Below are 144179 nucleotides of genomic sequence, written 5' to 3'. Positions count from 1 at the left end.
TTGATATCGCTGGTCTTCCCAGCAGGTTTTGTAAGCACAACAGGCAACAGGTCATAGATGGAGGGTGCGAGCTGCTCCTCTGAGACAACGTCCCAGGGTGGGGGAGGGAAAGGACCTTACCAGCGGAGGTGCTGCAATGTAATGGGATATACATAAGGGCATTATATACATATGAGAGGGGTATATATATGAAGGTATTATTTACATATTAGATATACCCCTCTAATAAGTATATAATACCCTCATATTTACCCCTACTGTACCCATATTTACTGTATCTACATATGGGAGAGGTATATATGATATTATATGCAAGGATTAGGGTTTTATATACACATTAGAGGGGTATAATATACCCTCATATATACCCCTCTCATATGTATATTATACCCTTATATATGCATATAATATCGTCATGTATACTTCTCCCCTATGTATATACATTAATATCCTTATATATCCTAGTATAATATATATGAGGATAATAATGTATATACATAGGGGAAAGGTATTTGTGATGGTATTATATGCATATATGAGGGTACAATATACACATTAGAGATGAAATATATATATATATACCCCTCTCATATGTATATATGTATACCTTTCCCCTATGTATATACATTAATATCCTCATATATATTATACTAGGATATATAAGGATATTAATGTATATACATAGGGGAGAGGTATAAATGACGGTATTATATGCATATATAAGGGTATATTATACCCCTCTAATGTGTATATAATACCCTCATATATGCATAAACCTCTCCCATATGTTTAGCTTTGTAGAGGGCCCCACAGCTATCCTGGGTTACACAACACAGCTAACCACATCAGGCCACATAAAAAGTGTACTGTGTACATGAAAAATTCTGGAACTTGATGGTGTACCTGTGCAGCAGGTCCTTTCTTGATATTGCAATTTGCAGCCAGGTACAAACAGCCGACCACATGCCAGACAGCTTGCTTGAAGATAGGTAATGTCTAAATCCCATACTGTAAAAGGACCTGCTGACATCACAAGGTCACATGACTTCTTCAAGTCAGGTGACTGTACAGCAGAAGATACACTCCTCAGCCTTAACTGCCTGGGAGGAGGAGCCTGTGGAAGCAGCTCTGAACTGGTCCGTAGGGGGACGGGCAGAAGGTGGGCTAGAATGAAGAAGGAAGGAAAGCTGCTGGCTGGGTGAGGTGACACGTGCCGCGCAGGTGGGAAGTGGGCAGCGAAGTCACGCTGCCAGACGGACGTGGTGCGGTCTGATAGCTCACCCACACGAGGGGGGAGGGGGCGGGGTTTGCTGTCACACTCAGTCAGCACCCACTGTGGATGCTGATGCTACATGTTTTAACGAGGAGGCCCGGGCCCCATAGCGACGGCGTACCCTGCCCCCATTGTAGCTACGCCAGTGTGTTAAATCCTGCCTTAAGCCCATTCTGTGGGAGGATATAAGTGATGATAATGTAAAATCTCTTTGGGTAGAAATAAAAGGAGGGACGAAGAATAATAAAATTCTTTTAGGAGTGAGTTATAAACCTCCAAGTATAGTGGAAGAGTCAGAAAATCTTCTTATAAGACAAATAGATGCGGCAGCGAAGCAGGGGGAAGTCCTTATTATGGGGGACTTTAACTACCCAAATATAAACTGGAAAGCAGAAACCTGCAGCTCCAGGAAGGGAAGCGTGTTTTTGGAAATAGTAAAAGATAATTACCTTTCCCAACTAGTACAGGAACCAACAAGAGGGGGAGCCCTTCTGGACCTGATCTTAACCAATAGGCCAGACAGAATATCAAAAATAGAGGTTGGGGGTCACCTAGGTAATAGTGACCATAACATAGTAAGTTTTCAATTATCCTTCAATAAAATAATTAGCAGAGGTGCTACAAAAACATTAAATTTCAGGAAGGCTAATTTCCAAAAACTAAGAGAGGACCTTGGGAACATAGACTGGGACAATGCCTTCAGAAATAAAAGTACACAAGAGAAATGGGACATATTTAAGAGCATCCTGGGTAAATCGTGTGAACGACACATACCATATGGGAATAAAAGTAGTAGAAATAAGAGAAATCCAATGTGGTTAACTTCAGCTGTAAGGGGTGCAATAAATGATAAGAAACAAGCATTCAGACTACTAAAACAAGAAGGTAGTGGGGAAGCATTGAGCAACTATAGAAAGAAGAATAGAATGTGTAAAAAGCAAATAAAAGAAGCAAAAATAGCAACAGAAAGAAGGATAGCCACAGAAAGTAAAATGAATCCCAAAATGTTCTTCACTTATATAAACAACTAAAGACTTAAAATTGAAAATGTTGGTCCCCTCAAAAATAAACTGGGTGTAATGGTGGAGGGGGAAGAGGAAAAGGCCAATCTACTAAATACATTCTTCTCTACTGTATTCACAGAGGAGAATCCCATAACAGACGACATGACTAGGGATAATATAAATCCTCCCATAAATCTCACCTGCCTAACACAACAAGAAGTGGGGAGACGCCTTAAAAACATTAAAATCCATAAGTCACCGGGCCCAGAAGGTATCCATCCTAGAGTTTTGCAAGAATTAAATACTGTGTTAGACAGACCGTTATTCCTAATATTTAAAGATTTAATATTTAAACACTCTATTACGACAGGGATTGTTCCACAGGACTGGCGCATAGCTAATGTGGTACCAATATTCAAGAAGGGGTCAAAGAGCCATCCTGGAAACTACAGGCCCGTAAGTCTAACATCTATAGTAGGTAAAGTATTTGAGGGGTTTGTAAGAGATGCTATACTGGAGTATCTTAATGAAAACAATCTTGTGACGCAGCATCAGCATGGATTTATGAGGGATCGATCCTGTCAGACTAATCTGATCGGCTTCTATGAAGAGGTAAGTTATAGATTGGACCTGGGGGAGGCTGTGGATGTTGTGTATCTGGACTTTTCAAAGGCATTTGATACTGTGCCGTATGAAAGGTTGGTCTACAAAATGAGGATGCTGGGACTCGGGGTAAACGTATGCAAATGGGTAAGTAACTGGTTGTGTGATAGAAAACAGAGGGTGGTCATTGATGGAACATATTCAGATTGGGTTTTAGTTACTAGTGGGGTACCACAGGGGTCAGTGTTGGGTCCACTTCTTTTTAATATTTTTATTAATGATCTTGTTGTGGGGCTACAGAGCAGAATCTCCATTTTTGCAGATGATACTAAACTGGGTAAAGTAATCAGCACAGAGGAGGATAATATCATATTACAGAGGGATTTGGAGAAGCTAGAGGCTTGGGCGGTGAAATGGCAAATGAAGTTTAATGTGGATAAATGTAAGGTTATGCACTTGGGCCATAGAAATAATAAATACAGTTATGTGCTAAATAATAATACACTGGGTAAAACTACTTCCGAAAAGGACCTAGGGGAATTGGTGGACAGTAAACTCAACTTTAGTGATCAGTGCCAGGCAGCAGCTGCCAAGGATAATAAAATAATGGGATGCATCAAAAGAGGTATAGATGCTAAAGATGAGAACATAGTTTTGCCTCTTTATAAATCACTAGTCAGACCACATATGGAATACTGTGTACAGTTTTGGGCACCGGTATATAAGAAGGACACAGCTGAACTAGAGCTGGTGCAGAGGAGGGCAACAAAGGTCATTAAGGGAATGGGTGGGTTACAGTACCAGGACAGGTTATCACGCTTGGGGTTATTTACGCTAGAAAAAAGACGTCTTTGGGGCGATCTGATCACAATGTACAAATATATGAATGGACAGTACAGAGATCTTTGTAGTGGTCTTTTTACTCCTAGGTCTGTAACCATGACAAGGGGGCATCCTCTACGTCTAGAGGAAAGAAGATTTTATCATCAGCATCGACGCGGGTTCTTTACTGTACGAGCGGTAAGACTGTGGAACTCTCTGCCACATGATGTTGTCATGGCCGATTCATTAAATAAGTTCAAGGGAGGCCTGGATGCTTTTCTTGAACAATATAATATTACAAGTTATGGGCATTAGATTTCCGGTGATACGTTGATCCAGGGATTGTTCTGGTTGCCATTGGAGTCAGGGGGGGAGTTTTCTCCCTGTGGTGGGGTGGTTGTGGTCTGCCTCGTGGGGGTTTTTGCCTTCCCTGGATCAACACAGTAGGGTTTCCCTAGGTTGAACCTGATGGACTCTTGTCTTCTTTCAACTTTATTTACTATGTTACTATGTTACCTGCTACCGCTTCTACCTTGGTCACTCTGTCCTCACTGCCATGCTGTGTCAGGCATAATTTTTGGGAAGCTCACTTGCTACCTCATCTACCTTGGTCACTCTGTCCTCACTGCCATGCTGTGTTGGGCATAATTTTTGGGAGGCTCACTTGCTACCTCATCTACATTGGTCAGTCTGTCCTCAATGTTATGCTGCGTCAGACATAATTTTTGGGAGGCTCACTTGCTACCTCATCTACCTTGGTCACGCTGTCCTCACTGCCATGCTGTGTCAGGCATAATTTTTGGAAGGCTTACTTGCTACCTCAGTTTTAATGGTTCCCTGTGTCCTCACTGCCATGCTGTGTTGGGCATAATTTTTGGGAGGCTCACTTGCTACCTCATTTACCTTGGTCACTCTGTCCACACTGCCATGCTGCGTCAGGCATAATTTTTGGGAGGCTCACTTGCTACCTCATCTACCTTGGTCACTCTGTCCTCACTGCCATGCTGTGTCAGGCATAATTTTGGAAGGCTCACTTGCTACTTCAGTTTTAATGGTTCCCTGTGTTCTCACTGCCATGCTGTGTCAGGCTAAATTTTTGAGCACATTGCCTTCAGTCGGTAGCTTTAGGCGCAGCAGCATTGCTGTGGGTAAGCGCCAACAAGCGGTGCTCAAACTGCTGAGCAGCACCTTCTACCTTCCTTGGATGTTATAGCCGTTTTGAAGGCAGGATTGAACAGGCTACCGCACTTCTCTTAGATACTCATTACAGGATTAAAAGTGTATTCGTTCAAATTCGGGGGCCTCTTAAGAAGACTGTATTGTTTTTTCTTCGTCCCTACCTCCAATAATTTAGCTCTCATGCACAACTGCATAAGGGTGTAAGGCTAAACCTGACATGTTATCTATATTCTTTAGATCCGTAACTTTACAATGATACAATTTATATTCATTTTAATTTACAATTTAGGGTCGTCCATTTACACAGAAAGAATATTTGACAGATTATCTGCCAAAGATTTGAAGCCAACACCAGAAACAGACTATACAGAGAACAGGTCATAAAGGAAAACCTGAAATTTCTCTTCTTTTCAAATCCATTCCTGGCTTTGGCTTCAAATCTTTGGCAGATAATCTGTCAGGTAATCTTTCTGTGTAAATGGACCCTTATGGTCCTTTTACACGGGACGATTATCGTTCATTTTTGCACGCTAACGGTCGAATTCGAACGATAATCGTACGTGTAAACGCTGCAAACGATCAAACGACGAGTGAGAAATCGTTCATTTTGATCTTTCAACATGTTCTTAAATCATCGTTGATCGTTCGCAAAAAAATTCGCAGATCGTTCAGTGTAAACATTCTTTCAACGATTTCCCCTATGTGTGAGATAGGCTTAAACGATCGCATAGCGAATTTTCCATACGATGTATCGTTCCGTCTAAATGCTGATCGTTATAAAAAAAACATTGTTCATTCAAAATCTTTAATCGTGCGATCGGGCGAATTATCGCACCGTGTAAAAGTACCATTACACTTCACAAATGTAACAAGTTATGTTTTTGTTTTTTTTTTCAAAACGTGCTTAAGATTGCTCTATTCTGATTCCCATAACTTTTTTAATCTTTCAACCTGTAGGGCTGTGTAAAGGTCTATTTTGTGAGAGATGATCTGCAGCTTTGATTGGTAATATGTTTGCATATACGACTTTGTTTTTTGTTTTGCGCAAACACTGTATACCATGCCATGCGATGATACCAATCCCCCCCCCCTTTTGGTTTTTATTATAGTATTTGGAGTTAGCGGTATGGCTGACATACAGTATAGTATGTTGGGGGTAGTAGTAGTATAACTGACACATAGCACTAGTATAGTATACTGGGAGTAGTAGTAGTGGAGGTGTTGTTCCGCAGCAGAACCTTCACCTCCCGTCTCAGCAGCTTCTGCTTCATGTTGCCCAGTCCCGGTGTCACTCGGCCCCCGCTCACAGGCTGCTGCATCCTCACTATTTGCCTCTTGTTGTCATGGTACAATCTCCAAATCAATCACCTGTGTGTATGGAGCGGTTCGGGAGAGGTTAAATGCATAGATGTATGAAAGGCATCTACACAGTTAAACCGGCTATTTAATTGTGTAGATGCTGCTGTAAAAAATGATAGCAGCATTTAACCTCTCCCGAACCGCTCCACACACACAGGCGATTGATTTGGAGGTTGTACCAGGACAACAAGAGGTAAATAGTGAGGAGGCAGCAGCCTGTGTGCAGACGGGAATGACAGCACAGCACAGTCCAGTATGAATACTGCCCTGGATCCAGCAGTCCTACCTAAGTGCAAATTCATCATTCTACATAGATCTTATATACTTTCAGCTGAGAGTTTTCTACAATTGCATCCAGTCCTGTCCATCCCCTGTGAGCTGCATACACCTTTCTTTGCTGTTTGTTACAATGTATTAGTTTAGCCCCTCAGCAGTGGCGTAGCTACAGTGAAGGCAGGGAAGGCGACTGCTATGGGGCCTCTGCATGAAGGGGGCCCGAGGAAGCCTGCCCTGCCTTCATGGTAGGTACCCCGCTCCCCCAGGGGTCCAGAGAGGAAGAGGGACCCCCACTGCACTGTTCAGCCCCCTCACTGTAGTGCCGGGTGAGCGGGCTGAACAGAGGAGCAGGACCTGCCAGACGGCACAGGAGAGGGATAAAGGACCTTTGGGTCACATGACCCAAAGGTCCTCAATACCTATGTGAAGATCAGCCCAGACTACAGGAGGAGGAGGGGGGAAGCCTGGGAGCTGTAAGTGCTGTGTATTTGTGTCAGTGTGTGTATATATGTATCTGTGGGTATATGTATATGTCAGTGTATGTATATATGTATCGGTGTATATATTTATATGTCAGTATGTGTATGTATCTGTGGCTATATATATGTGTGTGTATGTCAGCAATGTCTGTAGCACTGGTGTATATGTGTGTGTTTGCTCCCAAAGATGTTCTGCAGCAGCTTCTATTAATGCTGGGCTCTAATAAAAGAACCCACCATTAATATCTGCAGCATTTTCTTTTATTTCTGGTTGAGTATTTCTTATTACACTGAGATGATTTCCCTGTGTACAGTCTATTCATGGTGTATACATCAGCACTAGTGTAATCACATTACAGCGTATATATGTGTGTATGTCAGTGGCGTATCTGTATATATGTTAATGGTGGCTCTGTGTGTGTATATGTGTGTCAATGTCTGTGTTTGCCGGCGGGGGGGGGGGGGGGGGGGGGGGATCGGGCGTACAGGATTTATGGGGCCCCATGCAGTTTTTTGCTATGGGGCCCCATGAATCCTACCTACGCCCCTGCCCCTCAGCTGTGTGACCAGGAAGGGAGGAACTTTGTCACAAATGTCAGCTGTGTTCTGCAAGCAGTCCAAGTCAGAAAAGCTTGTGCTGCTGCTTAGTGGAAAGACCAGACTGATACACTGTAACAAGTCCTCAGCTGGACCAGATAAGTCATATCATGTAAGGTAATAAGGTATAACAGAAAGCTGCAGAACCCTGCATGAGCAAGTGCAGTGAATGGATCTCACATGCCTGAAGTTTGCACTGATTTATGGCTTAGGGTGACACAATGTGACGCAGCAGCAGCTGTAACAGTGATGTGCTGGACACGTCCTGCAGCCGAGAGCCACAGGGAAGAGAAGGGAGCCCCATAGTAAACCTTTGCGGTGGTCTTCTCTCCTGGCTCAGCAGCATGCATCCCTACCCCGGGGGACCCCACAGGATGCGGAGGAGTGTAGTTGAGGGGGATCCGTTTTGCTATGTCAGTGGGCAGTGAGGGGTTAACCCCCGGCCGTGCTGAGCTCTGATGTGAGCTCTGTCTGTGTCTGCCAAATAACCTGGTGAACTCTTACCTGGTGTGCCACGGCCCCGCTTCTGCCCAGACAATAAGACACAGATTCACTACACGAAACACCTCCTCAGCACAGCGGGGAGAGGACGACAAAGGGACCGGGCAGCACAGAGCAGGAGCTGGTGACCAGGGAGGTGAAGGTTCTGCGGGGCGGGGGCAGCACTCAGAGAATATCGCCGGCGCTCAGCTAGCCGCCGGCCGTATTCTCTTTATTATACTCTATGTTAAGCTGCGCTATTATGCAGTTTAGCATACAGTATCGATACTAAGAAATCCTGGTACCGAACCGTCTTTTTGCCTGGAATATCGATAGTAGTATTGATATTTCGGTGCATCGTGCATCACTAGTATGCAGTGCTAAACCCAAAGGCGGGGTAACTGTCACCTGGCTAAACCTTGCCTACACCTGGATCTATTCAGGACTATCCAACAAAGGGATAAGTCTTTAGTGGAACAAAGAGTCTAAAACGAAGTACTCCATCAGAACCTTCTCGACCTACTTGAGAAACCTTGCAAGGTTAGCTATACCCAGTTGTTCAACCCTGGGACTCTACTACCAGACCTGACACTCTGTGGGCTCTTGTGGCAAAAGGCGGACTTCTCTCTTCTTAGTCTTAACCGTGAGTACGAGTACTTTTTCTTCCACACAATTTACATTGCAAGTTATCCCAGCAGAGTTTTGCACTTATTAGGCAAGGCCCCAAGACAGCCCCTTTAAGGGGTTATCCAGTGCTACAAAAAAATGGACACTTTTTCCCCTCTCTTGTATCCAGATTGCGTGGGGTTTAAAACTTAGTTTCATTTAAGTAAATGGAGCTTAATTGCAAACCACACCTGAACTGGAATCAAGAGAGTGGAGAAAGTTTCCATGTTTTTGTAGCGCTGGATAACCCCTTAAATCTACTCTACTCAAGCTACACTTCTTTATCTATACTACAAGCACCAAAGGCAATCCTTCTGTATTGTCCATCAGGAGAAAGGACCTAGGTTTTTTTGATTATCTTTTACACACTATCACCTTTTCTAATTCTTAAAACTCCTCCTATATTCTCTTAGAACAGCTAGAAGGACCTTGACTGAGGAGGTGCTGCTCACAAATCCAGTACACCTGCTCACAAATCCAGTGTTGACGTCATTCTTAGCAAGCTGTGGGATAAGTTTGACATACAGTCACCATCTGAGGTGAGAATGTGGTTCCACAACAAACATCAAAAGCCAGGTGAGACTCTCAGAGACCATACACTCACTACACGCTGCTTTCAGGGCTGTACGCCTGCTAGATACATTAACCCCTGCGAATGCTGAGTATATTATCATGGATAGTTTCATTAAAGGTGTAGATTCCTCATTCACCCAGGACAGACTCCGTGATTTAGCTAAACAAAACGCTGCCCTACCATTCACTGACTCCCAATGGGAGTCAAGGTTCCTATTAGCCTGCCTGCATGTAACTGTCAATCTTAATGGTATATCATTAGTGGACACTGGTTCTCAGGTTACCACAATTGACCACCAAGTATTCAAAAGTTATTTTGATAATGCTGAATTGTCTAGTGATTTCAGTGACCATTTGTCTCTAGTGTCTAACAATGGCACAACTTATACTCAAGTGGTTTACTGGGAGCCCACCATACAAGTAGGCAATTGTAAATTTGCTGACAAGGGTGTCATAATTACTGAAATCTGTGGGAGTACTGATTCTGTAGTACTAGGAATGAATGTAATCTGCCATTACCTGAGTTACTTGAGGCTTTGCATGCCTTCCGTTTTTCCCACTTCTAGACGAGCTGTGCAGCAGGCCTCAGTGATGCCTTGGTTGATCTACCTAGGTACCAAGGAGTAGCCTAACTAATCCAGCCAAAGCCCCTGGGCCGCTCCAATTGTTCTGGTGAAAAAGAAGGACAGGACCATTAGTTTCTGTGTTGATTACCGGAAGCTCAATAATGTCACCCACAAGGACGCTTATCCTCTCCCATGGATAGAGGAATCTCTCACAGCATTGGTTTCGGCTTACTACTTCTCTAAACTTAACCTGACCAGTGGATACTGGCAAGTCCCTGTAGCCCCTGAAGACAGCGAGAAAACAGCGTTTACCACCCCAACGGGCCTGTCCGAGTTCACAGGTATGCCCTTTAGGTTATGCAACGCTCCTGCAACATAACAGCGCCTTATGGATAGATGCCAAGGCCATGTCAAGTTCCCGAGCGTTCTCCTGTACCTAGATGATGTCATTGTCTATTCTTGAACCTACCAAGATCACTTGCAACATCTGGCGGAGATCTTCAGGTTCCTGTCAACTACATGAGACACAATGTAAGTGATGTTAGAATCCAGCCCAATCCTGAAACTGCAGTTGTGAACAACTGGGCAGTGCCATAAACTGTCAAAGAGGTAAGAAGCTTCTTAGGATTAGCGGGCTAGTACCACCACTTTATACCACACTTTTCTCAAATTGCCTCACCATTGACTGAACCGTATGGTTGCCCTAAAGAGAGCGCCAACAAAAGACTCCCCATTGACTTGCGAGGAGAACAGGATCCTCTTGAGGACTTGTCCCAAAGGGAGACCCTCCAAGAAGAAAGTCGTGTCCTTGGGGAACTCCAGGACTACCTGCTAACTGGCAAGATTCCTCTCAGGCTACAAAGAGCTTATCACGATATTGAGCTACATCACCTCTGGTCGCAGAGGAAGCACCTATTCCTATAACAAGGCCTGTTACTCAGGAACACCCTGGATCCTGTCTCTGGTGAATGGGTACAAGAGATCCTCATTCCCAGACGAGACGCCAAACTCATTCTTAATGCATACCATGACCAGTCTGCACACTTTAGTGTTCACAAGACCAAAGCTACAGTCCATAGATGGTTTGATTGGATTGGCATGAGGGAAGACATTGAAAACTGGTGCCAGAACCGTCCAGTGTGCCACCTCTCCCAGGTTGGGAAGAAAGATGCCTAAGCACCACTGCATCCCATCTGTACCTCTGAGTCAACTGAAATTGTCACCCTGGACTATGTGAAGCTGGCCCCTACTTGCACTGGCTATACCTACAACCTAACTATGGCGGATAACTACAGCAAATGGACTGTAGTAGTCCCAGTCAAGGACCTCACAGCAAAGACCACTGCTGTGATGTTCTACCACCACTATGTTAAGCACTATGAGTGCCCAGAAGCTGTTCTGTCCAACCAAGGCTCGGCATTTGAGTCCCAGCTATTTCAAGAACTTTTATCTGTTCCATGAATGCAAGAAGCTGAGAACCACAGCGTACCACCCTCAAGGGAATAGCCTGTGCAGAAAAATGAATCAGGTGATCATCAATACACTCAGGACAACATTGTAACATGGTTAATAAGGTTAAACGAAGACAAAAGTCTATCAATTTCAACCTACAAAAACCCTATTGTGTTGATCCAGAGGAAGGCAAAAACCCCTATGATGCAGATGCCAGTTGCCCCATCACAGAGATAAAATTCCTTCCCAACTCCAATGGCAGAATAATCTGTGGATCAACGTATTACCAGAAATCTAGTGCCCATAAATTGATATATTTTTCAAGAAAATTTAAATCAACCCCCTTTTCCCATTTTATAAATTAAAATAAATAATAAACATATTTGCTATCGTTGTGAAGTATTGAATTATTGCATTCCTGATCTTATACGGTAAATGGCATAAGCACAAAAAAGTGCAAAATTGCATCAAATCCAGAAAAATCAGCAACATAGATAACATGTCAGTTTTACCATAAAGCAAATGGCGTAAACACTATGGACAACCTCACCATTGCCTTTTTGCACTTTAAAGAGTTTTCTATGTATTTTTATATCTATCTTGCCTTTGAAAGTTACCCTTGCTGTGCTTAACCTTCTTTCGCTACTATTTTCAGGTGTTACACCATGGTCGGCTTCTTTCAAGTGGGGGAGTATGTAGTGTCCCAGTACAGGTGTGTCACTAAGTCCTTACCTGTAAAAAGGTATCTCTGTCAGGTGTCACACCTGGGGATGATTGGTGTAGTTTTTGATTTGGTGTCTCACTCTCCCCTATCCTTACTGAACAAATGAAGATATGAAGGGTTTACTGTGTATTTTGTACTGAAGTTATGTTGTCCAATCACTGGATTGGGTGTCTCACACTTCTTCACCTATCACAATCTCACACTTTACCCCTTCTAGCACCTTCCCCACCAATGGGAGGTTAGTCCTGGTCACCCCTATTTAGGATACCTGATGGGAGGGGGGTCTTTTCTAGTCTTCTGTTAGTTGGGGTTGGAGAAAAACAGCAGACAGCTTTGTTGGGAGTATTAAGAACAGGTATGCAATGCTAAACCCAAAGGCAGGGCAACTGTCAGCTGGGTAAACCTTGCCTACGCCTGGGATAACCATCTTGGATCTAGTCAGGACTATCTAGAAAGGGGATTAGTCTGCAGTGGAGCAAAGAGCCTAAGCTGAAGTACTCCATTGGAACCTGTTCGGCCTACTCGGGATATCTTGAGGGGTTAGCTATACCCAGTCGTTCAACCCTGGGACTCTACTACCAGACCTGACACTCTGTGGGCTCTTGTGGCAAAAGGTGGTCTTCTTTGTCTCTCTTCTTAGTTTTAACCATGAGTATGAGCCTCTTCTACACAAGTCACACTGTAAGTCATCCCGGCAGAGTTCTGCACTTATTATGCAAGGCTCCAAGACAGCCCCTTAACCTATTCTACGTAAGCTACACTTGGTAGAAATATATTTAACTGTGTGCTCTTTTAACATGTATCTTGTAATTACATTGGATATTACTACTTCCAATTAGGAGGGTAGAACTTTCTGTGAGTCTCCCTCTTGTGTTGAAAACATTAAAATAAAGAATAAAAAAAGATATGTAAATGATTACAGGTTGGGTCTGATTAGACACTGGTATTTGCCACAAGAGAGCGTAAAAGTGTTTCTTCCTTTGACCTATAAAATGCTCTCAAAAGTTACTTTAAAGTAGTGTACCTCTTGCTCAGTCTTTCTCTACGCAGACCATTTTAAGGTGCTTAGCTAAAGGAAATTTGGTGATGACATAGTATATGACATATATCATTACATTCACACAAAGTTTTACATGATTCCAACAACTTGATTTTTTTTTTTTTTTTTGTCAATTAATGTGTATAATACAGTATGTTTTTCATCACCATAAGGAATTTACCATGATTTGCTATCTGAACATTCTAATGTGTTATGGATCTAAATCAAATTCATATATATATAAATTAAATCAATATTTGGTGACCATTCTGCTTTCAAAACAGCATCAGGTCTTCTGGGTACACTTTCACAGTGTCAAGGATTTTAAAATATTATAGGCGTATGATTAAAGGTAACCTGTCACCAAAACAATGCTATCTAATCTATCGCCATCATGGTATAGAGCAGGAAATGCTGAGCAGATTGATATATATTTTTGTGGGAAAAGATTCAGTATAACTTGTAACTTGTTGATTGAAATCCCTACTCATTCTGTGTTATGGAGTCCAGTGGGCGGTGTCACTCAATAGACTCATTAGCAGGAACACATCAGAGATTTCAATCAATAAATTACAAGTTATACTGAATCTCTTCCCATAAAAATATATATTAATCTGCTCATCTCCTTCTGCTCTATAACATGATGCTGATAGTTTAGGTAGCATTTTCATGGTGACAGGTTCTCTTTAAGCAATTATAACAAACAAGTGATGATGATGATGATGCTCAAGACCGCTGCACAGGGCTGCTACCCTGCTTGCTGCTGCGATCTGAACTGTAACTATGAGCGCTTATAACGAGTGCTCATAGTTACTTGCAGCAGCAGCACTGACAGGGTGGTCACAAGAGGCTGCTCTCTGTCTCTGGTGCTGGCGTGACATCACTGCAGCGCCGGCGCCAGGACATGGGGAGTGCGGCCTCTTGTGATCTGGAGAGAAGATTCACAGCCGGGGTAAGGCTTCAAGATGGCCCACGCTGGATGGAGTAAAAAAAAAAAAAGTAAAAGAAGCTAATCAGAGAAGACGCCCCCTGTGAGTGACTGGATGTAACTGCTCTCTGTTATAAGGTTTTAGTGATAGTGGTCATGGTGTGGCGGTATTATATAAGGGTATCATTCGTGATAAATTTCTGTTTTGTTCAGAGACGTTTTGAGGCAAAATGTAATCACTGTATGGTGGGAGGAGTGTTATAAGAGAAGTACTGGAGGGGAGAGCGTGTTGAGGGGGGCCCGGACATAACTTAACTTGGGGCCCCAGAAATGCCAAGACTGCCCCTGGGTATACTGCATACAAGGATACAACATCAGGTGTTGCCCTGACAAAGGCTTCAAACAGAATGAAGTGTGTAGATGTGCCACTCAAGCTGTTTTGAAGAAGCACAAAGAAACTGCCAAGGTTGAGAACCGTAGATGCAGTGGTTTTCCAAGGAAACTTAGTTCAGCAGATCAGAACACATCATGCTTACTTCTCACTGAAATCGTAAGATGTCTAGTCGTGATGTCAGCTCAGAACTGGAAGGAACCAGTGGGGCCCAGAAGTGGTCTTCATGACATAATTGGGGCCAAAAAGCCCTACCTTTCATGTGAAAACAAAGCCAAGCAACACAACTACTTTATGCAGGAAAAGATAGAAGCTGGGATACAGGAAAATGGCAACATGTGCTCTGGATTGAAATGCTAAATATTTGGTTATAACAGAAGGAGGTTTATTCACTGAAGGGCTACAGAGTGGTACAACAATGAGGGTCTGCAAGCAGCAGTAAGCATTGGTGGAGGTTCCTTGCAATTTTGGGATACATTTAAGCAAAGAGAGTTGGGGGGGGGGGGGGGGGGGGGGATTTGTTCCGGATTAATGGTGTCTCCAATGTTACGAAATACAGCCATATACTATATATACTATACTACTATCCATCATGCAATACAATCAGGGAGACGTCTGAATGTCTCCACATTTGTTATGAATTGAGCGGCAAGTTGCGCATAAACGCTGTTTCATCCATTCTCTATGGGAGCTGCCAGTGGTAGCCAATAAGTGTGCTATCTTCAGCAGCTCCATAGACAATGATTGAAGTGGCGGCATGAATGCAATACTCCACATTCCATTCATAACGTTATAAAGATTGCGGGCTTAAAAATGTAAGCTGGTTCAGTTTGGAAAGAAGATTAGGAGCCAATCTCATATACAGTGGTGGTACCTTGGTTAAGGAGTAACTTGGATTAAGAGTATTTTACAAGAAGAGCTCACAGTTTTTCAAAATTGTAACTTGGTGTAAGAGCAATGCTTTGGTTTAAGAGCTCCCCGTAGTGGGCGGGAAGGGAAGTGGGGGAGGGGCATGTTCTGCATAGCGGGGTCTACAGACCTGTACTCCGACCCAGGAGGTCTCCCTCACCTTCCAAATCATGGCAGATCCACTTCAGGCTGGGGCCTGCATCAGGGAACAGAACTGTGGAGGTATTCTCTTTATAGCTGTAACCCCTCTCTCCCCGGACAGAGAATGCTGCATTTATGTGCCCACATCTGCACAACTCATTCCTTCATACTCCCTGCAGTCTCTGTCATCCCTTGTGTTTCCCACCTTCTCCATTACTGCTATAATGTGCCTGCACTCACACTCAGCTATATACACTGCTGCTATAATGTGCCTGCACTCACAGTCAGCTATACACTATGCTGCTATAATGTATTTGCACTTACACTTAGAAATTCAAACTGCTGTATATAAAGTTTCTGTCTCTGTCCTCCTGCACTGCTCTGTGATTCTCACTTGCTGGTCCATGCTGAACACCCCCGTCCCCCTTCCCCATTGCTGTCATGTGACCACACAGACCTCTGACAGCAGCCCTGCTTCTCTATTCTAGCCTGACCTACTACACTACTGCATTATGGGGATCTGCAGTTCCATCCTGTATCTACAAACTGCTGCTTTTTTTTTCAGGTTCATGCGCTTACTATACATTATACATGCTGATTGCTATACTGTACAGTAACTTATAATGTTACATATCCAGCTGCTTTTAAATGTTTGTTTCATTTGTTAAAATGAGTGAAAACGTATACATACCTGTCAGCCCACTCCTGGCAGTGTCTGAAGTGACAAGTCGCTCAGCCAATCACTGGGACAGTGCCACGGTCAGTGATTAGCTGAGTAGTCTGTCACTTCAGACAGTGCGGGGAGCGGGTCAAAGCTAGCAGGACACGGAGAGGTATGTAAAGCTTTATTTGATTTTTAACACAGTTGTCAGCCAATGCCCGCCTGGTGGCCGATGATTTTAGGTCAGGACCTAAAGACACAATAAACTGATGATTGTTGTCATCAGCTGATCGGTGTTTTTTTACATGTAGCGATCTGCCAAATTGGCCTGATTTGGCAGATAATTGCGCAGTGTAATAGGGCCCATAGAGTGAGCAAAGTATGAAATGTCCTTCCCTTAGAAGGTAGGAATGGTGGATGCCATGTAAGCAGGGGCGTAACTAGAAATGGCTGGGCCCCATAGCAAACTTTTGATTGGGGCCCCCCTCCTCTGACCGACCACTATGCCATCAACACACTCAGCTCTACACAGGTTCTGTACACCATAAAAATTACAGTACAGTTACATCAGGTGACTTACAGGAGACGTCTTCTCTGATCGGAGTTCTTCCCTTTTCATTTTCTTTTCCATCTGCCCTGGGCCGTTATGAGAACTTCTCCGGGCCACGAATCCACAGAATCTGCCAGACAGACATATTAGGCTCCACACTCACCATCACCATCTCTACCAACTGCACATCTGTATTGGCCCCTTTACACCCACATTTAGTGGGCAGGCTGACTCTATGTGATCCCATTTTAGTATATGGCCCTCCTCTCTGTCGCCCCTCCTTATAGATAGCTTCCTTATGTTGCCCCCCCGCTGTCCCCCTTATAGATGCCCCCCATGTTGTCCCCTTATAGATGGTCCCCTATGTTGCCCCCCCTATAGATGGCCCCCTCTTCCCCTATATTGTCCCCTTATAGATGGCCCCCTTTATTGTCCCCTTATAGATGTTCCCCTCTCCCCCAATGTTGTACGTTTATATCCCCCTCTCCCCCTATGTTGTCCCCCTCTCCCCCTATGTTCTCCCCTTATAGATGGCCTGCTCTCCCCCTATGGTGTCCCCCCCTTATAGATGGCCCTCTCTCCCCCCCCCTTATAGATGTCCCCCTCCCCCCCTTCCTTATAGATGGTCCCTCTTTCCCCCCTCCCTTATAGATGCCCCCCTCTCCCCCCTTCCTTATAGATGTCCCCCTCCCCCCTTCCTTATAGACGCCCCCTTCTCTTCTCCCCCCATTCCTTATAGATGCCCCCTTCTCTTCTCCCCCCCTTCCTTATAGATGCCCCCTTCTCTTCCCCCCCTTCCTTATAGATGCCCCCTTCTCTTGCCCCCCCTTCCTTATAGATGCCCCCTTCTCTCCCCCCGTTTCCTTATAGATGCCCCCTTCTCTTCTCCCCCCCTTCTTTATAGATGCCCCCTTCTCTTCCCCCCCTTCCATATAGATGCCCCCTTCTCCCCCCCCTTCCTTATAGATGCCCCCTCTCTTCCCCCCCCTTCCTTATAGATGCCCCCTTCTCTTCTCTCCCCTTCCTTATAGATGCCCCCTCCTCTTCCCCCCCTTCCTTATAGATGCCCCCTTCTCTTCTCCCCCCCCTTCCTTATAGATGCCCCCTTCTCTCCCCCCCCCCTTCCTTATAGATGCCCCCTTCTCTCCCCCCCCTTCTTTATAGATGCCCCCTCCTCTTCTCCCCCCCTTCCTTATAGATGCCCCCTTCTCTCCCCCCCCTTCCTTATAGATGCCCCCTTCTCTCCCCCCCTTTCCTTATAGATGCCCCCTTCTCTCCCCCCCCTTCCTTATAGATGCCCCCTTCCTTATAGATGCCCCCTCCTCTTCTCCCCCCCCCTTCCTTATAGATGCCCCCTTCCTTATAGATGCCCCCTTCCCTTCTCCCCCCTTCCTTATAGATGCCCCCTTCCCTTCTCCCCCCTTCCTTATAGATGCCCCCTCCTCTTCTCCCCCCCTTCCTTATAGATGCCCCCTTAGTTATAGATGCCCCCTTCTCTCCCCCCCTTCCTTATAGATGCCCCCTTCTCTCCCCCCCTTCCTTATAGATGCCCCCTTCTCTCCTCCCTCCCCTTCCTTATATATGCCCCCTTCTCTCCCCCCCCCTTCCTTATAGATGCCCCCTTCCGAGGAAAGCAAGTTTAAAAAAAAAAGAAAAAAACTCACCTAACAACACGCTCCCCCGTCGAGCCTTTTTCCTGTCACCCCCTGTCTGATGCGTGGCTGTCGTCTGATGCCGCGTCCTAGCCCCGGCAGCACGCGTATCATAGAGTTCTGTGTGGGCCTGTGGCCGCGACTTCCGGCACACGTCTCTGTGCCGGAAGTCGAACCGCAGCACAAGCCCACACAGAACTCTATGATACGCGTGCTGCCGGGGCTAGGACGCGGCATCAGACGACAGCCGCGCATCAGACAGGGGGTGACAGGAGCGCTGTGGACCGGTCCCGTGCTCCTCCTGGCCCAGTGACTCCTTTTCCCTATGGTTGGGGAAAGGAGTCTCCGGGTCGGGAGGAGCACGGGATCGGCCCCCGGCTACAGCACCCGGGAGGCATGCTCAGCCGCCGGGTGCTGCAGGATATGTATGCTCCAGGGGCCCGCGTCACGGGCCCCTGATGCGGCGGGGCCCCGTAGCAGCCGCTACGGCTGCTACGGCGGTAGTTCCGCCAGTGCATGTAAGCACTTAAAAAGGCCTAGATACTTATCTAGTACAAATGGACTAAGAGCAATAAATTTAATAACTATGAGGTATTATTGATGAGAAAGGTTGAACTCAATGGATCTATGTTTCTTCCTGCTATTGGAAGAAAGTCCTAAAGTTTGGATACTATACTCAGTTTGTCTATAAGACAAGGTTCCAGAAAAAATTGAATGTCACTGTCAGAAACCAGGTGTGTCATGTAGACAGAAAACTTACTAGACAAACAATTCTGCAGGCTCTTTGGGTATAAAATGAGTCATCTTGGTAAGATGAACAACTATTACTAAAACAGTGTTTGTGTTCTTAGAAGATAGTAGTTTTGCTAAAAAAATTATAGAAAATAGACCTATGAATGATAAGAAAGAATAGAAAGGAATTAACCTTATCCTATACCTACAGATCCAGTGTAATGGACAAAAAGTGAAATTTCCAGTTGAGCAGCCTTAGCAACATAGATACAACATTCAAAAGCCCAGACTTACCGTAATTTTTTTAAAAGCTCTAAGGATGTCTCTAGGAGGATTAGAAAGGAAAGGATTGCCACGATAACCTTCAGCAATGTGCTGTAGTAATCCACTGGCATTCCTCCCACAAAGTTCTATGCAGGTAGAATGGTATCCTCAGGTGTGTAATCCTGCAGGTCCGCCAAGAACATCCTGGACAGGATCTGAGTTTAAAGGAAATAATAAATATGAATATTACAAATAATAAGGACCATAGTGTTTGGCTGCCAAAAAGTCTTGGAGCTAATCCAATAAACACTCCTTCAAGGAAGTGCCTCCATTCTGTATTGCTAATAATAAGTATTAAAACGATAATAATAACAAAAGGATGACAGGCAAGAAAATACATTGGCCCAAATTTACTAACGTGTCCCCACCAGAATTTTGGATGAAAAAGTGGCGCACAGGACTTTTCTCCACATTTATTATGCATTTTAGACAGTTTCCCACCCCCTTCAGACTCTTTTGTGCCTGATACAAAAAAGGTGCACCAAAAAAAACTAGACAATCTTTAAGTGTGACGGATTTATCAAACAGCCTTATAAATCTGGCACATTTAAAGATTGTCTAGTCTAAGTTGACAGCGCACCGATTGGCTGAGTGGGACATCAGGGAGCTGGGAGACACAGAAGCAGGCCGCAGCGCCAAACCCTTTAAATTTTGAAAGTTATAACGATGGTGACACTTTAAATGAGCATTTTTCCAGTTAAATGCACAGTTGTTTTAAACTCGCTTACGATGTTCATTAAGAGGATATTAATGTCATCCAAATGGGCCATTGTGAATCATTGAAGAAAGTCTCAAGAGACATCATTAATAGAGATGAGCAAGTACTGAAATTCTTGTTACTCGAATTGAGTATATTTTAATGCTCGAGTGCTCTATTCCAATAAGAAACCCCATTTAAGTCAAATGGAGACACAAGCTTTTTTTCAGGGGCCTCCTCAGAGTGGAGGATGTCTGGTCGACCTGAAAACCTCAAAAAGTTATGGAAACACAACAGAAATGAAACTAGCACAGCAGGGGGAGCATGCATGGATGCATTAAAGACTCCCGAATGGTAGGGGGGGGGGAATCCTTCTACACCCCTTAAAAGCTGGCACATCTCTCGCCTTAGTTCTCGTCATCCTAACCATAAATGCCATAGACGAGGGGGAAATTAAACTGCACCTACCGGTAACTGTCATTGCGTGTGTGTGACATGGTAGGAAACATTGTCAAAACATTGATGAAAGTTTAGCTAAGGGGTTGGGTTTTTCCAACCATCTACTTCACTGGCAGGTGCACCTATATTTTTTGTTGTGGACAGAGTTTGTCATGCAAAAATTTTTACTAAATTGGACCTACGAGTTGCCTACAATCTGGTGTGTGTTAAATCGGGTGACAAATGGAAGACCTCATTTAAATCAGGTTATGGACATTTTGAATATTTAACAATGCCTTTTGGACTCTGCAAACTTCTAGAGTAGTTTGTGGTCATCTATCTGGATGACAAATTAATATTTTCTAATTCTAAAGAGGAGCATCAGAGACATGTGAGAGCTGTATTGAAGAATCAAGAACACATCAGCAAGTCAATTCCATCTCGTCCCTGGGTATCTATCTTGATCTATCTGAACTTCATTGTTGACCTTCCAACTTCCACAGGGAAAAATTGGATCTTAGTGGTTGTTGATTGGCTCACAAAATGCTAAAGAGACTGCTGACCTCATAATTCAAAATGTATTTAGTCTTCACAGAGTACCTAATGAAATTGTTTCTGATCATGCAATACATATTACATCAAGATTTTGGAGAATTTTTTGCACAGCACTGGACATTGATGTTAATTTGTAATCTGGATGTCATCCCCAGTCTAATGCAGACTAAGCGTACAAACCATACCTTGGAGGCAATACTACATTTCCCGTTTACAGGATGCCTGGATTGATCTACTACCAATGGCAGAATTATAGACCATTGGTAATAATTCATAGAATGCCTCAACTAAACAAAATTGACCATCATTACTGAGATAAGTGAGGGGGACTCTGGGAGAGGGAAGGGCCTATACTATTGGTGCCTTTTCCCACCATTAGAAATAGTGGCAGCCATCTTAATTTACACAAGGAACGCCATCTTGCAGCATAGTGTAGACTCCATTTCACCACTATTACTGTTGTGCATCCTTATTAACCCCTATTTCTGCTTATTAACCCTGCCCTTTCCTAAAAGACAGTTACATGTGCCATCTAGTTGTCAGTAAGGCTAGTTAAGCCTTAATTGCCTGCAGGGCTAATAGGTTACCTATAATAGGATACCTATCTTCTATTACTGTCCCCCTGATGGAAAACCCAAAAAATAAAAAAATAACATTAAGTAAAGGAAGTGGTAATAGCAGTAGCTGACCCTTTCAAGAGACATAGACCGAGATGCATGGCATTCCGCTGTATGTAAACCTATTCAGAATGACAATAAGAGATTTGCAGCAGATTTCGCTGCAAACTCGCAGCGTGAAATCCGCTGCAGATCCGATATGTGGGAATCTAGCCTTAGGGTACAAACACACACACTGTATACGCAGCAGATACGCAGCAGTTTGAGGCTGTGTTCAGTTATTTAGATCTAATCTGCTGCTTATCTGCTGCATATGCGTTGTGTGTGTTTGTAACCTTAAAAGTATTTTCCGTGAGTAACAATGTATTTTGAGAAGCTCAGTGCAGTTGTACAAAATAAAATGGTACATATAAAGTACCAGCATGTTTTAGACTTGTTACTTGACCAGTTCAGTGATAAATTTAATCAATTTAGAAGCCTAGAACAAACCATGAATAGTTAAGTATCCTGATGTAGTAGTCTACAGTAATTTGGAATTAAATTGTTTCCAATGGATGCAAATTGATGATTTGGAGATATAACTTGCAGAATTTTTAGACAGCATCTGGGCTCAGGTGTTTGTCGACCTGAGGTCAAAGCTTAAGAATCTGGAAAAGTGTTGCTTGGAGAATCAAGAGGAGTGCCACTACAAACAAGAAATTTGGAGTATTTGGAGTGCCTGGAACTGATTACCAGACACTTTAAGCACCCTAAAAATATAGCAATGGCTTTAATCACAATTTTTTCCTCTACGTACTTTTGAGACCCTATTCTCAGCATTAAATAGTATCAAAACCAACAAAAGAAACAGATTGACACATGAAGTTAGTAGCGCTTGCTTGAGCTTAAAAGCAGTTCACAAAAAAATATTATTGCCCCCCCCCCCCCCCTGCTGATATTCACCGTATGTATCCACCTGCTTTGGGTGCCTGCTGGAGGTGTGGGTCGGTGGATGGAAGCATCTTGCATGTTTGGTGGGCTTGCCCTGTCACAAAATCTTTTTGGGATCAGGTGTTTCAATTACATGAAAATTACTCAGGGAAGAGAATAGCTAAGACGCCTCAATGTGCCTTGCTGAGCCTTATTTCTGGGTCTGTCTCCTCAATCAAGAAGGGCATATTGTGACATTTCCTGACAGCAGCCCGCCTGGTCATCCCTAGACATTGGAAGACCCCGGTGTGCCCTTCCATGACTGAATGGCTGACGGAGCTTAATGCGATCAGTAGATACGAGGAGATCATTGCTGAAGACCATGATCGCAATGCTGCCTATTCTAAAGTGTGGAGGGGCTGGATCTTGTTCAAAGATTCGCCTGACTTCCCTCGCTTACTTGGCTGAGCTCCTCTGGCTCAGATGGTCGTAGTAGATTGGACTCGGAGGTGGTCTCCAAGCCCTTGAGTCTTGTGGTCCTTGGTCTCGGACGGAGAGGAGTTCTATGTATTCTATGTGTCTGCTCTTGCTTTCCTTTCTTCTCTTTGTCTGTCTTGCCTATCTTATGGGACGTGTCCTTCAGAACTGTGAGTGGACACTAAATATGATACTTATTGTCTTGTTTCTTTTTGGGGGGTTTCCTTTTTATAATTGCATTGGTATTTGCCTAAACGGTTCGTTATTTACAATTGCCTATTTGCTAAGAATTTTTGCATCTATGATACTGGAATTTATTGACCTTCTTTATATGCTTTTGTTCAACTAAGCCAACCAGTTGTGATTGCTACACATGGCTATTGTTTTGTACCTGTTACTGTACTTTGTTCTAAAAATCCTTAATAAAACTGGATTTCACATAAAAATATTATTGCCCCCCCCCGGTAGGCACTGTAACGTATACTCACCACAGCTGATCAGTGTCCCACGGTGCGGCTTCGTTCCGGTCCCGCGGCGCCGTTCAAATCCAGAGCGCGTTTACATCCGCCTATCCGGTGACTCCTCTTCTCTGTTCTGTGATTATACACCGGATCTTACACGCTTCCATGCATTCTCTATGGAAGTGTGTGACTTCCGGCATTCAATTACAAGGCAGAGAAGGGGAGTCACAGCAGAGGCGGATGTGAGTGTGCGGCGGATTTGAATGGCGCCGCAGGACACCGATTAGCTGCCGTGAGTTTACGTGACAGAGCCTACCGGGGGGCCAATAATATTTTTTGGTTAACTGCTTCTTTAAAGTGTGCAAAATACCAACATGAATTGAAGATTTAGCCAATGAAATTCAGCAAAAAAAAAAAATAAAAGGTTAGTTAAAGAATTCCCAGCACCCCACACAAGTTAAATAATATCAAGACCAACAAAAGAAACAGACTGGCAGTTGAACAAAGAAGTCACTGAGCAGGTAAGTTAAATAATTAGTTTTTGAATTAATAAATACAGTTATATATTACAATTATACATTTTTGTTATTTAAACTATAAATATCACAAAATTATGTTTTTTTCAAAGTGACACACTACCTGAGTTATGCTAGGTTTTTTTGGCAAATTTTGACAAACCAAGCTCAAAAGGTTGCTCATTACTGGAATAATGTCAGGATCCTGATCATTTATTATTTGACCACTAGAGGTTGCCTTTGAAGTTTTAAATAATTGTGCTGTGGTTCCACACCTTCAGGCTGGGTTCACACTATGTATATTTCAGGCAGTATTTGGTCCTCATGTCAGGTCCTCATAGCAACCAAAACCAGGAGTGGATTGAAAACACAGAAAGGATCTGTTCACACAATGTTGAAATTGAGTGGATGGCCGCCATATAACAGTAAATAACTGCCATTATTTCAATACCACAGCCGTTGTTTTAAAATAACAGCAAATATTTGCCATTAAATGACGGCCATCCACTCAATTACAACATTATGTGAACAGAGCCTTTCTGTGTTTTCAATCCACTCCTGGTTTTGGTTGCTATACAGCCTCACAAATACAGCCTCAAATATACATAGTGTGAACCCAGCCTAAGCTGCACACCTTCAGATGTTTTCCTTAGTTCATTTCTGTGTTTGGCTCCATGTGACCATCGTATTCCACCTGTAAGAACCATTATCGTAACACCACCTTATAATTGCTGGTAAGAGCCTGTTGTGACCCTGTTAAAAATTGTGGGAGTGAGCCTTTTGTGACCCACCTTATAATTGTATATAAGAGCCTGTTGTGGCCTTGTTAAAATTGTGTGTGAGAGCCTGTTCTTACCCTGTTAATAAATTGTGGGTGAGAGCCTGTGACCTTCCTTATATCTGTGGGTAAGAGCCTGTTGTGACCATGTTAAAAATTGTGGACAAGAGCCTGTTCTGACCCACCTTATAATTGTGGGTAAAAGCCTGGTGTGACCCTCCTAATAATTGTAGGTAAGAGCTGGTTGGAACTCTGTTAAATATTGTGGGTATTAAGGGGCATACTAAGGGGGTACTAAGGGACATACTACATAAGGGACATACATCATAGGGGCATACTATACCATGTGGGGGCTAAAAAGGAGGGGTTACAGGGTCGGACTGGGCCACCGGGGGGCCGGGGAATCCCCCGGGGGGGCCGGGGAATCCCCCGGTGGGCCCGACCCCCTTTGAAGGCCCCTGTGCTGGAGGTGGGCCTCCTGTTCAGCCTCTCCCTGTGATCAGGAGATCAGGGGGCCCTCAGCTGCCTTCCATGGTGCTCTAGTGATTAAAGAACGCAGCACGGCCCCTTCTTTTACTCCACCACTGTAAAGCCATGGGCCCCCCTCCCCCTGCACTGTAAGTGGTACAGTCCAGTCCTAAACAGCTCCTGATTGGCTCTCTTCCTGCCTGTCACTAGAGGCTCCCTCTGTCCCCTCAGTACACAAACCCTCGTGTGGCAGCAGGAACATGCCACAGCAGCAGCCCCCTCCATCCCCCCTCCCCCTGCAGTCATGTCTCCCCCCTCCTGCTGCTTTGTGCTGTCGGTGCGAGGAGAAGAGGGAGAGGCTACAGGCTGCACAGAAGAAGATGGTTGAGATGGAGACTAATGGAGGCCCTGGAGCTTCCTGCATAAGTGTGTCAGTAAGTGTCTGTAGTGTCAGTAAGTAGGTCAGTGTGTGTGAGTGTCTGTATATTTGTGTATCCTTGTCATCTGTGTGTGTGTGTGTGTTTGCATGTTTGTGTCTGTATAGTGTGGCTATCTGTGTGTGTAGTGGGGCTGTGTGTGTGTGTGTGTGTGTAGTGTGGCTATCTGTGTGTGTGTAGTGTGGCTATCTGTGTGTGTGTAGTGTGGCTATCTGTGTGTGTCTGTGTAGTGTGGCTATCTGTGTGTGTGTAGTGTGGCTATCTGTGTGTGTGTAGTGTGGCTAACTGTGTGTGTGTAGTGTGGCTAACTGTGTGTGTGTAGTGTGGCTAACTGTGTGTGTGTAGTGTGGCTGTCTGTGTGTGTCTGTGTAGTGTGGCTATCTGTGTGTGTGTGTGTATTGTGGCTATCTGTGTGTGTGTGTGTAGTGTAGTGTGGCTATCTGTGTGTGTGTAGTGTGGCTATCTGTGTGTGTGTGTGTGTGTGTGTGTGTGTGTAGTGTGGCTATCTGTGTGTGTGTGTGTGTGTGTAGTGTGGCTATCTGTGTGTGTTGTGTGGCTGTCTGTGTGTGTGTGCACACCTATTATGTATATAGGGGGACCTGGTGTAAAGTGAAACTGGCTCAGTTGCCCCTAGCAACCAATCAGATTCCACCTTTCATTTTCCAAAGAGTCTGTGAGGAATGAAAGGTGGAATCTGATTGGTTGCCGGGGGCAACTGAGCCAGTGTCACTTTACACCTTGTTTGATAAATCTCCCCCATAGGGTATATTATGTAATGTAGTTCTATAGATGTTTATAGAGAGACAGTAATGGCAGGCAGCTCTCTAGACGTTTCCTATAGATGTTATTATAGATATATGCAGTGTACATATATAACCGTAATGGCCGATAATCGTTTCGTGCAATAGGGCCTTAATAGCCGAGTAGTGCCGTTAAAGTATGTGTCTGTGTGTGTGATTAGATGTATGTATGTAAGGTGCGTGTGTATCTGTGTGTATTTCAGTATGTGTACATGTGTACAATTACAGATTATTCCTTAGGGTAGCTTCACACGGGCGGGCTCGCAGCGAGATTCTCGCTGCGAGCCCGGCAGGTCCTGTCAGTTTCCATAAACTACATACTTGCTGCGGACCGCAGCGAGTATGTAATTGTACCGCGCTTAACCCCTTCTACTCCCGCCGGCTCCCCCGCTGTAAGCAGCATACATTACCTGTCCTTGCTGCACGGGTCCGGCGTCCTGCTCTCCCGCCCGGCCAATCAGTGGCTGCGGCTGGGCAACACACTAATTGGCCGGACGGGAGAGCAGGACGCCGGACCCGAGCAGCAAGGACAGGTAATGTATGCTGCTTACAGCGGGGGAGCCGGCGGGAGTAGAAGGGGTTAAGCGCGGTACAATTACATACTCGCTGCGGTCCGCAGCAAGTATGTAGTTTATGGAAACTGACAGGACCTGCCGGGCTCGCAGCGAGAATCTCGCTGCGAGCCCGCCCGTGTGAAGCTACCCTTAATCCAAATGTACTATGAGATTTATGTAAAAAAGAATTAGCACACTGTACTAACATGAAAGGTTTGGCATCGGTTATGTACAGTGTATGTATGTGGAAGCCAAAAAGACAGAAATGGCTGCACATCGCACCCATGGCTGACACGAAAGCTTATTCAGCTACATTTAAAACCAACATCAGAAGTTAGTATATAATTTGGCCAAACCATATTGCCTCATGTACCACGTGCAGGTCTGTTTTTTATTTAGCCTAGGGGCACTATTATCAGCCATAGGTGTGAGGTGCAGCGCTCCTTTTCTTCCCTGAACCGCATTTTGTTTCTCTCTTTTCTCCGTGTTTTGCACTCCTCCTGGTGAAACCCACATGACCGCAATTAGCAGGAGACACCTGAGTGCACATGGTTTTAATCCCTCCTGTCTTTTCCCATTCTGTCTGCAGCAGCTATGGTGAGCGCAATACCTTATCCAGACTTGTGCTGTTTGGGGGCGACCTTCTCCGCCGGCGGTGCTGGCCGGGTTCTGGTGTGGTGTTTTTGGGTCTGGTCCTGTAGCATGGGGGTCACAGGGCCGTCCCATGGCCCCCGTTCCCTGACTGTGCGCGCCTGCAGGGTTGGTGGCCACTGACCGGCACGGTGTGGACTTAGTGTAGGGACCCATGTGTATCAGATACCTGCACGATGGTACATGGGGCAGTATGGCTTGATCAATTCATACACAAAATTCTGATGTGTTTTTTATTTAGCCTAGGGGCACTAGTATCAGCCATAGGTGTGAGGTGCAGCGCTCCTTTTCTTCCCTGAACCGCAGTATATGTATGTAGGGTGGGCCCCTAGAATCAATTTCCCTGGTGGGCCCAGGGATCCCTGTCCGACACTGAGGGGTTATATTATGTGGGGGCTATACTGTGTGTTTTCTGGGGGCTCCTGCACAGGAATGGGGCCTATACTATATAGGGGCTTCTACGGGGGAGGGATATACTATATGGGGACTGCTGCACAGGGGGAGGGGAAAGATGGCAAGAAACACAAAACTGAACAAGAGAAGACGTCCCCAGTGAGTCACCAAATACCTGCAATATAATCACTTATAAGGTCTGCATAGCCTGTTTACAGCCTAATCTACCGCTATATGGTCAATGCTGGGTACTGCTCTTTGTATAGTGGATGCAGGGCCGACTCTGGGGTCTGTGCTGCCTGAGGCAAACCTCAGGCTGCCGCCCCCCTCACTGGCACTCGAACCCCAACCCCCCCCCCCCCCCCCCCGCGCGCGCCCGCGCCCGCGCCCGCGGCAAGCCCGCCAACAACATACACTACCGCCCCCACCTCACTGGAACAGCCAGGGGCCGCGGCCGCCGGACCTCTTCAAGGCGGATCTGCCGCTTTAAAAGTAGGGGGCTCCGCTACCACTAGCTGTTCTATCCAGTCCATTGAGCTTCCGGGACAGGTCACCTGATGCACGCCGGCCCGTAAGCTCACAGCTCCAGCCCCGCGCGCCGCACCTCTCTAGTCTCCTGCTCAGTGGCATACATGCAACAGCTGACCGCACAGGACCGCGGAAGAGGTGCGGCGCACGGGGCTGGAGCTGTGAGCTTACGGGGCCGGCGTGCATCAGGTGACCTGTCCCGGAAGCTCAATGGACTGGATAGAACAGCTAGCGGTAGCGGAGCCCCCTGCTTTTAAAGCGGCAGATCCGCCTTGAAGAGCTCCGGCGGCCGCGGCCCCTGGGTGTTCCAGGGAGGTGGGGGCGGTAGTGTATGTTCTGGAGGGGCCCTACAACTGATAATCTGGGCGGCCCAGTGGGCATTTGCCCGGTCCGCCAGATTATCAGCCGGGCATGCCGCCCCCTGCAGGACCGCAAAATCTGCCGCCTGAGGCGGAATACTCATTCCGCCTCATGGCAGAAGCGGGCCTGCGTGGATGTTATTTAGTGATGGTATGGGGGTATAAGTCACTATGTGGTAAAGATGTGGTGATAATATTTGTTTCTTATGTAATGGTAATAGGTGACGCGGTTATGAGAAGTGTGGCTTTGGGGGCGTGGCAGATTGCCGTGACTGTCCCTCTTCCCTCCCAGCAAAAGTTAGGAGGTATGGTAGTGGAATAAGGCGTGCCCCTGCTAACCAGGAGCAATGGCCAGGAATCCTGCATAAGCCGTGCTTGTGTTGTCCCTCAGCAACAGTTTCAACGTGCCAAGACCCATTGCTTCATCATCATCAGTATGCCAACATCCTTGCCCCTTTACACTAGTCTTTCCTATGTTTTCTGTTATTAGCATATTACACGTAGTATACAATGGCATATACTCATAGCCTCAGTCACCACCTCTAGACTGTCATGCTATTACACTGGTTAGACTGTAAAATACTGTATGGCAGATTCTTTTATTCTAGTTGTGGCTATAAATGAAAATTACTAGCTATACACCAGTATATTATTCCTTACAATACTGTATATTGTATGGAATTAGCTCATTATTAGTCACACTGACAGACTACTAGTCCTTAAAAGGACTGTTGGGTGTCTTAATAAGCTAATCACCTACCTAGCTAACCACACTAATGCTAAGTTTACACGAGGCGATTATTGGCCCGATCACACGACTAACGATTTCGAAGTAACGATTTTTTTTTTTATAACGATCAGTGCGTAGATGGAAAAATCGTTTTGCGATCACGCGCCTGCAGCCCGGCCCACCCGCAGCCCGCCCCTTGCTCAACCGCAGCCCCCTGCGCCGCCCCGATCGCCCCCCCGCTGCCACTCTGATCGCCGCCGCTCTGATCGCCCCCACCCCCGCCACCGCTCCGATCGCCCCCGCCGACCCGGCCACGAGCATACGTTACCTGCTCCGCGTAGCAGGTTTTCAAATCCCCGTCTCCCCTCTTCAGCGCATTGATTGGCTGAAGAGGGGAGCCGGGAATTTCAAACGGCTCCTCTTCAGCCAATCAGTGCTCCTCTTCAGCACTGATTGGCTGAAGAGGAGCCGTTTAAAATTCCCGGCTCCCCTCTTCAGCCAATCAGTGCTGCCGTGCATTGATTGGCTGAAGAGGGGAGCCGGGAGTTTTAAACGGCTCCTCTTCAGTCAATCAGTGCTGCCTTGCATTGATTGGCTGAACAGGGGAGCCGTTTGAAATTCCCGGCTCCCTTCTTCAGCCAATCAGTGCACTGAAGAGGGGTGCCGGGGATGTGGAAGACCTGCTACGCGGAGCAGGTAAAGTATGGTCGCGGCCGGGCCGGCAGGGGCGTTCGGAGCGGCGGCGCCCGGGGGCGATCGGAGCGGCGGGGGTGGTGATCGGAGCGGCGGGGGTGGCGATTGGAGCGGCGGTGGGTATGGTGATCAGAGCCGTGGCAGGGGTGTGATCGAGCCGGTGCAGGGGGCTGTGGATGAGTGGGGGGCCGGGCGGCCGGACTATCGCGCGACGACGGTTTACACGGAACGATCAGCGAATTTTTTGCGAACGACGATTTAAGAACCTGTTAAAAGATCAAAATGAACGATTTCTTGCTCGTCGTTTGATCGTTCGCCGTGTTTACACGTACGATTATTATTCGAATTTGATCGTTATCGTGCAAATTCGCACGATAATCCTTCCGTGTAAACCCAGCATTAGGGTCCTTTTACATGGAAAGATTATTTGACAGATTATCTGCCAAAGATTAGAAGCCAAAGCCAGGAATGGACTATAAACAGGGATCAGGTCATAAAGGAAAGCCTGAGATTTCTCCTCTTTTCAAATCCATTCCTGGTTTTGGCTTCAAATCTTTGGCAGATAATCTGTCAGATAATCTTTCCGTGTAAAAGGACCCTATGCCCTACATCTGCTCTGTCACTTTTCAAGCAGCTCTACCTTGACAACTAATGGTCCTTTTACACAAAACGATTGATCGTTCGTTTTTGCATGATAACGGTTGAATTCGAACGATAATCGTACGTGTAAACGCAGCGAACGATCAAACGACGAGCGATAAATCGTTCATTTTGATCTTTCAACATGTTCTCAAATCATCGTTGATCGTTCGCAAAAAATCGCAGATCGTTCAGTGTAAACAGTCTTTCAACAATTTCACCTATCTGTGAGTAATGGTACTTTAACACGGAGCGATAATTCGCCCGATCGCACGATTAACAATTTTGAATGAACAATGTTTTTTTTATAACGATCAGCATTTAGATGGAACGATACATCGTACGGAAAATTCGCTATGCGATCGTTTTGCGATCATTTAAGCCTATCTCACACATAGGTGAAATCGTTGAAAGACTGTTTACACTGAACGATCTGCAAATTTTTTGCGAACTATCAACGATGATTTGAGAATATGTTGAAAGATCAAAATGAACGTTTTTTCACTCGTCGTTTGAATGTTCGCTGTGTTTACACGTACGATTATCGTTTGAATTTGACCGTTATCGTGCAAAAACGAACGATCAATCGTTCCGTGTAAAAGGACCAATAGGCTTAAACGATCGCATAGCAAATTTTCCATACGATGTATCGTTCCGTCTTAACGCTGGTCGTTATAAAAAAAAACATTGTTCATTTAAATTCGTTAATCGTGCGATTGGCCGAATTATCGCTCCGTGTAAAAGTACCATTACAGACTACAAGACAGTTCAGCATCTAAGGACCTGGGTCTATATACACCCAAGTCCCCTGATGCAGCTGGACAATCACTGCTATGCAATCAGACAACATAGCTGCTACGTAGCAAGACCCCCAGTCCCATCTCTGTATGTTTATTGCCTGAATATAGCCACCAAACATGTGGGGAGGAGAATAGCAATTCAGTGATTTGCACTTGCCCTCTCCATAGATTTCTGTGGGAAACTGTAACCTGAGACTTCAGTAAGCTGTTCCATCTGGTGAAGTTTTTCAAAATGAATATTTTTAGAAGGGAAAGATAAATGAGCCTGATACGTGGAGAAAGATTTATTTTTCTCTGATAAGATACATGTTTCTTATATTATTGATTTATGTATTTATTTATTTTTGTTTCAGAGTCACTTGGGAGTGAATGGGAGATATTCAGTATGCTTGATCTCCTTGATCTACTACGGCCTACACAGGGGCATCTACACATCTAACTTTCAAAATCAACAGTAGATGTGATATAAAGCAAGTTTTTTTACCATGCTGTAAAACAAAGCCAAACTTACCAGAAATCCAGGTCCAGTCTCCTGAAGGCAGATTTTTAGTCTTGTGCTGGTTGAAAAAAAAGAGACTAAACACATGAACTCCCGGCCAGTGCAGAGAGTCACAGCTCAATGCGTCCGTCAATCAAATGACTGCCTTTCCTGTGAGTGCAGATTACCTGGACCTGTATTTAGTCTCTTTTATTTGAACCAGCACTAGACTAAAAAGCCGCCTTCAGGAGACGGGACCTGGATACAAATAAGTATAGCTTTGTTCTAAAGTATAATAACTATAAAAAAAATAATGAAAGTAAATTGCAAACTTGCTTTATATTACATCACCTGCTGATTTAGATTTTGAAAATTATAATGACAGCGACACTTAAGGGATTCCATTCTAAGTTTAGAGGGTATACAGTAGTTATTTGACCTCTCTGTCTGGTGATTAAGGTACACTCTGTCTTTTTTCTTGTTTGTTTACACTATTTTTCTTGTTACCTTACCTTGCCAGTTTATTTGATTTTCCTTTTGTTTAACGTCTTGATTCCTTGCATGGTTCTTGTAATATTTCTGGGTATTGTTTTTTGTATGTTATTTGCTTTTGGGTCTTGCCTTTTCTCTGTATTTGGTTTTCATTGTCTAATCCAGGCTGGTGCCTGACTATGTTACTGATACTTCTCTGGTACTGATGGTAATCTACCCATCAGTAAGATGCCCACTATAGGTATTTAACCCCCTCAATTAAGTAGAGGCCCATAGTAGGTACTGGTAGGTAGTTTCTCTCCCATTTTTCAAGATGACCCTAGTAGGTCCCCACTAAATAAAAAAAATAATAAAAATCTTCCTAACTTTCACTCTGCTCCAGTGCAGACCCCCCCCACCCCCCACCCCTTACCCCCCAACCCCTCTACGCTGCATCATTATGTACCTTCCATGATAGCATAATATTCCATGGAAGCAGTGTACAGTACTGCCCATGTATCTCCAGCTAATTTTGGATGCTGACTGAGAGAAATTTAGCCATTGTGGATTCCACATAGAGATGCATGCAACTTAAAAACTGTTTGTTATTGTTGTTTTTAAATGGAATCCTAGCCATATGTAAATCCAAGTGTGGAGTTAAAAAGATGGATCTTGTAACCTGTAATGCAGACTCAGTGGAATGGATGCTGATTAAGTCCTTTAGAATGGGCTAAATCAGCATCCAGAACTGCACAAAGTGAAAGAAAGGCATGGAAAGGGAAAATTTACAGCTAACAGGTTATAGCCAAAATTTCTGCCATGATCCACAATGGATACATTGTATAAAACAGAGATTATCACAATTATCACAAGCCTTTGTCTCATATGGCTTTAAGACAATGTGGACCTCTGGTAATCTTGCCAGTGACATCAGGTACTAAACCTAAAAGCATATATTTAAAGCATTAATATATGCTGCAAGCGAAGCACTTGGTTTAATCTGTGCTCCGCTCATCAAGCTGCCAGTCTTTTAGCCCTGCTCCGCTCCCAGCTGCTCCAATCCTGGGAAACTGGGAAAAGCTGGCTCTAATCCTGGGAAACTGGGAGAAGTTTCCCAGGATTGGATCCAGATTTTCCCCGCATCCTGGGAGGAGCAGCTGGGAGCAGAGCAGGGCTGAAAGGCTGGCGGCTTGATTAGCGGAGCGCAAATCAAACCAAGCGTTTTGCTTTTTTACAGGAGCCATTTACTCTTCTCTACAAAAGGCCAAGGGTTTGAACTCAGCCCTTCTTCATCACAATATGAACACACGCTATTTAACCACTCAGCCTATATTTGCTCTTAGCGACCAAGCAATCTGTTTACTTACAATTTTAATGTTATTAAAGTTTTATAAACATAGAGGGTTATAAAACAAAGGATGAAGCCCAAACAAATGGGCGTATGAGGCATATAAAACTCTTGGATAATCATAACCCAGCAAGGCTCCAAGGAGCCACTATATAAAATAACAGGAGTAAAAAAGGAAGGTAAAGGAAAGAGGGAGAGGAAGCCAGGGGAGGGAGAGGGAGCCTCTCTTGAAAAACAAGTGAAATTCTTTTTATTTTGAGGGGTTTAGTGTTTGGCCGTTCATCCTATGGTAAAACTGTCATGTTACTTATGTTCCTCAAGTCGGTGCGATTACAGTGATACAGTTCTTCAAATTGCTCTATTCTGATCCTTTTAACATTTTTAATTTTTGGTCTATGGGGCTGTGCGATGGGGCCAGTGATCAGCTGATGGCTAATTGCTCACTTCTGATATGTCAAACAGTAATCTGCCGTAAGCTGCCCTGTATTACACCCTGTGCACTGGCTGAACACAATTATCGAGCTGTGTAATAGGCTGGTGCTCAGTTAGCACACAGCTCAGGCCATTTACTATGGCCTCAACATGGTACAAAAATATTTTTCTTTTAAAAATTGTTTTATTATTTTATTCCTTTATATAGCACTGACATATTCTGTGTCGTACAGAGCCCCGTGGCCCAATCCTGAAATACACTAGGCCCCCTGAGCAGGCCTCTGGGGTTCTGAAAATGTCACTTTAACTGCAAGCACTTCTGACTACCATTTGCAGTTATGACTACACTTGACGGCTTAGTGGTCAGTCGGGGGGTGGGGGGTCATAAAAGTTTGCAATGGGTCCTAGTCATATCTAGTTATGCCCCTGCAGTGCCCACCAGGACTTGCAATCTAAGGCTATGTGCACACTACGTGAGAGACCGGCCGTTCCGTGACCCGGCGGGGTCACGGAACGGCCGGTCTCTGCAAAGATCATCCCGGCCGGTACTGCAGTACGGGCCAGATGATCTTTCCGGCCTCAGTGTTCTGATGCGGGCGCATCAGGGCGTGTCCACATCAGAACTCTCATAGCACATAATGAAGCCGCTTGCTTCATTGTGTTAATTGACAGGTCTTTCTGCGGCCACAATTCACTGAATTTCGTTCGCAGATGTTTGCGGCGCCGTATGGGGGTTTTCGGTGGAAATTGCCGATTTGCACAATATTTTATTTGCAAATGGCCAATTTGCGAATAAAATATAAGCAAATCGGCACTTTCCCACGGGTACGCCCGGGGGCGGGGAGGGGGTGTGAAGGGGGCAAACGCCGGACTTAATAAATGTCCCCCCATGTGTATACGCTACGGCCAGGATCCCATAGCAGATAAGGCAGTGTTCCACAACGTACACCGTATAGAGTAGTGTGAACATAGCCTAATTCAGTATGGTTTTGGATTGTGGTTAGAAACCTACACAAACTATATACAGATGTTGCCCTTGGTTATATCTGAGCTCAAAACCCTATTGCTAAGCATAGAACTGCCATGCTGGAATCTCAAACGTTGACATCTGAAGTGTTATAGCTGATGAAATAAAACTAACATGTTCATTTTGACAGACATGGGTGGTTTAGCTTGAGCTTTAATTATTCTTTTGGAGAGAAATACCTGAGTGAAGCCATTTTTATTCTGCTTTCTTTTACACCGTCCTTAATGGACTCTTCAACAACTCTCAAATTATGATTTTTTTTTTCTTGCATAATGATAGATTTCAATTTGAAAGGTAACATCACCACAGAAATGCTGTCTATTATATCGCCATCATGGTATTGAGTAAAAAGAGTTAAACGGATTGATGTATATCTGTGGGAAAAGATTCAGTATAACTTGTCTGATTTTACTATTCTTAGGAGTCTAGTGAACAGTGTCATTTAATGATAGGACCACAGACTCCTAAGCATAGAAAGATCAGAGATTTCTGCATGTATGTCTGCAGCCCGCCCCGTTAACCCCCCGCCGCCGAATCGTATACATCACCTTCTCCACGCTCTGGCTTGTTTTGGGGGGTTCCCGGCACGTCCCCTGCTGCCCCAGCGTACTGATTTGCTGAGCGGAATGTGAAGACACCAGGAAGCAAGCCGGAGCGATACGTGTGAAGGCACCCTTATACTGATTTTTTTCTCACAAAGTTATACATCAGTCTGCTCAGCTCCTCCTGCAATATAACAAGATGCTGGTAGATTAGATAGCATTTTTTATGTCAACAGGTTCCCTTTAAGATGTTTTCTTTCCTGTTGCATTTCAATGTTTGTCCTTCTCATATATTTCATTAAGACAATAGAAGAGCTTGACAAAATCATATTTCATTAAGTAAGAAAAAAAACCTTGGAGAGTATTAAGCTAATTCAGCTGACTATAAAGTAGTAGAACCAGGTACCTGAGCCAGTTTCCTTATGCAGACTGCATCTTCTGTGGTTTTAGAAACACCTGCTGCAAATTGGGTTGTATACATTTTAACTTGTTTTAGCTGGACAGATCTGTAGCCATACAGTGCCATTCAAAAGTTTGGACACTCCTTTTCATTCCATGGTTATCTTCCTGCACTGTACATTCATATTAAAGATGTAAAAACTATGAAGGTAAGTATATGGAATTAAGCAGCAAATAAGAAAGCGTTAAACAGACCACGATACGTTTAAAGTGACTGTACCACCAGGCCCAGGGTGAAGCACTGGAGGCGGGCCAACCCACCCTTAGTGGGAGGAAACCCCAGCCCTCTATGATAGGGTTCCATTGATTCTAATGGAGTCATGTCATGGAGGGGCTGGGGTTTCTTCCCACTAAGGGTGGGTTGGCCCGCCTCCAATGCTTCACCCTGGGCCTGGTGGTACAGTCACTTTAATATTTTAGATTCTTCACAGCAGCTCCCTTTTCCCTTTGACAGATTTTCAGACTTTTGGCATTCTCTCAATTATCTTCTTGGGGTAGTCACCTGGAATGGTTACTGTTAACAGGTATGTTCAAAAGTTAGGGCCCTATTACACAGCCCGATCAGTTAAGTAAACGAGCGCCAATCTGCTAGATCAGCACTTGTTTACTGAGCCAATTACACTGTTTTTGCTATGATTTTAATGCTATTTTACTGCAAAATAGCAGTAAAATTGCAGCAAAAAGGCATATTAAATGCAAAAAGATGCCATGTGTGAACACAGCCCACATAGATGCTTCACAGAAATCAAGCATCTCTCTCATCTCTACATCAACTGTTCAGAGGAGGCTGCAGGAATCAGACCTTTATGGTCAAAATGCTGCAAAGGATCTAGTGCTGAGGTAGATGAGGCGATGGAGTGCAGGAGGAGGTATGATGATGTTGGGGCACTTTCTTTCACTGTTGGTGATTAATTCACAGTGGCCATCACAGCATTCTGCAGTGACATGCCATCCCATCTGCTTTGAGGGATCCAGAATTTGTTTTTCAACAGAACTATGAAGATTATGTAATGGCTATTTGACCAAGAAGGAGAGTGACTGAATGCTGTGTCAGATTTCATGGCCTCCTCAATGACCCAACCCTAACCCAATTGGGATGGTTTAGAACAGGGTTAGGGAACCTTCGGCCCTCCAGCTGTTGCAAAACTATGATTCCCATCACGCCTGGACGGGCATGATGGGAATTGTAGTTTTGCAACAGCTAGAGGGCTGAAGGTTCCCCATTCCTGGTTTCAATCCACTCCTGGTTTTTGTTGCAAAATACTGACCAAAATACTGAGCAAAAATACTGCGTGGGAACTTAGCCTTAAGGTTCCTGCACATTTTTAATAACTGTGGGCCAAGTGATCATTCAACTGACAGTTCCGCCTCCTAATGTTCCATACACATGAATGCTTGGTAACAGTAACGACACGGAATTAGAGGGGTGGTAGTACTGACACTGGAGTAAGCCTAGTGGCATGAGAGGTGGAAGTTAGTAATACTGACCATGCGGTAACAGTAGTGACAAGGAGTTAGAGGGATGGTAATATGGACACTGGAATACATAGTGATGGTATAAATGGGTTAAATGCTTTAATAAAACAACAAAGTGTCCAAGTTTCCCTTATAAAAAGCAAGAGCTCAGATGTGATGCCACATTCTCAGCCCAACACCCATCATGTCACATATTCTACACACAATAACCCCGCACAGCGTAAAACAATTGTGAAATGATTCTGTTTCTCCATAGTTGTGTAGAATGGCATGGGGCGTACGGGTGTTGCCTTTACAATAGCAGCTGATTGTTTCCCTCCCTGTTTTACCATGAATCCTGTCATGCTGGGGGCTGTACTGCCATGGATAACAGTGTATTTATAGCACAATCGCTTTAAAGGGGAATATACCAAATATCTCTTCCCAGAATTTACTAACATTTAGGACAAGGTAATGGCTGTGATTACCTCAAGTTACCACATGACTTCAGGTCATTTACAATAATTCCCTATATCACACTCATCATTACTTGAAGTAATACACTTACCCGGACATTTCTCATGAATAATCCTCATTGTCAGTCACAGAATACATCCACCAAAATGGCACCTAAATCAGTCTGAACAATGATCCCTAATGATCAGTTAATGGCTGATCATGCTTCTCCATCCAGACAAGAACTGATGGACCTACCCCACCTGGCCATGATTAAGGGCCTATAAGGGTGCATTTACACAGAGAGATTTATCTGACAGATTTTTGAAGCCAAAGCCAGGAACAAACTATAAACAGAACAGATTATAAAGGAAAGACTGAGATTTCTTCTCTTTTCAAATCCATTCCTGGCTTTGGCGTAAAAATTCTGTCAGATAAATCTCTCTGTGTAAATGCACCTTAAGGCTATGTTCACACGTGGTAAAACACTGGCTGTTCACAGAATGGCCGGTGTCTGAGAAGATCATCCTGGACGGTACTGCAGTATTGGCCGGATGATCTTCACCGTCGCTGAATCCATGCGCACCTCCATCCGAATTCCCGCTGCTCGCAAGTGTGAACTGACAGGGTTTTCTGCGGCCACTATTCATCAGTTTCTTGCGGCGCCGCTAGGGATCCCAGCCGGAGTGTATACTATGTATATACACTCCAGCCTAGATATCTAAGAAGGTACCACTAGGTAAGTTCTGTAGTAATCATGGCCGTTGTTACAACGGCCGTGATTATTACGAAACTCACGCAGTTGGAACATGGCCTAAGGCATCAAAAACATGTTGGTCTTATGTGGAGTGTACAAGCCTGGAGAACACAGAAATGGCTGCACATCACACCCATGGCTGATACTTAAGCTTATTCAGCTACATTAAAAACCAACATCAGAAGTTAGTATATAATTTGATCAAACCATATTGCCTCATGTACCATGTGCAGGCCCTCCTCTTTCCCTGTTTAGCTAGGAGTACATGGAGTGGGCTTTTCAGATCTGTTCACACTAGGTGTTGGATGCTGGACATTGCCTCTGCTGGCTGTGTCTGTGCGGCTCTGGCACTGGGAGATTGGTTCTGCAACTCTGGGGTCGCTGGACCGCTGGGCTGCTCCCCCCTGTGGACACTGGCTTTGTGGCGGTGGTGGTCGCCAGCAAACGCTGCCCTATGGCTAGAGTAGAGACTTGAGTATCAGAAGACCTGCACGTGGTACATGAGGCAATATTGTTTGATCAAATTATATACTAACTTCTGATGATGGTTTTTAATGTAGCTGAACAAGCTTTAGTATCAACCATGGGTGCAATGTGCAGCCATTTCTGTGTTCTCCAGGATGGTGCATTTTATGTGGAGTGTACATGTGCCGATTTTTAACATTGAGGAAAAAAAATAGGGTTTTACCCACCAATCTGGAATTGATCTTTTGTGTAAATAGGTATGTGCGATGGCTATGTAACTGCTCCATGAGTTCCAATGCTTGCTCATGTGTTATACAGTGTTGTAAAAGGAGTGAGTTTAAAAACGGGTACTGACAATGTGATAGTTATGTAATTCTGATGTTAAATAAAAGTACTCAGGGAATCTGCACAAGGCAAATGGAAATGTTGTTGTATGTACGTTCACCATGAACAATTGTACATGAGTAATGCATTGTGTTCAATTCTGCACATTGTTCAAAACATATCAGTATGGTTGGATGATTTTTCTTTTGGCACTGTTTCTAAATATTATAAAAGCTTGTTTAGCATATACCATGGCATACTGCAGCTGATTCATTCATTTTAGTGACTTAAATGTAGTCAGAAAGCAGTAGCGGAAGGCAGCAGATCAGTTTTGGGCGGAAGCCCAGGGCCCTAAGCTCCTGGGGGGCCAATGGCCCCCCAAACAGACTTATACTTTCAGTGGTGTATTGTCTCCTGGATAAGGTTCTGCTATGATTTGCAAAAAAAAATTGCTTGTTTTTTTGCCATGATTTTACCAATTCAAAATGGTAAATATGACATTATCTATCCCATACTATGAACACCATGCTAGTGCTGCCATAGTTACAGTGGAGGGGGCCAAAGCTTGCTGAACAGCCCAGGGCCTATGGTAAGGCTAATCCGCTCCTGTCAGCAAGTGACCATGTTCGGGCCACTCCCCACACATATATGTTTATTTGGTGGGCTTCAATAGTGTGGTCTGCTGCGCTATTGGGTCCCACTAAATAAACATGTGTGTAGGCACAAACATGGTCCCTTGCTAACTATATTCAAGCTACTAAAGTAAATGTACCAGCTATAGTATCTATATCTATGAGAAGATTCAGAACCTGCTTCAGCTGGAGAAGAAAAAGGTGGATTTTTGTAGTGCCCACTTGTCCTAGAGATGGAGCCTGTAAGCTTGAGGAATACACATACAGGCTTTGCATGGGTTAATCCTCTCTTTTTCATGTCCATACACAAGGCTCAATTGTTCAATCGTGTTGCAGCATAGGTCATACGGCCTATTTATTTTATCGTAGTTGGCTGCACATTCCTGTTTACACGCAAAGATGTGCGGCTGACTACCAATGATTTTAATGGCTGCAGAAAAGATGTGATCAGAGGGGAACAAGTGTTTTTTTCGCTGTCCTTTTACATAGGACAATTATTGGAAATGGGTATTTCTGCCAGCCGATGATCCGCCCATGTAAAAGGGCCTTATCTGTATGCCGCAGTGAAGACCAGCAGTAGATAGGACATATTATAGACTGAGAGCTGTTTCTCAGTGGCAGTGTTGGTTGGAACATCCGTTTACTAGAAAACCAAATGCTCAGCAGACCCTCAGGATGTTTTCTACCACACAGCACCCAGATTTGCTGAACCTCCAGAGTCGAAGAGGGTGAGACGCTCACAGCTGGGATAGGAAGAGTGTCCTTGTGCCAAATGGCATAGTGGCTCAACTGACCTGTTTAAACCTGTTACCAAGTGTAGCCTGACAACCTGGCTACAAAAGCACAACAGCCTGACAACCTGGGTGCAAGAGGGAACAAATTTATTGCTGCCAAAATATGAAAGATTTTTAAGGTGCTGGAGAATGTCTATGGGACAACTACTTCCTGAAGAAACGATTCCCTGCAAAGTACCAAAAAAAGAGAAAGTCACTATCGTAGATTGTCAGTGGGCTGCAGGAATTAATGGGGGCCCTGAGGACATTCATACATTCGTGTGTGTTTGGGGACTCTGTTAAAGGGGTACTCCAGTGATTTTTTTTAATCAACTGATATCAGAAAGATTTGTATCTTATTTCTAAAAATGTCAAGTCTTTCAGTAATTATCAGTTGCTGTATGTTCTACAGGAGGTGGTGTGTTTTTTCCAGTCTGACCTAGTGCTCTCTGATGCCACTTCTGTCCATGACAGGAACTGTCCAGAGCAGGAGAGGTTTTCTATGGGGATTTGCTAATGGTCTGGACAGTTCATGTCATGGACAAAAGTCAGACTGGAAATAATACACTGCTTCTGCAGGGCATACAGCAGCTGACAAGTACTGAAAGAGTTGAGATTTTTAAATAGTGTACAAATAAATTACAAATCTGTATAATGTTCTGATATCAATTGATTTAACTTTTTTTACACTGGAGTCCCCCTTTAATAGAGTCTCCAAACACAAAAATAGCGCTCCTCTTCCTGCCCGGGTTTCGTCTGTATGCCTTTTGCTGTGTGGTAAAACTGATATGTTCTCTATGTTCCTCAAGTCAGTACGATTACAACAATAGGTAATTTATCTAACTTTTATTTTACTTTACTACTTTTAAAAAAATTAATAAAATTCTGGGGGCGTGGCTAGCCATGCACGGTGTAGGACGCATGGAGTAGGAGCTTCGTCCCAGGCCTTAGCAAACAGGGGTGTTTAACAGCGATTTCATGGGGCTGAAGAAGTTGAAGACAAACAAGAAGGTGCTGTCAGGACCCCGGAGTCCTCGTACCCCGATATCTAACTATTTCTCACCTCTGTCCAGCCTGCCTGAAGACACATAGGGTGCAACCCGGGGACCGGCGCCATCTTGTGCACAGCCGCGCACACAGGAGAGAAGACAAACCCAGCTGGGAGAGGCTGCGCACCGGCTGACTGTAGCTCCGGCTGTATCGGGGACTCCCGTACCCACACGTGGAGCTGAGAGCGACGGTGCGCAACGGACTTCCGACTCTCGGGACGGACCTCCTCTTCCTTGCCACGAGGATCCGCCATCTTGCCGAGGGAGTCTGTGCTCTCAGGAGGTGGGTGGTGAGGCGCTTGGAGAGAGAGGTCCCACACCGCTCCTGCCGCACCAGCTGCCCGATTAACCCCTGCCTCCCTGGGTGCTGGCTCAGTGACTGCAGGGCACAAGCTCCCTACCTCAGGAGCATTACACCCCCAAGTTCTGTGCACAAGTGACTGTGACATCTGCTCAGAGACTCATCATACCCCTGCCTCCCCTAGGGCACAACCTAAGCCGGCAGACACTCCAGACTCTGCTGCTCGACATATGATGGCACAGCAACTGGCCCCGGGGCCACTTTCCACACATCCGCCCACCTCCAAACTGCCCTCTCTGCCTTGTCTTAACCAGCTCCCGACTTGGGTGACCACCAAGACGGTAATGGACAATATGGCAGCGAGTCCCTCAAGCAGCCCCCAGCCGCCGCAAATGTCGACAGCTCTGCCTCAAGGTGAAGCGGCCTCCATCCTCAGTGCCCACCCGGAACTACAGGCCCTGCTAGCGTTTTTACCCTCTAAACAAGACATTGAGTCCATGGCGCTGGATTTAAAGACTGCCTGGAAACATGATTTGGGCATAGTCAAAACGGACATTGCCACCTTGCAGACTCAGGTGCACGACCTTGAAACCTTCCAATCTTACGTCCAGCAGTCACTAGCTGAAATGCAAACTCAGATATCAACTCAATTCTTCCCAACAACAGCTGATCTTTGCGCACATGGATGACCTCGAAAATCGCAACAGGCGCAACAACATACGGATCCGTGGTCTTCCTGAGGCAATGCGTGCAGTGGACTTACTCTCCACCTTGTTAGGTGTCTTCAACATGATCCTTGGTCGCCCTCCGGAAACTCATATAGAAATAGACCGGGCCCATAGAGCTCTTAAACCGCAAAGTGGGGACCCAGCGAGACCGCGTGATGTAATCTGTAGAATTCATTACTTTTCGGTGAAAGAGGAAATCATGCAAAAGGTTCGCCGTCTTCCGGAGGTGGATTTTGATGGCGCTAAGCTCCTCTTCTTTCCTGACCTGTCTAGGCGCACTCTACGCCTGCGAGCTGCGCTGAAACCGCTGCTGGCTCTTCTACAGCCCCGCAACATCGCATACCGCTGGGGTTTCCCCTTTGCCTTGTTCGCCCGGAGCAACGATAAGACTGCAACCCTGCGTTTACCAGCTGACCTGCCGGTCTTCTTGCAAACCTTTGAACTCCCTCATGTTGCGCTTCCAGAATGGGAAGCAATTCTGCTAAATCCATTGGCAGACGGAGGACAACCTGAAGCCTCTTCATCTCAGAATCCCTACCGGCCCCAGCCCTCAAGACCACAGAGATCCAGGAGAAGGAGAAGGAGCACGTCTCGCTCGGACCCTGACCTCTGATCTGCACCGAATCTTAGAGATCCGTGAGATGACTCTGTGTTGATCACTTGTTTGTTGGTTCTCTTCCTTCAGTATGACCCAGTATTACGTTATAGTGTTAACTACAACCCCCTAGTTTAATTTCTTGCTTATAACTTAGCTGTCAGTGATGGCCTGCCACAGTACCCCCCAATAGGTACTCAGATGATTCCTATACATCTGTTGGTTTTAGTACACCTGCTGTACGTGTTAGACATTTTGCCACCTCTGTTATGGTGTCGCTGTTATGTTTCCTCTTCCCTTCTTTTTCTATCCTTTTTCCTCTCTCTCCCCCCTTGCCGTCATGGTCCGAATAGCTACATTGTAGTGTTCTCACTTGTGCATCGCACCATTTGCTACCCGCTGTCCCACAATGGAGACACTTAACATAACATCCTTGAATGTTCAAGGATTCAATGTTCCCGAGAAACGATCACAAGTTTTATACGCCATGCATAAACTGAGAACACATCTTATGTCTCCAGGAGACACACTTTCGCTCAGACAGGGTCCCTGCCTTCAGAAATCGCTATTATTCTCAGTGGTTTCATAGCAGTAATCCAGAGAATAAATCAAAGGGAGTAGCAATATTAGTGCACAAATCCCTTCCGTGCCAAATTCATGAGGCGGACTCTGAGGCGCGTTATGTCTTTCTGCGCTGCACGATAGCGAATCAACTCTATACGATAGCTAATGTCTACGCCCCTAATCAAGGTCAGCAGACATTCTTAGCCAAGACTCTGGATGACCTTAACGTCTTTAAGCAAGGCCACCTGATTGTTTGTGGGGACTTGAATGTTCCGCTCATGCCGTCGATGGACGCGTCCTCGGACCTGTCTTCGTTCCCATGCAGTAAACGCGACAAAATTTAAAAAAATCTTTATGCGATGCAACTATGTGATAGCTGGCGATTGACCCATCCGGACACCTGTGACTACACACACTATTCCAACGTACATCACACCTACAGTAGAATAGATTACGTCTTCCTTCATCATCACCTGCTGGATAGGATATGCTCGGTCTCTATTGGCAATATGCTCCTCTCCGACCATGCCCCTGTCCATTGCAAACTCTCTCTACCCCAGACCTATGCGAAAACATATACCTGGAGGCTTAATGAGTCGCTGCTTAATGACTCACTGTGCCTTGCAGAATTAAAAACGGCAATAGGTCAGTTTGCTGCTGACCACAGTTCAGATGCCACCTCCCCACAAATAAAGTGGGAAGCCCTCAAGTGTGTACTGCGAGAGATATTGATTAAGCATGGGGCCAGGATAAAGAGAGATGCTGCGGGCAAGTTGCGTAAACTATTAGACACCCTTCAGACCTTGGAGCTGAAACATAAGACGACTCTAGCTGAAGATGACTATAGAGAGTTGTTAAGGGTACGTACTAAGATAACGACGCTCCTGGCTAAAAAAACATCATAGATACAGGCAAATTTGTGCAAGTGCATATTATGAGCATAGTAATAAATCAGGCCGCTTACTAGCAAGGGCGCTGAGAGACAAAAGGGCCGCCTTGTATATACACTCAATAAAGCACCCGTCAGGACACATAGTCAGGCTCACCTCGGAGATCTTGGATTCCTTTACAACTTACTACACTAACTTGTACCATTTAGCGCTTGCAGCAGGAGCGACTAGGGAAGACGTATTTCAGTACATAGCCCGCACAGCCTTGCCGTGATTAGACCCGTTAACCCTGACAGAACTGGAGACCCCGTTCAGCGTTGAGGAACTGACAACTGCCATCACGGCGCTCCCTTCCGGTAAGAGCCCTGGCCCTGACGGCTATACAAGTAAATTTTTTAAGCTGTTGCACACAGAACTTAGCAGCATTCAATGAGATCTCCGCCTCCTCGCCTTTCCCGTCTTCCTTTCTTGCCGCTCATGTCACGGTTATACCCAAGGAGGGCAAGGACCCCAACTTATGCACAAGCTACAGGCCAATCTCCCTCATAAACACTGATGCCAAAATTTATGCTAAACTGTTGGCCCAGAGGTTGGCGCCCCTTTTGGAAACCCTGATCCACCCTGACCAGGTGGGGTTCGTCCCCTCCAGAGAGGCCAGGGACAATACCCTGAAGACCTTCTCTGTAATTCACTATGCTCGCACTTCCAACACACCATGCATGCTGCTCTCCCTGGATGCGGAAAAGGCATTTGACAGGGTGGATTGGGGTTTCCTGGGGGGTGTTCTCCAAAGGGTATTGGGTTGGGAGCGGTAATGAGAGAGCGTATATTAGCATTGTATCACCGGCCGCAGGCGCAAATAAGAATTAATGGGGCTTTGTCTGACCCACTAACAATTCATAATGGTACTAGACAAGGATGCCCCCTTTCCCCACTCCTGTATGTGCTCGTAATGGAGCATCTGCTGAGGGCTATCAGACTAAACGATGATATTGCGGGTGTCAGGCTTGGAGAGATGCACGTGAAATGTTCAGCCTTTGCGGACGACTTACTGGTGTATCTCACAGATTCGGAAAGATCTTTGCCGGCCCTGATGGCTACACTCACGACATACAGCAGTGTCAGCAACTACAAGATAAATCTCTCCAAGAGTGTCGCCCTCGGTGTCTGGGGACTGGGGACAGCAGGGGGTGACACAGGGGACTGGGGGGAGCAGGGGGTGACACAGGGGACTGGGGGTGACACAGGGGACTGGGGGGGAGCAGGGGGTGACACAGGGGACTGGGATTGACACAGGGGACTGGGGGTGACATAGGGGACTGGGGGTGACACAGGGGACTGGGAGTCTCTGAGAGGGGACTGGGGGGTGACACAGGGGACTGGGGGGAGCTGGGGGTAACAGAGGGGACTGGGGGGAGCTGGGCACACACCGCTCCTCCTCCTCTCACCCCCGACACCGGCGCTCTCCTCTCAGCCGCACATGCAGCTCCTCGATCTCTGGAGGCGGAGGCCGCGGGGACTGCAGTGTGAGGTGATCGCATCGCTGCAAGTCCTGGGGCTGTAAAGCAGAATCGGGGGTCTGCACTGCATCCACCTCTCCGTCGTCTTCGGGAGGCCGGCCGAACAGCTGCAGCCGTCCCTGATGCCGGCCCCCCTCTGTTGCGTCATCAGCTGCTCAGCCGCGATTGGCTGAGCATAAAGTTAAGCTCAGCCAATCGTGGCTGAGCAGCTGATGACGCGGCAGAGGGGGGCCGGCATCAGGGTCGGCTGCAACAGTTCGTCTGGCCTCCCGAAGATGAGCACAGTGTCAGGGCCGCACTTACAGGAAAGCTACCATTGAGGTGGGGGCCGCAAACTAGGGTCCCGAGGGCCGCAGTTGGTCCGCGGGCCGCGAGTTTGAGACCCCTGCCAAGACTTCCTTGACAGTTATTGAGCCTTGTTTCAAGCCTGCTACTGTGTCCGTTGCTATTATCTTGTACCCTTGACCTGTTTTCCCAACTATTCCTGTTTACTGCCAGCACTAACCTTTTGTTTTACTTGAGACCATGTTATTGGACTTTTGTACTTTTGCTGCCCGATTGTTGTGACCCAGATTGCTGACTATTCTCTACTGTGTTGTTCATCTTGTCTGCTCTTTAAGTTCCACATATCTAGAGTAGAGAATGTCACCCAGTTGCTCGCTGCTGTTTAGGGCAGATTGCGGCAAGTAGGCAGGGACAGTGGGTGGGACTTAAGCCTAAGGTCCACTGTCTGTGTCTTTATCCTGTTGTCTGGGTGACTAGCCATAACAAGCATCTAAATGGTTAATTAACCAGCGCAGCCAATTGGGCCAGATCAACTAAAACCCACCTTCCCCGGTTGCTGATAGCAGCAGGAGGCATGTAAAGAACGGACTCATATCCTGAGCTTGCTTTATACATAGTTTTCAGCACCAGTATGTCCTATGTTGTCAAAGGGTTAAAGCCTGAAACTTTAATAAGTTTGGTTTAAAATAGAGCTCTCAGCAACTTTTTGCAGACTAAAGTCAGTGTACAATAGGGCTTCTTATTGTGAATCGGGACATACAACTCTTATTTCATTCCAGCAGACATAAGGCCTGCATATCTTGGTCCTATGAGGAGAAAGTGCTTACAAGTTAACCATGAATTGAGCCTTATTGGTGTGTGCCATTAGCTCTCAAAGGAGGTTTTAATATGTAGATATGACTGATAAATGTGGTTTTAAAGTACATATGATGCAAGGTATATTGTATTAGTTCTGTTATGTTGTTTAACATATTGCTGGAATTTAACAAGTGATTTATAGTTTATTAAAGTCCTGGGCAGGCTTTTTCCTAGGGGCTCCATGCTACCTTCTTTGCTTGTCTTATTTTAATCTGTTTCTCCAATGCCAAGATATAAGCTTTGGAAGTTGTATGTAAATTAAGAGATAAAACCGCAATGGTATTTCCCTGGGCTGCAAAAGCCCAGCATTGTTTGGTCCCTTCTCTCCAGATGTATGTCCTTTTGCTGAAAAGTAAAAGCTCCTATGCTTAGATTGACAGGCCGAACATTGTTGGGTTTTTCACAGCCCAGGAGAGTGTCCTGAGACTAATTTGCATAAATGTTGTCCCAATATGCATAAAACTTTTAAAACTGATATCTTGGCAAGAGAGTGACGGATTGAAATAGGAGCCCTATTGTACACTGCCTTTATTTTAGTCAGCGAATAGATACCAATAGGCCCGTTTTAACCTTTTGTGTGCTAGAGAGCAGTGTATGTATGTATGTATGTGTTGGGTTTTATTGTCAGTATTTAGTGCTATTGGCTGTTTCTAAGTTGAGTGGACTGTGTTGGGGTGATTTATGCTCAATTTTCAACCTAAGTATTACATAGCACAATAATCCAGGGGAAGCAAGCACCAACTTGTAAGCTCAGCGCTCGCTTCCCCTTGTTCTCTTATTACACACACAGATAGCGAGCAGGGAACAGCAAGAGGAGTTGCAGCCAGCCCATTGAAGTCAGGGGTGGTCTGCTGCTGCTCCTATTATACAGTGCGACACACAGCAGACCGTCCCTGCACAAATCATTAACTTTCAATATTTTGCCTTTTACCGTATGCCGGAGTAGCTTTTGCAGTGTTGTGGGTGCTGCGTGGATGTAGGGTCACTTGGGCACTTGTCACAGTGGTATGGAGGTGCGGCTGCAGAATGATAGACAGAAGTGCAAAAGTTTAAACAGAGTAACTGCAGTCAGAGGTTGAACTTGATGGACTCTTGTCTTTTATCAACCATATTATCTATGTAACTAATTGCTAATGATGATACAGGCAGGATTTATAACAGAGCCAATATATCTTGGCAGAAATAGCGGCAAGGATCTGAGCAGAGGCAGGATTTACAGTACTAGCAGTGCATTTATGCAGAGGCAGGGGATCTGAGCAGAGGCAGGGTTTACAGTACTAGCAGTGCATGCAGAGGCAGGGGATCTGAGCAGAGGCAGGGTTTACAGTACTAGCAGTGCATGCAGAGGCAGGGGATCTGAGCGGAGGCCGTGAATCTCAGCAGAGGCAGGATTTACAGTCAAGGCAGGGGATCTATGCAGAGGCAGGGGATCTTAGCAGGCGCATGATTTACAGTATGTGCAGAAAATACAGCAGGGGAGGATTTACAGAACAGAGCTAAGGAACAGCAGCAAAGGCAGGATCATAATCAGCCGATCTCATCAGATTCACGATTTACAGAAAGATCCATTTACTTGTGTCATCAGGTTTAATACAATCAAGGCTTCAAAAGCAGGAAAGGGCTCCCCTGGCATGGTTCCTGCAATATGACAGAGTCGCCGCTGGTCTCTCTGCATGACCTTGCAGCACAGGGATCAGCACTGAAGGAACACATTTGTTGTGACCTTGGCTTGTTGCAGTGAGAGGGAAGCGGGGCCGGAGAGGAGATGATTGATTTGTGAGTTAAATTAATCTGGCAATCCGCAGGCATGGTGCCAACCGGGAAGGAGGCATTAGTCACACTTGACATACAAACTGATGATCTGGCATATCACAAAACATTCACTAAAAACAATGCAGAAACTCTGCTGAATGTGCCTGCTGCTCTATAGATGCATGTCACTCACCACCGCAGCCCTGAGCTCAGCGGAAGAATAATCTGGGGGCACCACTCTGTTTTACAGAAGGAAGATTAATAACAAAAGACTACACGACAGGGCCCTGCGTTAATATACATGCAGCTCATAAAGGAACACTTTCTTTGAAGAGGCACAGGAGGATAAAAATTGGCAGAAAACGGCTATTATCTAGACAACGGCTATTATCTAGACAAGAGCACTCAATGGCAAAAAAATACCCAAACACAAAACAGCAAATGAATGAAACTTAGGCCACGTACTGTATTCTAAGATTAACACACATAAAATGAGTTGAAATTCGAAAAAGCTGATGACTCATTTGTTACAGCGCCAGTAAAGATCTATTTTCTCTACCTGCCCAATTGCAGAACAGCAGACAGTAAGAAAAGGCTCAGATCTGCTCAGTGAGACTGGACAGGAGATGGCAGAGCCTGAAGCCCCTCAAGCAAGCTGGAATCTCATCCAGTGTTCCATCACATTATCCACCAGGCTGGACACTGCATGAGATGCATTATAGGAATAGAATACTACAGGTCAAAGCAGAAGCAGAGCAGGTCAGGGCTGCAGCAAAATGCTTACATTCATTATGTATACAGCAGAGCTACTGAATCTCAGCTCAGGCAAGATTCACAAGAGAGACAGATTATAAAAAGCAGATTTTAGACTCCACCTAATATTAGGATGGAACAAAATGAAAAATCTGCTGCAGGTAGTGGAGTGTGGCAACATAATAAAGAAGCTGTACTTACCTGTTCTTGTGCCCTCCACAACGCCATGTACAATATATGAATGGACAGTACAGAGATCTTACCAGTGATCTTTTTACTCCTAGGTCTGTAACCATGACAAGGGGGCATCCTCTATGTCTAGAAGAAAGAAGATTTCACCATCAGCATTGATTCTTTACTGTACGAGCAGTAAGACTGTGGAACTCTGATGCATGATGTTGTCATGGCTAATGCATGGATGCTTTTCTTGAAAAATATAATAATACAAGTTATGGGCACTAGATTTCATGTGATAGGACGTTGATCCAGGGATTTATGCTGATTGCCATTGGAGTCTGGAAGGAATTTTCTCTCTGTAATGGGGCAATTGGCATTTGCCTCATAAGGGTTTTTACCTTCCTCTGGATTAACACAGTAGGGTTTCTGTAGGCTGAACTTGATGGACTGTCTTTTTTCAGCCTTATTAACTATGTTAGTATGTGACAGGTTCACCGACCACCGCTGGGCTTTAGTTTCTCCTACAGTAGGTTCCAGTGTCTTCACAACCTGGCGGGAAGGGCCTGCTCAGACAGTCAGTGACTGCAGCTGTGTACCGGACCAGTCACTGACTAGCTGAGAGGTCATTCCTGAGCTGGGTCGTTGTGTTGCAGGAGATCCAGGAGCCTGCCAGCAGTCAGTGAAGTTTTAGCCATACATGACATACACTGCACTTGCTCCAATACCTGATGACAGTACATAGGAAGAGATGGGGCAGTGCAGCAGGTGCACCATGCATGCAAATGAAATTTTGTCCACATGACCAAAAATGTGCCACAGTCGCACTGATGCTGATCCCGGCTCTGCAATCTGTAGATCTGGTCCGCAGCAGACCAGAGTCTGCTTATCGCTTAGTGCTGTAATAAGTATACTGCAGTGATCTCTATGAGAGATAACTGCAATAATAATAAAAGTTAAAGTATAAAAAATAAAACTTAATAAAAAATCACCTCCCCTAATAATAGTTTAAATCACCCATTTTATAAATAAACATAAGTAAATAAACAAACATACATATTTTGTATTGCTGCGTGCGTAATCACCTGAACTATTATCACATTCTTAAATTATCACATTTCTGATTTTGCACAGTAAGTGCAAAAACCTGCCAAAACGCAAAATTTTGGATTTTTGACAAAGTTGCATATACGCGAACAAGGTACCGACACCTCACTCAGCCCTATAGACCAAAGGATTAAAGCATTATAAGGATGGTAATAAAGGAATTTTAAAAACATTTAGGAGGAAATTCATCAAATTGGTGTAAGGCAGAATTGTCTTATTCCACTTTTCATTCTTCATAAAGTTGTTGAAAAATGAAAGGTGGAATCTGATTGGTTGCGGGGGGCAACTAAGACAATTCTACTTTACACCAGTTTGATAAATCTCCCCCTCAGTTTTTTTAAAAGGTTTTAATTTTTCAAAAGCAGTCAGATCAAATAAAAGTTACATAAATTATGTATTGTTGTAATCATACTGACTTGAAGAACATATATAACATTTTTACATCAGTTTTAATATAGTACGAATAACGTAAACACGAATCCACCCAAATTTAAAACAAATTCTTTTCTTTTTCAATGTAACTGCATAAATAATAATTTTCTGGTTTCACAGCATACTTTTTGAAAAAATTAAGTCTGCCTTTGCAAAGTACAATTGGTGTCGCAAAAAATAAGGGCTCGTGTGGGTCTGTAGGTGAAAAAAATGCATGCGCTATGGCCAGGGCCGCTTTAACCAGAGGGCACATGGTGCACGTGCACCGGGCCCACTGGTTAAAGGGGCCCCCCCGAGCAGGCCGGCCGTTGCTATGTGCGACCAGTGTGGTCGCACAGGGCTCCAGCCACCAGCCTGTCAGGGGGGGAGCGCCATGGATAGGTAATCGACTTACCCCTCCATGGCGTCCCCTGCAGGGCCCCCCCATCCGCCGCTGCCCCCGCTCGCCCGCTGCGGCGCTTCAGCAGCAGCGATACTGACAGAGAGAGAGCCATTGGCTCCCTCCCTGTCAGTCACTCTTGTGGCCGCACTTCCTGCGGTCACAAGAGGCCGCACTCTCCCTCTAGCGCCCGACGACATTTGAGCGTCGGCGCGATGGTAAGGGCAGTGCGGCCTCTTGTGACAGCAGGAAGTGCGGCCACAAGAGGGAAGAGAAGAGGAACGCGTGGACCTAAGTGAGTGTTTGTTTTTTTCAATGTTACATGGGGGAGCGCATATACTATGGGGGAGCACAGGGGAGCTATATACTATGGGGGAGCACAGGGGGCTATATACTATGGGGGAGCACAGGGGACTATATACTATGGGGGCGCACAGGGGAGCTATATACTATGGGGGTGCACAGGGAAGCTATATACTATGGGGGAGCACAGGGGGCTATATACTATGGGGGAGTACATGGGGCTATATACTATGGGGGACCACAGGGAGCTATATACTATGGGGGAGAGCACAGGGGGGCTATATACTATGGGGGACCACAGGGGGCTATATACTATGGGGAGCACAGGGGGCTATATACTATGGGGGAGCACAGGGGGCTATATACTATGGGGGAGCACAGGGGAGCTATATACTATGGGGGAGCACAGGGGGCTATATACTATGGGGGAGCACAGGGGGCTATATACTATGGGGGAGCACAGGGGGCTATATACTATGGGGGAGCACAGGGGAGCTATATACTATGGGGGAGCACAGGGGGCTATATACTATGGGGGAGCACAGGGGAGCTATATACTATGGGGGAGCACAGGGGGCTATATACTATGGGGGAGCACAGGGGCTATATACTATGGGGGAGCACAGGGGAGCTATATACTATAGGGGAGCTATATACTATGGGGGAGCACAGGGGGCTATATACTATGGGGGAGCACAGGGGAGCTATATACACTATGGGGGAGCACAGGAAAGCTATATACTACTGGGGAGCACAGGGGAGCTATATACTACGGGGGAGCACAGGGGAGCTATATACTATGGGGGAGCACAGGGGGCTATATACTATGGGGGAGCACAGGGGGCTATATACTATGGGGGAGCACAGGTGAGCTATATACTATGGGGGAGCACAGGGAAGCTATATACTACTGGGGAGCACAGGGGGCTATATACTACTGGGGAGCACAGGGGCTATATACTATGGGGGAGCACAGGGGAGCTATATACTACTGGGGAGCACAGGGGGCTATATACTATGGGGGAGCACAGGGGAGCTATATACTACTGGGGAGCACGGGGGCTATATACTACTGGGGAGCACAGGGGGCTATATACTATGGGGGAGCACAGGGGGCTATATACTATGGGGGAGCACAGGGGGCTATATACTATTGGGGAGCACAGGGGGCTATATACTATTGGGGAGCACAGGGATCTATATACTATGGGGGAGAGCACAGGGGGGCTATATACTACTGGGGGGAGAGCACAGGGGGGATATATACTATTGGGGGAGAGCACAGGGGGCTATATACTATTGTGGGAGAGCACAGGGGGGCTATATACTATTGTGGGAGAGCATAGGGGGGCTATATACTATTGGAGAGCACAGGGGGGCTATATACTATTGGGGGAGAGCACAGGGGGCTATATACTATTGTGGGAGAGCACAGGGGGGCTATATACTATTGTGGGAGAGCACAGGGGGGCTATATACTATTGTGGGAGAGCACAGGGGAGCTATATACTATTGGGGAGCACAGGGGAGCTATATACTATTGGGTAGCACAGGGGTCTATATACTATTGGGGAGCACAGGGGAGCTATTTCCTATTGGGGAGCACAGGGGAGCTATTTCCTATTGGGGAGCACAGGGGGCTATATACTATTGGGGAGCACAGGGGTCTATATACTATGGGGGAGAGCACAGGGGGGCTATATACTATGGGGGAGCACAGGGGGCTATATACTATGGGGGAGCACAGGTGAGCTATATACTATGGGGGAGCACAGGGAAGCTATATACTACTGGGGAGCACAGGGGGCTATATACTACTGGGGAGCACAGGGGCTATATACTACTGGGGAGCACAGGGGCTATATACTATGGGGGAGCACAGGGGAGCTATATACTACTGGGGAGCACAGGGGGCTATATACTATGGGGGAGCACAGGGGAGCTATATACTACTGGGGAGCACGGGGGCTATATACTACTGGGGAGCACAGGGGGCTATATACTATGGGGGAGCACAGGGGGCTATATACTATGGGGGAGCACAGGGGGCTATATACTATTGGGGAGCACAGGGGGCTATATACTACTGGGGAGCACAGGGGCTATATACTATGGGGGAGCACAGGGGAGCTATATACTACTGGGGAGCACAGGGGGCTATATACTATGGGGGAGCACAGGGGAGCTATATACTACTGGGGAGCACGGGGGCTATATACTACTGGGGAGCACAGGGGGCTATATACTATGGGGGAGCACAGGGGGCTATATACTATGGGGGAGCACAGGGGGCTATATACTATTGGGGAGCACAGGGGGCTATATACTATTGGGGAGCACAGGGATCTATATACTATGGGGGAGAGCACAGGGGGGCTATATACTACTGGGGGGAGAGCACAGGGGGGATATATACTATTGGGGGAGAGCACAGGGGGCTATATACTATTGTGGGAGAGCACAGGGGGGCTATATACTATTGTGGGAGAGCATAGGGGGGCTATATACTATTGGAGAGCACAGGGGGGGCTATATACTATTGGGGGAGAGCACAGGGGGCTATACACTATTGTGGGAGAGCACAGGGGGGCTATATACTATTGTGGGAGAGCACAGGGGGGCTATATACTATTGGGGAGCACAGGGGAGCTATATACTATTGGGTAGCACAGGGGTCTATATACTATTGGGGAGCACAGGGGAGCTATTTCCTATTGGGGAGCACAGGGGAGCTATTTCCTATTGGGGAGCACAGGGGGCTATATACTATTGGGGAGCACAGGGGTCTATATACTATGGGGGAGAGCACAGGGGGGCTATATACTATGGGGGAGCACAGGGGGCTATATACTATGGGGGAGCACAGGTGAGCTATATACTATGGGGGAGCACAGGGAAGCTATATACTACTGGGGAGCACAGGGGGCTATATACTACTGGGGAGCACAGGGGCTATATACTATGGGGGAGCACAGGGGAGCTATATACTATTGGGGAGCACAGGGGAGCTATATACTATTGGGTAGCACAGGGGTCTATATACTATTGGGGAGCACAGGGGAGCTATTTCCTATTGGGGAGCACAGGGGAGCTATTTCCTATTGGGGAGCACAGGGGGCTATATACTATTGGGGAGCACAGGGGTCTATATACTATGGGAGAGAGCACAGGGGGGCTATATACTATTGGGGAGAGCACAGGGGGGCTATATACTATTGGGGGAGCACAGGGGTGCTATATACTATTGTGGGAGAGCACAGGGGGGCTATATACTATTGTGGGAGAGCACAGGGGGGCTATATACTACTGGGGAGAGTGCACAGGGAGGCTATATACTAATGGGGGAGCGCACAGGAGGGCTGTATATAACTGGAGGAGCACATGAGGGTCTATATACTACAGGGACTCCTTAAAACTATGGAGGCACAGAAGGGTGTAACTATGTAGGGGTACAGAGGGGTGTAACTACTGTATAGGGGTACAAGGGACCTAACTACTGTATGTGTTGGAGCCTAAAATATTTGTCTGGCAGATTCTGGAGAGAAGATTCACAGCCAGGAGAAGACTTCAAGGTGGCCCAGGCTGGATGGAGAGAAAAAGAAAAGGTGACAGACTCTGATAGGAGAAGACGCCCCCAGTGAGTCACTGGATGTAACTGCACTCTGTTATAGGGTTGTAGTGTTAGGGGTCATGATGTGGCGGTATTATGTAATGGTATCATTGGTGATATCTTTCTGTTTTGTTTAGTGCAGTTTTAATGTAATATGTAATCACTGTATGGTGGAAATAGTGTTATAAGGTAACTACTGTATGTATTGGGGCTCTTGATACAGTGTGGGGCAAATTCAGTACATTATACAATGTGCCGAAAGGGAAGGGGGGGGCCATTCTTGAGGGCTGTGCACTGGGCCCACCAATGTATTAAAACGGCCCTGGCTATGGCAGAGGGGTAGCTAGGCTCCCCTGCACCCGGGGCAAAGATTAAATTTGGCGTCCCCCCCCCCCTGTATGCGCAGTAAGCACAGGGGAGCCCATGTATGTGTGTGTGTGTGTATATATATATATATATATATATATATATATATATATATATTTATTTTATTTTTTTTATGAAGTTTAGGTGAGCGATAGTATAGATGAGCGATTCGGTCAGGACAGTATGGTAAATACCTCTTTTGATGAAGTAAAAATCGTCCCCTGCCTGACCGAGGGCAGGATGCTTCCAGGCTGCCTCATCCACTGGGATCCTTCTCTCTCTGCTCCCTGTGATGGCGCCCCCCCTGGTCTCGGCGCCCGGGGCAGCTGCCCCCCTTGCCCCCACCTAGCTACGGCCCTGGCTATGGCCTTATAAACATGGAGAGAAAAAAATGAAGGCACAAAATGAAAATTAGCCGGCGCCCTGAAGTGGTGAAATAGAAAAGAAAATTACAAATCTGTATAACTTTCTGGTACCAGTTGACCATACCCATTTTATGACAGGTACGCTTTAAACCTTTCAAAGTAATTGTGTTTCTTTAAATATATGCAGGTAGTTGCCCTCATATCTGTAAAGCTTCCAGTGACCCCTGGAGAAAATACAGGAATTTTATCTTATTGGCACCCCACCTATCAATCACAGCCTGTTACTATGATAGTACCAGTACATACTCCATTGCCTCTCTATATTACAAAACGAGAAAGATAAGCAATTAAATATTGCTACTTGCAATGGCTTAATTAGGTCAGATGACTAGCATCTGGGTAGTGGAAGTTTTGATCTATTTATTTTTGATGATTTGTACAGATATAGGGGGGGATTTATTCAGACAGACATTTCCTGTGCAGGTCTTAAAGAGACTCTGTCAGCAGGTTTATGCTGTCCTATCTAAGGGTACCATAAACTACTGACAGAGAAGGTGAACAGAATGATGTATTACTAACGTTGTTCTGTGCAGCTGATCCAGAGATCTCTTCCTGAATAACATGGACAATAAGTAGTCCTCTCCATTATGTGCATGAGCACAGCAGTCCTTAATATTCATGAGTTATCTGTCCATGCTGTGTATAGGCAGTCATCTGTCAATCTGCAGCTGGAGGGTGGGGGGAGGGGTGTGTCAAGAATCCTATTCTCCAGCATATTAGGAGAACGGCTGAACAGAATGATGTAATACACCGACCTGTTCAGCATTTCTGTCACTAGTTAATGCTGCCTTATTCCCTTAAAAAAAAACAGGTGGCAGACAGACTCACAGGATTTTTGTAAAGGCTGGTTTAAGTTATTCTAAAATGTGTATAAGCTACAGCCACTTTGTCAAAGGAGGCAAAAAATCATCAACAAATGTCATAATCATAGTCATATAACCAGTTGTTTTTTTTCTTGCACAAATTGCCCCAGAATGCTGGCATTTTTTTCAATAGTAAATTTGCCCCAGTGTCATGTAGTATTTTAATATGTAGCATGTTAGCATGAACTTCACAAAACAGCATGCTTTAGGTATTGTGATTTTTCTGGTATGGTGATGTTAAAAATGTTGGGTAAGAACATACAAAGTGGGGCCATAAGCTCCATACCTGGTGGTGCAGTGACATCTGCTGTCAGTGGACAGTATTAGACATATTGCCAGTCTTGACTGTTTTATCCCCTAGATGCCATGGGCATGAGCAACCATGGCATCTAAGTGGTAGATGGAGAGTGTTGCACCTGTCATGCCCCCTCCATGACACAATTCTAAGGTGCTGAATACTTCTCAGGGCAGTCAGGGGCCTTTTGCAGCACTTGTAAACCCCACAGGGGTATATATATATGTCGAAAACCATAATTGGCTCATCGTGTTTTTTGGTTCAGAACTAAAATCATTGGCCGCCAACTGCGCATTGCTACGTGTAATAGTAATGTGCAGCTGATGGCTTCAAAAACTGTATACATTACCTCTCCACAGTCTCGGTGTTGTTCTGCCCCCTGCTCACTTCCCAGAGCCACCGCTGTAGTTTCAGAGTAGGTCTCGAAGAATGATTGGCTGAGCAGCCTGTCAGAAACCCACTCTGAAGCTACAACAGTGGCTCTGGGAAGCAAGCAGAGGGCAGACGACCTAGGACCATGGAGAGGTATGTATAAAGGTTCAGAGGAAGGGCTACACAGACCTTGCTAAACAATTATTGACCCATGTATGAGGCTTGGTAAGTGAGTGCCGATCTAGCAGATCGGTGCTTACAGGGAGCATTGGGCCATGTAATAGGACCCTAACTGTGCTGGTCTAGGGTTGAAGAGGTGGTTAGGTCAGATCCTGTGTCATCATATACATTTAAGTAAGTTATATCAGGTCCACACAAGTGTAATGAGTCTTTATTATGGCCTAAGGTCCAGTCTGCAAGAGTAATATCTCGAGGCTGCAGAACACTGCTTTATTGTATACATGAACATATAAACAGTTGTGATCAACAAGCTTTACTACACACAAATAAGTCTGCTACCCTCACACAACATATACAGGGAGCACTGCTATAAACACACAACTCTGCTATACACATACAGCTGCAGAGTTCACTTAGTGTTCGACACTAGGAAAGCAGTTATGGTGGTCTGACACTTGTGATTTTCCTATAAATGAAAAATCTCAACAAATTTAATTATTAATGTAATTGCTGTACACAGAAATCTCTGACTTATTAAAATATAATGTTATTCATCCTGCTGAGTAAATGCTGTAAATAAAAAGAATAACCAAAAGCCAGAATCTGTATCACATCCCAAAAAATATTGAATAAAGTGCAATCAAAAGGTCTCATCAAATGCAAAATGGTACCAATAAAAACTACAGCTTACTACACACAAAACCCATACAGTGGCAGATGGAAAAATAAAAACGTTATAGAAGCAGAATATAATGATGTAACACAGCGCCACTTGTCCTCAGGTTGTGTGCGGTATTACAACATTCACTTAAGCTGCAAAACCCACACCCAAACTGAGGCTGTTTCTGGAAGAAAGCGGCCATGTTTTTCTACAATTGGATAACTCCTTTCACATTTCATTTTTACCGCATGGTGAAATTGGAAACTTATTTATCCTAGGATTATGGCATAAACAAAGGAAAAATAATAGGCATGGCGGAATTAATGAATTTGGTCACTATATCCCAACAAAAAAATGAATGGAGAAGATTTTTTTTTTCCATTACATGTTATAATCTTACTACTATGTAGAGATCTTATTGATTAAACAACAAATCCCCATCCGATCAATGCTGAAACAGTAGCCAGAATGCTTCAATGGTGTAGCTGCAGGCTTTGAGCCTGGAACTTGTAAGTGTCTGTTTGTACAGTATCATGTGTTACTGGTATACGTCAGCATATAATAAAAAATGTATTCTGACGTATACCACGGCATGCCCTAGGGGTCAACGGGGTAAAGCAGACTAAAGATAGTCACATATAAACTACAGTATACAACAGTATATATAGGAATTGCATTTTGATGGTATCCTGACATAAAATGGTGGTGTACAGTCAAAATGTTAGTAGCCCCTATAGACAGCACTTCAAAACATTAAAAGTTTTACTGTACTAAATGTCAGCTCGGCAACTAGAAATGTGACTAGCTAAGTCTGCGCTGGACCATGTGATGCAGTCGAGTACTTTAATAGACTTTGGAGAAGCAGGAGAAGGTGCCTCTAGGGCTGAAGACAGGGTCTTTTCTGTTTGGGGTAGTGAAGGGGGGGAAGCTTTACAGAGACAATCCCTGTGGCAACAATTGTAATATCTACACTTTCTAATAAAAATCACATTGTCAACGTGAATTATGAAAATCTATTAGAGCGGAACGGAAGTGTGCAGCCTGGGCTCCTCTGCTAATGAAATCCAGCTTTTAACTAATGCAGGGCAGACTCTGCTGCAAGGTCCTGTCAATACTGTCCATTCATCAGCTGAGCACTTACGGCTCATGCCAAGTAAGACATTGTCCTCTTCCATTACTTGCTCTGATTAATGTCCCCTGGAACAATTTGCCGTGAAACTAACACAAGAGGAACGTTTCTCTGTAAATATTGACCAAAGGAGAGTCTGCAATTAAAGAGAACCATCTTACTGCTTGGCATCGGGATATGGAGCAGTAAATCACTTGTCCCAATCTCAGTCACGTGTACATGAGCACAACTTAAGAAAGGTGGACTATCCAATAGCAAAGTTCTTTCCAATGGCCTGTCATAACTTTTATCTAAACCTAATACTGCCATTGAACGCATATACAGTCAGTGGCTTGTATTTAAAGTGTAACGGTCATGTTTTTGTTTTTTTTCAATTGCAGAACTCAATAGTAAGTGATTTTAAGAAACTCTGTAATAGGTTTTATTAGGAAAAAATGCCTCTTTCTGTACTTAAAAGGCTTTTTCTCACCCTCCCCCCTCACTTCTTATCTGTGCATTATCAGGCAAATCCAACTTCAGAGTAAAGACAGGTTCTGCTGTGTCCATTATAACCTATGGAGGGGGTCAAGGCAGAGGAGTGAGCAGGAAGAACAGACATACATACCAGCTGTTTACTCACTGTCTGGGCACATAAAACGCTGGATTCACAGGCCGGGAAGGTCAGTTCCTATCTAGCAGCTTGGGGACATAAGCAGAAAGGATGTAAGCTGTGTTTTCAGTGCTCCGTGTGCAACTCCCTCCTCTTGACCCCTCCCCTCTCCATAGGATAGAATGGACAGAGATATCCTGATTCATCTGCAGTGAGGGGAGAAACTGCTGAGTACAGAAGGAAACTCTTTTGCTTAATAAAACCGATTATAGAGTTTCTTAAAAATGCTTGAACTTTTGATATGTATTGTTTTCTGAAAAATGACAGTTACTCTTTAAGGGTATGTGCACACTGAGGAATTCAGACGGAACCTCTGTCGCGGAATTCCCAGCTCGTGGCCGCTCGCGGACTGCAGCGGGGGCACGCTTCTCCGCCCGTGTCATAGACTCCAGTCTATGCACGGGCGGATTCCTTCCTCAGTCCAAAGAATGATTAAGTTAATTCTTTGGACGGAGGAAGGAATCTGCCCGTGCATAGAATGGAGTTTATGACACGGGCGGAGACGCGCGCGCCCACTGCAGCCAGCGAGCGTACGTGAGATGGGAATTTTGTGACGGAGGTTCCGTCTGAATTCCTTTGTGTGCACATACCCTTAGTCTTTAGCTAGCTGATCCAGGAGGAAACAATGGTTGAAACTCCTAAACTATAGTGTGAATCAGTGGGAATAGTAATGTCACCTTGGGGGGAACTATAATGCTAGATTTTAAAAGTTCAAACACTTGCACACAACGATACCAAATATGTGCATTTTTTTATTTAAGATTTTTTTTTTAAACATTTCCTACACATTGTTATGCATACAATTTTCATTGTATGTTCTTTTTATGAAATAAAGATTTTTTTTGTATTTTCATATTTCAAGGAGGTTCAGTGGTCTTTTTATAGGTTTATAATTTCCTACACATTGTAAGTCCACCTAGCAAGCATTTGATTGCCTATACTGTTAAACACAATGCTATTGTATTGCAGTGAACAGCTATATTGTAGTATAGTCTGCCTGAGGCTTTCCTCAGACACAAATTTTACAGGTTTGTTTAGGGCTTTAAAAACAACAGTAAAAAAAAAAATTCAGTTTTTCTGCCATTTTGTCATTAAAGTTTAAATCAATATGGGCATTTTTTTTATCTCTGGTGTTTCATCCTTTTCATCTATGCGAAAATTTTTGCAAAAAAACACATAGCTAGCTGTGATTTTGGAAAGCAGCTAATAAGCAGGAAGCATCAAAATGCCCTTAAAATGTCTTTGGGTAGTGCATTTCATAGGCTAAGTTCTCACAACATCAAAAATAAAGAAAAGGCAGCCGTTTTTTTCCGTCTGCGATTTTTACTGACTGCAATGGCAATGCACTGAAGTCAATGAAAAGATGGGTGTCTAATGCACACGATGTATTAAATAACGGACGTTTTTACCGCGGACGTCAAAATAATGATCATGCTCATTATTTTCGGACGTCTTTTGCAAACAGCGTACGTTTTTTATTAGTTGTTCACACACAGTTTCTTTTGTCACCGTCATTTTAAACAGAGCTGAAAAAACTTTGTGTGAACATAGCCATAGGCTGTATCCAGGTATTCCTAGCAGCCCTAGAGCAGCATTTAACTTCTCCAGATGCTGGGAGTCAAATGCAGAGCAATCTGGTTCAGAGAATGTTACCAAACCCGCACTTCTGATCACTAATGTAGATGATGTGCTCCCATCTGTTACTAGCATGGTGTACCTGGGCACTGCTAATGATCTATTGTAAGCAGCCTGGAGCGCTACAACATTGCAACTGATCATATAACAGCCCTGATAGACCTGAGCACTGCAGCTAACTGCTTTCTCTGTGTTTGGGTGGGTTCACACTACGGAATCCACGTGGATAAGTTCCGGCGGATTCCGTCGCTCGTACCCGCTCACGGTGAGGCGCATCTCCGCCTATGCCATAGACACCATTCTATGGCCAGGTGGATTCCGTCTTCCAACATGTCAATTCTTTCGACGGATGGCAGACTTGGTGTCTATGGCACGGGCGGAGATGCGTCCACTGTAACTTATCTATACATGTCATCTTCTGATGGTTCTATTGACATTTCCCCAGGGATCAGTCCTGGGTCCCCTCCTCTTCTCCCTCTCTACAGCCACCATTGGACAGACCATCAGTAGGTTTGGCCTACTGACACCCAGCTCTACACCTCATCCGTGACATCACCCCTGCATTCCTTAAAAAATACCAGTGACTGTCTATCCACTCTAACATTATAACCTCTTCATTTCTCCTCCATACGTCTCCTCCCTCATTTCCACCTATCATCCTACCCGTGCTCTACGCTCTGTTAATGATCTAACTCTAACATCTTCCATAATCAGAACCTCTCACTCCCCTCTCCAAGACTTCTCTTGTGCTGCACCAGTTCTCTGGAATGCCCTACCCAAAGACCTCAGACTTATTTTCAACACCCACAGTTTAAAGTGTGCCCTGAAGAATCATCTCTTCGGGCACACTTATAACATTCCTTAAACTTGTCTCCCCTTTTATAGTTCAGACAGTTCCATGCACTTTTTACCTGTACCCAAACATTAATGTGTGACTGGCTCACACAACACTTGTTGGCACTTTCTGATTCTATGTACAATGGCTGAACCATCGGCAAATAAAGCACGTGTATCAGTCCTCAGTCCTCGTTGCCTTAGCCCTCCTAGTCTGTAAGCTCTTGCAAGCAAGTACCTCATTCCCTTTGTATCTTTATTTGAATTCATTCTGTTGTGTAAATGTAAGCCCTGCAGAATCTGTAGTGCCATACATTATTATTACATGTCAATGATTTCAGTATTCTCATATGGCTAAACATTTACCATGTCTTCCAGTATAGAACCTCTGTATGTTATGGATAGTAATTCACAGAATGAATGACAAGGAGTGGCCCTAAGTAGCCCCCTCCACTCACTACATTTGGCATCAATACATTTCAGTGAAACAGATTAGGTGAAATATTGAGAACTTGGTCAGAGTATCTTAGAAGAAATGCCTTCTTTGCAATTTGCTTTGTATTGGTGTGATGTGCAATGACACCAAACATAGATCCATACATATCCTGGGTGCTTCATATAGAAGCTCGCAAGATTGGCTATAGGATTTATAAAGGTCATAATAGTCATCACTCCTGCAACTGTCCAGAACACTCTGAACAAGTGGAGATTTCACAGAACTCCAAACCAGGGACCTCCACTAGACCCTCTCCAAGGAATCTAGATCATCTAAGAACCTACATAAAATTCTCTCCATTATTGATTATTGTGCAAAAAAATCATTCAAATTTAAGTGATAATCTTTTCATGTGTAAACAGGCAACGATGAAACGACTAAGGGTCCATTTACATAGAAAGATTGTCTGACAGATTATCTGCCAAAGATTTGAAGCCAAAGCCAAAAACAGACTATAAAGACATCAGGTCATAAAGGAAAGCCTGAGATTTCTCCTCTTTTCAAATAATTCCTGGCTTTGGTTTCAAATCTTTGGCAGATAAGGTCTTTCTGTGTAAATGGACCCTAACAAAAATTTGTTCATATGCCGTTGATTGCATCTTTTGCGCAGACCATAAAATCATCAATGGTTTGCAAATCTTTTGGTGTACGATCAATCGTTCATTGAACGGTCATGATTGCGATCATAACTAATGACTATTGTTCCATGTATTAAGGTGAATGATTTCAGGTCGGCGCTCATTTGCAATCATTCATTTATAGTGGATGAAAAAACAAACAATAAAAATACTTTGTCTAATAGGACCCTTAGAGAGAGGCTGCACATGACATCTACATAAAAAGCGCCTGGAGGAACATCCGGGGAAAGCTATAGATTACACAAGATGACAAGGAGCATAGCAGGACAAATGTGCTGTGGCAGATAAAGCAGACAGAATTATGTGGCTGCAGAGCAATAAAACATGATCGCACAGCATGTCACCAAAAGAATTTGATACCTGCAGTATAAAGTATAACAGCTCACCTTCTTTAAAGGGGTTATCCACTTAAGAGCTAAAAAAAAAATGAAAGGCTAGCTGGTCTTACTGACCAAGTCCCTCTGAGTATTTTGAGAGGTCTCCTGTCTTTCTAGCTCTTGTCATTCCTACAAGTTTTTCTAAAAGCCGATCTATAGCCAAGATGGCGCCGGCCAGGAAACTACATTTCCCATCATGCATTTCCTCGATGGGTCCGTTTGCGTACTCGCCCCCTGAGCTTTCTTTCCTGCCCACTGCTGTTATTACTATTGCACAGTAAAAACAGGACTGGTTGACTGAATGATTTTATATCACATCACCCCAGTATGTATTCCATACTAGCTTATGATGTAGCAGAGCTGATGTGCGAATGAAGTAGCCATGTGCTGCATAACTGGCATCTGTTTACCAGGGGGTGCTTACTGACTGTGAATGGAAACATTCTAGTTACATCCAGACTGTAAGAACATCCATAACACTTACAATATACAGATCTGTGACACAAAGACAGGTACACATGCCTGCATTCACTGACAGCAAGCAGAGATTGAACTATAACTTTTCATATTACAGAAACCTAGGCTCAGGGACACATGTAAATCTATGAAAGCAGCACTTTCACCAGTGAACAGGTGCATGCAGATGACTCTCTTGAGGTCGGGTTACCAAGTCAATAAACAGCAAACTTAGCTCCCAGAGAGGAGATCACATGCCCTGTGGAGTGAAGAGTGAGCAGTGTGTTGTCAGAATGGACATAGAAGATGAATTTAGACATCCAGAGTGGGTAAATGACAAAACATCCTTCTATAGAGTGGTAAAATATGGTGTGGATGGCATTAGTGTTTTAAGATTAGTGCCATCCTCTTAACCTTTGAAGATTAGATATTGATATGTCCAAGGTTATGCTTGCTTCTTCACATCAGTAAAATCATGGACTTTACAAACTTATCTGAAGGAACACAGAAAACAGAAAACTCAAAAAAGTATGATTTTATTTCCTTACAGTTCTATGTATTTGCCAAAATACAAACAAAAGGAGGCCGCCCGTCAAGTAATAAATAGAGACAAGAAGCGCTAGGATGTGAGCAGAATCCTTCTTTACACAGGTCAGGCGGATGCCAGGTTAACACTCAGCAGTTGTTGGTAGTACATGAACATACAGTGTCTTTGTATGGAGGTCATGCAGCGCTGTGCTTTGGGTTACCTCTGTGCAAAGAAGATGAACACATCAATTATGTTTTCAGTGAGTGGTTCCCACTCGGAAAATGCAGTCAGAGAAGAACAATGACAACTTATAGAGACCTGTGACCTGATAAAATGCACCTTTTATGCACTGCCCTTTTTCTTTAAAACTCCAACACCTGACCACTAGGCAGCACTTGCACAAGACACTGTTGTAGGCTCTCAGCATAGAAAATACTACAGTACAACTGTCAACAGTGACTGTAAATTCTATGCAGCATGCCAGAGGGTTCAGATGAGGCTACTTTGTAGTCAAGTTCAGCTGTGCTCTAGCAGAGGATAACAGGGCATCTCTTAAATGTCTAAATTCACATAATACTTCATTCCTAATCAGATCATTTTATTCAGACTTAAGTTCAGCGTTAACCATGAGTAACACAGTCTAGGTGATGTCCCATTTGACTGTCCAAATGTTCAGTTCTCAGATTATGCCCTGAGTTTTGCTTTAATTAGGTCTGTAGGTTTTCTCTCTCTGCTTCCATAAACACACCACTTAATGCTGATCACAAGATCTTGGCTTAACATAAGGGGCAGGCTACCAGACAGAGGAATTGGGCTAGAATAAATACCCATGCCAATTTATTCCATACGCTGTTAAAGGATGCCTGTCTCTTTAGGAAAATGCTGACATGTGCTAGTGACGTGATAATTCTTGATAAGTTTGCAGAGACCCCCACTGATCCCTAAAACAAATGGGTAAAAGTGATGTGCCCTGTTGTTTACTTTCAGCATCTCCCGCTTCAAGTAAGCTGATATAGGGGCAAACAGAGCAATCTCAGTGATACCCAAAGCCAACCTCACACAATATCAGTCTTCTCTTACCTGCACTCATTGTTGCATCAAGATACAAGCGGAACCGCCGACTCCTCAGCCCAAAAACTCTGGCCACCTCATGGTACAGTCCCTGATAGCTCAAGGAATTTTGACCAACTGGGTTTTGCAGTACAAGTGTTCCTAATAAGACATAAAGGCAGTTAGTCTCTATGCCTGACTCCACAGGCACATTGCTGCCATGACACTCACATACCTTGTGTCTCGGTGTTTAGCAGTCTCAGGTTGACATACTGGCAGTCCAGTTGTCCTCCATGACTTGGAGCAACTGGGGCAGTTCCAGAGGTAACATACAGGATCTTTCCATGTAAACTCAAGAGGTTGGCATCACTGCTCAATTCTATAGAATGATACGAATAATAGTGGTGAGAATGGAGAATAAGAATTATAATGCAGAACATGGGGAAGTAAAGTTCGCGCCACTACCTTTGTTTCCATCATAAACTGAAAGATGTACAGTCTTCAGCCGAAAAATACTGGATACTGCAAATTTTAGTTCAGATAAGCTAGAAACGTTGGCTCCTTTGGGGTTTTCCAGCAGCAGGAACCCACCTACACAAGAGTAAATCAAGTGAAGTTTAACATACAAAGCAGCAGAAAAATGTAAATGTAAAATAATGAGGTGCACACAGAGCAGGATTCTCCTTCTTGGTAAGGCCCCATTTTGTATGTCCTCAAACAAAAATAGAAGCCGAGGTCACAATGTTTTCAAAAGAAGTTGCTGGGGCAGCTCTCACATTAGTGATTGTAGAGACACATATGATATGTCAGAGTATCAATATCTAACCTATCCATAGTAATGCAATGTTGACAGCTAAAGGTAACTTCTTTCCAAATATACACTAACTAACGGTCAATCCTGGTCTTCCTGGTGCATCTCCATGTACCGTTGAGATCAATTACCTGTTAATAAAGAGTCGAACAGATCTGTCCAACGTCTGCAATTTTACCAGATGTCCAAAAAAACCTTTACTTCCTCTATGGGGGCTGCAATAGCTATTGCTGGTGGCAGGGAATACTAGGAGTTTTGTTCCTGAGAGTGCAATACAAATGGGTTTGCAATCTTACTTTGTTCTGTGCTGTTAACAGCTATATGCAACTTCACGTAGGTGCAGGCTGGACCATCCATGGTTTGGGAGGAACCTCTGACCAGTGTAATCTCCAGATCAGACCCTTTCAGCTGCAAGAAAAAAAATTCCATGTTAATGTGTGCACCTGTGCATCCATGGACAGTGCAGGATACTCAATGCCGCTGGGCCTTTACTCACCTGTGTCTTCTCCTTTATAATAACACTGGATAATGAAGGCACTGGATATGGAATAAGAGGTGACTTGACAGTAGCCAAAATGAAATCTGTGTGCCCCTGGATAACAGACTGCAAGTAATCTCCCTGGGGTTTCACCTCATAGTAAACTGTTATCTCATCAGTTGGAACCAAGTTTCCCTGAGGGACAGAGAAGAGAGAACATTGAATTATCAATCTCGGCACAAGAGAAACGGGCACATTGCGTCAACGCTACACACAACCACCATTACTGAGCCTACTAAACCCAGCTGTATCAACCACTTATCAGTGGAGAGGGTTTATGGATTATGAGCAAGTTAGAGGAGAGGATTTGGACACAAGCCTCAGTTATAGAAAGAAAATGTCATTCCCACTATGCAGGGGACACTCACCTTTTTCCGTAACTTCTGGATGCGATTTATAACCTCTCTGGCGACACCCTCATCTACCATAGCCTGGTCTGGAGTGACATCAAGTAGCACTAAGACCTGTGGATAAATCACATGTTTTCAGATATTTCAGAGCTATTCCCTACTGCAGGTGACATCTGTCAGACTCTGCTGCAGGATATGGCCCCGAGCTGTATGGGCCCTATTACACCAAAAGATTATCTGACAGATTTTTTTAAGCCAAAGCCAGGAATGGATTTGAAAAGAGGAGAAATCTCAGTCTTTCCTTTGTTACCTGTTTTCTGTGTATAGTCCGTTCCGAGCTTTGGCTCAAAAAAATCTGTCAGATAATCTGTAGGTGTAATAGGGCCCTATGACTTACCTGAGCATCAGAATGGGCCTCAAATTGAGCACTGCTGCCATCAGCACACTGATCAAATGTATAGAGCAGGCGTACATCTTCCTCATGCAACTCATGTCCTTCCACCATTATGGAGCCTGTAAAAAAACAGCACAAAACAAGCGCTATGGTGAGCACTGCAGACTGCTGAAGACTAAATAGGGTTTCTTTTAGGTGATAGGTAAGAAAAGGAGAAAGGCGCAAATGTATCAAACAGCTGTCTAACAACTTATCACCCAGTACTCACCCGTTTTCTGAAACACCTCCAGCTGCTCATTCTTTAACTCTTTGATGGCAGCCATGACTGACTTGAATGCGCCTTTCAGACGTTTCCCAAGCACCATGTGATCTGGCTCTGCCCTCAGACGAATTCCGTATTTGTTTTTATCTGTGGAAACTGTTACTTTCCTGACATTCAGCTCCTGCAACACAAGATTAAAAACTTTTATTTTACAAAACTGAGCCAAAAACCTTTGCCCAGTACCCACTACAGACCCCACTTAGAGACCTGCCAGTAATCCTGAGATGGAGGAACCAAAAGGTGGATGCTCCAAACACTAGGGCGGACATTTATGAAAGGTGCAGATTCGCCCTTTCTCCCTGGCATATGCCTCCCGTACACCTGGCTCGCCCGATGGGCGGGCTGGCGGAGCTTGGGGTGTGTGTGTGTGATAAGGCGTGGCCTCCTCCCGCACCCCATTCATCATGATTTACGCCTCATGATGCAGGTGCAGATTTTGTATGCCGAGCGCAGATTCGTGCACCTGGCTGGCCAGATTCTGCCTGGAAAAGGGGGGTGGGGCTTAACATAAGACCGGGGTACTTGTAAGCCGGTCTTCATAAATCCCCCCCTCGATAACTAAAATAAACAAATGTTAGAATGACAAGAACCCACTACAATATTAAACCTCACCTCAAGGATATATTTCTCCAAGGATTTGATGTCTGCAAGGGCTTCTGCTTCCTGATGGATTACAACCACTTCCTTCAATGGATACTAAGGGGCAGAAAATAAAATGTAAGACACAGCATGGTCACTTGATTATACACTGTAATTTAATGGACCAACCTTTATAGGCAATGTTTTCCGGTCACGAATCACCCTGCCGAGCTCAATGACAGACTGCATTCGAGAAACCGCATTCTCAATCTTCTTATCGATCAAATTCTCCCTGTGTACCAAACAATCTGAGTGATCACCAGACAATGAAATAACAGGAGATCACATTGATTACTACAAGGATCCTCCAAACCAGGCATGACCACTAGCGATAAGCGCAACTCGCACATGTCTATGCCTGTATCCATGTTTCCCTGGACTTCCTAGGGCTGCATCAAACTTCTTCAGTCACCGGTATTCAAAATACCAAACGACTGGACTCGAGCATGCTCGAGTTGAGCTCATCTCTAGTGACCACCTATGAAATCACCACCCAAATGACTGAAGAGTGAATATTCCCATTAATTCTATTAGAGGAAGTAAAAGGAGGACAGGGTAGAAGATAGAAGGTAAGAAATCAGGAAAATGCTGTGATAATCTGGTTATGATTACCGGACAGGAGGAAGCATCAAGTAATGGATGCTCTGTGAGTCTTTCTCTTGCACAGATGTTGGGTCAAGCAGCAGTTTCAGTTTCTGATACATCATTTCTGTGATGAAAGGGGTGAAAGGGGCCTGAAAATATAAAAGAACCATGTAGATAAATAAACATCATGCGGTATTGCTTGCCCCACATTACATAGAATACATACATCACAGAATATATACTAGTCACAGCAGACATATCCATTAGCTCTTAGGTACATCTCAACTATTGATAAGACATCCATATATCACCATAATCCGCTATGTTAATGAATTTAACAAAATCTGAATAGGATTCCGGCGAAGAACCTCCCACTTATTTATTGAAGTGATCATCAGCAGTTATGTCTCAGAAAGCACAGAGTGGTGTGACGGTAAAAAGCTCAGCGACTTATCTACTGATATCCCATCTCATTACAGCAGGGAGATATCCACACATTATCTCTGAAATATGACCTGGGCTTTAACTCAAGACCAATTGTTAGAGGACTTCTGGTTAAATGTAGCACTGAAATTCGCAGAGACAGATACACTGGTAACATCTTACCATCAGTCTGCACATGGAAAAAAGGACACTGAACAGGGTCTCTAAAGCCATCAGACAGTCGTCTGTGCCACTCTCACCCTGGAATAGAGAAGAAAATTGGAAATGTGGACACAGCAGAGTATAAAAACAACGACTGCAGCGAGTTCTCACCTTCAGTCGTCGGCGGTTCATCCGCACATACCAGTTGGTCAGCATATCAACAAACCGCACAAGTCTGGGAACCACAGTGTAAAGTCTGTAAGCTGAGGACAAAAGCAAAGTCATGAAACCCTGTACACAGCTGAAAAAGGACAACTAAATTTGCCAAGCCCATCACCAGGCACCTGTCATCTCTGCCTTGAAGAATTGGATTAGGGATTGAGTGAAGGACAAAATCCACTTGTCCATGATGTTGCTGCTTGGTTTTGCTGAATTCTCATTATACAAAAATTGGACACTCTCCTCCTGGGGACACAAAGCACAATAGTTATTAATAAATTAATAGCAGATGAGACCTGAGTCTCAGAGACAAGCAAAAGCCAAAGATGTTCTGGAAAGATAGGCCGAACAAGGCTAGCATTTGTGCAACACAACTTATGTGGCTTCTGATGCCCTGAAACTTTTCCTATTAGTAGGAACTTCTGCCCTGACCCATCTATATTAGCAGATATTTCTGCTGCCCTGACTTCTCTACATTAGTGGGAAATATATGGTGCAGCCTCTGAGACAAGAGCAGTAGATCCCCAGACTGACAAACGGCTTTATACTAAAATAAAGGTGACAGAGGTATGACATGAACGAGTTACCTTATGCAGCCGATAAATATTCTGCATCAGGAAGCGGAAGGCATTGTACCAAGGCAAGAAGACATCTTTCAGGATATCGCGGACCCCTTCTTCTTTAAAGCGCAAGTTTTCAGCTCTCACAACTGGAGAATTAATCAAATATAACCTGAAAAAATGATAAACATGTCCATAAATACAATCTAATCTGGAGAAGAGATGCTCTCCCTGCAACTCTAATGACCCCAAGGAAGTTATGGGAAAAAAAAAATTATATTTTTCCATCACTCCTGGGAGATAAACAAAGCAAGTAAGTGCACAGCAACAATCCATTACCTATCAATCACTAACTCCAGGCTTTCCCTGACAGCAGCCATACATGATCAATCACCATTAAATATTTTACACCTCTAAAAGGAGATGTCAATAACTACACACCCCTGACGAAGTTTACGTGACGGAATGCGTGGGCTTAATTTGCCTGATCCATCCGTGAGACAGCATATGTGATTGTATATATTATTTGCTTACTTATTTTCTGATCTGTATTTTTCTCATTTTATTGCACATTTATCCTCTTCCTCTTCTTTTTCAGGATATTGCTTTGCTTCACTTCACTTCTTTACATGCACTTGCACTTTGTGGCACTTAATAATAGGGTCAGATAGTTTACATATATTTCTATGCACTATACTGTAATCATATTTATTCATCAATTTCTGCTGTTTCTGTATCATCATGTGGGGTGGACCAGTTTTTCACTGTGCCTTATTGGGGCCAGTGGTAGGATCATGTGTGTGTTTTTAATACTTACTATATGGTGGAGGTGCAGACCTTGTTTTTCTAGATCTATTTCTCTTTTGTATACCAGGACTCTGCAATAAAACAGGTGAGTCCTGGGAGCACAGGCGTGTAGTCCCTATATAGAGCAATCCAGTCATGACGCTGTGTAATGAATGCTTACTGGGGAGGACTAGTTACTCCATCTATATGTGTCTTGTGATCAGCAAAATAAACTAGCACAGGTAACAGAAGTGAGTCCCATCTTACCTGAGGGCATCCGCTCCATAATTGTTAATCACATGCATGGGGTCTGGATAGTTCTTCTTACTCTTGCTCATCTTTTGACCATCACTGTAACAGAAAAGAAAAAACATTAACCATAAAGCACAGTTACAATATCAGGAAACACTGAGCCCAAACAGCCTGTCAATCACTATCAGTGACTCAATCCTTGTCAAAGCAAATACACATATATACTGTAAATGTACCCATAATGTATATTCAATGCAAATCAGTCAAAATTGATTATTTCATAAAAATAACAGAATTAAAAAAGACACCACACATAGAGAAGCCACAGAATAACACAGTACTGAGTAAATGTAAATACCTGGCCAGCACTAGCCCATTGACTATGACATTCTTAAATGGTGGTTGGCCAAAAAGAGCAGTAGAGAGGACCAGGAGGGTATAGAACCTAGGGAAGAACATAGTAAACAGCGGTTATGGCTCCATGATACCTCCATACCTGCCTGCCTTCCGACCTCTTACTCACCAGCCTCGAGTCTGGTCAATGCCTTCAGCAATGAAATCAGCTGGGAATGTGTCTTCAAACTCCCTTCTGTTCTCAAACGGGTAGTGTACCTGAGCATAGGGCATGCTGCCGCTTTCAAACCAGCAGTCAAAAACTTCACTAACACGATGCAGGACACCCTTCCCACAGCGAGATGGGATAGTCAGTTTATCCACACTGATGAGATACAACCATTTCCTCTGTTACACGTGGGCAACCACACAACACTACTAAACACATAACCACCATCTCAGCGGGACCATTCAGAGCCATTTTATATAGTACTCACCTTTCACGGTGCAGATCTGTGATTTTAAAACCAGTCAGCTCCTCCAGCTCTGCCAAGGACCCCACACACACTACCTATTGGAAAACAAGCCGGCACATTTATATTCACGGCACTGACATTCCGAGGCACTGAATGAAACAAAAAATTATATCATGCCCACCACAACAAAGCAAAAAATTTAAAAAGTTCTTTAACAGATGAGGCAAAGGTAAAAACTGCTTTGTCAACCCCAGAAGGTTGTTTCAGTAAGTGGTGATGCCATTTAAGTTGCAAGTCCCTTCTTTTCACAGGTTGAGGGGCCTGGTCTTGCAATAACTTCTCAGCACAGCTGCCTACCTAGACAATGTGGTCATTGCTTGGATTAGAAAAGTCTCCTCTGTAATGTACAGGCATACTGAGTTCAATAGGTGAAGCAGGCTTTACAAACAAGCTCCAGTTACTGATTGGCTGAGTGGCCAGCCCATCAGCCGGGACACTCATTTTCCCCCAAGTCGTGACATCATCACAACTTGAGGGAAAATGACTTCTGGCGGGGGTCCTACGGCCGCTTCTGGTGCTCATCGCGGGCACAGGGAGAGGAAAGTTCAACTTTTCATCAATTAGCCCCTCACCCTGCAGGCTGACAGCTTTCAGAAATCGCTGGACTTCTCCTTTAAAGAAGCCACAAGTCAATGTGGTTGACTTAACGCAGTATTTAGTCGCTGTTCAGTGACTGTAGCAGTGTCCAGCCTCCATCAGCAGGTTGGAAGTACCTAACATGCTGATATGTTCCTATATTGCACAGGGCGCCAAGGATTAAAGTAAGCTTCTTACCTTCACTCTCAGCGCAGTTTCCATAATTTCAGGAGTTTAATCCCTATGCTAGTAAGAGGTTTTGGTGCACTGGGGGCAAGACTACTGCCCCCAATGCACCCATATATGTTAGGAGGAGCGGGCATCCGAGAGTGAATTGGTAAACTAGAGGTGGTAGTCCCGCCCGAAATGCACTAAAACAACTTATTAGCATATTAATTAAACTCCTAATACCAGAAAAGTTAGATAAGTCTAACCTGCTGATAGTTTCCCTGTACACTGTGAGCCCCTCAGAAAAAATTCACCACAGACATGATGTGCTTCTCGTTCCTTTGTGGACGGCAGCCATCTTTATGTACAATACCCCTCTGTATGTTATGCATGCATTACAAACCTCCTCAAAGTCATCGCTGACCCACAGTGGTATTGGAGTGCCCCAATAACGGTTCCTGGATATGGCCCAATCACGAGCCTCCTTGAGCCAATTACCAAAACGCTTCTCTCTTACAAACTCTGGAACCCTGAAAGAGATGGAGGAGGCATTACAGTAAACAGCATCTCCAATGAGATGAAACATGTGGACCACACTGGTCTGTGAGAACCACCCACTCAGCAATGTCAGTTGTGGATAGGTGGTGTCTGGAGGTTCTCAGCACCACAGATTCATGACATAATGCAGTCATAATGGGCAGGTGGATTTCTACACTTCCTGTCATTGATTTCATGAAAATTGCTGCTTCTCCCCAGCCTGGAAATTGCAATAAATAGGCAAAAATTACATAATATTCATACAGTCATTAGCCAGAAATATCTTACAAAGGCTGTGAGGTAGAAAATGTCCTTATAATATATTATTTTCACCTCTCTATGGTTATCATTTTACCAGCCAAAAAAATACTAGTAACAGAGAGCAATAGACTGTATTCACCCGTCAGCCTGGACTGATAAAGCATGACTGTATACTGTAAATGTTTTAGCCAGAATAGCAATAGAATAAAAGATTTCTTTATGGTAGGTACATGTTCTGATCGAAACCAACAACAATCAGTAAATGGATGTGGATTACTGAAGATGGTTTATTGGCAGATTCCTGCCTCATTAATCTGGCTTTTAGACATAATACACACTGGTAATCTTGTAAATGACTCTTAATATTCCTGGATGATGTAGTGCACGAGAACTTCCCTGGCGCCTCCCCCGTCCACAGTCAGGAGTGTTATTTATGGAGGGATAGTCACAAAGCTCAGCTATAGAAGAGCCAGGACCTGTGTCCTGCTCACAGTCTCTTCTGATGCTTTGTATAAAGTTTTTCTGAGTCTTTAACTTATTTCACAACTAATTAGAAGATGTGAAGCAGCAGAAGGTCCCCAGGCAGCAGGAAGTGGGTTACGGGGACATAGGAGCCCTATACACAGCTATTAAAACAAGGAAGCCACCCCCTCCTCCCACATCTACTGCCCTCTTTTCTGGGCCATGGAGGAACGTCCCCAGGATGGAAGTGTCAGACGCTAATTACTTTCATTAATTCAATTCCCCCCATGGGCCCAGGATGGGGTAAGAACACTGCGGTTAAAAGTAAAATCAGATCAAGAGTTTAATTCATTTCTCATTTTCTCCTGACTATTAATAAAACAATATGTTTTGAAACATCCCTATGGATCGGCACGTCATGTTCTGCTCACTTTTCAGCTCTGCAGTAAAGCATGTGGCAGGATCAAGCCATTCAAAACCAACATTTTTTTTTCTCACTTTTCAGCTTGACAGTGAAGTCTGTGGCAGGGCTGTAGAAAACACTTTCCTCTCTGCTCAATTTTCAGGAATATTGTGAAAACTGTGGCAGAATCAGTCATGCCATTACAGAAGAAACGTCACAGCTCAATTTTCAGGGTCATGCCTTTTTAAACCAGAACTTCCTGCTCTCCTCACTTTTTAGCTTTGTTGTAAAGACTGTGACAGGGTCATGCTATTATCCATGGTGGGGAAAATGTGTGATAAGTGTCAGGGTCTCCATTGAATGACAAATATACAGATGAATTCCAGTGGTGGATTCCTTGGCACACAAACCTCCGGACCCGGGCAGAGTCACTCCACATCAATCAATCAAAAACTCAAATGGCTGACCCGGAACAGTTTTCCTGTTCCCGGGTGTCCGCATGACGTCACTCCTCTCTTGCTCATTAAACCAAAACCCCATTGGAAAATCAACAGCATATTATTCCAAAGAATTATTAAATACAATATAAAAGATATATATAAAATATATATAAAACAGTCATCACCTGATCTTCCTTATTGTAACTAACATTCCGTTCCTTTAACTTATAATGTAAAAACTTAAATGCTGTTTATTTCTATGCTGTACTGCTCCTCTATATCCAGTATAGAAAGGGATTAAAAAGGGGATTGGGAATTTTTATCCCTTTTCTATAATATTATATATATATATATATATATATACATACATACACATACACACAATAAGAAGCTTTTAGGAAGGTTTAAGAGAAGTAGATTTATGGAACACGGAGGATGTGAACCCAGTAAGATGGTGGCCCTTACACACTAGAGTCCAGCTACTTACCTCAAGTCAAAGTAACAGAATGTTAGTTACAATGAGGAAGAATGAGGATAAGCTGTTTTATTATCTATCTATATCTATAGCTGCGGAATCTGTTGGCGCTATACTAATAAATATATATATATATATATATATATATATATATATATATATATATATATCTATATCTTTTAGGCTGGGTTCACACTATGTATATTTGAGGCTGTATTTGGTCCTCATGTCAGGTCCTCATAGCAACCAAAACCAGGAGTGGATTGAAAACACAGAAAGGATCTGTTCACACAATGTTGAAATTGAGTGGATGGCCGCCATATAACAGTAAATAACGGCCATTATTTCAATACCACAGCCGTTGTTTTAAAATAACAGCAAATATTTGCCATTAAATGACGGCCATCCACTCAATTACAACATTATGTGAACAGAGCCTTTCTGTGTTTTCAATCCACTCCTGGTTTTGGTTGCTATACAGCCTCACAAATACAGCCTCAAATATACATAGTGTGAACCCAGCCTCATACTGTATTTCAGCATTCTTTGAAATAACATTGTTGTTGATTTGTCAACGGGGTTTCAGTTATAGGAAACAGCAAGACCATTCTGGGTCAGCCATTTGAGTTTTTCTATAAATATTATTGTACAATGCACCTAAATATGCCTGATGAAGAGGGTGGTTAACCCTTAAACTGCTTAGCACGGCAATAAAGGATACATCTGGTTTATATTTACACCGGAATCCCCACCTCTTGATTGAAGTTGAGTGACTGTGGTTTGAGTGCCAAGGAATCCACCACTGTTTGGAGTTTATCTGTATATTGGCACCAATCCCCCAGCCAGGGAGATCGGAAGGTGGACAGCAGCGCCTCCTTATATACCCACAAGCCCACAGTCGAGCCTAACATGCACGACCTAACCAGGTGAGCAAGCATTTGTGCAATTTGCCTGCACATGCAAGCACAGCGTTTCTTTTTTTTCTTTCTATGTGCCATAGAATGACAAATGTAACAGACATAGATTTTAAATGTAACAAATTTTAGCACACAATATGATAAAAAAAGGCCTTCCTGGTATGGTTCTTCCTTGCATATATCCTAAAGCAGCCCTTATAATTATATGGTACCTATCATTTAATATGTCTTAGCAACATGTTAGAAGTGTGTATCGGTGGGGGTCTGGGTGATGAGAACCATGCTGATCGCTAGCACTGCCACTTCATCTCCAATCTATACTCTATTCAGTATACCGGAATTTCCATAGGCTTGCATTATAAACATAGACCATGCATCTGCCTTTTTGTTCAAGCGAACTAAAGCCCCATTGATACACACTTCTGACATATCGCTATGACATGGGGATCGGGTCTACTTACAGGGGGATTGTCTAAAGAGGGGGTGGGGATTACCTACAGGGGGTGCTTATTACAGGGAGGTTTACCTACAGGACAGGTTGACTACTGTGGTGACTCACTACAGGAGGGATTGCATACAGGGGGTTATGGGGTTACTATAGTGGAATTACCCACAGGAAGTTGCAAGGTGATGTGAGGGAATCCAGGCACATTTTAGAGTATACACCAAGTCCATAGCGCACACACAAAATTGTTCTACAGATAGCAGAAGTAGACTCTCCTTACCAGTAACATTGACTGTTGTTCTGCAGAAGTTTATCCACCATGTGTTCAACTCTAACAAACCAGCTAGGAACAGCTTTGTAAATAAGTGGTGTTTCTGACCTGAGAAGAGAACAGGGATTACACATGTATGGCAATGAAAAAGGGTGCATCGATAATAGCCTATCAGGGGGCAGACTTGGTTACAGAAACTCACCTCCAGCAGAAAGGGTAACTGTGCTTGTAAGTGCTGCTGTGCACCAGACGACCTCGCTCTTTCAGCAGCTTTATAATGTTCTTATCAGCATCCTTGGGGCAGAAATATACAACTCATTGTCATTAGAGGTCAAATCTATTCTGAGACGACTGCACATTAGGGGTTTCCAATGACACAGCATCTAGAATGCTAAAAACCATCTCTACAGTCACTAGAGGTAATAACTACGTAAAATAGCTTAATTTACTTTTTGCTGGTTTCAGTTTTATTACTTTGGCAATGTAAAGAAAATCTGTCATGTTTTATTACACTGTTTTCACTGTTCTCCTTGAGTTCAGTGATGACTGTGTTTTGTTGGTCAATTTGCTATTGCCCCAACTAGCCAGAATCCTACTCCACACTGACGAGGGGCAAAAACCCCGAAACGGCTGTCTGTGGATGGAAGCCTGCCTTGGCAAGCCCTTGTCATGATCGCAATACTCGCACCTTGAGTTAGACATTGACAAAAAGGGGCCACCCTGGTGTTTCCCTATCTATGTTCCAATACTTGCAACCAAGTGGGACTTAAGGGGCTATTTATCGGGGTGGTGTGGTGCTCTCCCTATCATGGAGGCACCCCGTGGCAACAGGCTAGAGATATCTGGCTATCCCGTGTTTTGAGACTCGCAACCGAGGCTCCACGGACTCCTGTTTTGCATATTTAAATTTTGGGGGGCAACAGAGGAGACTCTTGATTGAGTACTTCATTGGAATTTTTTTCACTGTTCTCCTTGAGTTCAGTGATGACTGTGTTTTGTTGGTCAATTTGCTATTGCCCCAACTAGCCAGAATCCTACTCCACACTGACGAGGGGCAAAAACCCCGAAACGGCTGTCTGTGGATGGAAGCCTGCCTTGGCAAGCCCTTGTCATGATCGCAATACTCGCACCTTGAGTTAGACATTGACAAAAAGGGGCCACCCTGGTGTTTCCCTATCTATGTTCCAATACTTGCAACCAAGTGGGACTTAAGGGGCTATTTATCGGGGTGGTGTGGTGCTCTCCCTATCATGGAGGCACCCCGTGGCAACAGGCTAGAGATATCTGGCTATCCCGTGTTTTGAGACTCGCAACCGAGGCTCCACGGACTCCTGTTTTGCATGTTTTATTACACCAAGGGTATAAACCTAAAAACAAACCTTTTTTGGCACAAGCATGAGTGGAGCCCATGGGAAGTCAATGTGAAAGACATAGGACTTCCCTTTTGTTTGAATTTTTTTTTAAAAAACAAGTATAAGTGCCCTTATCACTATCTCCAACCTTATTTTTTTCTGGGTCAATGTAGTTAAATGGACAGGCAAAATAAAAAATAAAAAAATGCTAGTCAGCAGGTAGTGATGTAAACACAATAAACAAGTGTCACTTGTTTATTGAATTTGCAGCACTCCCCTGCTGCACAGCACTTTTTTTTCTAGACAACCCCTTAAAAAAAACTACAATGTACATAATTTTGTTAACTTATATCTTAGTATAATATATACTTATATATCTTAACATTTGTGTCTAAATCTCTTATAAAGACTGTATGTCTCCATAGTTACATACTACAATCAACCTCGACTGATGCTGAGGTCCCCACTGCATTTATACACAGTCAAGTGAGATTATGACCACCAGCTATAATCTAGGGTAACTTTGATGTACAGCACTGACAGCAGCTAGGCATGCTGGCTAGGAGTGACCTGATAAGATCCTTTGCACAAAAACACCTCCAACACCAACCAAGCACGGATCGTGGGGCGCAGGTCCAGTGGGATAAGGACATATAGTATAAAATATGTATATTTATTGAGACTCAACGCGTTTCGGAACCGCACTGGTTCCTTTCTCAAGAGTCATAATAGTTCACACAAAAAACACAGTTCATATAAAAGAAATAAGGATGTGACATCAGAATATGGGGGAGGAGGGAACACACCCACTTAGGACAGGTGAAGCAAATCTCTATTATTAAGACGAAAGTATAACAAGAAATATAAAAAAATATATAACAATGTAAATAAAAATATATCAAATAATAATACACTGATGAAAATATATATACACACATATATGTACAAATACATACATACACACATAAACACCACATCTAACATCTAGAGACATTATATACAAAAATAATTTAAATGTATCTATTATATTTTAGTATTCTCTATTATTTCGTTTAAGCCACCTGGTGTCAAAGAGCACATCCTAAAAATCCAGTAGGATTCCCTATTTATAAGTTGTTTGTATCTATTTGGTGTAGATTCTGAAATTTCTTCCAGAATAGTAAGTTTTAAAGTGCTGGGGTCAGAGTTATGTTTAAGAAAATAATGTCTGGATAGACTATGTAACAAGAAAGAATTTTTTATGTTAGCGCGATGTTTGTTCATGCGGAACCGCACAGTCTGAACTGTGAGGCCCACATATTGTAGCTGACATGGACATTCTAAAAGGTAAATAACAAATTGAGAAGAACAGGAATATGTGTTATGAACATTAAAAATCGCCACTGATGACTTAAAATTTGGTGATTGAATAGTGGAAATCCAATTGCAACACAAACATCTAGTTATATTGCAACGTATGGTACCGATAGAATTCATGTTTGATCCCACACTGTCGATGTTAGCCGTAATGTTACAAAGTTTACCAGGGGCTAGATGACTACGTAGTGTCTTGGTTCTACGGAAAATTACCGTAGGTTGTCTCGGAAGAATAGGTTTTAAAACTGGATCGCTTAAAACAATATTCCAATGTTTCATTAGTATCTTTTTTATTTCCTGTGTGCCACAATTATACTCCGTAATTAGCGCTGCACTGAATTTATTGTGAGTGTCAGATTTTTGATTTTTTATTATTCATTTTATCTATAATCTCTTTTTGCGTTGTACTTTTATTTTTATTATAGGCGCTAGATAGCAAACGTTTGGGATAACCTTTATTAGTAAAACGGTCGTGTAACATTTTTGATTGTTCCTGGAAATCTGTATCTAGAGTACAATTCTTTCTAATACGTTGATACTGTCCATAGGGTACATTCTTAAGCCAATTAGGGAGATGGCAACTCGTAAAATCCAAGAAACTATTAACAGCTACCTTTTTAAAAAAAAGTAGAGGTCTTAATATTATTAGATAGTACATCTTTGCTTATAATTAATGGTGCGTTCACACCTACAGGATCTGCAGCTGATTTTCAGCAGCCGACTTCATTTAAATAACTGAACACAGCATCAAATCTGCTGCAGATCTGCTGCAGATCCTGTAGGTGTGAACGCACCCTAAGTCTAAAAATTCCAAGCAGGTATCACCATAATTAAGAGTAAAATTAATACCCCACTTGTTCCGATTTAAAAGTTGAACAAATAAAATCGCATCTTCTTTAGTCCCTGTCCACACCATAAAAAGATCGTCAATGTAACGACGGTAAAAAAATACAAATTGTTTGTACATGTCAGATGCATCAGACTGTGCGATTAGCTCTTCCTCAAAACGACCCATGAAAAGATTGGCAAAGCTAGGGGAGAAACGAGAGCCCATCGCACAGCCTTTAATCTGACGGAATATACTATCACCAAAAGCAAAGGCGTTGTGTTCTAAAATAAAACGCATACCACGTAAAATAAATGTGGATTGTGACAATGGTAAAGTAATATCATTAGATAAATAATAATGTGCCAATTTTAATCCCAGTTCAATATCAATATTAGAATAAAGCGCTGCTACATACCTAGAGGCTGCCGAGGAGGGATTAGACAAAAAGGACAAAAAAGGAAAAATAGACCTGTGTTAAAATCTTTATCCACTGAATCGTCAGGTACGATGAAATTATTTAATCTATCTTCTCATATCCTCAATCAAAATGAAATAAGTCTATTAAATAAGGGCTTATCTTTTTGTCCGGTATCATATCCTAATAATTTAATTTTTTTTTTAGATATTAATGATTTTATACGCAAGTTAACTCTCAAGCGTCATTTTAGTTTAAAAGAATGTACTAATCACATACCGTTACCTTCTAATTCTGATGTCCTCTTAGATACCTTTTCACAGGTCTTAAAAATAAATCGAACTTTTATCCTTTACAAAGCAAAGGTCATTTTATTGAGACCTTCCAGTCATTGGTACTCAATGATTTAAGAGATATCATTAGTGTTGTTTATAATAGTGGTCATAAGGATAATCTAACTAGGGGTGAAAGAACAGCTTTAAACACCCTTAGATCCAACTCACAACTGATAATACGTCCCGCTGATAAGGGTGGTGGGACGGTTTTACTGAATAGATCTGACTACCTTGAAGAGTCTCATAGAATACTCTCAGATACTGAATACTACATCGAGTTAGATAGCATTCCTACTCATGAGTATACCATTGCCTACAATGCTTTGATACAGGAGGCAATAAGTGAAGGAATTCTCAATAAAAATGAAAAAGATTTTGTATTAGTTACTAATACCAATTTTCCTTATTTTTATTATTTGCCAAAAGTACACAAGTGTGAAAATAAACCACCTGGTAGACCTATCATTTCGGGGGTGGGCTCTCTTACTAGCAACCTTTCTCATTACATTGATTTATTTCTTTAAAAATATGTCTGAATTACCGTCCTTTTTGAAAGATTCAACACAACTCATTTCTGAACTTCAGTTTCTTCATTTAACTACGAATTTTTTTTTTATGTCATTAGATGTAGCAGCGCTTTATTCTAATATTGATATTGAACTGGGATTAAAATTGACACATTATTATTTATCTAATGATATTACTTTACCATTGTCACAATCCACATTTATTTTACGTGGTATGCGTTTTATTTTAGAACACAACGCCTTTGCTTTTGGTGATAGTATATTCCGTCAGATTAAAGGCTGTGCGATGGGCTCTCGTTTCTCCCCTAGCTTTGCCAATCTTTTCAGGGTCGTTTTGAGGAAGAGCTCATCGCACAGTCTGATGCATCTGACATGTACAAACAATTTGTATTTTTTTACCGTCGTTACATAGACGATCTTTTTATGGTGTGGACAGGGACTAAAGAAGATGCGATTTTATTTGTTCAACTTTTAAATCGGAACAAGTGGGGTATTAATTTTACTCTTAATTATGGTGATACCTGCTTGGAATTTTTAGACTTAATTATAAGCAAAGATGTACTATCTAATAATATTAAGACCTCTACTTTTTTTAAAAAAGGTAGCTGTTAATAGTTTCTTGGATTTTACGAGTTGCCATCTCCCTAATTGGCTTAAGAATGTACCCTATGGACAGTATCAATGTATTAGAAAGAATTGTACTCTAGATACAGATTTCCAGGAACAATCCAAAATTTTACACAACCGTTTTACTAATAAAGGTTATCCCAAACGTTTGCTATCTAGCGCCTATAATAAAAATAAAAGTACAACGCAAAAAGAGATTATAGATAAAATGAATAATAAACTAAAAACCTATCAAAAATCTGACACTCACAATAAATTCAGTGCAGCGCTAATTACGGAGTATAATTGTGGCACACAGGAAATCAAAAAGATACTAATGAAACATTGGAATATTGTTTTAAGCGATCCAGTTTTAAAACCTATTCTTCCGAGACAACCTACGGTAATTTTCCGTAGAACCAAAACTCTACGTAGTCATCTAGCCCCTGGTAAACTTCGTAACATTACGGCTAACATCGACAGTGTGGGATCAAACATGAATTCTATCGGTACAATACGTTGCAATATAACTAGATGTTTGTGTTGCAATTCCACTATTTGCAATCTCCACTATTCCATCACCAAATTTTAAGTCATCAGTGACGAATGAGATTTTTAATGTTCATAACACATATTCCTGTTCTTCTCAATTTGTTATTTACCTTTTAGAATGTCCATGTCAGCTACAATATGTGGGTCGCACAGTTCAGACTGTGCGGTCCCGCATGAACAAACATCGCGCTAACATAAAAAATTCTTTCTTGTTACATTGTCTATCCAGACATTATTTTCTTAAACATAACTCTGACCCCAGCACTTTAAAACTTACTATTCTGGAAGAAATTTCAGAATCTACACCAAATAGATACAAACAACTTATAAATAGGGAATCCTACTGGATTTTTTGGATGTGCTCTTTGACACCAGGTGGCTTAAACAAAATAATAGAGAATACTAAAATATAATAGATAAATTTAAATTCATTTTGTATATAATGTCTCTAGATGTGGTGTTTATGTTTGTATGTATGTATGTATGTATGTATATGTATGTATTTATATATATGTATATGTACATATATGTGTGTATGTATATATGTGTGTATATATATTTTCATCAGTGTATTATTTGATATATTTTTATTTACATTGTTATATATTTTTTTTTATATATATTGTTATACTTTTGTCTTAAAGGACAAGTGCCATGAAAAACTTTTTTCCAGTAATTGAAGCACATTACAAAGTTATATAACTTTGTAATATGCTTCAATCAACTATCTGCCTCCCTTCCCTGCCTTTTCCCCCCTCCACCCCCCACCAGGAAGTGTCCTGACTCACACAGACCTGATTACTGTTGTCACTGTCACCAAGCTCTTCTCTCAGCTCCTTCTCCTGTTACAGCAGCCTCCCCCCTCCCCTGCCTTGTCAGGTGACAGGCTTGCTCAGCTCCCATTGGCTGAACAACTGCAAGCCATCACTTGTCACATCTCACTTGCTTATCAGCTCCCCCCTCCCCTCATACCCTCTCTCCTGCTGCTGTGGACTCAGTGAAGGAGTCATGTCACTAGAGAAGATAAGCTGAGCAAGCAGAGTCACCTGACAAGGAGGGGAGGGGGAGGATGGTGTAACAGGACCTAGAGCAGCCCTCCTGCTGATGACTCATCCTCACAAGAAGGAGCTGCCTGGTGACGGTGACATTAGGGCTGTGTGAGTCAGGACACTTCCTGGTGGGGGGTGGAGGGGGGAAAAGACAGGGAAGGGAGGCAGATAGGTGATTGAAGCATATTACAGAGTTATATAACTTTGTAATGTGCTTCAATTACTGGGAAAAAGTTTTTCATGGCACTTGTCCTTTAATAATAGAGATTTGCTTCACCTGTCCTAAGTGGGTGTGTTCCCTCCTCCCCTATATTCTGATGTCACATCCTTATTTCTTTTATATGAACTGTGTTTTTTGTGTGAACTATTATGACTCTTGAGAAAGTAACCGATGCGGTTCCGAAACGCGTTGAGTCTCAATAAATATACATATTTTATACTATATGTCCTTATCCCACTGGACCTGCGCCCCACGATCCGTGCTTGGTTGGTGTTGGAGGTGTCTTTGTGCAATTCATTCCTTTGGATAGCGGGAGTGGCTGCGGTCCATCGTATATGCCAATACGAGTGTTGTGCCTCTTTACTAGCACAACCTCATCAGGTGAGGGTCTCCTTGCATGTTGGTCCCTCTCTGTCTTTTATAATTTGATCCGCGCTAGGGAGCGCTGCCCTTTTCTATTTTGTTCACTGATAAGATCCTGGTAGACTGCCGAAGGTATCTCGAGACATACTGACTGCAGTGACTACCACAGCCGCTGGATGGTGCATAGGGATTAGGTGTCAGTATGAATGGTGCTGTGCAGTTTCTATGTCACTGATTTGCAATGGTGTCAATTGTCTACCCATAATTGCTTTCACCACAGCAGCATGCGGACATTTTACAAACTTTCAAAAATCCTGCTATTCATGGCCTGAAAGCGAAGATTAGCCTTCCATACACATTATGTACCCACCATGCCAGATCATGGAACATCACTTCCTTCGTAAGCTATGCACTGCTGACATCAAAAGTAGGTAACAGACATGCCTATGGGCACTTATATAAAACTACATGATAATGGTAATCAAAAATATTAAGAAAAGTTGCTTCATTGAAATTAAGTTGTTGCAACTGTACTAAGGAGGCAGTGAAGGGAGGAGTATAAGATCCCAGCATGCTCTAAGCTTATCTGCCATAAATCTTCTATTGCCTAAGGCGACTCTGTACCCACAATCTGCCCCCCTAAACCACTTGTACCGTTAGATAGCTGCTTTTATTCAAAGATCTGTCCTGGGGTCCGTTCGGCAGGTGATGCAGCTATTGTCCTAAAAAACACTTTAAGGGTGCCTTTACACCTACCGACTTGCAGCGTTAATAACGCTGCGAGTCGGCTAGGTCCTGGCAGATCACTGTCAGTACATACACGCAGCGGTCTTAACGACCGCTGCGTGTATGTAAATCTGCCGTCCGCTTAACCCCTTCTGATGCCGGCCGCCTCCCGCTCCGCTCTGTATACATACCTCCTCGCTCCACGGGGTCCCCGCGTCCTGCTCTCGCGCACGGCCAATCAGTGTGTTGCCCAGCCGCAGCCACTGATTGGCCGGGCGCGAGAGCAGGACGCCGGGACCCCGTGGAGTGAGGACAGGTAATGTATACAGAGCGGAGCGGGAGGCGGCCGGCATCAGAAGGAGTTAAGCGGCCGGCAGATTTACATACACGCAGCGGTCGTTAAGACCGCTGCGTGTATGGACTGACAGTGATCTGCCAGGACCTAGCCGACTTGCAGCGTTAACGCAGCGAGTCGGTAGGTGTGAAGGCAGCCTTAAACTTGCAGCCCTGTGTCAAATTGGCGTGGCCTAGAATGTCTATGCATTAGGCTTGCACCGCCTCTCTGTCCCTCCTCCCCGCCCTCCTCATCATTAGGAATGCTCCAGGCAGGTTTTCCCCTATTCACATGTGCTGGATCGTTAAGGCACCTGTGCAGTGTTTAGACAAGTGAGGAATAGGAGAAATTCTGCCAGGGCCATTTCTAATGGTGAAGAGGAGAGGGAGGAGGGACAGAGAGGCGGTGCAAGGTTAGGGCATAGAAACTCTAGGCCACGCCAATTTGACACAGGGCTGCAAGTTTAAACGTTGTTTTTTAGGACAATAGCTGCATCACCTGCCGAACAGACCCCAGGAAAGATCTTGCATTAAAAGCAGCTATCCAACGGTACAAGTGCTTTGGGGAGGGCAGATTGTGGGTACAGAGTCGCTTTAAGGTATCGGAATCATGGACAGTATTTCCCCTTTGTAACATATGGAGTATTAGGAATCGAACCTTGACATATTGTCCTGCAAAGTCGGTCACTTCATCAGAGAAGCAGCCAGAGGCGTTGACTGGGCACACAGGAACAGAGTCTTTCTGGATGATCCCAAAGTCCATGCAGACTCTATAATCATCCTGCAAGAGAAGAGGAGACAGAGAGACAGAGGTTATGACTTGTGGACAGGTAAGATGCCAGCATTTATGGTGCACATGGGTGAAAAAAAGCACACTTCTCCATTGGAAGGAAGGGATGTGGGTCCAAAGCTATATTATATATATATATATATATATATATATATATATATATATATATATATATATATATATATATCTTATATTATAGATAAACACAATGCAGTGCAGGCGCTACGCAGAGAATCCGGCAGTAAAAAGACAGGGACATTTTGTTTTCCATTTTATCACACTTATTTAATCAGGCATCAAATGCTACAAAAATTGATCAGGAGTACTAAAAGGTTTGCTCAAATACAAAAACTGTATTTTTTTTACTGTTAATGTTTCATGTGATTAATGTGAAGGAACATTTGAATTTTGATCCAAAGAGGGGTTTAATGTGCCGATTTAATTTTATATAATGTTAAGGAAAAAGATATATATAAATAAAGTTTAATTAAAAAACAAAACATAACGATAAAGCATCTTCCTGGCAAAAATATACATGCCACATATTAACATAAAATTGCGATGTTTGGCTCACTCTATCGTGTTTTAAGCCTCTCAAGAGGCCCGCTACTGGTTTGAGTAAAATGACTTTTCATATTTAATGTGGCATGAACAAACAACATCATTTTTGTAATTAAGATGGTGTCCTCTCTTCATCATGGTTTTTGTACAGGTACTAGAGCGGTACAATAGAGGTAGCACTAGAGAGCAGTAGACAAAGAGGGGTACAGTACAGGTAACAGAGCTAGAAACAGTACAGCACAAGTAATAGAACAGGTAATAGGGCAGAACTGTATGGGAAAGAGAGTTAGGACGAGACACAGAAAAGGAAATAAAGAAGGGTATTTTTATGTAGTAAAGAAAGATGGCGGTGCAGTACAGGTAGTAACTCTAAGATGAATGGCTAGACAGTCTTTCCCCTTTTAAGTGCACATATAAGAACAGCTTTCAATCAGTGGTAAAGACCAGGCACTAGACTCAACTTTTCCCCCACAAAACTAGAATCAATGTACTCAACAAATCCTGACCTATAACATGACGCAGACAGAGCAGACATGTTCAGTTTTACTTTAAGGCATAAGTATACACATACAAAAGCAGCGCAGAATGGGAGACAGAATCTCCAAATCTCAGGCAATCATCCTACATACCGCTCCAAAGTATGGGGCCTGGTGTACCACACCTGTACCATCTTCAGACTTGACATAGTTGTCAAACACTACAGTGAAGGCTCCCCTGTCTACAGCCTGGAAAAAAGAATACAATGAATACAAAATAACAGAAAAATTTGACAGAACCATAGTTAACTGTATCAGCTCAGACATCATTCTGCTAGCAAACTCCATAAGTATAAAATTGCAGATCACTTTAAAATGTGTTGCTCCTCTAGTTAAAGGGAACCTGTCATCCCGGCTGCCGGGGTGAAGCCCGTCCAACCCCCCAGTGGAGCCCCTATACTTACCCTCCTCTCGAAGTCCCGGTCCCAGACCCCATCCCGCCGCCGAGAAATCCCCGTCGGAAGCCGTGCACAGGCTCACCAGAGATGAGTCAGACGCCCATTGCGAATGACTGAAGCAGTCATTCTCTACGGGCGTCGGACTAATCTCTGGTGAGCGAGCGTACGGCTTTCGAGGGGAATTTCTCGGCGGCGGGTCGAGGTCCGGGACTTCGAGGAAGGGTTAAGTATAAGGGGCTCCAACGGGGGGGGGGGGGGGGGGCTTCCTTTTAATTATCAAGATAAGCTGTCATAGGTGTATACATGAAGAGTAGCACTATTTCTCCCTTTGTAGGCTCCAACTCAACTTTTTAGGTGTCAAAGAGCTAGTGGGTAAAGACTAGCTGCTTAGATGCCTTTTATACACTGCACATACACAGGAGAGCCTGCTTCCTTCTTTAGCCCATCCTGAGAAGCAGCAGCAGTATGGAGGGCACTGAGGTCAGAAATAAGTTGTGTTCCAGAATTACCTTGGCAAAGTAGTCAAATAACGGCTTATAGCGTTTTCCTTTAAGGGTAATGCCTGGAAATCTGGAAACAGAAGATAAATATCAGTTGGATCCATTATTGTCAAAACATTAGTGCAAAGCTAAGAGAGAATGAGGGTGCTTGTATACTAGGAACAGAGCGTCCCAGTCTCAAGTGTTCTGTTGGAGGCTTAGCGTAAACCAGAACCTCTATCATCACATGTATTATACAAGTATATCACAGGGCCCATCACACCAGAGACAGAACCACAATCATCACATCTATCATACAGGCATATCACTAGGGACAGAACCACCATCAACACATTTATTATACAGCCATATCACAAGGCTCATCACATTAGGGGCAGAACCTCCACCATCATGTGTATAATAAGAGGATTTTTTACTCACCGTAAAATCTCTTTCTCGTAGTCTTCATTGGGGGACACAGATACCATGGGGTATAGGCTGCTGCCACTAGGAGGCGCTGACACTAAGAAAGAAACAAAGGAAGTGACTCCTCCTGAGCAGGATATACCCGCCCACAGGCACTGAGCTAAACCAGTTTGTGCCAGAGCAGTAGGAGAAGTCAAGAACAGGTAAAGTAGGAATAACACCAAAAACGGAGAAAACTACCATACCGATGAAAAACCCAAAAGAAAAATGGGTGGGTGCTGTGTCCCCCAATGAAGACTACGAGAAAGAGATTTTACGGTGAGTAAAAAATCCTCTTTTCTCGTGCGTCTTATTGGGGGACACAGATACCATGGGACGTCCAAAAGCAGTCCATGGGGTGGGAAAGATAACCGCTAGACAAGAGCGCTTGGCGAGAAGCCACAAAATAGCACCAACACAACCATCAAATAGGAATAGAGCAAGGGTTGATGCTGAACGCGTCAGAGAAAACCCCGACAGGTCCGCGGCAAAGGAAAGCGGGTCTAGTCCCTGGAGCAACGTGCTGCACTGCAGAGTGGGTTGTGGCCTTCCTAGAAGCCAGCAACATGATGTAACATTGAGTCCAACAGAACTAGTAGGCTAGATGTGGGGAAAAAAGCAGACGCCCAGCCAAGTAGGCGACCACAGGCGGCAGGGACTTACTCTGAGGTAGAACAGAAAAAAGGCAAATACAACCATGACGGGAGAGACTGGAAAGTGTTTCGTGGCACCTAGAGGCCTAAGGCGTCAAATAAAGGAGAAAGGACTGAGAGTCTCTCATAGAAGGTGCTACATGAGATGCAGGAGAAGCTGCGTCCCTGACTATGGAGCAGGGAAGAATGGCCAGGCTGGAAGCTCCATAGGCCTAGGAGTACAGTCTTCACTGTGAAGAGAAAGCCATGGCCTATGACATGAGTTACCCCATCTGAGAAACACATACATGTTAATAAGAATAAAGCTTTCCAAGCGTAATGCAGTCCAGGGAAAGAAGGAGAGGGAGAAAAGAAAACCGTGATCTGAATCTTGAGCAAGTTGTCCTGAAAAGAGTACAGTAGTACCTGGTACCCCGCAGTGTCCGACAGAAAAGATGAGCAGAGGAAGCCGGTAGGCTGGGAAAAAAACCTAAGAGAGAGAAGACTAAATACTAGCCATGTTGGCCATAGGCAGATGCAGAAGGAGAAGTCCTAAAGCAGCACTGTGAGTCATGTAGGCAGTCGATGTCCTACATACACCAGGGGTAGAAGAAACCCTTACTGTTTTACCTGAGGAACCGAGAGGCCTCACTTCACCCAGATCAAAGAGAAGAGGCAATGTGGCTGGTGCTGACCAAGGACAGCTTCCTGAAGTAGAGCACCATGAGAAAATAAGAACAAACCTCGCTGAGGGCCATCCGCAGTATAGCAGAGGGGACGGTCTAGGCAATACAATACTACTACTGTTACCAAGCCATACTACTGGGTAACAGCCAGTGAAACAAATGCCAAAACATGGTAGTTATGCCCAGATGAAGGACAGAAGAACCATCCTGACAGTACCAGGATGAAATAGAGACTGTACCTATATGCTGCCGGCCACTCAGAGGACCAGAGTATGACAGTACAACAGTCCAGAGGCAGGTAAAGCAGGGGGTTCTGTACCTTGTGTAGTGGGACACGTAGCAGGATGCTCGGGCTTTAGAAAGGATACGGCCCGAGAGGAATAAACCAAGGTTACACTGCCCGAGAGCAGGTAATGAGACTTGCTAGTGGAAACATACAGAAGACGAAATGGTGTGGTAACAAGTTACCCTATGATGATCCCCTGAAGTGACAGGCACCGATCATGGGAGTCCTACGAGGATGAAAGGTAATATACAGGGTAACACGAGCAGAGTAGCTGCAAGCAGTAAGTAACCAAGGACCAGCATTCAAGAGATACAAATCCCTGGACTGGAAGCAGGTAATGTGCCTGGTCAGACCTGTAAACTAGACAAGCAAACAGAAGCCTACAGGGTGTGCTCTGGGAGCAGGGAAGAGAACAGGACTGTGTCCCAATGTAAACGAGAACTGGACACAAGAAATGCCAAGCATCACCACTATAATGCACTATAATGAGTGGACCTGAAGAAGGTGTAATACATCGTGTAACAGAATACCACAACCTGTGCACACCAAACTACAGGTAATGTAGTTGGAGCCATATCATGCAACAGAGGGCAGAGCTCTGAATCACCTTGTACCACCACCTGGGAGGTGATAACGTGTCCAGTTCTATGTCTCTGACATCATGTAGTAAAGGAATCTATGTCATGAAGATGAGAGGCAGGTCTGAAGCACCGCCCGCTAAGGGGTGATGTGAATGACAGGACATGTGTCGTGCTTGTGACATCCTGTAGCAGAGGGGGTAGCTCTGAGTAACACAGGAACAATGATTGGCAATGGGTGATGTGTCTGGTCCCATAACCTGTATGACCAACCATGTAGCAGACGGTTCTCCTGGTTGGGAAACCGTGTAGCAGAGGGTTCTGCTCAGAGCCCAGATACACCGCCTGGAAACAGGTAACGTGTCTGGTTCCGTGTACTTACCGTGACACCGTGTAGCAGAGGGTTCTGCTCAGAGCCCAGATACACCACCTGGATAGTGGGTAACGTGTCTGGTTCCATGAACTTCTCGTGACACCATGTAGCAGAGGGTTCTGCTCAGAGCCCAGATACACCACCTGGATAGTGGGTAACGTGTCTGGTTCCATGTAATTCTTGTGACACCATGTAGCAGAGGGTTCTGCTCAGAGCACAGATACACCGCCTGGATAGTGGGTAACGTGTCTGGTTCCATGTACTTCTTGTGACACCATGTAGCAGAGGGTTCTGCTCAGAGCACAGATACACCGCCTGGATAGTGGGTAACGTGTCTGGTTCCATGTACTTCTCGTGACACCATGTAGCAGAGGGTTCTGCTCAGAGCACAGTAAGCTCCGTCTAGTAGTGAGTAACGTGTCTGGTGCAGTGTCCTACTTGTGACACCATGTAGCAGAAGGATCTCACTGAGGACACAGAAACACCGTATGGTGATGGGGAATGTGTCTGTGCGTATGTGGTTGGAGGGGAACCAGAATGTGTATATAAGTATTAATGTAATCTTAAATATATAAAATCTGACACAGAGGGGTCAACCAGCACCAAAAATGCTGGATCTGCAGACCAAGGGTTGCTGGAACATTATATGGAACATTGGCCATAATAAAACATGATGCAAGCCATTCTTATATATGTAATGGTGTAATAACCACTTCCACCAGTAGGTGGCAGGAGAAGCTGCTGGGAATAGAACAGTGTGTGTGGTAGCTCTCCCGGGAGAGAACACCAACACACACACACAGACACACGGCAGGATGCTGCAGTCCGCAGCACCCGAAAAGGGTCGGGGCAACCCGGGAGGGGGCGGGGCATCACAGTGAAGGCTCCATAGAGTTAAAAAGATAACAAAAATGGTGATGCTGCGGCCCTTACGGCATCCGAAAGGGGGCGGGGCCTAACGGGAGGGGGCGGGGCATCCCACAGTAAGTCCCAGCAACTTAAGAAAAATGTCAGGATGCTGCGGGCTGCGCGGCTCCCGAAGGGGGCGGGGCCTAACGGGAGGGGGCGGAGCATCCCGGGGTGCAGAATCAGCCACATAACATACAGGGCTGGATGCTGTGGCCCACGCGGCACCCGAAAGGGGGCGGAGCCTAACGGGAGGGGCGGGGCATCCACAGTGCAGTAGTGCAGGCTCAGCAACCTAAGAAAAATGGCGGGGTGCTGCGGCCGACAGGGGGCGGGGCCTAACGGAGGAGGCGGAGCATCCTCTAGAGCAGGTACTCCAGACATAGCCACAATAGGGAAAAAAGGCGGGAAACTGCAGCCTGCACAGCACTGACAGGAGTGGGAGACCCCTCACTGTACACCCCATGGCACCCAGAGAGGCACCAGTACAAAATAAAATGGAGGAGGGGGCTGGCCTGTTACTGACTGAGGGGAGAGCCACAGAGGTACAGTGACCCTGAGGGAGTGGAGCATGGGGAGATGGAGAAATCCCTGTGTGAGGAAAGCATGGCCCGGGGGTTGTCTATAAGAATACAATGGTGGCCTGGGAGGGTGGGCAGGGGGAATATACTCACCAGGTAGGAGCCCATACTCACCATTGCTGTCTTCAGCCGGTGGGTGCCTCACCTTACGCGCCAAGCTCTGGGGGGCGAGGCAGGAAGGGGCTGTGCGGATACAGAGTCCGCAGAAAGGCGACCAGACAGTCAGACTGATTTGGTGCCATGGTGTCACGTTGCCGGCCGGTGGCAACCGAGGGTAGACAGTCCATCTATATTTATGGTCTGTTCCCTGGTCGCATAGTGAGGGGATCAGGGTGGGTCTAGATTACCCACCGTGCCCAAGAATCCATAGAACCTAGAAGGAAAAAGAAAATCTAACTAACTAAACATAAAGGAAGAAACTGGTCTGGAGAACCCAGACCTGTGTCTGCCTCCTACTCACACTAAGCTAAACTGGTTTACCTCAGTGCCTGTGGGCGGGTATATCCTGCTCAGGAGGAGTCACTTCCTTTGTTTCTTTCTTAGTGTCAGCGCCTCCTAGTGGCAGCAGCCTATACCCCATGGTATCTGTGTCCCCCAATAAGACGCACGAGAAATAGGTATATCACAGGGCACAACCTTTATCATCACATATTTTACAAGCATTGCACAAGAGGCAGAACCTCCATCACATTTTGAATTATACAGATATAGCACAGGGTTTGTTTTACCTGGGACAGAACCTCCATCATCCTGTGTATTATATGAGTTTATTACAATGGTTATCCGGGCAGGACAACTCATGCTTACCAGAATAGTTCTCTGTTTAGCTTTTATTGCCAGAAGGGTCACAAGTATTCATGTGTCCTGCCGCAACCATGGTAGTAAAAGAGTTCTCTGAGTAATGTAAAGTGGAGACATGTTCTGCAAAGACCCACTAAGGCTACCAAAGGGCAGACAAACCTTTCATTACCAACAAATGCTGCACCTGAACTTTCAATAAAGGAAACAAACCTGTCCAGAATCTCATACTCGGCTTCGGTCTTGTAAAGGGCAGACAGCCGGGCCTCCATCAGTATATACAGATGCCCATTAGACTTATCTATAAGGAAAGGAAAACGTCATCACTTTGCTGTCATTTTCTGAATTTCTACACCAGCTAGAACCTCTTCAATGTCACTTACCTCTTAGTTTCACATAGATCAGTTCTGGATTAACACAAAGAGCCATGTTGCTAGGCAGTGTCCATGGGGTGGTAGTCCAGGCCACAAGTGACACAGCTGAGTCGTCCAGTAAGGGGAAGGTGACGATAACAGAGGGATCTTGTACATCCTGAGAGTATATAGACAGTGTAAGAGTGGTGGCAGTTCTCACAAGCAATGACCTTGCGATAAAACAATAAATACCTTGTAATTCTGGTGGGATTCAAAGTTGGATAATGGAGTGTTACAGGCGGTGGAGAAGGGCATCACCTTGACACCTCGGTAAACAAGACCCGTGTCATAGAGCTGCTTGAACACCCACCTGTGCCACACAGACAAGAAGCAATCAACAGTGGCAGGAAAGGAGATTGGTAAAATGACAATACATTACAGTGTACACAACCAAAAATTTGTGAGTCCCCTATCCTATTTTTCCCATGTAATATATGTCTTTCCTAAGATAATAATAGGAATTCCTATAAGGGGAGACTAGATGGCCCAGGTCTTCTTTTGGAAGACTTTCGAAAGAAATAACCACCAAAATCATCATAAAAAACATTATTAGAATCAATGCTTTGTGTAATTGTACATGCAAAAAAAGTTAACAAGCCAACAAAATCTGACAAACTTTGGTCCCTACAGCTAGCACCTGTTTAGTCTATTTCTTATAGTACCACCAGCAATCCAGCCCCCCACCAGTGTCTCTCCATTACGAGCTGTGAAAAGTACACAGGAGGCATCATGGCAGTGACCATTTAATGACTATGTTCACTGAATCACATGAGAGCGCCTAGCTTCTGGACATCCTCCAGTTATCTGTCCCTCTCATGTCGTTGCATTGCATTTTAACACTTTTATGCAAACATGCCTTTAGGTTAGTATTCTGGAACCACTGTCCAGTTCAATAATGTATCTGTTCTTTGCCAACCAGCAACCTACCAAACGGTCTCCATAAACCAGGGATAAAGGGTCTTATAGTCGTTCTTAAAGTCAATCCATCGGCCCAACCTCGTCACAGTCACCTGGACAAAGGAAAGGTGACAATATGGTTGAAAGACAAACTCATTGAAATAAGAGAACAAGATGCTCAGTTCTTGCAACATAAACACTAGTGATGAAAGAGGAAGTCCCACAAAAATGAAAAAACGGTAGGTGGGGTGGCAGAAAATAATAAACAAGTAAACTCACACGTCCTTGTACCTTCGGCTCTTCCAGCTGCAACGTCATGGTCAATCTGAGCAATTGCTCGCTGAGCCAGTCAGTGACTGGGGCAGTGTCCCATCCCAGTCACTGATTGGCTGAGCAGGCACTCCCTCAGCCGGGTATGTGACTTTGCAGCTAGGAGGGCTGCAGAACACCAGCAGCTGTCACCTAGACCTAGGATCAGCGATATGGGGGCACTGGGATAAGTAAGTTTACTTTTTTATTTTCCTGCACCCCCTGCCTGTCTGCAATTTTTTTAGTTGTGTCTTTAAGTCTGTTTCTCCTTTAAATCTGTGTGAAGGCTATGAGTACACTGTTGACAGTGTAATGTGTATGAGACAATCCATACCATCCACTGAAAGCTGATTTTGGAGAAAATGCAGATCAGGCTTAAAGGAGAAGTCCGGCCAAAATTAATTTTTGATATGTTGTTACTTATGAAAAGTTATACAAATTTCTAATGTACATTAATTATGGGAAATGCACATATACTGCTATTTCCCTTAATTTAGTAGATCAGGAAGTGTTAGAAATATCTCTGAAGAAGTGACGTCACGACCCAGGGTGTAATTCCTATGGAGTGTCCAGCAGGGGGCGCTCTCTATATAGAAGTCTATGGGACTTTATTGTTTCTATGGGTTTCTATGTAATGTAATGTAATGTAGTGTACAGTGCTTTATTGAATGAATACATCTATGGAATACTTTGGGGAGCAAGTGTCCTTGCTCCCCAAAGTATTGCATAAATGTATTCATTCAATACACAGTAAGCCCACCGATCCGCCGCATTTCCGCCGAATTTCCGCCGCATTCCCGCCGATCCGCCACACGCTGAGCCGCCACATTCCCGCCGATCCGGACCATATACATTGAACTACAGCTCCCATCATCTGCTTCTAGTATGAACAGGTGATGGGAGCTGTAGTTGGGTAAGGGATATGACATGCCGCCGGGCGCAGGGGGGAGCCGCTCAGTACACAGGAGCGCTCCCCCCTCCTCCTCCTCCTCCTCCTCCTTCCGCCTATACCAATGCTGACTCCCTGCCTGGCCGCCGCTCTCCGCTCACATATACCGGCTCCCGGCATCAGCGCGGACACCAGGATGCATCGGGAGCCGGTATGTATGGGGGGGAGAGCGGAGAGCGGCGGCCAGGCAGGGACTCAGCATTGGTATAGGCGGAAGTTATCACGGAAGGAGGAGGAGGAGGAGGGGGGAGCGCTGCTGTGTACTGAGCGGCTCCCCCCTGCGCCCGGCGGCATGTGATATCCCTTACCCAGCTACAGCTCCCATCACCTGTTCATACTATAAGCAGATGATGGGAGCTGTAGTTCAATGTATATGGTCCGGATCGGCGGGAATGCGGCGGATCAGCGTGTGGCGGATCGGCGGGAATGCGGCGGAAATTCGGCGGAAATGCGGCGGATCGGTGGGCTTACTGTGTATTGAATGTACTGATTGAATACATTTATGCAATACTTTGGGGAGCAAGGACACTTGCTCCCCAAAGTATTCCATAGATGTATTCATTCAATAAAGCACTGTACACTACATTACATTACATTACATAGAAACCCATAGAAACAATAAAGTCCCATAGACTTCTATATAGAGAGCGCCCCCTGCTGGACACTCCATAGGAATTACACCCTGGGTCGTGACGTCACTTCTTCAGAGATATTTCTAACACTTCCTGATCTACTAAATTAAGGGAAATAGCAGTATATGTGCATTTCCCATAATTAATGTACATTAGAAATTTGTATAACTTTTCATAAGTAACAACATATCAAAAATTAATTTTGGCCGGACTTCTCCTTTAATAGACATGGCCAACTGTTTGTTTCATCACATATAATGGTTAGCTAGCTCATACTGGTTTATGCAGTAATTCACATTCCAAACTGCTGACACCTGGTACCTTTCATATATCCATCCATGCTTCCAGAATGTAGAAAAATGCTTTTATTCTCTGGTGCAAGGAGTCAAAGAGGCTTTTCCAAGCTCCTGATCTGCTGCAAACTAAAATGCATTTTTCTACATTATAGAAACATAGATAAAGTACAATGTGTCTCTTGGCCTAAACATCTATGTAACATCAGTTTTACTGTAACTTGCATGGTGTAAATACAAAATCCACCAAAATATGCTGAATTTAGAACATATATGTGCATACACATGAACGTTTAAAGTGCCAAAAGTTTGTGTGTTGTGAATGGAGAGAGGAGGGTAAGCCGCTGTCAGACAGCTCCAGCAGAAGCTCATCTCTTGAAGAACCGTGCAGTAAAGCTGTATAAAACCAACGTCCATTTGTTGGAGAAGAGTTGTAAGGGCCCCCATTAGAGCTGGTAAATTCAGCTGACTTCTGACTTAAGTTTCTGCGCACGTTTTTAAAGGGGCTATCCCTGAATGAAAACATATTCCCTAGCAACAGGATAGGAACTACCTTATTAGTTAGGATCCCAAGTGAATGAAGAATTGGCATTTATGTTTGGCCAATGCCCTACTCATGCTCTAGAAAACTTCCAAAGATCTTTAGAAGCCCCATCTACACACCTCCAAATTGAATACCTTCACTCAACCCTACTATAATAGACTCACAATATCTATCCATGCTATCAGTGTGACTCTACTTTTGTCCCTTTCCTCCAGCATAGCAGAGCATGACTCCATACCTCCCAGTCCTTTGAATATCTCATGACAATCCCACGACACTGCTTGTTGTATTCTTCAATGCCCATCTTAGCGACATCCTCAGGACCTTTAATTCCCAGTGTCTTGTCAATCTCATATTCCTGCAGAAGATGAGACAAGTAAATATGCATATCACTAATTTTACAGTCAAAAAAACTTTTCTACCGCTCCCATAATCTACACGTGACTTCTAGGCTGTGTAATGAAAGATGAAACTCACCACTGGTAATCCATGACAGTCCCAGCCAAACCTTCTCTCTACATGAAATCCACTCTGGTGAGCAAACCTGGTCACAATATCCTTAATGGTACCAGCAAGAATGTGTCCATAGTGTGGAAGACCTGTTGCAAATGGAGGTCCGTCATAGAAAGTGTACCTATATGGGGGAGACAGCGACAGTATGGTGTATATTTTGCTACAATAACCATGAACCACCACTGTTTCATGCTAAGTGTCATCCCTACTGCCTTTCCCTAGTACTTCTATCACAGGGACTACTTCCTAATAATGTTAATATGGGGCCTTCTGCCACATAATGATAAGACCGTTTGCTAGTTAGTGGATGTGTCACGTGAGCAGGGAAGAACCTAGTCTGGTTCTGTCAACAGTTTGACAAGATCCCATAACTGTGAAGCATGTTGGGGATTTTTTTCTCTCTTTATAAATTTACCACCTGTCTTAACACATTAATTAACACAACCCTTTTACTGGAATGCTATGTAAAAGTGTCCCTTATGTGTGTAGGGACTTCTGGGAAGAAGGAATAATGTGACAATCTATCTAGAGCATAGAATATACTGTGGTATTGTAAGCATGGCAAAAGATGTAGGCTCATTGCAAGGAGTGGCTGTAAAAACTCAATGGTAGCAGGTGGAGCCCGCAGCTGCATTACTCGCTCCATCCAAAGCAAGACTGGCAAGAATGTGGCCGAACAACTCATTCACGTAAAGACACTGAGTAGCATTTTACATTAACAAGGTCTTGCACCCACGTTCCCAACACATCCTAAATACATGCATAACTGATAAAAATACTAAACAGAGGTTCCTCACTATTAACTCCTTAAAGAGTCACTGTCGTATTTTTTTTTTTTGCAGAAATCAATAGTCCAGGCGATTTTAAGAAACTTTGTAATTGGGTTTATTAGCCAAATCTGCCATTATCTGCATGTAAAAAGCCTTTTCCCAGGTCCCCCCCTCCTTCCTCTTTTTCATCCACTCTGAAAAATCTGAAAATTGTGACTTGTTGCAGGAGACGTCCCCTGTCTGTTCTAGGGAGAGGGGAGGGGGGAGGAGGAAGGAGGGAGTTAGCCGGCAGCAGAAAGCAGATAACAGAGGATTACAGGCACAGAGCTGGGTGACAGCTGTAATCCGAGCTCAGACAGGTCACTGGTGATGGTCAGAAGAGATATCCCGTGAGGGATTTGTAGATTAACTCTTTGTTGTCCTGTTTTGGTCTTTTCTTTAGCTCTCTCCATAGGAGAACAATGAAGACAGGGGGGAGAGCTTCAAACTGCTTTTTCATGATAAAAATGCATTTTTCGGATAATAAACCCAATTACAAAGTTTCTTAAAATCGCCTGGACTATTGATTTCTGCAAAAAAAAAAATCACGACAGTGACACTTTAAATTTAGCGGGTAACATAAAAAACACGTCATATGATGAACAGGACCACCTCTCACTGGATCAGGAAGAATGGCACAGCAAGGTAATGTGGTGGCTTCTATCTGCAGAAGCATATGTGTGTGTGTTTAAGTGACATAAGCTTGGTGTTGCAATACAGTGAATAATTAAAGGTCAAACCACATGTCTTACAGTGGCCTAGTCCAGGTCCTTTTAAACATGAAGATTCTCAGCCGCCCGTAGCCGAAACCAGTGCACCGCTCAGCGAGATCTGCGCTCGTTTGCTGTGTCTTAACACGGCCCAAGTAATCGAGTGGCCAGACCACACAAACGATCCTAGTATCGGCCATGGAGTCATTTAACCGCACTGCAAGTTTCCAGATGCTTAGCACACAAGCAGTGCATATATACAATCAGAACTGCTGTGTGTTCCGGCATCTTTACCTTTTTTTTTTTTTTTACTGTACTGACAGTGTCACAGATGAGGGTCGTTGACACTGTGAGCTCCAGTCCTGCTCTCCGGCCACTGCTGTATCTTCAGGGCTCTGGCTGTCAATCAAATGGAGTAGGAGAAGTGGCCTGAAGATACAGCGGCAACCATAGAGCCAGACAGGGGCTCATCCACAGACCCCATTTAGTTTAATAAATAATAAAATATTCCCATTATTCATGGGATGGTTATTGGGAAATCTAGGGTCCTTTTTGGGCTGCTCTCTTCTGGGCAGCTCTTTGTTTCTTGAGCAAATTAACCCTCCAATTTCCAATCCATTCTTTTGTTTTGTAACAGACCCCATCTGTGACACTGTCAGTATGGGATACAGAAGGTAAAAATGCCGGATCACACTGCAGCACTGATGGTATGTAAGCACTGCTTGTGTGCTAGGCACCTGAAAACCGGCAGCACAAATATATACATATCTGTACCGTCAGTTGCCCTTTTGCTATCGGCCGCACATGTTTAAACATGGAAATGTGCAGCCAGTAAACAATGATTTTAAGGATGTGATCAGCTGAAGATCAGACAATTTCCCACTCCTCGGCTAATCACCCTCACTTTTACATGGGCAGATTATCAACCGAATGAGCATTTCTAGGAATGTGTAACCAAGATCAATAGAATAACATTACAGACTTCCATGCCCTGTGATGCCAAGAATCAGGCCACCCACCTCACTGCACATCTCTCAAGCAGTGTATTTGTCCATGCTGGGTACAAGAGCCAACATGTAAGGAGAAGGCAGTTCAGGGACAGAGAAGGAAGCCCTGTAGTCCTGTATTCCTCACCTGGGTTTATTCTTTGATTGCTTGAGACATTCTTGGAAACAGTCCAGGGACTTCCAGAGCTGCAGGATCTTCTCTTCCTCTGTAGGGAAGTTGACCGTCTCTGGCACCTGCTCAGCCATTATGGCCACTGTACACAAAGACAGAGATTAGGAGAAAAGGGTCTGATAATTTACCCCCCTGACTAGGTGACCATGTCACTCCCATATGTCACTGCAACCGGGCTGTGGCAGCTAAATAGAGCAATCAGCTGCCAAGCAAAAATCACAGTGTTATTATAGGCCCTTTATATAACTGCAGCACTGAACAAGACTCAGGCTCCAGTAACCACAGGGCCCATATAAGAGACTCAGCACCGCAACATTATCCTCATACATTGCACTATAATTTACTACAAGTGTGCAGAGCGATAAGTGTGTTTTTGAGCTACCATTTCCAGCAACTATCACTCCAGTGTTCTAATGGTACAATGTGTTTGCTCATTGGCTCAGAAGGCTAATGGATCATTAGAAAACCCTTGTGCAATCATGTTCACACATCTGAAAACATTCTAGCTCTTTACAGAAGCTACAAAACTGACCTTCCTTTGAGCAGATTGAGTTCTGGAGCATCACATTTGTGGGGTCAATGAAACGCTCAAAATGGCCAGAAAAAGAGAACTTTCATCTGAAAATCGACAGTCTATTCTTGTTCTTAGAAATTAAGCCTATACCATGCGAGAAATTGCTAAGAAATTGAAGATTTCCTACAACGGTGTGTACTACTCCCTTCAGAGGACAACACAAACAGGCTCTAACCAGAGTAGAAAAAGAAGTGGGAGGCCGCGTTGCACAACTAAGCAAGAAGATAAGCACATTAGAGTCTCTAGTTGAGAAACAGACGCCTCACAGGTCCCCAACTGGCATCTTCATTAAATAGTACCCGCAAAACACCAGTGTCAACATCTACAGTGAAGAGGCGGCTTCTTGATTTTGGCCTTTAGGGCAGAGTGGCAAAGAAAAAGCCATATCTGAGACTGGCCAATAAAAGAAAAAGATCAAGATGGGCAAAAGAACACAGACATTGGACAGAGGAAGACTGGAAAAAAGTGTTGTGGACGGATGAATCCAAGTTTGAGGTGTTTGGATCACAAAGAAGAACGTTTGTGAGACGCAGAACAAATGAAAATATGCTGGAAGAATGCCTGACGCCATCTGTTAAGCATGGCGGAGGTAATGTGATGGTCTGGGGTTGCTTTGGTGCTGGTAAGGTGGGAGATTTGTACAGGGTAAAAGGGATTCTAAATAAGAAAGGTTATCACTCAATTTTGCAACGCCATGCCATACCCAGTGGACAGCGCTTGATTGGAGCCAATTTCATCCTACAACAGGACAATGACCCTAAACACACCTTCAAATTGTGAAAGAACTATTTACAGCAGAAGCAGCAGCTGGTATTCTATCGGTAATGGAGTGGCCAGCGCAGTCACCAGATCTGAACCCCATTGAGCTGTTGTGGGAGCAGCTTGACCGTATGGTACGCCAGAAGTGCCCATCCAACCAATCCAACTTGTGGGAGCTGCTCCTAAAAGCGTGGGGTGCAATTTCTCCAGCTTACCTCAACAGATTAAAGGGGTAGTGCAGCAGTAAACAATTATTCACAGAATAACACACATTACAAAGTTATACAACTTTGTAATGTATGTTATGTCTGTGAATGGCCCCCTTCCCTGTGTCCCACCACCCCCACCCGTGTACCCGGAAGTGTGGTGCGCTATACATACCTGTCACATGCCGACTCGTCTCCCATCTTCAGTCAGCGATGTCGTCTTCGGACGGCCGGGCCAAATCCCTCTGAGCGCCCTGAGTGCCGGCCGCCCTCTTCAGCATCATCAGATGCTCAGCCGCGATTGGCTGAGCACAGTTTGGCTCAGCCAATTGCGGCTGAGCAGCCGATGACGCGGCAGAGGGCGGCCGGCACTCAGGACGGACGGAGGGATTCGGCCGAAGACGACAAAACTGACTGAAGATCGGAGACTTCCGGGTACACGGGTGGGGGTGGTGGGACACGGGGAAGGGGGCCATTCACAAACATAACATACATTACAAAGTTGTATGTTATTCTGTGAATAATTGTTTACCGCCGCACTACCCCTTTAATAGCTAGAATGCCAAAGGTGCGCAATGCTGTAATTGCTGCAAAAGGTGGATTCTTTGACGAAAGCAAAGTCTGATGTAAAAACAATGTTATTTCAAATACAAATCATTATTTCTAACCTTGTCAATGTCTTGACTCTATTTTCTATTCATTTCACAACGTATGGTGGTGAAGTAGTGTGACTTTTCAGGGAAAACACAAAATTGTTTGGGTGACCCCAAACTTTTGAACGGTAGTGTATAAGCTGTATACACCACACGAGGGGTAGTATAGGATATATGAGCTGTATACATTACACTAGGGATAGTATAGGATATATAAGCTGTATACACCACACGAGGGAAGTATAGGATATAGGAGCTGTATACATAACAATAGGGGTAGTATAAGATATATGTGCTGTATACATTACACTAGGGGTAGTATAGGATATATGTGCTGTATACATTACACTAGGGGTAGTATGGGATATATGAGCTGTATACATTACACTAGGGGTAGTATAGGATATATGTGCTGTATACATTACACTAGGGGTAGTATGGGATATATGAGCTGTATACATTACACTAGGGGTAGTATAGGATATATGAGGTGTATACATTACACTAGGGGTAGTATAGGATATATGAGGTGTATACATTACACTAGGAGTAGTATAGGATATATGAGGTGTATACATTACACTAGGAGTAGTATAGGATATATGTGCTGTATACATTACACTAGGAGTAGTATAGGATATATGAGGTGTATACATTACACTAGGAGTAGTATAGGATATATGGGCTGTATACATTACACTAGGAGTAGTATAGGATATATGAGGTGTATACATTACACTAGGGGTAGTATAGGATATATGAGGTGTATACATTACACTAGGGGTAGTATAGGATATATGAGGTGTATACATTACACTAGGAGTAGTATAGGATATATGAGGTGTATACATTACACTAGGGGTAGTATAGGATATATGTGATGTATACATTACACTGGGGGTAGTATAGGATATATGTGGTGTATACATTACACTAGGGGTAGTATGGGATATATGAGCTGTATACATTACACTAGGAGTAGTATAGGATATATGTGCTGTATACATTACACTGGGGGTAGTATAGGATATATGTGCTGTATACATTACACTAGGGGTAGTATAGGATATATGTGCTGTATACATAACAATAGGGGTAGTATAGGATATATGAGGTGTATACATTACACTAGGAGTAGTATAGGATATATGTGCTGAATACATTACAATAGGAGTAGTATAGGATATATGTGCTGTATACATTACACTAGGAGTAGTATAGGATATATGTGCTGTATACATTACACTAGGGGTAGTATAGGATATATGTGCTGTATACATAACAATAGGAGTAGTATAGGATATATGAGGTGTATACATTACACTAGGGGTAGTATAGGATATATGGGCTGTATACATTACACTAGGAGTAGTATAGGATATATGAGGTGTATACATTACACTAGGGGTAGTATAGGATATATGAGGTGTATACATTACACTAGGGGTAGTATAGGATATATGAGGTGTATACATTACACTAGGAGTAGTATAGGATATATGAGGTGTATACATTACACTAGGGGTAGTATAGGATATATGTGATGTATACATTACACTGGGGGTAGTATAGGATATATGTGGTGTATACATTACACTAGGGGTAGTATGGGATATATGAGCTGTATACATTACACTAGGAGTAGTATAGGATATATGTGCTGTATACATTACACTGGGGGTAGTATAGGATATATGTGCTGTATACATTACACTAGGGGTAGTATAGGATATATGTGCTGTATACATAACAATAGGGGTAGTATAGGATATATGAGGTGTATACATTACACTAGGAGTAGTATAGGATATATGTGCTGAATACATTACAATAGGAGTAGTATAGGATATATGTGCTGTATACATTACACTAGGAGTAGTATAGGATATATGTGCTGTATACATTACACTAGGGGTAGTATAGGATATATGTGCTGTATACATAACAATAGGGGTAGTATAGGATATATGAGGTGTATACATTACACTAGGAGTAGTATAGGATATATGTGCTGTATACATTACACTAGGGGTAGTATAGGATATATGTGCTGTATACATTACACTAGGAGTAGTATAGGATATATGTGCTGTATACATTACACTAGGGGTAGTATAGGATATATGTGCTGTATACATAACAATAGGGGTAGTATAGGATATATGTGCTGTATACATTACACTGGGGGTAGTATAGGACATATAAGCTGTATACACCACACGAGTGTAGGAGATATACGCTGCGCACATCCCATATGCGGCTAGTAAAGGAGTTACAGGCTGGCTCCATCACACATTAGGAGCACTGTAGGATGTATACACTCCGGGCCTGTACACTATGTATAATCTCCGTCCACTACACACGAGGAGAAGTAAAGAGTACCCACCCGTCACTTTCTGCTGAGATGATGCAATGACAGTACAGCATGAGCGGAAGCGGAAGTGACGAGATGCCAGAAGCCGCTGTCAAAATCCGATCACGTGACTCCTCTGTATCTTAGCAACCGCTAGCGGCTAACCCTGCCTACCCGAAGCCCAATTATTATATACCGCACATAATGTACACATGCTGCAGCCGGCGCTGGCCTCTGTGGTCCGGAGCTGTACATGGAGGAGGCCGCAGCGTCACACATCACATCGTCACCGAGGGGGGAGAATAGTGGGCATTTTAGTAATCACTGGTAAACCCTATAGGCAAACGACGTGCTCCGATACCTATAACTATGAATATCCCTGACCCTACTCATATCTGATAAATCCTAATCAAACTAATAACCCTAGCCCTAAGAATCCTAACAACAATACAACCCTGACCCTAATACACATATCCTTGTAATGCCTAACATAGTCCGGGCCATATGCTCCCGCCAATGTTGCCTTGTTTTTCCAAAGTACAGTGGTGCCTTGGATTAAGAGCATAATTCGTTCTGGGACTGTGCTTGTAATCCAAATCCACTCTTAAAAGGGGTAGTGCGGCGCTAAGCAATTATTCACAAAATAACACACATTACAAAGTTATACAACTTTGTAATGTATGTTATGTATGTGAATAGCCCCCTTCCCCGTGCTTCCCTCCGACCTACGCTAAACCCGGAAGTGTGGTGCATTATACTCACCTGATTCGTGTCGACCCCTGGCCGCCATCTTGTGACAATGATGTAATCATCTCTGCGTCATAACTGTGCTCAGCCAATCGCGGCTGAGCAGCTAAAGACGCGGCAGAGGGGGGCCTGCATGAGGGACGCGTCATCTGCTGCTCAGCCGCGATTGGCATGAAGGAGGGCTAGTGCGGTCCGGCATCGGGGTCAACACGAATCAGGTATGTATAGTGCACTACACTTCCAGGGGGGGGGGCGCACGGGGAAGGGGGCCATTCACTAACATAACATACATTACAAAGTTGTATAACTTTGTAATGTGTGTTATTTAGTGAATACTTTTCTAACGCCGCACTACCCCTTTAAACCAAAGCAAAATTGAAACCCAAAATAATGATTTTTTTTTATGAATGACAGGTAAAACAAACATTTAGAAAGCTGAATATGTCATATTATAAGTTACTGTAGAGTATATCCAAGCAGCATGTGGAGTATAATGTATAATAATTGCATAAGAGGTCTGTGTGATCAAATGACAGCAATGGGGAAGAGGTGTGTGTTCAGCATTGACCAATCACAGAGAATCACAGAGCTGTGCAGGAGGACAGTGACAGAAACTTTTCTATACAGCAGTGTGAATGGCTGGGTGTGAGTGCAGGTACATTATAGCAGCAGTGTGTATAGCTGAGTGTAAGTGCAGGCACATTATAGCAGGAATGTAGAGGATGGAAAACCCAAGGGCTGACAGCAGAGGGCATATGTGGGCACATAGAGGGGTTACAACTATGGAGAGTTTACCTCCACATTCTACAGTGGATCTGCTATGATTTGGAAAGTGAGGGAGACTTCCTGGGTCAGCGTACAGTGTTGTAGACCATGCTATGCAGACCATTCCCCTCCTGACTTTCCCTCCCACCCAGTACAGGGAGTTCTTAAACCAAAGCAATGCTGCTCTTAAACCAAGTTACAATTTAGAAAAACTGTGAGCTCTTCTTGCAAAACGCTCTCAATCCAAGTTACTCTTAAACCACTGTATTTTGTATTTTTCACTGGCACCACACCAGATCAGACCAGAAAGGTAGTATATACTACAGTATATACTACTTGCATCACACATGATAGGTAGTATATACTAAATACTTTACATATGAGACGCAGTATGTGCCTCGTACATTACACATTAGGGGCAGTACAGGAAATACAGCCTGCTTCCATTACATATAGGGTGATATAGGATTTTAAGTAGGCATTACAGAAGAAATAGACTTCATATATTACACTTGAGGAGCAGTACTTGAGGTCCAAACTACAGTCAGAATGAAAATTGACAAAATCTAAATATTTTGCTAGCAAACTAGGAATGTCAGCGTTCATCATTGCAAGTTGCATGCACCTTTGATACAACTGACCTCAAGTCAAGTCACAGACAAGCTGCACAAAATATTTTGGGACTTGAATGAGACTTGCTGTTGTGCGACCAAAAATAGCATTCAAAATAATCACGTAAGGGGTTCTCTCAAACTAAAAAAAAAAAAGAGAGAATTATAGTATATTTATTTAGAGAAATAAACAACACTTGTAAACAAAGTTATCACTTTGTAAAGGATTAAAGGGGTTATCCAGCGCTACAAAAACATGGCCACTTTCTTCCAGGGACAGCACGACTCTTGTCTCCCATTCACATGTAGTTTGAAATTAAGCTCCATGCACTTCAATGGAACTGAATTGCAAACCCCGACCCAAACTGGAGTCAACAGTGGTGCTTTCTCTGGAGGAAAGTGGCCATGTTTTTGTAGTGCTGGATAACCCCTTTAAGTGTAAACATTTGAAACTGAGAATTTATAGATGGGTCTACCTAGAACACCTTCACATCATGAAGTGATTTTATTATTGTTTTCCAATCTTGTTATTAAAAGGTGTTTAGTTTTATACTTGGCTGTGGTATTTTATACCTTATAGGCCAAGTTTAAAAAGGGGGAAGAAAGGAGAAAAGGGATTAAAGGGGTAGTCCACCCAAAAAAATTTTCTTTCAAATCAACTGCTGCCATGAAGTGACAGAGATTTGTAATTTACTTCTATTAAAAAATCTCAAGCCTTCCAGTACTTATTAGCTGCTGTATGCCCAACAGGAAGTTGTATTATTTCCAGTCTGGAGAGCAGGAGGGGTTTTCTATGGGGATTTGCTCCTGCTTTGGACAGTTCCTGACATGGACAGAGGAGGCAACAGAGAGCACTGGGTCAGACAGGAAAGAAAACACCACTTCCTGTTGGACATACAGCAGCTAATAAGTACTGGAAGACTTAAGATTTTTTACTAGAAGTGAATTACAAATCTCTGGCACTTTATGGCACCAGTTGATTTGAAAGAAATTTTTTTTGGGTGGACTACCCCTTTAAGCAGATGAATTTAATATACTGCAAAAACTTTTATTATTGTTGTTGACTAAAAATGTTCATTGTGTTTTGTTGCTCATTGTATTTGGTAAAATCAATCAGAAATTACATTAAACTCTGAAAACCCAAATATTAATGAAAGTTTTCAATGCAGATAATCCCAGATTTTACAAAAAATGATGATACAAGACAAGATATATATAGTGACCAGAATGGGTTACCACTGCAGCATCAACTCCTGCCATAAGCTGGAGGTGAAAACAGTCACTGAAACTTATAAGAAGGTTGAAGGTAAGTTTGCAGATGTCTATATGAAGCCCATGATTATGGACCAATTGGCAAATTAGAGATTTTGTTGGGTCCCCAGACAAATCAATGAGTAAAAACTGTTCAAAGAAGAAGAGCTGCCATGAAGGGCAGCTGACACAGTGTTCAGGGTCACGCAGACTACCCCTGAGGCCAAGAGGAGACGGATGATAGATGAAATTACAGATGCTGCAGTTTCCAGTCTCTTTCTGAGGTAACCTTACAAAGTATACAAGAAGATGGGGAGATGTGGAAATCTTTTTCAGAGACAAGCAGCGACAAGCTCAGCGGATGGAGAAGAGGTACAGGGTGAAAATGGCATCCGGAGAGTAAGTAAGAAACTGTGTTTGCTGGCAGCTTTATATCTCATTGCGAGCTAGCTTTAAAAACCCACAGAAGGAAGCCATGGGTAATGTGGTATAGTATCTTCACATTAGGCGGCCCAGGGGTTAACAAAAATTGTAAAAAAAAGTTTGTGTAGAACTGCATAATCTACACCTGTTATAACCTACTGTAAGTAACACAGGAAAGTGTCTGTCTCCATAGTCTGTGACCATCCTGCCTGTTCCAGGGAACGTAAGTGGACTTCATCTAACTGCCACAGTAAGCCGATATAGCTATGTCCTTGTCTGTACTGATGTCTTCTTTACAGGTTAGCCAGATGTCAACCTGTAACCTCAGCTATGGAAGAGAACATAACCAAGAAGCAATCCAGACCAGTGCCACTAACCATTACAAGAAGGATCACGGTACCTGAAAGGAGATTTGGCGCGGACCTTAGGAAAATTTAAAATTTAGGAGCTGGCAGCCAGCAATGTGTTGAGGAGGTGAGCAAAGAGTAGGTTAATGTAATATGCTATGTAAAGGGGGGGATCCAGTCAGCGAGAAAAGGGTGGCGAGGGGGGGGGGTAGGCCTGGGGAACTGTGTTTGTTTAATATTAATTGTTGTTGGACTGATGCTGCAATGTACACAGGACAAGACTCTGACATATATGTTTTGCCTGGCAATATCATGCTAGAGGTCATGTGGGACCATTGTTCGTCTAACTGTGTATGCCCTTTATATGTTGTGTTAAAACAAAATATTTTGTGCAAAAATCTTTAATAAATATACATATTAAAAAAAAGAAGGATCACACGATATATAATTTATACTTTGTTTTTATTTCTATGGTGGATATTTTATGAGATTGTGATTTTATGAGATATGTGATTATCCCAGTAAATCAAGAGACAATTCAGTAAGATACAAATATATCAGTACTATTGAACGGCTCATTCATATTACTAGTATATGTGTTACAGTATTTTTTCATTGTGTGACAAGTTGTTAGACCTGTGCTATTAAACTATATTAATTATAAAGCTGTTGTGTAGGTACAAACTGAAGTAAAAAGACTAAACAGTTGAAGTGGAAATTTAGGGAATCGTATACTAAAGATTACGAAGATTCACTATTTGTTTATTATAAGTAAATCTAATGGTTTCATTGTAGGCTTCATTGTAAAAAATATTATTGCATTTATCTAATACATGGAGAGAAAGGAGCTGCTGCACATCACACCTATGGCTGATACTAATGCCACTCGGCTACATTTAAAAACCAATGCCAGGATGTTGGTATATAATTTCATCAAACCATATTGCCCCATGTACCACGTGCCGGTCTCCTGGTTTACATGGGTCCCTACACTGACTCCACACTGTGTCGGTCAGCGACCGCTAACCCCGCACACCGTGCACAAACAGGGAAGGGAGGCCATGGAATGGAATAATCATGATTATGGGGCTTGTCCCCGAAACGCGTAGACGTGCTGTTTTTAACATGGTTGTTGTTTTTTAACATGCTTTGGAATAAAGATTTTTGGACATTTTAACTCCTTCACGTTTTTTGAAACTGTGATTTCCTTCTACTTTTATGGACTGCATACCTGGGTGAACGGCCCATTTCTTATCACCTGCTCCTTACCAAGAGGGTTGCTATTAATATTGGGACATATTCACACAGTGAGCTGACCTTGTTCTATATTTTTTTGCATATTGCGCCATGTACCACATGCTGGTCTCCTGGTTCACATGGGTCTCTACACTAACTCCACCCTGTGTCGGTCAGCGACCCCCTAACCCCGCAAAGCGTGCACAAACAGAAGGGAGGCCATGGAATGGCCCTGCAACCCCAATGTCACAGGGTCAAACCCAAAGTGCCCCCCCCCCCCCCAAAAAAAATCAGTTGGAACCACCAGCAGAGAAAGCTGCCGCCAAACAACACAAGTGTGACTATGCTCATGTACCATTACTGCTGCAGATAGAATGGGAAAGATAGGAGGTACCGACATGTGAGCACAGGCGCATCCCGCTAACTTGATTTGCTCACATCTAAATTTTTCCTTTTCAGAATCTTTTTTTTTTAAGTTAGTTACTGTTATTTTTCATTTCACTGATGATGCCGCAGTCCTTGTGATATCCGAAAGTCAAGATTTGTTATATGCAATGGAGACCTAAGGCTCCATTCACACGGAGCAAAACTGGCGGAATTCCGCGGCGGAGAATCCCGCCAGCCTCTCTGTCATAACGAAAGGCTATGGGAGGCTCGCGCCTCCTCTCTACGCTGAAGAATGAAAACAAGAAAGATATTTGTCAGGTGATTGGACCAACATGCTGCCACTATGTAGATACAACTAGGAGTTTCTGTGTAATGATGACAGTAAGTAAAGTAAAGCAGATGAAAAGAAGAATAGTATAAAGCACCAGCATCTGATGAGGGTTATTGGTTATTCTTTTCATAATAAAACTCTAATTTAAAAGTACTGTCCATATAGACCAGAATATCGAGGCACTCACCACAGCTTCTTGACAAATTGGCTTGCTTTATTCACAAAAACACAGATACATGGATGCAGACAGGTGAACGGGCGACAGCCTGTTTCACAAGCTTAGCTCGCACGCTTCCTCTCGGCCCTGAGGGCCAAGAGGAAGCGTGCGAGCTAAGCACGTGAAACAGGCTGTCGCCCGTTCACCTGTCTGCATCCATGTATCTGTGTTTTTGTGAATAAAGCAAGCCAATTTGTCAAGAAGCTGTGGTGAGTGCCTCGATATTCTGGTCTATATGGACAGTACTATGTGAAGATTGTTTGGATCGATTGAGCACCACCAGCTGTACCGGGACGAAGAACGTGTCCACACAGTGCGGTTTTTCCCTCCCTCTGGTAGTGCCGTATGACTATATTGCTTTGATTACGCTTGGGTCTGTAATTTAAAATCTTATTGGATGCTAGTTTTCATGAATATATATTTACATTAGTTTGGATATTGATAATAGCTTTGATTTCCTTTGTTGTAACTAAGCTTCTGCTTGAAGTTTATTCCAAGCATCTACTACTCTTTCAATAAAAGAATATTTTCTTTTGTTATTTCTGACCTTTCCCTGAACTAACCTCAGATTATGTCCCCTTGTTTTTGTGTTTAGATTTTATTAAACACTATCCCTTTTCCTACTGGTTATACCTCTAGCTATACAGCCCAGCATACGATTTGGCTTTCCCTACCGCCTGGCTGCACTGGTGACTCTGTGACTCTTTTAACGCTGTCAAAAACACTGCCCCTAGATCTTTCTCTTTTTTTTTTTTTTTTTTAAATAAATTGTATTTTTATTAAGGATTTTTCAATAAGAGACAAAATGTCAGGATTGTGCAGTAACCTGGTGTGAACTGGGCCTGTTTTGCTTTTGTGTGACACACCCGCTTGCTTCTCAGCTTCCTGGCAATGCAGGAGTTAAGCTGAGAAGCTGTGAGACTTAAATTACACACTGTCTTGTTCCGTGTTCCACATATACAGCATAGGAAACGCCTTTGTGGTTGTCTGCGGCCGCCTAGGGCCAACTGAGGCAAGTAGGTAGGGACAGTGGGTGGGTTGACACCTAGGGCCCACTGTCTTGTCCTGTCTGTACCTCCCTGTCCTGACACAAACCATAAAAAAATCACATAAACATCAGCAAAGCACCGGTACACAGCCACAAGTATCAACAAATATCAACAAGGTGTATGGACCCAATTGGGAACCCATCATTCAACAAACACTGTTAACTTACAATCAGCAGTGGGTACAATCAACAATAAAGTAAGAAAAAATATAAAGACTAAGACATGACAAGACACAAGGGGGTAAGGGGAACAGAAAATACATTAATTCAAGAATGTCCCTGGTGAGAGGTATTAGGATTTTCAAAGTTCCTTTCCATCCATTAAACATCCCACAAATTCCAGACCTTTTTCATTTGCTATAACTTATTATCAAGCATGGCCGTTAACTGTTCCATGTTCCTCACGTCAACAATCCAATCTTATAAATCGTCTCACATTGGCAATATTTCACTATGATACATCTAGCTGCCACAAGGAAATGATTAAGCTGTTTCAGGATATTACGCCCTAGCTTTGTCGGGGCTACATTAAAGAGGTAAAACACTGGGTTCAGTGGGATATCCGAAACCAAAACGTCTTTAGCCCTTAGGCGACCCTGGAGGTACCCGTACGTCCAGGGCCGCCTCCCCGCGCTCAGAGCGGGGCCGCGCTCTGAACCGCCGCGATTCCTGGGTGCCACTCGTAGCCCGGGACCACGGGTATTAGCAGGCACGGTTCCGATCGCCATGCCCGCTAATACAGTAATCGGATGCAGCTGTCAAAGTTGACAGCTGCATCCGATTACCGAATGCAGACGTTCCCTGGTGTCCAGTGGGGAGGATTGCTCCACTGGGACGTTGTCCCGGAGGAGCGATTCACACATCCGGGGTCAGCGTCAGCTGCAGAAGCCGGAAGCAATCAATGTGCCTATCTTATGGATCTGTGCTGCATATCTATGCAGCACAGATCTCAATGAGTGATCAGTGCACTTACACTAGAAGTCCCCCAGGGGGGCTTCTAGTATAAGTTTAAAAGTTAAAATAAAAGTGTTGTTATTAGTAAAAAGCCCCCTCCCCTAATAAAAGTCAGAATCACCCCCCTTTTCCCATGTTATAAATAAAAATAAACAAATAAATAAATAAACAAACATGTTTGGTATCGCCTTGTGCGTAAGCGCCCAAACTATTAATTTATCCCATTCCCGATCTCGCACGGTAAATGGCGTAAGCACCAAAAAATCCCAAAGTGCATTTTTGGTCGCATCAAATCCAGAAAATTTGTAATAAAAAGCGATCAAAAAGTCGCATATGCGCAATCAAGGTACCAATAGAAAGAACACATCACGGCGCAAAAAATGACAGCTGACACAGCCCCATAGACCAAAGGATAAAAGCGCTATAAGCCTGGGAATGGAGCGATTTTAAGGAACATATTTATGTTAACAATGGTTTGAATTTTTTACAGGCCATCAGATACAATAAAAGTTATACATGTTACATATCGTCGTAATTGTAACAACTTGAGGAACATGCACAACAAGTCAGTTTTACCCCAGGGCGAAGGGCGTGTAAAATCGAAAAAAAAAACAAATAAAAGAAATGCGTTTTTGAATTTTTTTTCTGGTTTCGCAGTGTACTTTATGCAAAAAATAAGGGCTCATGTGGGTCTCTAGGTGGAAAAATGCAAGTGCTATGGCCTTTTAAGCACAAGAAGGAAAAAACGAAAACGCAAAAATTTAAATTGGCCGGGTCCTCTAAGGGTTAAGTAGACCCTTCACTAAGTTCCAGTATAAGACAATGAGAGGGCCCATGTCACTTACAACTATATTACAAGAACTTAAAAGAACTTATATTAAAAGAACTTGACCCAGAACGGACCCTTGTGGCACACAAGGGTCCACAACCCCTGATATCTATCAATGAGCCAACCATAAATCCATTAAACTAACATGGATTAAGTACAATTCTTATTAACTTCTCTATCAACTCTTTATGGGAAACTGTATTTAAAGGCTGGTGAATCAGGTGGTTGAAACTAATCTGATGCTTAGATATTTTTCCAAGAGGAATAACAACACGTATTTAATGAACAGCCAGATGTTATAACCATCCCAAATGTTGAGGAAGTAACTCCAACTATGTATGATAATTTCACAGTCTCAGGCGATTAAGAAGAATCCAAAAGCCTGAAGCCAATGAACAAAGAAGAAGCAAAGCCACCCCCATACCTTTCATATCAGAGAGCAATAGACTAGAATCTGACTTTTGACTTTCATTTGTATAAGCCCATTAAAAGATTGTCCCTAATGTGATGAAGACCTCAGAGCTCACATACAGTGGAACAGATTTTAACGCCTAGAGATAAAGGTCATCTGCTTTTGATAATGGCTTTACAAAGGCTGTCATATTTTGTAAATTTAGTAAAGTCGTTACGATATGGTGCTGGCCTTCAAAACAAGTAGAGATGTTTACATTCCTTAAAGCTCACGTAAGTAAACACTAGGGCTACGCAAGAGGCTGTTCTTGTACCTCAGCCAATGAAGTACCGAAACGAGCCTTAGTAGAAGAACACATGCCCCCATGATATACAAACTGGCTGCCATCTTTGAATAAATACGACATGGAGAGAAAGGAGCTGCTGCATATGGCTGACACTAATGCCACTCGGCTACATTTAAAAACCAACGCCAGAATGTTATATAATTTTATCAAACCATATTGCCCCATGTACCACGTGCCAGTCTCCTGATTCACATAGGTCCCTACACTAACTCCACACTGTGTCGGTCAGCGACCGCCAACCCTGCAAATCGTGCACACGTAGGTGTGAGGTGCATTGCTCCTTTCTCTCATTGTCCATATTTTACATTTCTCCTTTTTCTAAGTGTTTTTATTCCTCCTGGTAAGACCCACATGACCGCAATCAGCAGGAGACACCTGTGCACACATGACTAATACCTCCTATCTTTCCCATTCTATCTGCAGGAGTATGGTGAGTGTTTTAGATCTTGTTCACACTGGTGTTATTTGCAGGGTTTTGTGGGGGCCCTTGGGGATTGGTCCTGTAACAGTGGGGTTGCAGGGCTGTTCTATGGCCTCCCTTCCCTGTTTATGCAGGGAAGGCGGTTGCTGACTGACACTGTGATGAGTTAGCGTAGGGACCCATGTGAACCAGGGGACCTGCAAACGGTACATGGGGCAATATAGTTCGATCAAATTATATACCAACATCCTGGCATTGGTTTTTAAATGTAGCCGATTAGCATTAATTGTCAGCCATAGGTGTGAGGTGCAACGCTCCTTTCTCTCCTTGTCCGTATCTTTGAATAAAGGAGATCCATCATTATGTCAGGGTGTTTGATTCTCAGTGCACACTATAAACTTTATAACTTGTAATTCAGAGAAGACAGTCAATATGACAGCACTCTTGAGGTACATCCTTAACAGATTGTTGATGGAGAATGTTGTCATAGAATGTAGGTTCACAATGTTGTCATAGAAGGAAGGTTTAGAATGTTAACATAGAATACTGACACAGAATGTAGGTTTAGAATGTTGTTATAGAATGTTGACTTAGAATGTAGGTTCACAATGTTGTCATAGAAGGAAGGTTTAGAATGTTAACATAGAATACTGATACAGAATGTAGGTTTAGAATGTTGTTATAGAATGTTGACTTAGAATGTCATAGAATATAGGTTTAGAATGTTGACATAAAATAAAGGCTTAGAATGGTAACATACAATGTAGACTTAGAATGTTGACTTAGGGTATAAACCCACACACCGTATATGCAGCGTATTTACTGCTGCGATACGCAGCAAACTCGCAGCAAACTCGCAGCAAAATCGCAGCAGATTAGATCTAAATAACTGAACACAGCATCAAATCTGTACCAACAAATCTGCTGCGTATTTGTTGCATATCTGCTGCATATACGGTGTGTGGGTTTATACCCTTAGAATGAAGGTTTTAGAATGTTTACATAGAAGGAAGGCTTAGAATGTTGACATAGAATGTAGACATTAGACTGATTAGACTCCAAGGTCCCTGATTCCTGCTCATGGTTCCCACTCTCTCATATAAACTACTGTCTGTGGCCCTCTTTCTTAGACCCCTGCTCAGCACCTCAACTTGTTTCTATGACCCTCTTTCCCTTTAGCACAGCTTCCTAAAGACTCTATATTCCCTTACCCTCATTCTCATGCAAATGTTTTAGTGGGTAGGCCCGACTCTATGTAGCCACCCTTATAGATGCCTCCTCTGGGTAGCCCTCCTTATAGATAACCCCCTCTGTGTAGTCCAGTATAGTAGACCATCCCCAATAGTACGGCCCTCCTCTGCATAGTCTCCCTTATAAATGGCCCCCATTGTGTAGTACCCATTATAGATTCCCCCCTCAGTGTAGTCCCCCTTATATATGCCCCACCTCTGTGTAGTCCCCCTTATAGATGGCCCTCTCTGTTTAGTCTCTCTTATAGATGACCCCCTCTGTTTACTCTGCCATACAGATGCACCCTCCTCTGTTTAGTCCCCCTTATAGATGCCCCCGTGTTGTCCCCCTTATAGGTGACCTCCCCACTGTGTTGTCCTCCAGGAATATCAACCTGACTGCACACTTTTGTGTCATCAGCGAACAGACAAACCTTACCTACCAAACCTCCTCTTATGTCACTTATGTCACAAAGTTATTAAAAGAATAGGACCGAGAACATACCCATGTGGCTACCACTTGGAACCAGTTTCTGCTCAGAATATCCACCATTAACAACAACCCTCTGATATCTATCCTTCAGCCAACCACAAATCCACTGAACTATCCATAGATTAAGTCCAATTTTTTTCTACCTTCTATGTCAGCTCTTAATGGGCAACTGTATCAAATACTTTCCTGTAGTCAAGATAGATGATATCCTCAGCACCACCTTCATCCAGCACTTTTTTGACGTAATCAAAGAAATCTATGAGATTAGTCTGACATGATCTACTCTCAGATTAGTAGTTTTTCATTTTGTGGATGGTGAGGACCTCTGGTGGTAATTCTTTAGAATGCAAGATATACAAGAAATAATAAGTCTAGAGCAGGGATGTCAAACTCAAATACATAGTGGGCCAAATTAAAAAATTGGATAAAGCGTGCATGCAGTATTCCTGTCACTGTCAGAGTGGTGTACGTCTCCAGGCACTGAACACTATGATAAATTATATAAACTGTTATGGGATGACAAACATAAGATAGGAAGGTAGAGCCCCCCTCACATCTGCAATTAAAGGGGTTATCCAGCAGTTAAAATTGTCCTATGGCATCCCCGTTTCCCAAGCTGACCGCTGCTGCCAGCACTTCTGTGGTGCATTTGTATCGTCAGTGACAGCCTGCTCATCCAATTACTGGCCGCTTGGCTGTCCCATCTCAGTCAGTGATCTATCACTGCTCTTTACTATTTTCCTTATTACTGCAGCACAATATCAAACATTTTTAAGTGTCAGATAACCCTTTTAGCCCCCTCCCCTCACATCTGTAAATAAAGCGAATGTAGCAGTCTTTTTTTTGGACCGCGGTCCGATTCCCACATACGGCGCAAGTCTATTCCCGGGCACTGGGCCAGCCTAAAGCAGTGTGCTTCATGCCAGGACGGTGACTGGGACCAGACCGGCACCATGCGACACCAGCATCCCCGCGCCAGCGCTGGTGTATTCATACAAAAAACTTAAAAGCGTTGTACCTGATGGCATATTCGCTTTAAGCCTCCCCTGCATCCCTCACATCTGCAATTAAACCCCCCTGTATACCCCACATCTGCAATTAAACCCCCCTGTATCTCCCACATCTGCAATTAAACCCCGCTGTTTATCCCACATCTGCAATTAACCCCCCCTGTATATCCCACGTCTGCAATTAAACCCCCCTGTTTTCCCCATATTTGCAATTAAACCCCCCCCTGCATACCCCACATCTGCAATTAAATCCCCCGCATACCCCCATCTGCAATTAAACCCCCCTGTATACCCCACATCTGCATGTAAACCCCCCTGCATCTCCCATGTCTGCAATTAAACCCCCCTGTATACCCCACATCTGCAAGTAAACCCTCCTGCATCTCCCATGTCTGCAATTAAACCCCCCTGTATACCCCACATCTGCAAGTAAACCCTCCTGCATCTCCCATGTCTGCAATTAAACCCCCCTGTATACCCCACATCTGCATGTAAACCCCCCTGCATCTCCCATGTATGCAATTAAACCCCCCTGTATACCCCACATCTGCAAGTAAACCCTCCTGCATCTCCCATGTCTGCAATTAAACCCCCCTGTATACCCCACATCTGCAAGTAAACCCTCCTGCATCTCCCATGTCTGCAATTAAACCCCCCTGTATACCCCACATCTGCAAGTAAACCCTCCTGCATCTCCCATGTCTGCAATTAAACCCCCCTGTATACCCCACATCTGCAAGTAAACCCTCCTGCATCTCCCATGTCTGCAATTAAACTCCTGTCTGCTCTGCTATTAACATCCTCTGTCCCCAACATCTGCAATTAACCCCCTCCACCCTCCCCACTTCTACTATTAACGCCCCCCCCTTCCCCCCTCCCTAATGGTGTGTATCTGACAGATTTTTAAAGCCGAAGTCAGGAATGGATTTGAGAAGAGGAGAAATCTCAGTCTTTCCTTTATGACCTGTTCCCTGCTTATAGTCTGTCCTTGGCTTTGGCTTAAAAAATCTGTAAGAAAAATCTCTCTGTGTAAACGCACCCTAAGTCTACTATGAACCCCCTCTCAGGCATGTGACAGGGTGTGGCATCATGATACAGAAATAAAAAATGGTAATTGATCGTTGCACCAACAAAATCCAGCAGTGTATGCTTGCAGGCAGTGATTTGTAATTGACTTCTATTAAAAAGTCAATTACAAATCTCCTGCACTTACTGACACCAGTTGATGTGAAAGAATGTTTTTTTTTCCCTACAAGTATAACTCTATTAGTTTAGATGGGGATATCCCTTCAAGCAGCTGGTCACATAACCACTGAGTCATGAGTTGTGGATCCTCTGCAGCTGTTTTCCTTAGCTCATATGATTTACAGTACATTGTTATGAAGCTCTACAATATCCTTTATAACCCGGATGCTGCAAATCTCACCCACCGCTAAGAAGTTCTCGTGTGTATAGTAACAATGCATGTATCCATTATTATTACTACTACATATTATAACATCTTGAAGTCACAGAAAGCTGAAGGTGCATTAGATACATTTGAAGGACACATAGGACTAGATTAATCAATATGTCAGGGATTCCCTATGACATGTCTAAAGTTTTTTTTAACACACTTCCCAAACATAGTTCTAGCGCCTGGGTCCCTGATAAAGTCCTCCACTGTATGTAAATCCAGATCAACTAGTTGTTTGGGTGTTTCCTGTGTTTGAAGAAGTCCTGGTCCCAGGGCCGGCAGCGCTGTAATTACACCTCTATGGGTTGGAGCAGGTACTAACTGCCAGGCCCGTTCTGTATGACACAACTGTGATATAGCGATGTGAATCACACCCATAGAGGCGTGATTATATCGCAGCTGTAATTACTTCAGACACAGGAAACGCTCAAGTGACTAGTTGAGCTTTATTTACATACAGCACAGTACTTTAACCAGGTATGTTTTGGGGGTATACCGGGCAGGGACACAAGACTAGAACTATGTTTGGGAAGTGTATAAGGGGCTCTATTAGCAAGGTCTGTTAGCTTAATAGCTATTTTTAGTGTGATTGGTTCTCTTTATTAGCTTTGGGGTGCTTTTACATATCCAAGTGATTCTCATATTTTTTATGACACATTGTATATCATGTTAGAGGTAAATTTTGGTCAAAACATTCAGCATTTTTTGTGCAAAAAATCCAACATTTGTGAACAATTAGATAAAATAGCATCTGATTTAGCTTCATAGTCAGTGAGTGACAGCTGTCACACTCACAGTCAGTAACCAACCTCAGCGATGTCACTGATTTTGTCCCTAAATAGTGTTCGCAGAATTTAAGAGGTTCGGGGTCAGGGATAGCCAGTTTCTGCCAGTTTCCCCCTGGGAAGCAATTGTTAAAATAACACCCATTTTGGCTTACCAGATGGAGCAGAATACCCAAACACTGACGTGCCCCTCTAACCACTAAACCAACTTTCCCCACTATGCCCCCCCCCCAACTTTGCATTCTTGCCTTCCCAGCCACATCTGAAGCTGCCGCATTCCTTCCCCCGGACCACCCCTAGCCAATATAATCTCTTACTGCTTTTGAGATCCCACCTGGCTAATGCACGCACAATGATTATGGTGATGTAATTGTGCAGTGCGTGGGTTAGTCAGCCTTACGTCGCAAGGATTTGTGAAGCGCAGCTTAGTAAGAGATCTGCCATTATTATTTTTATAATATGTTCCATTAAACCACCTAAGGAGTGTCCAATTCCTTTGTGTGTAGTACAACAGTTAGCTTGAGCCTATGCCCTGCACAATATCCCTCCATGTCCACTGATAAGGTAGTTAGGGACCTAAGCACTGTTCCCTCTAACCCAGGCAATAACATCAAATAAGCATTCATTTACAGTGCACTAATATTTAGCTATAAGACAATCCAGGCAGATATTAAACAGTGTGTTAGCATTGGGACGCTGGCAAGATAGGCAGACAGGTCAAGAACAGTGAGTTCTAAGCTGAACCCGCCCACTGTCTCTGCCTACTTGCCACAAGACAGCCCTAGGTGACTAGGGGCAACCACGGTGCTGGTCCCTGCACTGAAATAGATGGATAAAACGGAACAGGAGAGAAAAAGAAATACAATGCAATCAAAGTCTACAGTCCGGGTCGGCAACAGCAGGCAGCGAAGTACAAAGCGACAGGCAAGAGGAAGGTCCAAATACAGGCACAAGGTTCAGGGAAGGCAGCAAAAAGGATAGTCAAAGCAGAGTAAGCCAAAGGTCACACACAGAGAGAGATTCAATACAAAGCTGAGCAAGAGTGATAGGACTACAATAACCAGCAGAGATTTCTGGAGCAGAATACTATTTATGGAGGATCAGGGACTCAGTCCAGCAGCTGATTGGACTGGCCCCTGATCCTCCACACAGCTCACCTGCACAGCAGCAGGTTAACCCTGAAGCTGCCAAGGCATAGCAAGCGAGACAGGTGGGGCTGAACAAACCTAAAATACACCTGTGTTCAGACAGGGTTCTGGAAACTGCACAGAAACATCAAAATCAGCGCCTTCTCTGCCGCAGAACCCGAACCCAGGAGCGCCAAGGCACACTGTTTAGTTGTAGCACAGTGATAATTATTGTCTACATCCAGTGGCGTAGCTACCATAAAAGGCAGGGTAGGCAGTTGCTATGGGGCCTGTGGAGGAGGGGGGCCTGGGGGAGAAGTCAAGAGTGAGTGTCCTTCTACTTAACCCCTTATGTACTGCAGTGTGTAAGTGACCCAGTGTTTACTTCTATGCTGCAACACAAAAAAGGGTTAACAAGCAGAAGACAGAAAGATAACCTTTGACTTCTGTTCTTCAGCAGTGGCCAACAAGTAGGAAAATGTGCAGGGCTCTTTGCAGAGGTCAGGGGTTATCAGTGCATAAGCAGTAAAGCAGATATATCCTTGTCTTTTGAACATTGGGTCACTTACACACTACAATACATAAGATTTTATTTTTTGGCCACATCACAGAGCATATACTGTATGTATATATATATATATATATATATATATATATTGTAGGGATCTTCCCGGGGGATGGTGTGTTTGGACACAGTTCACAGCAGACTTGGACTTGTAAAATAACAGCTTGGCGTTTATTTGCAGCATAAACAGTCCATCAAACAAAACCCAGCAGCACCGTGCTTTAAGAATAAAACAAACAAAAAGGTCTTGCCCGTCTGGGCGCTTACTAACAGGTTTCTTCACCTATCTGACACTAGACAAACAGTGCGTCTTTCACCTGGATACCGCAGGGTATATATATGCTCCAGCAGCGTCTGTATTCCTTGCTCCCAGGAGAACCAGCATGCAGGCTGTTCACCCCTGGCTGAGAGCCCCCACCTGCATCTCTGTGGAGCTCTTACCTTCTCAGGCTGATTGCTCACCTGATGGCAAAACCCAAACTGGATCGGGGGGGAGGGAATGGCAAGTCCCACTACCAAAACCTACCTGCCATTCCATGTAAATCCAGGCCCGGTAAAAATAAATAATAACTCAGCAGCATAGCACTGCTGAGCAACAGATCCCTCCTGGACTAACCATCTCACACTATGCATCAGCCTAGGTGAGATGTACACCCCCTCAAACACATCTCCAGTGACATGTCTACATATCCCCCCCCCTCTTTTTCAGACCGGAGGGCTGAGCGTTTCGTCCCCACAGACAGTGTACCCTTGATAGGGCGTCAGCATTCGCCTGTAATTTCCCTGGCCGGTGTTCCACAGTGAAATTGAAGTTTTGTAGGGACAGAAACCATCTAGTCACCCTTGCGTTTTTCTCCTTGTTTAGCTTCATCCACGTTAGGGGGGCATGGTCTGTCACTAACTTGAATTTCCTGCCTAGTAAGTAGTACCTCAGGGACTCTAGGGCCCACTTCACTGCCAGACATTCTCACTCCACAATGGCATAGTTTTTCTCAGCCGGGGATAGCTTTCTACTCAAGTACATCACCGGGTGCTCCTCGCCATTCACGACCTGTGAGAGGACGGCACCTAACCCTGTGTTAGAGGCATCTGTCTGTACTAGAAACTCTCGCCTAAAGTCAGGGGTAACTAGCACAGGCTGTTGGCACAAGGCAGACTTAAGGCTTTGAAAAGCCTTCTCAGCCTCTGGAGTCCATGTCACCATTGCTGACTTCGCACCCTTTGCCAGGTCAGTTAGCGGGGCTGCAATTGAGGCAAAATTCGGCACAAACCTTCGGTAATAGCCCGTAATACCCAGGAAAGCTCTGACCTGTCTCTTTGTGAGGGGTTGAGGCCAATTCTGTATTGCCTCAATTTTATTTAGTTGTGGTTTCACTAACCCCCTCCCAATAATGTAGCCCAAGTATTTGGCCTCCTCTAAGGCTAGTGCACACTTCTCTGCATTGATGGTTAACCCCGCATCACTTATGGCATCTAACACCGCCTGGACCTTACAGAGGTGACTTTCCCAATCCGGGCTAAAAATGACCACATCATCGAGGTAGGCAGCGGAGTAATCACGATGTGGTCGCAGGATCAAGTCCATCAACCTCTGAAAAGTGGCAGGGGCTCCATGTAACCCGAATGGCATCACTACGTATTGGAAGAGCCCATCAGGGGTGGAGAATGCAGTCTTCTCTTTAGCCTCAGGAGTGAGGGGGATCTGCCAGTAGCCCTTAGTGAGATCGAGGGTAGTTATGTACCTGGCATTACCCATCCTTTCTATCAACTCATCTACCCTGGGCATGGGGTAGGCATCGAACTTGGGAGATCTCATTTAACTTTCTAAAGTCATTACAGAACCTCCAAGTTCCATTGGGCTTTGGGATTAACACAATCGGGCTGGACCACTCGCTCTGGGACACCTCAATGACTCCTAGGTCAAGCATACGTTTTACCTCGGATGATACCGCCTCCCTCCGTGCTTCTGGTATCCTATAGGGCTTAAGGTTTACTCTGCTTCTAGGCTCAGTTTCAATATGATGACTAATGAGATGCGTACGCCCTGGGAGGTCAGAAAACTTGTCTTTATTTTTCTGCAGGAACTCCTTAGCTTCCTGCTTCTGTGACACTGATAGGGTGTCACCAGTCTTGACCGGAGGGATTGATGGTGACAGATGACCAACAGGATTTGTCGCCACCAAGGATTCCCTGTCTTTCCAGGGCTTGATCAAGTTTATGTGATAAACTTGGAAAGGCTTCCTTCTACCTGGTTGGTGTATCTTGTAGTTGACCTCACTGACCTTCTCTACAATTTCATAGGGACCCTGCCACTTTGCTAAGAATTTGCTTTCTACCGTGGGAACAAGTATGAGTACCCGGTCACCTGGGCTAAATGTCCTGATTCTTGCAGAACGATTGTAAATTCTGCTTTGGCCCTCTTGCGCCCTCTGGAGGTGTTCCCTTACTAGGGGCATTACAGTGGCTATACGGTCCTGCATTTGTGCTACATGCTCTATAACACTCTTGTATGGGGTGGACTCACTTTCCCATGTCTCTTTCGCTATATCCAATAAACCCCTAGGGTGACGACCATAGACCAATTCGAAGGGAGAGAACCCTGTGGATGATTGGGGCACTTCCCTAATAGAAAAATAGGATTAGTCCTTACCGGTAAGCCGGTTTCTTCGAACCTTCACGACGGCACCATAGGAGGATGGGTTGTACCCTAGGGACAGGAAAAAGCACGAGAGGTTAAAAGCCCCTCCCCTTCCCTCCAGCACCAGTGTCTTTATAACAGAACTTTAGCACCACGTGAGTATCATACATCATATATATATAATACTAGGGAGGGTAACTGGTGCCGTCGTGAAGGTTCGAAGAAACCGGCTTACCGGTAAGGACTAATCCTATTTTCTCTCCTCACCTTCACGACGGCACCATAGGAGTAATACCAGCAATTACCTTTAGGGAGGGACTACAGCCTGAAGAACCCTGCGTCCGAAGGACAGGTCTTCGTTACTTTGTAGTTGTAGCCGGTAGTGTTTCATAAATGTGTGAGGAGACGACCATGTCGCTGCTCTGCAGATCTGTTCTATAGAGACAGATGCTCTTTCAGCCCAGGTGGCTGATACTGATCTTGTAGAATGGGCTCGAATATTAATAGGAGATGGAAGATTCTGCGCTTGGTATGCCTGTATAATGGCGTTCCTTATCCATCTTGCAATGGTACTTTTGGATGACTTCTTCCCCTTATTTCTCCCCTGAAATTGTAGGAAGAGATTTTCGTCTATCCGCCATGGGGCGGTTGTCTCAATATATTTCAGTACTATTCTTCTGACATCTAATGTCTGAAATTTCCTCTCTAAGTGATTTTTGGGGTTTGGACAAAAAGAGGGGAGTATGACGTCCTGGGACTTGTGGAAGTTGGAAACCACTTTAGGTAGAAAAGAGGGATCGGTTTTCAGAACTATCCGATCCTCTGAGATCGTACAATAAGGTTGTCGTGTAGTCAAAGCCTGTATGTTCATTTCACCTATTCTTCTAGCTGAACAGATAGCTACGAGGAAGACGGTTTTGTAGGAGAGGAACTTCAGATTTGTCTCATCTAGGGGTTCAAATGGGGCTCCTGTAAGTCCTTCCAATACAACGTTTAGATCCCAAGGTGGATGTATGTTTTGCACTGTTGGATTTATTCTCGAGGCAGCGCGAATAAATCTTTTTATCCAGCGGTGATTCGCTAAATCTATATCATAGATCGCTGAGACCGCAGAGACCTGGACCTTTAGTGTAGCGGGTTTGAGGCCCTTTGATAGCCCTGATTGCAAAAAGTCCAGTATTTGAGAAATATTGGGCTCTGCTGGAAAAGGAGGAGGGGTTTGACACCAGGAGGAAAAGACCTTCCATACCTTAAGGTAGATAGCTGCTGTTACCCTTTTCCTGCTTTTCATCAGAGTAGAGATTACGGTCTCTGATAATCCTCTGCTCCTTAACATTGACTCTTCAGGATCCAGGCAGATAGATGGAATTTCTGAGGTTCCGGGTGTACTATTGGGCCCTGGAACAGCAAGTCTGGAGACTGAGGGAGAAGGATCGGTTCTTCCAAGGCCAGAGACTTTAGAAGGCCAAACCAACCTCTCCTCGGCCAATACGGGACAATCAGTATTATTTTTAGGCTCCCTTCCCGTATCTTCTGTAACACCCTGGGAATTAGTGGGATTGGTGGAAACCCGTAAGCCATCTTGAAGCACCATCTCTGTGTTAGTGCGTCTATTCCGGTAGGGTGATCTGCAGGATTCAGAGAGAAAAACTTTTCTGCTTTTCGATTTTGCCTGGTGGCAAACAGATCTATCTGCGGTTTGCCCCAGCGTTCCACCAGTTGAAGGAAGAGTTGGTTGTTTAGGCACCATTCGCCCGGGTGGATTTTGTTCCTGCTGAGAAAATCTGCCTGTATGTTGTCTATTCCTCTCAGGTGTGTTGCTGAAAGGGATAACAGATGAATCTCGGCCCAAGAGAATATTTGCTGAGAGATTTTCCATAGCCTGTTGTTTTTTGCGCTGCCTTGATGTCGAAGGTGGGCTACCGTTGTCATATTGTCTGACAGGATATGCACGTGAGTCCCTTTTAAGATATCTAGAGCAGATATCAAGGATATCTGGACTGCTTTTAGTTCCTTCACATTTGAAGATTGTTTCAGGGTTTCTAGATCCCATACACCCTGAAAGATCTTCGTTCCTACCTGAGCGCCCCAACCCGACTGACTTGCGTCTGTCCTCATTACTTGTTTTGTTTGGGGGTTCCACTCTGTTCCTTTTTCCAGGTTCCGTCTTGTAAGCCACCAGCTCAGTGAAGACCTGACCTGGGGAGTAAGAGTAAAGGTCCTTTCGAGGCCCATGGGTCTTTTGTCCCAGATTTTTAGTAACTGAGCCTGTAGGGATCTGGAGTGAGCTTGACTCCAGGGGACTGCCGGGATGCAAGCTGTCATAGACCCCAGAACAGACATTGCTTCCCTGACAGAAGGAAGTGTCCTTGTTTTGAATTTCTGGATTTTCTCCCTTAGTTTTACTATTTTTTCCTCTGGGAGAAACGACATTTGCAGGTCGGAATCCAGGAGGATCCCCAGAAAAACTTTCCGGGGGGATGGTATAAAATCCGACTTTTTTATATTTATGATACACCCTAGGGACTGGAGTAGATTTTGGGTGGTCTCTAGATCTTGTAAGGTCTTCTCTTGCGAGTCTGCTATTATTAGCAGATCGTCCAGATATGCCACCATGTTTATGCCTTGTATGTGTAGGTGTGATACTACCTCTGACATGATGTTGCTGAAGATCCTGGGCGCCGATGATATCCCGAAGGGAAGGGCCCTGAATTGAAAGTGGCATATCTTTGTGTTTATTGTCAGTGCAAATCTCAGAAGTTTCTGAGATTGTGGGTGAATCGGCACATGATAGTATGCGTCTTGGAGATCCAGAGAGATCATCCAGGCGTTTTTGGCTATGAGTGGAGTAGTAGATCTTATCGATTCCATCTTGAACGTTATATATTTTACATGTTTGTTCAGCGGTTTGAGATTTATTATTAACCGGTATGTACCGTTTGGCTTTTTTACTAAGAAAAGGCTTGAGTAGTGGCCTGATCCCCTTTCTTCTCGGGGAACAGGGGAAACGACCTTCATGCGGTGGAGATTGAGTACACTCGCCACCATTTCTGTTTGTAGGGGACCTGGAGACTGTCGGGAGATGACAAATCTTTCTGGGGGAGGGTAAGTTAGTTCTATCTGATACCCTTCCTTGATAATATTTAGGGTCCAGCTGTTGTCTGTGTTTTTTTTTTCCCTGTAGAAGTAGATGCAGTAGATTCTTTAGACTCCTAAAATAAATATGAGAGCCAAGAATCTATGTGAGTATAATCTCATTATGAATCTCTCTATGCACCCAGATATACGTGAGATAACATTATCCCCTGGTGACTAAGTGTAAGCAGAAGTGAACCAGGTGATGTGTAGACCAGAACCCGAGTAGGCCCCATATGCAGAGTTGGCATTGGAAGCGCACTGGTATTGCAGAGATCGGCACACGGAAGCGTGACTGTAATATAGTTACTCACGGTTACCGCCGAGGTAGTCTTTTCTGAAGCGGAGGAATCCATCTTCATGCCGACGATTCGATCCGCTCGCGCTGTCTTTTTAAAGATGGCGCTGGATGTGCGCACGGAATGTCGTCCGGCTGACGTATTTCCGGCTGAAGGCCGAGATTGCGGCCTACATCCGGAAGTCGCCGGACCTGCCTAGCAGTAGGAGAGTAGTCCGCCGGACCCCTCGCACTGCCGAATGCTGCCGCAGGCCGCCGCGCACCATACCTGATTCCGGGAGCGAGGTCTCTGAAGACGCCGGACCCTCAGGTAAAGGACGGGGGAGGAAGGAGACCGAAGGCCCCGATCGACCCCTCGCCTCTAATCTTCTTCTTCTTGGGGGATCTCTCCTCATCTTCACGCGGATCCCCCCCTCTCGTGTCTGCCCTAGCAGGACAGGAAAAAGCACTGGTGCTGGAGGGAAGGGGAGGGGCTTTTAACCTCTCGTGCTTTTTCCTGTCCCTAGGGTACAACCCATCCTCCTATGGTGCCGTCGTGAAGGTGAGGAGAGAAACATCAGGTAAGGTAGTAAGTGATCCCAATCACGCCCATCTTTTTCCACCACTTTCTTTAACATATGTTTCAGGGTTTTATTAAACCTCTCCACTAACCCGTCTGTCTGTGGGTGATATACAGAGGTACGTAGGTGTGAGATTTTAAACAGTTTGCATAGCTCTTTCATCACCTTTGACATAAATGGTGTACCTTGGTCAGTCAAGATTTCCTTGGGGATCCCCACCCTGGAAAACATATAAAACAATTCCCGTGCAATTGTTTTAGAGGCAGTGTTTCTTAGGGGTACAGCCTCAGGATAGCGGGTCGCGTAGTCTAATACAACTAGAATGTACTGGTGACCCCTAGCCGACTTTACAATGGGACCCACCAAGTCCATTGCGATCCGGTCAAAAGGTACCTCTATGATGGGGAGCGAAACCAAAGGACTGCGGAAATGCGACACTGGAGCGCTAAGCTGACATGTGGGGCACGACTCACAGTATTTTTTTATGTCATTGTAAATCGCAGGCCAATAAAACCTCTGGAGGACTCTCTCCTGCGTTTTATCCGTCCCCAAGTGGCCCCCAAGGACATGACTATGGGCCATGTCGAGTACCTGACGCCGGTACGACTTAGGCACCAGAAGCTGTTCCACAACCTCATCATTAATTTTAGTGACTCTATAGTAGAGATCGTTAGTCACAGAAAAATGTGGAAACTTTTTCTCAGCTTCTGGTTCCTGAGGTACCCCATTCATAACAGTGACCTGCTCTCTCGCGTTTTTGAGAGTGGGGTCCTGTAATTGGGCAGTACCAAAATTATCCCTAGACACCTCTAAGTCTGGAACATTCTGTTTAGTGGGAGGAGCCTCTTCCTCACCAGCCAGGACCTGCAAAGGAAAAGCATCATTTTCATCCTGTACATTTTTATCATTTACCGTGGGTAATGCAATAGACTTAGGGGTCTCCTCACTCCTTTCAGGGGATTGTTGTTTTCCCCATAGAGCCCAGAACAATGGAAAATCACGCCCCAATATTACATTATGCATAAGGTTTTTAACCACACCCACTTCATATTGTACAGCGCCTAGTTCAGTCCCGACATTAGCCAGTACTATCGGGTAAACCTTTGTATCACCATGTATGCACACCACACTCATATGTTTGTTGGACACAAAGTCCCCAGTCACCATACTGGCATGCACCAAGGTGACAAGGCTTCCTGAGTCCAGCAACGCCTTAACAGGGAAGTCATTGACAGTAATGAGGCAGACTTGCGGTTCAGTCTCTAGTCCAGTGACCGCAACAAAAGACGGTTCCGCAAATAGCGACTGACGCCGGCTAGCGTCACACTCCATGGGCTCAGTGGTAAGAGGGCAATGGGCAGACATATGTCCCGTCTCATGGCATCTCCAGCACTGAATAGGGCCTGGTCTCCTTGGCAGGGAGTCCTTTTTAGGGCCACTTAGCCACCGGGGACCATCACCAGTCTTTTGCCCCTGAGACACCTCCTGAGCGCTCTTCCCTCTATAAGCACCCCTCCACACTCCCCCAATAGATGGAAGTCTCTTACCAGCTGATGGCACAGGTCTGGCACTCCGGGGAGGTGAAGGTGCTGCAGGACCATCACGGAGGTAGTCCTCAGTCGCCTGGAACCTCTCCACAAGGTTGACAAGTTCGTCGGCACTCTTAGGGTCGCCTTGTCCCACCAAGCGTTGCAGATCAGCAGGAAGTGCGCGGAGGTAGCGATCCATCACGACCCTCTCTAGGATCTGTGCAGGAGTAGAGGTGTCTGGCTCCAACCATTTTCTTGCCAGATGAATCAGGTCATACATCTGGGACCTCGCTGACTTGTCCAGACTGTAGCTCCAGTTGCGGACCCTCCGGGCACGGACAGCAGCAGTAACTCCTAGTCGGGCGAGTATCTCTGCTCTTAGCCGAGGATAGTCCTTGACCTCTTGCTCACTGAGGTCATAGTAGACCTTTTGAGGTTCGCCTGTTAAATAGGGAGCAATGACCTCTGCCCACTCAGTGGAGGGTAGCTTTTCTCGCTCAGCCACACGCTCAAAGACAGTTAAGTAGGCCTCAATATCGTCATCAGCAGTCATCTTTTGCAGCGCACGCTGCACAGCTCTTCTCACAGACAAAGTCTCTGGCGCGGCTGCTGCTACAGGCTGTGGATTAGCACCTGCAGACGCCTCTTGCTTTGCTATCAAATGCTCAATAAGTTTCTGTTGTTGAGCCATCGCCTGTTCATGGCGTAGGTTAGCGGCGGTCAGAGCCTGTTCATGGCGCAGGTTAGCGGCCGCCTGATCCTGTTTAGCGGCTGCCTGAGCCTGTTGTTGTTGCAAACTCACTTGCATTAGCTGCTTCATCATTTCCTCCATGTTGCTTGTCTGTTTTTGGAGTGAAGCAGCAGCCTTCACCCAGGACATAAGCAGCTGTAGCCAAGTTGATGCACACCGTTGCCCCTAGCAACCGTTTTGCCCGCTCCGCAGCACCAATTGTAGGGATCTTCCCGGGGGATGGTGTGTTTGGACACAGTTCACAGCAGACTTGGACTTGTAAAATAACAGCTTGGCGTTTATTTGCAGCATAAACAGTCCATAACAGAAATATAGCAACACTGTGCTTTAAGAACAAAACAAAAAGGTCTTGCCCGTCTGGGCGCTTACTAACAGGTTTCTTCACCTATCTGACACTAGACAAACAGTGCGTCTTTCACCTGGATACCGCAGGGTATATATATGCTCCAGCAGCGTCTGTATTCCTTGCTCCCAGGAGAACCAGCATGCAGGCTGTTCACCCCTGGCTGAGAGCCCCCACCTGCATCTCTGTGGAGCTCTTACCTTCTCAGGCTGATTGCTCACTTGATGGCAAAACCCAAACTGGATCGGGGGGAGGGAATGGCAAGTCCCACTACCAAAACCTACCTGCCATTCCATGTAAATCCAGGCCCGGTAAAAATAAATAATAACTCAGCAGCATAGCACTGCTGAGCAACAGATCCCTCCTGGACTAACCATCTCACACTATGCATCAGCCTAGGTGAGATGTACACCCCCTCGAACACATCTCCTGTGACCTGTCTACAATATATATATACGCAGTGCTTTGTTTTGTCCGTAGTGGAGGGGGGCCCCTTAAATTTTTTTGCTAGCTACGCCCCTGTCTACATCCCACTTGTTTTAGGGGGTTAATGTCTTTATTCCTGGAGGCTTAATTATAGCATCACTGGTGGTCATGGGCAATGAAGGTTAATGCAAGAATTCCTGATGGTCTAGGGCAGCGGAAAGCTTAAAGAGGTACCTCCAGGTAGAGGTTAAAAAAATGAAACTTCTGCAGAAGCATAACGCATTACATACCTATTAAGGATGGTCCGAACCTACCGAGATTCTGGTTCGTACGAACCCGAACTCTCGGCAATGATTCCCACTGTCTTAAACCTCCGTGGAGAGGGTGGATACAGAGGGAGGACTGCCTGGAAAACCAGGATACAGCCACAGCCATAGGCTGTATCCCAGTTTTCCAGGCGGTCTTCCCGCTGTATCCACCCTCTCCACGGAGGTTTAAGACAGCGGGAATCATTGCCGAGAGTCCGGGTTTGTACGAACCCGAACCTCGGCAGGTTCGGACCATCCCTAATACCTATCTATCTCAGCTTTGAAACTAGGAAAATTATAGAAAAATTACTGTTGTGGTGGACCCAATTAATGGTGCAAAAACTATTTTATTCGTTTCTTATAGAGTGGTAGAAAAAATTAAGTACAAATCTGTGCAGTAGAGGTGCAGGAATGATCTTATGCTAGGGTGCTGTCAGGAAGGTGACCCTATTCAGCGCTTCCTAACTTAAATGAGGGACCGCTTTATCAGGCGTCCCTTAACCAGACGGTATCTGACCCTACACTAAAACAGTCATAGAGTCAGGCCCGTTCCTACCATGAGGCAGAGTGAGGATCCTGCCTCAGGCGGCAGCTTCCGAGGTCCCTGAGGGGGCGGCACAATCCTGCCCTGTCATTGTTGTTAAGTCATTTCTGACTTAACTAAATGACAGCAGCCGCCCAGCAGCATTACAGGACCCCCTCCTGCTGCCTTATCTGGGTCCCGGCTGCCTTACCTGCAAAGCAAAGAGTGGAGGATGCACAATACGACAAAGTTTCCCTGTGATTCCTATGCTTCCTCCACTGTGTGCTGCCTGAGCGTCGGGACTGGAAGCAGGAGGAGGAGGGGACTCAGCACGGCAGCCTGCAGAGGTCATAACAGTGAGAAGACCAGGAAACTGACCCTGCAGAGCTGTGTGTGCTGCCTGTCCTCCCCCCTCTTCTGAGTGCCCTGTCCCCCCTCCTCTGCATCATCATGAGCTCTGTCTTCTGAGGTCCTGACTCTCCACAGCCTCCCAGGACCTGTGTAGCCAGGAGACAGATCAGAAACAGAAGGTATGGTGTGAATTGCATAAGTGTGTGTGTGTGTGTGTTTGTGTGTATGTGTGTGTGTGTGTGTGTGTGTGTAAATGTGTGTGTACATGTGCATGTGTGTATTATACAGTAGATATATTCTGGGGTGGGTATGCAGTGTTTCTAGGTGCTTACTGTGGGGGGTGACTGGTATTAGGCATACCTCCCAACTTTTGCAAAGAGCAAAGAGGGACATGTGCGCCGCGGTCCCCATAGCCACGCCCCCATAGTGACCCTCCATAGCCACGCCCCCATAGCAACCCTCCATAGCCACTCCCCTACAGTCACCACATGCTGCTGACTGAATAGTGCCCTATACAGTATCCAATCCCGCCAAAAATGCCCTATATAGTATCCAATCCCCCATTATAGTGCCCCACATAGTATCCAATGCCCCCATATAGTGCCCCCACATAGTGCCCCACATAGAATCCAATCCCCCACATAGTGCCCCACATAGTATCCAATGCCCCCATATAGAGCCCCACATAGTAGCCTATGCCCCCATATAGTGCCCCACATAGTAGCCAATGCCCCCATATAGTGCCCCACATAGTAGCCAATGCCCCCATATAGTGCCCCACATAGTAGCCAATGCCCCCATATAGTGCCCCACATAGTAGCCAATCCCCGTATAGTGCCCCACATAGTAGCCAATCCCCCCATATAGTGCCCACATAGTAGCCAATACCCATATAGTGCCCCACATAGTAGTCAATCCCCCATATAGTGCCCCACATAGTAGCCAATCCCCTCATATAGTGCCCCACATAGTAGCCAATCCCCATATAGTGCCCCACATAGTAGCCAATCCCCATATAGTGCCCCACATAGTAGCCAATGCCCCCATATAGTGCCCCACATATTATCCAATCCCCCATATAGTGCCCCACATAGTAGCCAATGCCCCCATATAGTGCTCCACATAGTATCCAATCCCCCATATATGCCCACATAGTAGCCAATCCCCCCTTATAGTGCCCCACATAGTAGCCAATCCCCCATATATGCCCCACATAGTATCCAATCCCCCATATAGTAGCCAATCCAAATATAGTGCCCCACATAGTAGCCAATCCCCATATAGTGCCCCACATAGTAGCCAATCCCTCCATATATGCCCCACATAGTAGCCAAACCCCCATAGAGTGCCCACATAGTAGCCAATGCCCCCATATATGCCCCATATAGTAGCCAATCCCCCATATAGTGTCCACATAGTAGCCAATCCCCCATATATGCCCCACATAGTAGCCAATCCTCCATATATGCCCCACATAGTAGCCAATGCCCCCATATATGCCCCACATAGTAGCCAATCCCCCATATAGTGCCCCACAGAGTAGCCAATACCCCCCATTTGTGTGGCCCCAGCGGAAAACACAATAAACCAGTAACTCACCTGTCCTCCGGTCCCAGCAGCTCCTCTCCCGGCAGAGTGCGCACTCCCGTCATCCTCCGGGGCGGGCAGCGGGGTACAGAGACACTGACTGTACCGGAAGTGATTCATGACAGAGGCTACAGGTCACTTCCGGCACAGTCAGTGTCTCTGTACCCCGCTGCCCGCCCCGGAGGATGATGGGAGTGCGCGCTCTGCTGGGAGTGGAGCTGCTGGGACCGGAGGACAGGTGAGTTACTGATTTATTGTTTTTTTCGCTGGGGCCACATATAATGCGGGACACTGGGGGCCGTTCCGGGACCGCGGGACAGCACCCCGAAAACGGGACTGTCCCGTGAAATCCGGGACGGTTGGGAGGTATGGGTATTAGGGGGTCTTTGCTGAGGGAGGGGTATGGGTATTTTCTATTAGGAGGTCTGTATCACCAACAAAGATGCTGTTTGGGGGTATCAGGTGATGTCCACCATTACAGGGGGCACCATGCTTTATAGGTCACCTCTCCTGATCATATGCTGTAATCCTCTACTGGGCACTCTGGAGGATTACTGCATCAAGGGAGGTGACTTATACAGCATGGTGAGGGTACAGCGATTATGCGGATCCCATGCTTTATAGTTCATCATCATCTCTCCATCTCATTCATTGAATAACGGCCGCAGAGAACCTGTCAGTTCAAACAATGGAGTGTGTGGCTCCGGCCGTACGCTCCATTGTGTGCAGCGGTGAATTCGGATGTGGGCGCACATAGGTGGGCCCGCACCCAAATTCAGAAGGAATGAACATTATCCAGCCCGTACTGCAGTGACTTGATAATCTTCAGTAACACCAGCCGCTCTGTGATCCGGCGGGGTCAGAGAACGGCCGGTGTTATACATAGTGTGCACATGGCCTAAGGCACAGAGACAGGGGGAATGATGGTAACTGGTCACACAGCTGGTACATGTGTTTGCATGCAGTATACTGCTGGTACCTACTATACAGTACATACACTGCCGGCATATATGTTTGTGTCATACAGTGACTGCTGGTATATTTTTATGTGTGTGGTATATTTATTGCTAATATATACCTATATGTGTGGTATAATTGCTGCTAGTATATATATATATGTATGTGTGCAGTTGATCACTAATTGGGGGGGGGGGGGCGCCATTTTAATTTTCGCCTCATGCAGCAGAAAAGCTAGAATCGGCCCTGCATAGAGTCATGATGTGGGTCGTCTGGAAGTAAATGTTAAGAGTTGTATGAAGCAGGACACGGATAGAGTAGACTCAGTATGGTGATGATGATGGAGATCCTTCAAAGGTTTCCACTGCCACCGCGTTTCCCCTATGTGGTATACACAGGTTCGTCAGGGAATGATGTGGAGATACTGTATATATATTCCTTAGAGAGGGGATCTCAAAGTGAATGTATTAATCCTGGGTAGAGAGAGGTGACGCTAGTCCCAGGTGTTGTTGTGGTCTATTGTTGAATTTATATATTGTACTCGATCATCAGGGAGTCTTCTGATGAGTTTGTTAGTAGTTAGTAAAGATGAATAGTAGGTAATAAATGAAATTAATGCACGTCGTTCTGGTTCACACCATGTGAGTGATGGACATGGTAGGCAAGGTATATGCAGGAGGTAGCAGGTGATATGGTGATCTCGTCCTAGATGCCGAGATGTCAGAGTGCCAGTAGTGCTGTTTCGGTAGGCATTACTTGAAATGATGCCCGGTGTGGGAGCTGGAGGGGGTGTCTCCCATTCAGGAAAACTGCCGAATTAGAAGTCTTGCGATGCTTACTTCTCCTGGGGAGTTCCCCTTTAATACCTGGTCCTAGTGGTTACATACCTCTTCAGGTTCCAGCATTGCCCTGTCTACCCTTCCTGTTCTTTTCTGTGCACAAATCATTTAGATGAGTGCAGGGATGGGAATAGAGAAAGCGGTGTCGCTTAAACTGTGCAGCTGTACAGTTCTTTCTATGATCAGGCAAAGTGATTCAGGCATGCTCTGTCTGATCATTAAAGTGTACCTGACGTTATAACTTTCAAAACCTACATCAACAGTATATGGGTTATAAAGCAAGTTTGCAATTTACATACATTCATTGTTTTTTTTGTTATCATGGTGTAAAACAAAGCTATACTTACTAGAAATCTAGTCAGTATAGAGAGTCATGGCTCAATGTATGTGTCCATCAATCACATGACTGCCTTCTCTATGAGCGGTCAGATGACCTGGGAAACACGGGACTTCCTGTGTTTAGACTCCTTGAAAAAAAGTCAGAGCTCAGGAAGTGCTGTGTTTTCCATGACAAGTAAAAAAAAAAACCATAATGAAAGTAAATTGCAAACTTGCTTTATATCACATCTACTATTGATTTATATAAGTCATATTGATAGCGACAGTTCAAGGAAAAAGTCAGCTTTAGTGCGGTAAGGAGCACCTGTAAGGCCCAGTTGCAGTTACGACTGCTGTATTATTTATGCTTACACCACTGGAGAAATACACTTGCAATTGTATTGGCGAATGTTGGCTCTTGTGTAGTGTAGAAATATAGTGCCGCTGCTTCCTTAGCGTCACTATTTCAGCATCATATGTCCAAAATCAATGGACGCTGGCGTATTTCAGTGTCAATGGAAGGCAAGGTTTTTAAAATAGTAGCGGACCAAAAAGAAAGCTAGTTGTCCCTAGGGTTTATTTCCTATAGGATGTTTTACAAAAATAAACAGATTAGAGCTTATTGCTGACCTGTCTTATGTGCATAGGGAAGGAGCCTCAAATTTATCCCCCAATGGGTCCATACAAATATATATATATATATATATATATATATATATTGTGGGGATCTTTAGTAGGGGGTAGCGAGAATAATGCAGTCCTTATGCCAATTTAACATAAAAAGTCCAACGTCGTTTTATTGTGGCATAAAAATATACATAGCAGCACTGTGCAAAAGCAGGATACAAAATAAACACCTGCCCGGCTGGGCTCTAACTAAACAGAGGTCTCACCTGACTCAACCAAACAGGAACAACCAGCAGTAGTATCTGACACAGGTCAGTGGCTTCCAGGCTCCCAGCAACATTCAGCCCTCTGAGCTGCCTTTTATGAGCTGGAGCGATTAGCACCTGCTTACACCTGTGTGCAAGGTGTGGACTGGAGTGGGGAGGGAATGGCAGGTCCCACTACCAAACCTACCCGCCATTCCAGTAAAATCCAGGCCCGGAAATAATAAACAACAGTTCAGCAGAATATCTCTGCTGAACCACATCTTTCCCGGAGTTTACCATCTCATCCCAGCTAGCAGTCTGGGTGAGATGTACACCCCCTCCAGTATCTTACCATTCACCCTTCTACATATCCCCCCCCTCTTCTCCAGACCGGAGGGCTGGGCATTTTCAGACCACAGGCAATGAACCCTTGACAGTGCGTCCGCATTTCCCTGTAATTTCCCTGGTCTGTGTTCCACAGAGAAATTAAAATTTTGGAGGGACAGGAACCACCTGGTCAGTGAGGATTTCTTTGGGAATTCCCGTCCTGGAGACATATGAAATAACTCTCTTGCTATGGTTTTGGATGCTGTATTTCTTAAAGGCACAGCCTCAGGGTATCGTGTTGCGTAATCCAAAACCACTAGAATGTACTGATGTCCCCTGGCAGACTTTACAATGGGTCCCACTAAGTCCATGGCAATCCTCTCAAAGGGCACCTCTAAGATGGGAAGTGAGACTAAAGGACTGCGGAAGTGAGACACTGGTGCACTAAGCTGGCATGTGGGGCAGGACTCACAGTAGTTTTTGACCTCCCGATATACCCCTGGCCAGTAAAACCGCTGGAGGATTCTCTCTTGTGTCTTGTTAGTCCCCAAGTGTCCCCCAAGTACATGATTATGTGCCATATCAAGCACCATACGTCTGTACGGCTTAGGAACCAGAAGTTGCTCTACCACTTCACCATTAATTTTAGTGACTCGATAGAAGAGATCACTATGCATTGAAAAATGTGGAAACTGTTTGTCAGCCTCTGGTTCCTGCGGTACACCGTTTAACACAGTAACACTTTCTCTAGCACCTATGAGAGTCTGGTCCTGCAACTGTGCAGTCCCAAAGTTGTCTCGGGACACTGCAAGGTCAGGCACATTATGATCGGCAGAAGACTCCTCCTCCTCTCCAGCCAGGACCTGCAAAGGAAAGTTATCAACACCATGCACATATGTTAACTCATTGTTATTATTCCCAGGGGGTGACTGGTTGTCACCAAAGGGTTCCTCACATGTTTTTGAGGACTTTTGTTTTTCCCACAAGTTCCAAAACAGAGGAAAGTCACGCCCCACAATAACACTGTGCATTAGGTTTTTCACTACACCAACCTCATAGTTCACAGTTCCTAACACAGTCTCAAATTTAACAAGTGCCACTAGGTAGATTTTGGTATCTCCATGGATACACACTACACTCATGTTTTTACCCGGCACAAAGTCCCCACCCACAAGGCTGGCATGCACCAAGGTGACCAGGCTACCCGAGTCCAGCAAGGCCTTGATAGGATAGTCATTTAATTTAAGGCTGCAGACCTGAGGTTCAGTCTCTAGTCCAGGTGCCGCAACACACACAGGTTCTGCAAACAGCGACTGGCGCCGGCTAGCGTCACACTCCATGGGCTCAGAGGTAAGAGGGCAACAGGCAGCCATGTGTCCCAGTTCGTGGCATCTCCAGCACTGGATTGGCCCTGGTCTCCTTGGCAAGGAGTCCTTTTTGGGGCTAGTTAACCACTTGGGACCATCGCCAGTAGGTTGCCTGCCAGAGACCTCAGGAGCCCTTTTCCCTTTTTCTGCACTCCTCCACACTCCCCCAACAGATGGAAGTCTCTTACCAGCTGATGGCGCAGGTCTGGCACTCCGGGGAGGGGAAGACACAGCAGGGACATCATGGAGGTAGCCCTCAGTCGCTTGGAACCTTTCCACGAGGCTGATGAGGTGGTTGGCATCTCTGGGGTCGCCTTGCCCGACCCAGCGCTGCAAGTCTGGAGGAAGAGCCCTGATGTAGCGATCCACAACAACCTTCTCCAGGATCTGAGCAGGAGTAGAGGTGTCTGGCTCCAGCCATTTTCTTGCCAGGTGAATGAGGTCATACATTTGGGACCTGGCTGGCTTGTCCGGACTGTAGCTCCAGTTGTGGACCCTCCGGGCCCTAACAGCAGCTGTGACTCCCAACCGAGCAAGGATCTCCGCTTTCAGCTGTGTATAGTCCCTGACCTCTTGTGCACTGAGGTCATAGTAGGCCTTTTGAGGTTCGCCAGTCAGATACGGAGCAATGACCTCTGCCCACTCAGCAGCTGGTAGCCTCTCTCGCTCAGCCACCCGCTCAAAGACAGTTAGGAACGCCTCCACATCATCATCAGGAGTCATCTTTTGTAAGGTCTCTCTCACTGTCTTCCGCACACTGCCACTGGCAGCTTGGCTTGGCAAGATTACAGTCTCTTTAGCTGTGACAGTCTCTGTCAATGCCGCAATCTGCTTCATAAGGAGTTGATTTGTCTCCTGCTGGGCCTGCATGGCCTCCTGGTGCGCTTTCTGCTGCTGCACAGTAGCTTGCTGTTGCTGCAGGTTTGTTTGAACCAATTGCTTTATCAGCTCCTCCATGCTTGGAGACTCTGCTTGCAACTCTGATGCGGCTTTTACCCAGGACATCAGCAAACCAGTCAACTTTTCTTCCACCGTTGCCCCTAGCAACCACTGTTGCCCGCATCCGAAACACCAATTGTGGGGATCTTTAGTAGGGGGGAGAATAATGCAGTCCTTATGCCAATTTAACATAAAAAGTCCAACGTCGTTTTATTGTGGCATAAAAATATACATAGCAGCACTGTGCAAAAGCAGGATACAAAATAAACACCTGCCCGGCTGGGCTCTAACTAAACAGAGGTCTCACCTGACTCAACCAAACAGGAACAAACAGCAGTAGTATCTGACACAGGTCAGTGGCTTCCAGGCTCCCAGCAACATTCAGCCCTCTGAGCTGCCTTTTATGAGCTGGAGCGATTAGCACCTGCTTACACCTGTGTGCAAGGTGTGGACTGGAGTGGGGAGGGAATGGCAGGTCCCACTACCAAACCTACCCGCCATTCCAGTAAAATCCAGGCCCGGAAATAATAAACAACAGTTCAGCAGAATATCTCTGCTGAACCACATCTTTACCGGAGTTTACCATCTCATCCCAGCTAGCAGTCTGGGTGAGATGTACACCCCCTCCAGTATCTTACCATTCACCCTTCTACAATATATATATATATATATATATATATATATATATATATATATATATATATTGTGGCATGGTGGGGCTGTAAGAGGCAGTTCTATGCCTCTGGAGTGGGAATTGGAGTTCAGGTGGAGCTCCTGCTCCAGATACTCCACTCCAGTCCAAGAGCTAATGAGGCTCTGAAACCACCTGGTGGAGCTCTATTAGAGACTCCAGAGCTTCCCAGGTGATGGCTCCCAGGTGAAGACTCCCAGTGTGGGAGAGAACAGGCAGCACTAGGCCTGTGGGAGCTGCAGACAAGAAGTCTGGGTAAGACCAGTGGAGCTGGTGATATTGAGCAT

General features: G+C 44.6%; 1 protein-coding gene and 1 non-coding gene across 2 annotated transcripts; both read right to left on the bottom strand.

Moving 5' to 3' along the window:
• Positions 1-66696: 66696 nt before the first annotated feature.
• Positions 66697-108253, bottom strand: IARS1 (isoleucyl-tRNA synthetase 1). The gene is made up of 34 exons (XM_069966470.1): positions 108177-108253; positions 103554-103680; positions 100865-101021; positions 100626-100745; positions 97691-97773; positions 96956-97073; positions 96734-96881; positions 96564-96651; positions 91076-91136; positions 90262-90357; positions 88940-89062; positions 79821-79912; positions 79628-79726; positions 75811-75937; positions 74625-74698; positions 74318-74512; positions 74153-74239; positions 73810-73893; positions 72784-72928; positions 72322-72442; positions 72149-72240; positions 71999-72076; positions 71420-71541; positions 70937-71039; positions 70781-70864; positions 70115-70289; positions 69850-69965; positions 69471-69566; positions 69061-69237; positions 68861-68972; positions 68219-68344; positions 67989-68132; positions 67784-67915; positions 66697-66925 (listed from the first exon to the last, which is right to left on the bottom strand). Exons 2-34 carry the CDS (start codon positions 103670-103672, stop codon positions 66843-66845), a joined length of 3777 nt encoding a protein of 1258 aa, XP_069822571.1. The 5' UTR covers positions 103673-103680; positions 108177-108253; the 3' UTR covers positions 66697-66842.
• Positions 103756-103886, bottom strand: LOC138790442 (small nucleolar RNA SNORA84). The gene has a single exon (XR_011363098.1). It is a non-coding gene; the product is annotated as a small nucleolar RNA SNORA84 (small nucleolar RNA).
• Positions 108254-144179: the final 35926 nt, after the last annotated feature.

This window comes from Dendropsophus ebraccatus, chromosome 4 (genome assembly GCF_027789765.1).
Source record: "Dendropsophus ebraccatus isolate aDenEbr1 chromosome 4, aDenEbr1.pat, whole genome shotgun sequence".
Classification (NCBI taxonomy): domain Eukaryota; kingdom Metazoa; phylum Chordata; class Amphibia; order Anura; family Hylidae; genus Dendropsophus; species Dendropsophus ebraccatus.
This window is presented reverse-complemented; position numbering and strand designations above follow the sequence as displayed.

Excerpts from the sequence above, each read along its gene's own strand:
- IARS1 (XM_069966470.1), bottom strand. The coding sequence starts at position 103,672 with ATGGCTGAGCAGGTGCCAGAGACGGTCAACTTCCCTACAGAGGAAGAG. Across the intron at positions 96,652-96,733 it reads GATCTATGTGAAACTAAGAG|ATAAGTCTAATGGGCATCTG; the intron begins GTAAGTGACATT and ends CTTTCCTTATAG. Across the intron at positions 72,929-73,809 it reads TATGGAGCGGATGCCCTCAG|GTTATATTTGATTAATTCTC; the intron begins GTAAGATGGGAC and ends TCATTTTTTCAG.